Below are 138,169 nucleotides of genomic sequence, written 5' to 3' on the forward strand. Positions count from 1 at the left end.
ATGGTAAAAGTTATTGTACTTTAAGTAAAAATAAAAGAGCAAAAATATCAATCCCAGTTTTGGATTACTTTAATTAACAAAAAAAAAATGCATATAGCAGAGGATAGTTTCAATCTGCCTACCTCTGGGTTATGGACCCAGCATGCTTCCATTACAGTACTCTGCTGCACATGTAAGTGCAAGAGATCCTGAAGCACTCACTCATCATGGGAAAGTACCAATGTGTTTCTTCATTGGTTGATGGAAGAAACATCATACAAAAACTCTCCACATTATTGACTTTTTAAAATGTTTCTAGGAATCGTTCTAGATGAATGCTTATTAGCCTTTGTCAGTATGTACTTTTGCAAAGTGTCGCGGTGGCGCAATCAGTTAGTGTGTAAGGCTATTAACCAAAAGGTTGGTGGTTCAATCCCACCCAGGGACTTAATTGACCTTGTTATCAGATTTTGGTGATCTTTAAGTAGACAAGTCAAAATTTCAAACCCCCTGTTATGGTGTAGGGTACCTGGCCTTCTCTGATGTAATCAGAGTTAGATTTGATTCAGTGATTTTATAAAAACAGCTAGGAAGCACAATTTAGCAGTGGGTTGCAGAGAAAAAGAAAAATGCTGGCAGAAAAATCCAATTGAGTGATTAAACAGCTCTTCATTTTCTGGCTTTATTTTTATGCTAACTAATTTGTTCTCTGAAAAGTGTCCACAAAGCCAAGTATCTGATTAACATATTTGTAGGGATGGTTTTTCACCTATTACTAAATTAAACTTGCTTCATTGGAAAGGCAGCAAGATGCATCCTCATTTCAATATCTACTGAAATAATACAGGTTGACACCAGGAAACATTAACGCCACTGCATCCTTGCTGCTTTCTCATGTGGAAGTCTGTTTAATGTGAAAACAAGGTGATATCTAATTAGCACACAGGTAAGGAATTAAGAAAATATTTATTTAAGGGTGAAGATGTTTCTCACAAAATCGTTGCCCCAATGCATCATTGAAATTCAAGCTGGAAAGATGATTTTAATATATCACTTGTACATTTTGTATTGCTCTTCTGGTGACAATGTAGTTTGTTTTTGTCAATTACCATTTTAATAATCGGGTAAAGAAAATTAATTGGATTTTTGAAAGAAAACAATACTGTCAATATACTATTAAAAAAAATTAAAATGGTAAAAGTTATTGTACTTTAAGTAAAAATAAAAGCTAAAATATCAATCCCAGTTTTGGATTACTTTAATGAACAAAAAAAAAATGCATATAGCAAAGGATAGTTTCAATCTGCCTACCTCTGGGTTATGGGCCCAGCATGCTTCCAGTGCAGTACTCTGCTGCACATGTAAGTGCAAGAGATCCTGAAGCACTCACTCATCATGCGAAAGTACCAATGTGTTTCTTCATTGGTTGCTGGAAGAAACATCTTACAAAAACTCTCCAGATTATTGACTTTTTAAAGTTTTTCTAGGAAACGTTCTAGATGAATGCTTATTAGTCTTTGTCAGTATGTACTTTTTCCAAAGTGTCTCTGTGGCGCAATCGGTTAGTGTGTTCAGCTATTAATCAAAAGGTTGGTGGTTCAATCCCACCCAGGGATGTAATTGACCTTGTGATCAGATTTTGGTGATATTTAAGTAGACAAGTCAAAATTTCGAAAACCCCTGTTATGGTGTAGGGTACCTGGCCTTCTCTGATGTAATCAGAGTTAGATTTGATTCAGTGATTTTATAAAAACAGCTAGGAAGCACAATTTAGCAGTGGGTTGCAGAGAAAAAGAAATATGCTGGCAAAAAAATCCAATTGACTGATTAAACAGCTCTTCATTTTCTGGCTTTATTTTTATGCTAACAAATTTGTTCTCTGAAAAGTGTCCACAAAGCCAAGTATCTGATTAACATCTTTGTAGGGATGGTTTTTCACCTATTACTAAATTAAACTTGCTTCATTGGAAAGGCAGCAAGATGCATCCTCATTTCAATATCTACTGAAATAATACAGGTTGACACCAGGAAACATTAACGCCACTGCATCCTTGCTGCTTTCTCATGTGGAAGTCTGTTTAATGTGAAAACAAGGTGATATCTAATTAGCACACAGGTAAGGAATTAAGAAAATCTTTATTTAAGGGTGAAGATGTTTCTCACAAAATCGTTGCCCCAATGCATCATTGAAATTCAAGCTGGAAAGATGATTTTAATATATCACTTGTACATTTTGTATTGCTCTTCTGGTGACAATGTAGTTTGCTTTTGTCAATTACCATTTTAATAATCGGGTAAAGAAAATTAATTGGATTTTTGAAAGAAAACAATACTGTCAATATACTATTAAAACAAATTAAAATGGTAAAAGTTATTGTACTTTAAGTAAAAATAAAAGAGCAAAAATATCAATCCCAGTTTTGGATTACTTTAATTAACAAAAAAAAATGCATATAGCAGAGGATAGTTTCAATCTGCCTACCTCTGGGTTATGGACCCAGCATGCTTCCATTACAGTACTCTGCTGCACATGTAAGTGCAAGAGATCCTGAAGCACTCACTCATCATGGGAAAGTACCAATGTGTTTCTTCATTGGTTGATGGAAGAAACATCATACAAAAACTCTCCACATTATTGACTTTTTAAAATGTTTCTAGGAATCGTTCTAGATGAATGCTTATTAGCCTTTGTCAGTATGTACTTTTGCAAAGTGTCGCGGTGGCGCAATCAGTTAGTGTGTAAGGCTATTAACCAAAAGGTTGGTGGTTCAATCCCACCCAGGGACTTAATTGACCTTGTTATCAGATTTTGGTGATCTTTAAGTAGACAAGTCAAAATTTCAAACCCCCTGTTATGGTGTAGGGTACCTGGCCTTCTCTGATGTAATCAGAGTTAGATTTGATTCAGTGATTTTATAAAAACAGCTAGGAAGCACAATTTAGCAGTGGGTTGCAGAGAAAAAGAAAAATGCTGGCAGAAAAATCCAATTGAGTGATTAAACAGCTCTTCATTTTCTGGCTTTATTTTTATGCTAACTAATTTGTTCTCTGAAAAGTGTCCACAAAGCCAAGTATCTGATTAACATATTTGTAGGGATGGTTTTTCACCTATTACTAAATTAAACTTGCTTCATTGGAAAGGCAGCAAGATGCATCCTCATTTCAATATCTACTGAAATAATACAGGTTGACACCAGGAAACATTAACGCCACTGCATCCTTGCTGCTTTCTCATGTGGAAGTCTGTTTAATGTGAAAACAAGGTGATATCTAATTAGCACACAGGTAAGGAATTAAGAAAATATTTATTTAAGGGTGAAGATGTTTCTCACAAAATCGTTGCCCCAATGCATCATTGAAATTCAAGCTGGAAAGATGATTTTAATATATCACTTGTACATTTTGTATTGCTCTTCTGGTGACAATGTAGTTTGTTTTTGTCAATTACCATTTTAATAATCGGGTAAAGAAAATTAATTGGATTTTTGAAAGAAAACAATACTGTCAATATACTATTAAAAAAAATTAAAATGGTAAAAGTTATTGTACTTTAAGTAAAAATAAAAGCTAAAATATCAATCCCAGTTTTGGATTACTTTAATGAACAAAAAAAAAAATGCATATAGCAAAGGATAGTTTCAATCTGCCTACCTCTGGGTTATGGGCCCAGCATGCTTCCAGTGCAGTACTCTGCTGCACATGTAAGTGCAAGAGATCCTGAAGCACTCACTCATCATGCGAAAGTACCAATGTGTTTCTTCATTGGTTGCTGGAAGAAACATCTTACAAAAACTCTCCAGATTATTGACTTTTTAAAGTTTTTCTAGGAAACGTTCTAGATGAATGCTTATTAGTCTTTGTCAGTATGTACTTTTTGCAAAGTGTCTCTGTGGCGCAATCGGTTAGTGTGTTCAGCTATTAATCAAAAGGTTGGTGGTTCAATCCCACCCAGGGATGTAATTGACCTTGTGATCAGATTTTGGTGATATTTAAGTAGACAAGTCAAAATTTCGAAAACCCCTGTTATGGTGTAGGGTACCTGGCCTTCTCTGATGTAATCAGAGTTAGATTTGATTCAGTGATTTTATAAAAACAGCTAGGAAGCACAATTTAGCAGTGGGTTGCAGAGAAAAAGAAATATGCTGGCAAAAAAATCCAATTGACTGATTAAACAGCTCTTCATTTTCTGGCTTTATTTTTATGCTAACAAATTTGTTCTCTGAAAAGTGTCCACAAAGCCAAGTATCTGATTAACATCTTTGTAGGGATGGTTTTTCACCTATTACTAAATTAAACTTGCTTCATTGGAAAGGCAGCAAGATGCATCCTCATTTCAATATCTACTGAAATAATACAGGTTGACACCAGGAAACATTAACGCCACTGCATCCTTGCTGCTTTCTCATGTGGAAGTCTGTTTAATGTGAAAACAAGGTGATATCTAATTAGCACACAGGTAAGGAATTAAGAAAATCTTTATTTAAGGGTGAAGATGTTTCTCACAAAATCGTTGCCCCAATGCATCATTGAAATTCAAGCTGGAAAGATGATTTTAATATATCACTTGTACATTTTGTATTGCTCTTCTGGTGACAATGTAGTTTGCTTTTGTCAATTACCATTTTAATAATCGGGTAAAGAAAATTAATTGGATTTTTGAAAGAAAACAATACTGTCAATATACTATTAAAACAAATTAAAATGGTAAAAGTTATTGTACTTTAAGTAAAAATAAAAGAGCAAAAATATCAATCCCAGTTTTGGATTACTTTAATTAACAAAAAAAAAATGCATATAGCAGAGGATAGTTTCAATCTGCCTACCTCTGGGTTATGGACCCAGCATGCTTCCATTACAGTACTCTGCTGCACATGTAAGTGCAAGAGATCCTGAAGCACTCACTTATCATGGGAAAGTACCAATGTGTTTCTTCATTGGTTGATGGAAGAAACATCATACAAAAACTCTCCACATTATTGACTTTTTAAAATGTTTCTAGGAATCGTTCTAGATGAATGCTTATTAGCCTTTGTCAGTATGTACTTTTGCAAAGTGTCGCGGTGGCGTAATCAGTTAGTGTGTAAGGCTATTAACCAAAAGGTTGGTGGTTCAATCCCACCCAGGGACTTAATTTACCTTGTTATCAGATTTTGGTGATCTTTAAGTAGACAAGTCAAAATTTCGAAAACCCCTGTTATGGTGTAGGGTACCTGGCCTTCTCTGATGTAATCAGAGTTAGATTTGATTCAGTGATTTTATAAAAACAGCTAGGAAGCACAATTTAGCAGTGGGTTGCAGAGAAAAAGAAAAATGCTGGCAGAAAAATCCAATTGAGTGATTAAACAGCTCTTCATTTTCTGGCTTTATTTTTATGCTAACTAATTTGTTCTCTGAAAAGTGTCCACAAAGCCAAGTATCTGATTAACATATTTGTAGGGATGGTTTTTCACCTATTACTAAATTAAACTTGCTTCATTGGAAAGGCAGCAAGATGCATCCTCATTTCAATATCTACTGAAATAATACAGGTTGACACCAGGAAACATTAACGCCACTGCATCCTTGCTGCTTTCTCATGTGGAAGTCTGTTTAATGTGAAAACAAGGTGATATCTAATTAGCACACAGGTAAGGAATTAAGAAAATCTTTATTTAAGGGTGAAGATGTTTCTCACAAAATCGTTGCCCCAATGCATCATTGAAATTCAAGCTGGAAAGATGATTTTAATATATCACTTGTACATTTTGTATTGCTCTTCTGGTGACAATGTAGTTTGCTTTTGTCAATTACCATTTTAATAATCGGGTAAAGAAAATTAATTGGATTTTTGAAAGAAAACAATACTGTCAATATACTATTAAAACAAATTAAAATGGTAAAAGTTATTGTACTTTAAGTAAAAATAAAAGAGCAAAAATATCAATCCCAGTTTTGGATTACTTTAATTAACAAAAAAAAAATGCATATAGCAGAGGATAGTTTCAATCTGCCTACCTCTGGGTTATGGACCCAGCATGCTTCCATTACAGTACTCTGCTGCACATGTAAGTGCAAGAGATCCTGAAGCACTCACTCATCATGGGAAAGTACCAATGTGTTTCTTCATTGGTTGATGGAAGAAACATCATACAAAAACTCTCCACATTATTGACTTTTTAAAATGTTTCTAGGAATCGTTCTAGATGAATGCTTATTAGCCTTTGTCAGTATGTACTTTTGCAAAGTGTCGCGGTGGCGCAATCAGTTAGTGTGTAAGGCTATTAACCAAAAGGTTGGTGGTTCAATCCCACCCAGGGACTTAATTGACCTTGTTATCAGATTTTGGTGATCTTTAAGTAGACAAGTCAAAATTTCAAACCCCCTGTTATGGTGTAGGGTACCTGGCCTTCTCTGATGTAATCAGAGTTAGATTTGATTCAGTGATTTTATAAAAACAGCTAGGAAGCACAATTTAGCAGTGGGTTGCAGAGAAAAAGAAAAATGCTGGCAGAAAAATCCAATTGAGTGATTAAACAGCTCTTCATTTTCTGGCTTTATTTTTATGCTAACTAATTTGTTCTCTGAAAAGTGTCCACAAAGCCAAGTATCTGATTAACATATTTGTAGGGATGGTTTTTCACCTATTACTAAATTAAACTTGCTTCATTGGAAAGGCAGCAAGATGCATCCTCATTTCAATATCTACTGAAATAATACAGGTTGACACCAGGAAACATTAACGCCACTGCATCCTTGCTGCTTTCTCATGTGGAAGTCTGTTTAATGTGAAAACAAGGTGATATCTAATTAGCACACAGGTAAGGAATTAAGAAAATCTTTATTTAAGGGTGAAGATGTTTCTCACAAAATCGTTGCCCCAATGCATCATTGAAATTCAAGCTGGAAAGATGATTTTAATATATCACTTGTACATTTTGTATTGCCCTTCTGGTGACAATGTAGTTTGTTTTTGTCAATTACCATTTTAATAATAGGGTAAAGAAAATTAAGTGGATTTTTGAAAGAAAACAATACTGTCAATATACTATTAAAACAAATTAAAATGGTAAAAGTTATTGTACTTTAAGTAAAAATAAAAGCTAAAATATCAATCCCAGTTTTGGATTACTTTAATGAACAACAAAAAAATGCATATAGCAAAGGATAGTTTCAATCTGCCTACCTCTGGGTTATGGACCCAGCATGCTTCCATTGCAGTACTCTGCTGCACATGTAAGTGCAAGAGATCCTGAAGCACTCACTCATCATGCGAAAGTACCAATGTGTTTCTTCATTGGTTGCTGGAAGAAACATCTTACAAACACTCTCCAGATTATTGACTTTTTAAAGTTTTTCTAGGAAACGTTCTAGATGAATGCTTATTAGTCTTTGTCAGTATATACTTTTTGCAAAGTGTCTCTGTGGCGCAATCGGTTAGTGTGTTCAGCTATTAATCAAAAGGTTGGTGGTTCAATCCCACCCAGGGACGTAATTGACCTTGTGATCAGATTTTGGTGATATTTAAGTAGACAAGTCAAAATTGCAAACCCCCTCTTATGGTGTAGGGTACCTGGCCTTCTCTGATGTAATCAGAGTTAGATTTGATTCAGTGATTTTATAAAAAAACAGCTAGGAAGCACAATTTAGCAGTGGGTTGCAGAGAAAAAGAAAAATGCTGGCAGAAAAATCCAATTGAGTGATTAAACAGCTCTTCATTTTCTGGCTTTATTTTTATGCTAACTAATTTGTTCTCTGAAAAGTGTCCACAAAGCCAAGTATCTGATTAACATCTTTGTAGGGATGGTTTTTCACCTATTACTAAATTAAACTTGCTTCATTGGAAAGGCAGCAAGATGCATCCTCATTTCAATGTCTACGGAAATAATACAGGTTGACACCAGGAAACATTAACGCCACTGCATCTTTGCTGTTTTCTCATGTGGAAGTCTGTTTAATGTGAAAACAAGGTGATATCTAATTAGCACACAGGTAAGGAATTAAGAAAATCTTTATTTAAGGGTGAAGATGTTTCTCACAAAATCGTTGCGCCAATGCATCATTGAAATTCAAGCTGGAAAGATGATTTTAATATATCACTAGTACATTTTGTATTGCTCTTCTGGTGACAATGTAGTTTGTTTTTGTCAATTACCATTTTAATAATCGGGTAAAAAAAATTAAGTGGATTTTTGAAAGAAAACAATACTGTCAATTATAAGGGCACGGTCGTGCCCTTATATTAAGGCTGAATCGAACAAACGGAATTCTCCCATAGGGAACTTCTGAGATGGGGGCATGGTTTTGAGGGGCTACACCTCAAAACTGATAGGACGTACTGAGCTGAAATTTGGCATGGACGCGTAGAATCGTCACCCGCTGCTGCAGGCCAAATTTCAGGGCAAAATAATAAAAAATGAGGAATTGGGAGTAAGCTAAAGTTCCAACTGTCAGTTTTTTTCTGCCACTCCCTCTGTGGCTTTTTGACAACGTTTTCCTATAGAGTGAATGAAGATTTTTTTGGGAAGGCATAACTCAGGATAGAGGACGAATTAAGACTTGGGGTTTGTTTTACTAGATAGAGTATGCCCCAGTGTAGTGCCTTTTGGGGTTGTGGTTTTTCAGAAAGTTATAGGGTTTTTTTAATTAAGAGAAATATGCCCCATTATAGAGATAGGGCATTTCAATTTGTTGCGCCTGCGCAGTGACCGCCAGCAGGGGGTGTACAGAGAGTAGCTCTGGCAGTTGGGCACGAGGAGACAGAGCGGGAAGGAGTCACGTGGAGCTGCAGGAGGACAGCCAGCGGTTCCCGGCGTGTGAGTTCATTGAGGTCCATGAAGCGGGAGGAGATCGCCAGAGCTGCGTAGCACTGGGTGAGTTCTGTCAGGCAGCCCACCGCTGTGTACCCAGCTTCCACTTCTCCCCCGCGTGTCCGGCCACCCTCCCTTCCCGCCCGCCCGGCCACCCTCCCCTCCCGCCCGCCCGCCCGCCCGCTCGCTCGCCGCTCGCCCGCCCGCTTGCCCGCTGTGTGCCCGGCCGCCCGCCGGACCTTCCCTGGTGGCTGCCTGCGTCTCCTCCCCGCGTCTGTGGTGCGGCTGGCAGTAGGAGGCGTCTCGGGCAGCTGTGTCCGGCCACTCCTCCCTCCTCCTCCTCCCGCTGTGTCCGGCCCTCCCTACCTGCAGTATGCGGTATTTATCAAGGTCTCTATGGTCACCAGTCACCCCCCCTTCCCCCTCTCGCCCTCCCTGCTGTGTGTCCGTCTCCCCCCCCTGCTGTGTGTCCGTCGCCCCCCCCCCTTGCCCTCCCTGCTGTGTGTCCCCCCCTCCTCCCTGCAGTGTGTTCCCCCCGTGCCCTCCCTGCTGTGTATCCGGCCACCCTCCCCTCCTCCCGCTGTGTCCGGCCACCCCCCCCTCCCGCTGTGTCCGGCCACCCCCCCCCCTCTCGCTGTGTCCGTCCACCCCCCCCCCCTCCCGCTGTGTCCGGCCACCCCCCCCCTCCCGCTGTGACCGGCCACCCCCCCCCACTCCCGCTGTGTCTGGCCACCCCCCCCCCCTCCCGCTGTGTCCGGCCACCCTCCCCTCCTCCCGCTGTGTCCGGCCACCCTCCCCTCCTCCCGCTGTGTCCGGCCACCCCCCCCTCCCGCTGTGTCCGGCCACCCCCCCTCCCGCTGTGTCCGTCCACCCCCCCCTCCCGCTGTGTCCGGCCACCCTCCCCCTCCCGCTGTGTCCGGCCACCCCCCCCTCCTCCCGCTGTGTCCGGCCACCCCCCCTCCTCCCGCTGTGTCAGGCCACCCCCCCTCCTCCCGCTGTGTCTGTCCACCCCCCCTCCTCCTCTCTGCTGTGTGTCCGTTCTCCCCCCGCCCTCCCTGCTGTGTGTCCGTCCCCCCCCGCCCTCCCTGCAGCGCCTGACACACGCACACGCAGCGCCTGACACACACGCACACACGCAGCACCTGACACACACACACAGACGCAGCACCTGACACTCACACGGACCTGACACACACGCACACACTCACACGCAGCGCCTGACACACACAGACACGCAGCGCCTGACACACACAGACACGCAGCGCCTGACACACACACACTCACGCACCTGACACACACACTCACGCACCTGACACACACACACACACTCACGCACCTGACACACACACACTCACGCACCTGACACACGCACACTCACGCACCTGACACACGCACACGGCACGCAGCACCTGACACACACACACAGCACCTGACACACACACACACGCAGCACCTGACACACAGACATGCAGCGCCTGACACACACACACAGACACGCAGCACCTGACACACACACGCAGACACGCAGCACCTGACACACACACACACACGCAGCACCTGACACACACACGCAGACATGCAGCACCTGACACACACACGCAGACACGCAGCACCTGACACACACACGCAGACACGCAGCACCTGACACAGACACGCAGCACCTGACACACACACACATATGCAGCACCTGACACACACACACACACAGCACCTGACACACACACACGCAGCACCTGACACAGACATGCAGCGCCTGACACACACACGCAGACATGCAGCACCTGACACACACATGCAGCACCTGACAGACACACACACACACACACACATGCAGCACCTGACACACCCACACACACAGACATGCAGCACCTGACACACCCACACACACACGCAGCACCTGACACACATACATACATGTGGCATTTAACGCACACACGCACAGCACCTGACACACAATCATATACACTCAGAGCACCTAACACACACATACACTCGCAGCACCTCACACACACTCGTATACACACGCAGCACCTGCCACTCACACATATATACACATGTAGCACCTGCCACTCCCACATACATGAACAGCACCTAACACACACATATATACATGCAGCACCTGACACACACATACACGTGCAGCACCTGACAGTCACACACATACAGATGCGACACAAACACATACACGCTCAACACCTGACACCCACGTGGCAGCTGACGCATACAAATGCAGCACCTGAGATACACACATATACACGTGCAGCACCTGAGACACACACATACACGTACAGCACCTGACACACACACACATGTATGTACACGTGCGGCTCCAGGCACACACATACGTACGTACACACGCGGAATTTAACACACACACACACATACACGTGCGGCACCTGACACACATGTACGAACACGCGTGGCTCCTGACACACACACACGCGTGGCTCCTGACACACACACACACACACACACATGTACGAACACGCGCGGCTCCTGACACACACACGTATATACGTATACGCACGGCACCTGACACCTACACGTATGTACGTATACGCACGGCTCCTGACACCCACACGCATGTACACGCGCGGCTCCTGGCACACACACACACACACACGTACGTACACGCGCGGCACCTGACACACGCCTGTACGTACACACATGCACAGCACCTGACATACACACATGTAGGTACGCGCCACCCTGACACACACACACACACACACACGTACACGTACGACACTTGACACACACGTACGTACACGCACGGCACTGACACGTATGTACGCGCACGGCACCTGACACTCACGTACATACTAGTGATGAGTGGGTTCGGTTCGTCGGAATCCGAACCCCCCGAACTTCACCCATTTTACACGGGTCCGAGGCAGGTTCGAACCTTCCCGCCTTGCTCGGCTAGCCTGAGCGCGCACGAACGTCATCATCCCGCTGTCGGATTCTCGCGAGATTCGGATGTCTGCATTCGTGGAAAGGGATCCCATGTGTAAACATGGGACCCCTTTCAGTCCGTCTGGTCCGGGTGTTCGGTTTGTTGTTTTGCCAAGTACGTGGATTTAATCTGGAACCTGGATCAGGTGAGTATAATTATCTTTTATTTTCAGGTACCCGTGGATTCTACTTGGAGAAGAGGACCGACTGCTTCATGTCAACATAGGTAAGTATGTGTGTGTCGGCAGGTGGGAAAAAAAGTTATACTTTCACGGTGTCTGTGTCCTGTTTTTATTTGGGTATTTTTTCCCCAGTAGAATTACAGGTACCAGCGGGCCCGTTTTTCTCCTGCATGCTGGTACTTGTGGTTCTCCAAGTACCAGCTTGCGGGGGAGGCTTGCTGGGACTTGTAGTACTACTAGAAAAAACAATATTCTTTAAATTTTCTCAAGGCTATCAGCCTCCCATCCGCAGCCCTTGGATGGGGGGGACAGCCTCGGGCTTCACCCCTGGCCCTTAGGTGGCTGGGGGGGGGGACCCCTTGATTGAAGGGGTCACCACTCCCCCAGGGTACCCCGGCCAGGGGTGACTAGTTGGATATTTAATGCCACGGCCGCAGGGCACTGTATAAAAGTGACCCCCGGCTGTGGCATTATCTGTCCAGCTAGTGGAGCCCGATGCTGGTGTAAAAAATACGGGGGACCCCTACTCTTTTTGTCCCCCGTATTTTTTGCACCAGCACCAGGCGCAGAGCCCGGTGCTGGTTTTAAAAATACGGGGGATCCCCTGTCCGTTTTTCCCCCGGATTTTTAGAACCAGGACCGGCTCGAAGAGCCCGAGGCTGGTTATGCTTTGGAGGGGGGACCCACGCAATTTTTTTTTCGGGTTTTTCACATTCCATTTAAAAAATAAATAATATTTAAAAAAATATATAAATAATACTTGTGCCTCCAAAAAAGACAAACCAAGTACCTAATCCCTTCTAATATAAATAGATATGCTATTACCAAAAAAAAAAAACTGCAAAAAAAAAACATGTTTTTAAATTTTTTTTATTAGATTCCGCCAGCAAAGTGTGGCGGATTGAAAATGACGAATTTACTGTTTAAAAGCACTGTTGTCGAATTTACAAACTTCAATTGAATATACTTTTGTCGAATTGCCGCATTTGTACCATTGCAGAAAAGTCGAATTTGTCAAATGTCGAATTTTAAAGTCGAATTTTGAAAGCCTGTAAGAATAGGCTCCGTCCCCTTCTACCCCTGTACCATGCTCTCTCCTGTCTGTGCTCTCTCCCGTCTGTAGGACTAGGCCCCGCCCCCTTCTTACCCTCCTGTGACTGCTCTCTCCTGACAAGCGGACCAGGCCTGCCCCCTACACGCTGCTGGTGTCTTCATTGTTACTTGGTCTGGAGCTCCGTTGGGGAGAGAACTCACGTGAGCTCATTAAGAATGAGGAACTGGGATGTTTTAATTTTATTGTGAGTAGTGTAGTGTGGTGATGTAGTATGTTGTATGGGGGGTATAGTGTAATTATGAAGTGCAGCATATGGGAGGGCTGTAGCATAGTGATGTAGTGTGGCATATGGGGGGTGGTAGCGCATAGGCGTGCGTACAGGGGGTGCCTGGTGCGCACAGGCACTCCCTAATGTCCAGCACCGCTGCACGCCACACTTGCTGTAGCACAGTGATCGCTGACTGTGTGATCGGTGGAGCCTAGCCTGCAGCTCATTTCCGTACCTCCCACCACCGCTGCACCCGACCCCCCTCTGCCTGCTGCTAATACTATGCTGAGTGCATTCGTCGGCGGCCTCACTGGGGGGACTGGCGTCACCTTGCAATGTGACGTGGTGATGTCCGCCCATGCTCTCCTCCCGCCCACCTGTGCTTTCCTCCTGCTGCGGTCTCTCAGTCCTAGTGTGCCGCGGCCGCCACACCACTGGCAGTGTTCCTCTAGGAGGGACTGGGAGCTGCTGGCAGACACATTCTGCTGAGACTTACTTGTCAGTGCGGGTTCCGGACGGCAGGCGGCGGGTGGGAGGGCAGACGGGGAGCAGGTGTCACAAGGAGTGTGTGGGTAACTAATTCACAATACTTCCGCTCAACGTGGCACTGCTGGTCCTTCATCTCCCATGTCTCTTCACCAGGTGGCGGGCGGCCCGGAAATTAAGTGATGTGTTGTGCAGCAGTCAGTGTGAAGTGACTGTGAGTAACACTGGTGGTGCTGATGATGCTGCTGCAGAATCTGGAAGCAATTAATTCATAAATATAATGTACTCTATCAGTGTTTCTCTGACGTCCTAGTGGATGCTGGGAACTCCGTAAGGACCATGGGGATTAGCGGCTCCGCAGGATACTGGGCACAAAAAATAAAGCTTTAGGACTACCTGGTGTGCACTGGCTCCTCCCCCTATGACAATCCTCCAAGCCTCAGTTAGATTTTTGTGCCCGGCCGAGAAGGGTGCACACTAGGGGCTCTCCTGAGCTTCTTAGTGAAAGTTTAGTTTTAGGTTTTTTATTTTCAGTGAGACCTGCTGGCAACAGGCTCACTGCATCGAGGGACTAAGGGGAGAAGAAGCGAACTCACCTGCGTGCAGAGTGGATTGGGCTTCTTAGGCTACTGGACACCATTAGCTCCAGAGGGACCGAACACAGGCCCAGCCTCGGAGCTCGGTCCCAGAGCCGCGCCGCCGGCCCCCTTACAGAGCCAGAAGCAAGAAGAGGTCCGGAAAATCGGCGGCAGAAGACATCCTGTCTTCACCAAGGTAGCGCACAGCACTGCAGCTGTGCGCCATTGCTCCTCAGCACACTTCACACTTCGGTCACTGAGGGTGCAGGGCGCTAGGGGGGGCACCCTGAGCAGCAATAGAAACACCTTGGCTGGCGAAAATACATCACATATAGCCCCCAGGGCTATATGGATGAATTTTAACCCCTGGCAGATTCCACAGAAAAACGGGAGAAAAGGCCGCCGAGAAGGGGGCGGAGCCTATCTCCTCAGCACACTGGCGCCATTTTCTCTCACAGCTCCGTTGGAGGGAAACTCCCTGGCTCTCCCCTGCAGTTACTACACTACAGAAAGGGGTTAAAAAAGAGAGGGGGGCAGCAGCTATAAGGGGAAAAACACTTATATAAGGTTATCCCTGTATATATATATATATATATAGCGCTCTGGTGTGTGCTGGCATACTCTCCCTCTGTCTCCCCAAAGGGCTAGTGGGGTCCTGTCCTCTATCAGAGCATTCCCTGTGTGTGTGTGTCGGTACGATTGTGTCGACATGTATGAGGAGGAAAATGGTGTGGAGGCGGAGCAATTGCCTGTAATGGAGTTGTCACCCCCTAGGGAGTCGACACCTGAGTGGCTGAGCTTATGGAAGGAATTACGTGACAGTGTCAGCTCTTTACAAAAGATTGATGACATGAGACAGCCGGCTACTCAGCCTGTGCCTGTCCAGGTGTCTCAAAAGCCATCAGGGGCTCTAAAACGCCCGTTACCGCAGATGGCAGATACAGACGCCGACACGGATACTGATTCCAGTGTCGACGATTAAGAGACGAATGTGACTTCCAGTAGGGCCACACGTTACATGATTGAGGCTATGGAAAATGTTTTTACACATTTCTGATAATACCAGTACCACTAAAAAGGGTATTATGTTGGGTGAGAAAAAACTGCCTGTAGTTTTTCCTGCATCTGAGGAATTAAATGAAGTGTGTGATGATGCGTGGGTTTCCCCCGATAAAAACTGTTAATTCCTAAAAAGTTATTAGCATCATACCCCTTCCCGCCAGAGGATAGGGCACATTGGGAAACACCCCCTAGGGTGAATAAAGCGCTCACACGCTTGTCTAAACAGGTGGCACTACCGTCCCCGGATACGGCCGCCCTTAAGGAACCTGCTGACAGAAAGCAGTAAAATATCCTAAAATGTATATACACTCACACGGGTGTGATACTGCGACCAGCAATCGCCTCAGCCTGGATGTGCAGTGCTGGGGTGGCTTGGTCGGATTCCCTGACTGACAATATTGATACCCTAGATAGGGACAGTATATTACTGACTATAGAGCATTTAAAAGATGCTTTCTATATATGCGTGATGCACAGAGGGATATTTGCCGACTGGCATCAAGAGTAAGTGCGCTGTCCATTTCTGCCAGAAGAGGGTTATGGACAAGACAGTGGTCAGGTGATGCTGATTCCAAAAGGCATATGGAAGTATCGCCTTATAAAAGGGAGGAGTTATTTGGGGTAGGTCTAACAGACCTGGTGGCCACGGCAACGGCTGGGAAATCCACATTTTTACCCCAGGTAGCCTCTCAACATAAGAAGACGCCGTATTATCAGGCGCAGTCCTTTGGGCCCCATAAGGGCAAGCGGGCAAAAGGCTCCTCATTTCTGCCCCGTGGCAGAGGGAGAGGAAAAAGGCTGCAGCAAACAGCCAGTTCCCAGGAACAGAAACGGTGGGGGCCCGTCTCATAAATTTCAGCGTGCAGTGGGCTCACTCACAGGTGGACCCCTGGATCCTTCAGGTGGTATCTCAGGGGTACAAATTGGAATTCGAGACGTCTCCCCTTCGCCGTTTTCCTAAAGTCTGCTTTACCGACGTCTCCCTCCGACAGGGAGGCGGTATGGGAAGCCATTCACAAGCTGTATTCCCAGCAGGTGATAATCAAGGTACCCCTCCTACAACAGGGAAAGGGGTATTATTCCACGCTGTTTGTGGTACCGAAGCCGGACGGCTCGGTGAGACCTAATTTAAATCTGAAATCCTTGAACACTTACATACAAAGGTTCAAATTCAAGATGGAGTCACTCAGAGCGGTGATGGCAAACCGGGAAGAAGGGGATTATATGGTGTCTCTGGACATCAAGGATGCTTATCTCCATGTCCCAAATTACCCTTCTCACCAAGGGTACCTCAGGTTTGTGGTACAGAACTGTCACTATCAGTTTCAGACGCTGCCGTTTGGTTTGTCCACGGCACCCCGGGTCTTTACCAAAGTAATGGCCGAAATGATGATACTCCTTCGAAGGAAGGGAGTTTTAATTATCCCTTACTTGGACGATCTCCGGATAAGGGCAAGATCCAGGGAACAGTTGGTAGTCGGGGTAGCACTATCTCAAGTAGTGTTGCGGCAGCACGGTTGGATTCTTAATATTCCAAAATCGCAGCTGATTCCGACGACACGTCTTCTATTCCTAAGGATGATCCTGGACACAGTCCAGAAAATAAGAATTTACTTACCGATAATTCTATTTCTCATAGTCCGTAGTGGATGCTGGGGACTCCGAAAGGACCATGGGGAATAGCGGCTCCGCAGGAGACTGGGCACAAAGTAAAAGCTTTAGGACTAGCTGGTGTGCACTGGCTCCTCCCCCTATGACCCTCCTCCAAGCCTCAGTTAGGATACTGTGCCCGGACGAGCGTACACAATAAGGAAGGATTTTGAATCCCGGGTAAGACTCATACCAGCCACACCAATCACACCGTACAACTTGTGATCTGAACCCAGTTAACAGCATGATAACAGAAGGAGCCTCTGAAAAGATGGCTCACAACAACAATAACCCGATTTTTGTAACAATAACTATGTACAAGTAATGCAGACAATCCGCACTTGGGATGGGCGCCCAGCATCCACTATGGACTATGAGAAATAGAATTATCGGTAAGTAAATTCTTATTTTCTCTAACGTCCTAGTGGATGCTGGGGACTCCGAAAGGACCATGGGGATTATACCAAAGCTCCCAACCGGGTGGGAGAGTGCGGATGACTCTGCAGCACCGAATGAGAGAACTCCAGGTCCTCCTCAGCCAGGGTATCAAATTTGTAGAATTTAGCAAACATGTTTTCCCCTGACCAAGTAGCTGCTCGGCAAAGTTGTAAAGCCGAGACCCCTCGGGCAGCCGCCCAAGATGAGCCCACTTTCCGTGTGGAATGGGCTTTTACAGATTTTGGCTGTGGCAGGCCTGCCACAGAATGTGCAAGCTGAATTGTACTACAAATCCAACGAGCAATCGTCTGCTTAGAAGCAGGAGCACCCAGCTTGCTGGGTGCATACAGGATAAACAGCGAATCAGATTTTCTGACTCCAGCCGTCCTGGAAACATATATTTTCAGGGCCCTGACTACGTCCAGCAACTTGGAATCCTCCAAGTCCCTAGTAGCCGCAGGCACCACATATGAAAAATTAGGTAAGGGCTTTTATAGGATAAAGCCGCCAATTCTGAGACACGATGTACAGAGAGCCAACGTAAAAAATAACAATGTTTATTAATAAAACATATAAAAAGATTAATTGTCAAATAACCGGTGAAAAATATATATAAATATATATAAGAACATTCTACCTTTGAGAAAGTCACGTGAACGTGACGAAACGCGTCAGGACCCGCCCCTATCCACACTCAGCTCAGGTGAAATCTTCCAGGTGTTCCTTGGTCCCCGCTGCACCCTCCTTCTACAGCATCCGACATCAGCGGCTTCAGCGCACACGCCGCCACGACCGGGTTGTGAGAGAGACGGTCCATTCCTTTCCGCTGCACAGCGTATATGGGCATTGCAGGACATTGAAGCCGAGGACGCTCGGCTCTTACCAGCCCATTTTGGAAAGGTATTGAATATCAATTTCAACTGAGGGACTTTTTTATTCATTAGGATCCTACCAACACACCTGGTATTTATCAACTATCTAACAAGTGAATCACTGAACTTTTCACCCCAATAAGCTGAGTCATTACAATATACCACTAGTTCACGTCTAGTGACTGTTCTTATATATATTTGTATATATTTTTCACCGGTTATTTGACAATTAATCTTTTTATATGTTTTATTAATAAACATTGTTATTTTTTACGTTGGCTCTCTGTACATCATGTTTCGTTCCTGATATTCAGCGCAGCCGTTTGTTCTTTTTCTATGCTATCACCACAATACTACACATAGTATTCCGGCAAGCGCAGACTATCAGGAACATAAAATTGTGATTATTTAATTCTATGAAACACGTATTGGTTTTCACTTTTTATTTTGATGATTAGGCGCTCGTTTGTTGCAGTTTTTTGTTTTGGTCAATTCTGAGACACGCCTGGCTGAAGCCAGGGCTAACAGCATTACCACTTTCCATGTGAGATATTTTAAGTCCACAGTGGTGAGTGGTTCAAACCAATGTGATTTTAGGAATCCCAAAACTACATTGAGATCCCAAGGTGCCACTGGAGGCACAAAAGGAGGCTGTATATGCAGTACTCCCTTGACAAACGTCTGAACTTCAGGAACAGAAGCCAGTTCTTTTTGGAAGAATATTGACAGGGCCGAAATTTGAACCTTAATGGACCCTAATTTGAGGCCCATAGACAGTCCTGTTTGCAGGAAATGCAGGAAACGACCCAGTTGAAATTCCTCTGTAGGGGCCTTCCTGGCCTCGCACCACGCAACATATTTACGCCAAATACGGTGATAATGTTGTATGGTTACATCCTTCCTGGCTTTGATCAGGGTAGGGATGACTTCATCCGGAATGCCTTTTTCCTTCAGGATCCGGCGTTCAACCGCCATGCCGTCAAACGCAGCCGCGGTAAGTCTTGGAACAGACATGGTCCCTGCTGGAGCAGGTCCTTTCTTAGAGGTAGAGGCCACGGGTCTTCCGTGAGCATCTCTTGAATTTCCGGGTACCAAGTCCTTCTTGGCCAATCCGGAGCCACGAGTATAGTCTTTACTCCTCTCCTTCTTATGATTCTCAGTACTTTTGGTATGAGAGGAAGAGGAGGGAACACATACACTGACTGGTACACCCACGGTGTTACCAGAGAGTCCACAGCTATTGCCTGAGGGTCCCTTGACCTGGCGCAATATCTGTCCAGCTTTTTGTTGAGGCGGGACGCCATCATGTCCACCCTTTGGTTTTTCCCAACGGTTCACAATCATGTGGAAGACTTCTGGGTGAAGTCCCCACTCCCCCGGGTGAAGATCGTGTCTGCTGAGGAAGTCTGCTTCCCAGTTGTCCACTCCCGGAATGAACACTGCTGACAGTGCTATCACATGATTCTCCGCCCAGCGAAGAATCCTTGCCACTTCCATCATTGCCCTCCTGCTTCTTGTGCCGCCCTGTCTGTTTACGTGGGCGACTGCCGTGATGTTGTCCGACTGGATCAACACCGGCTGACCCTGAAGCAGAGGTCTTGCCTGACTTAGGGCATTGTAAATGGCCCTTAGTTCCAGGATATTTATGTGAAGTGACGTTTCCATGCTTGACCACAAGCCCAGGAAATTTCTTCCCTGTGTGACTGCTCCCCAGCCTCTCAGGCTGGCATCCGTGGTCACCAGGACCCAATCCTGAATGCCGAATCTGCGGCCCTCTAGGAGATGAGCACTCTGTAACCACCACAGGAGAGACATCCTTGTCCTTGGAGACAGGGTTATCCGCTGATGCATTTGAAGATGCGATCCGGACCATTTGTCCAGCAGATCCCACTGAAAAGTTCTTGCATGGAATCTGCCGAATGGAATCGCTTCGTAAGAAGCCACCATCTTTCCCAGGACCATTGTGCATTGTACTGACACTTGGCCTGGTCTTAGGAGGTTCCTGACTATGTCGGATAACTCCTTGGCTTTCTCCTCCGGGAGAAACACCTTTTTCTGTACTGTGTCCAGAATCATCCCTAGGAACAGCAGACGTGTCGTCGGAATCAGCTGCGATTTTGGAATATTTAGAATCCATCCGTGCTGTCGTAGTACTACTTGAGATAGTGCTACTCCGACCTCTAACTGTTCTCTGGACCTTGCCTGCTTACTTTGTGCCTTCCAATGCACAATGCAAACTACAGGTAGTGCTGCAGGGCCCACACCCTTTTACTTGCCGTACAGAGCAGCTCTGGAGCTGTTACAGTGCCCAGCTGCTGCAAGAAATCAGCTTGAATGCTTCAGGGGCTGGGGCATAGCCAACATGAGCCCCACACCGAAGGAGGGTGGAGGTGTTTAATGCGAACTAGGGGTCATCCAAGCGCCGCAAAAGGCCGCCATGCCCTGCACGCCCCTTTTCTCTTTTCATATGCAGACGAGGGTTGAAGCCAACTTTGACCCACTGCTTGGATGACATCACCGTATGCAAATCCATCTGCTGCAGGCCTTCCCCCAGGAATGCTTGCACTAGTTGTTGCATTTGGTTTGTTGTTTGACCCACTGCTTGGATGACATCACCGTATGCAAATCCATCTGCTGCAGGCCTTCCCCCAGGAATGCTTGCACTAGTTGTTGCATTTGGTTTGTTGTTTGGGGGTGCTTCATTATTAGGCAGCCTTCTGCCCTCCCATGTTCATCTGAAAATTTGTGTTCTCCCTGCAGTTGTTGTCCCCAGATGAGAGTTCCCTTGTGCTGCCTCAGTTGAATCTCCTTTACTTGACAGAGATGTGCCTGAGCAGCGGCCCTCCCCAGCCCTATCCCAAATCATACTTATTTTGCATAGGAGATACCATGGTCATGAAGATTGTTCTCCCAGGGTGAGGTTCATTCATTGCATTCTGGGTATGCTGACCCCTGTGATTTCCCCAAATGTGGGAAACTCGACTGCATTATTTGTGGTAGTGGGGGACTGTGTTTGTGCTTTCCTCTGGTCAGCTCTGGTAAAAGTCAGATTTATTTGTCTCAGATCTTCCTCTAGCCTTGTTCTTCTTTCGAGAGTTCCCTTGTGCTGCCTCAGTTGGATCTCCTTCACTTGACAGGGGGGTACCCGAGCAGCGACCCTCCCCAGCTCTAGCCCAACTTCTACTTACCTGGCAGGTGAGATACTATGATCATGTAGGTGCTTCTCCCAGGGCAAGGCTCACCCATTGCACTCTGGGTGTGCTGCTCCTGCGATTTCCCCAAATGTGGGAAACTTGACTGCATAATTTGTGTTTCCCCTGGTCGGCTCTCATATAATTCAGATCTCTTTGTCTCAGGTCTCTCTCCAGCCTAGTTTGCTGTCTGTTTCAACTTCTCTTTTCTTGAGCCGCTCCCTTCTATGCCCTTGCGCACTATCCTGACTTCTCCCGTCTGCTTACTTTGTGCCTTCCAATGCACAATGCAAACTACAGGTAGTGCTGCAGGGCCCACACCCTTTTACTTGCCGTTCAGAGCAGCTCTGGAGCTGTTACAGTGCCCAGCTGCTGCAAGAAATCAGCTTGAATGCTTCAGGGGCTGGGGCATAGCCAACATGAGCCCCACACCGAAGGAGGGTGGAGGTGTTTAATGTGAACTAGGGGTCATCCAAGCGCCGCAAAAGGCCGCCATGCCCTGCACGCCCCTTTTCTCTTTTCATATGCAGACGAGGGTTGAAGCCAACTTTGACCCACTGCTTGGATGACATCACCATATGCAAATCCATCTGCTGCAGGCCTTCCCCCAGGAATGCTTGTACTAGTTGTTGCATTTGGTTTGTTGTTTGGGGGTGCTTCAGTATTAGGCAGCCTTCTGCCCTCCCATGTTTATCTGGAAATATGTGTTCTCCCTGCAGTTGTTGTCCCCAGATGAGAGTTCCCTTGTGCTGCCTCAGTTGAATCTCCTTTACTTGACAGAGATGTGCCTGAGCAGCGGCCCTCCCCAGCCCTATCCAAAATCATACTTATTTTGCATAGGCGATACCATGGTCATGAAGATTGTTCTCCCAGGGTGAGGTTCATTCATTGCATTCTGGGTATGCTGACCCCTGTGATTTCCCCAAATGTGGGAAACTCGACTGCATTATTTGTGGTAGTGGGGGACTGTGTTTGTGCTTTCCTCTGGACAGCTCTGGTAAAAGTCAGATTTATTTGTCTCAGATCTTCCTCTAGCCTTGTTCTTCTTTCGAGAGTTCCCTTGTGCTGCCTCAGTTGGATCTCTTTCACTTGACAGGGGGGTGCCAGAGCAGCGACCCTCCTCAGCTCTAGCCCAACTCCTACTTACCTGCCAGGTGAGATACTTTGATCATGAAGGTGCTTCTCCCAGGGCAAGGCTCACCCATTGCACTCTGGGTGTGGTGCCCCTGCGATTTCCCCAAATGTGGGAAGCTTGACTGCATAATTTGTGTTTCCCCTGGTCAGCTCTCGTATAATTCAGATCTCTTTGTCTCAGGTCTCTCTCCAGCCTAGTTTGCTGTCTGTTTCCACTTCTTTTTTCATGAGCCCCTCCCTTTTATACCCTTGTGCACTATCCTGACTTCTCCTCCTGTCTGCTTACTTTGTGCCTTCCAATGCACAATGCAAACTACAGGTAGTGCTGCAGGGCCCACACCCTTTTACTTGCCGTACAGAGCAGCTCTGGAGCTGTTACAGTGCCCAGCTGCTGCAAGAAATCAGCTTGAATGCTTCAGGGGCTGGGGCATAGCCAACATGAGCCCCACACCGAAAGAGGGTGGAGGTGTTTAATGTGAACTAGGGGTCATCCAAGCGCCGCAAAAGGCCGCCATGCCCTGCACGCCCCTTTTCTCTTTTCATATGCAGACGAGGGTTGAAGCCAACTTTGACCCACTGCTTGGATGACATCACCGTATGCAAATCCATCTGCTGCAGGCCTTCCCCCAGGAATGCTTGCACTAGTTGTTGCATTTGGTTTGTTGTTTGGGGGTGCTTCAGTATTAAGCAGCCTTCTGCCCTCCCATGTTCATCTGAAAATATGTGTTCTCCCTGCAGTTGTTGTCCCCAGATGAGAGTTCCCTTGTGCTGCCTCAGTTGAATCTCCTTTACTTGACAGAGATGTGCCTGAGCAGCGGCCCTCCCCAGCCCTATCCCAAATCATACTTATTTTGCATAGGAGATACCATGGTCATGAAGATTGTTCTCCCAGGGTGAGGTTCATTCATTGTATTCTGGGTATGCTGACCCCTGTGATTTCCCCAAATGTGGGAAACTCGACTGCATTATTTGTGGTAGTGGGGGACTGTGTTTGTGCTTTCCTCTGGTCAGCTCTGGTAAAAGTCAGATTTATTTGTCTCAGATCTTCCTCTAGCCTTGTTCTTCTTTCGAGAGTTCCCTTGTGCTGCCTCAGTTGGATCTCTTTCACTTGACAGGGGGGTGCCCGAGCAGTGACCCTCCCCAGCTCTAGCCCAACTCCTACTTACCTGCCAGGTGAGATACTATGATCATGAAGGTGCTTCTCCCAGGGCAAGGCTCACCCATTGCACTCTGATTTCCCCAAATGTGGGAAGCTTGACTGCATAATTTGTGTTTCCCCTGGTCGGCTCTCGTATAATTCAGATCTCTTTGTCTCAGGTCTCTCTCCAGCCTAATTTGCTGTCTGTTTCCACTTCTTTTTTCATGAGCCCCTCCCTTTTATACCCTTGTGCACTATCCTGACTTCTCCTCCTGTCTGCTTTCTTTGTGCCTTCCAATGCACAATGCAAACTACAGGTAGTGCTGCAGGGCCCACACCCTTTTACTTGCCGTACAGAGCAGCTCTGGAGCTGTTACAGTGCCCAGCTGCTGCAAGAAATCAGCTTGAATGCTTCAGGGGCTGGGGCATAGCCAACATGAGCCCCACACCGAAGGAGGGTGGAGGTGTTTAATGCGAACTAGGGGTCATCCAAGCGTCGCAAAAGGCCGCCATGCCCTGCACGCCCCTTTTCTCTTTTCATATGCAGACGAGGGTTGAAGCCAACTTTGACCCACTGCTTGGATGACATCACCGTATGCAAATCCATCTGCTGCAGGCCTTCCCCCAGGAATGCTTGCACTAGTTGTTGCATTTGGTTTGTTGTTTGGGGGTGCTTCAGTATTAGGCAGCCTTCTGCCCTCCCATGTTCATCTGAAAATATGTGTTCTCCCTGCAGTTGTTGTCCCCAGATGAGAGTTCCCTTGTGCTGCCTCAGTTGAATCTCCTTTACTTGACAGAGATGTGCATGAGCAGCGGCCCTCCCCAGCCCTATCCCAAATCATACTTATTTTGCATAGGAGATACCATGGTCATGAAGATTACTCTCCCAGGGTGAGGTTCATTCATTGCATTCTGGGTATGCTGACCCCTGTGATTTCCCCAAATGTGGGAAACGCGACTGCTTTATTTGTTGGTAGTGGGGGGACTGTGTTTGTGCTTTCTTCTGGTCAGCTCTGGTAAAAGTCAGATTTCTTTGTCTCAGATCTTCCTCTAGCCTTGTTCTTCTTTCGAGAGTTCCTTTGTGCTGCCTCAGTTGGATCTCCTTCACTTGACAGGGGGGTGCCCGAGCAGCGACCCTCCCCAGCTCTTGCCCAACTCCTACTTACCTGCCAGGTGAGATACTATGATCATGAAGGTGCTTCTCCCAGGGCAAGGCTCACCCATTGCACTCTGGGTGTGCTGCCCCTGCGATTTCCCCAAATGTGGGAAACTTGACTGCATAATTTGTGTTTCCCCTGGTCGGCTCTCGTATAATTCAGATCTCTTTGTCTCAGGTCTCTCTCCAGCCTAGTTTGCTGTCTGTTTCCACTTCTCTTTTCTTGAGCCGCTCCCTTCTATGCCCTTGCGCACTATCCTGACTTCTCCCGTCTGCTTACTTTGTGCCTTCCTACGCACAATGCGAACTACAGGTAGTGCTGCAGGGCCCACACCCTTTTAGTTGCCTTACAGAGCAGCTCTGGAGCTGTTACAGTGCCCAGCTGCTGCAAGAAATCAGCTTGAATGCTTCAGGGGCTGGGGCATAGCCAACATGAGCCCCACACCGAAGGAGGGTGGAGGTGTTTAATGCGAACTAGGGGTCATCCAAGCGCCGCAAAAGGCCGCCATGCCCTGCATAACCCTTTTCTCTTTTCATATGCAGATGAGGGTTCCAGCCAACTTTGGCCCACTGCTTGGATGACATAACCGTATGCAAATCCGTCTTCTGCAGACCTTCACCCAGGAATGCTTTTACTAGTTGTTGCATTTGGTTTGTTGTTTGGGGGTGCTTCAGTATTAGGCAGCCTTCTGTCCTCCCATGTTCATCTGAAAATATGTGTTCTCCCTGCAGTTGTTGTCCCCAGATGAGAGTTCCCTTGTGCTGCCTCAGTTGAATCTCCTTTACTTGACAGAGATGTGCCTGAGCAGCGGCCCTCCCCAGCCCTATCCCAAATCATACTTATTTTGCATAGGAGATACCATGGTCATGAAGATTGTTCTCCCAGGGTGAGGTTCATTCATTGCATTCTGGGTATGCTGACCCCTGTGATTTCCCCAAATTTGGGAAACTCGACTGCATTATTTGTGGTAGTGGGGGACTGTGTTTGTGCTTTCCTCTGGTCAGCTCTGGTAAAAGTCAGATTTCTTTGTCTCAGATCTTCCTCTAGCCTTGTTCTTCTTTCGAGAGTTTCCTTGTGCTGCCTCAGTTGGATCTCCTTCACTTGACAGGGGGGTGCCCGAGCAGCGACCCTCCCAAGCTCTAGCCCAACTCCTACTTACCTGCCAGGTGAGATACTATAATCAGGAAGGTGCTTCTCCCAGGGCAAGGCTCACCCATTGCACTCTGGGTGTGCTGCTCCTGCGATTTCCCCAAATGTGGGAAACTTGACTGCATAATTTGTGTTTCCCCTGGTCGGCTCTCGTATAATTCAGATCTCTTTGTCTCAGGTCTCTCTCCAGCCTAGTTTGCTGTCTGTTTCAACTTCTCTTTTCTTGAGCCGCTCCCTTCTATGCCCTTGCGCACTATCCTGACTTCTCCCGTCTGCTTACTTTGTGCCTTCCAATGCACAATGCAAACTACAGGTAGTGCTGCAGGGCCCACACCCTTTTACTTGCCGTTCAGAGCAGCTCTGGAGCTGTTACAGTGCCCAGCTGCTGCAATAAATCAGCTTGAATGCTTCAGGGGATGGGGCATGGCCAACATGAGCCCCACACCAAAGGAGGGTGGGGGTGTTTAATGCGAACTAGGGGTCATCCAAGCACCGCAAAAGGCCGCCATGCCCTGCACGCCCCTTTTCTCTTTTCATATGCAGATGAGGGTTGAAGCCAACTTTGACCCACTGCTTGGATGACATCACCGTATGCAAATCCGTCTTCTGCAGAACTTACCCCAGGAATGCTTGTACTAGTTGTTGCATTTGGTTTGTTGTTTGGGGGTGCTTCAGTATTAGGCAGCCTTCTGCCCTCCCATGTTCATCTGAAAATATGTGTTCTCCCTGCAGTTGTTGTCCCCAGATGAGAGTTCCCTTGTGCTGCCTCAGTTGAATCTCCTTTACTTGACAGAGATGTGCATGAGCAGCGGCCCTCCCCAGCCCTATCCCAAATCATACTTATTTATAATCCACAGTCAGCTAAAAATTGAGCTGAGTCGACATTGGAGGGTAAACATGCCCTCAGCAATATCTGCCAGTCTTTGTTATTGGGCTCTAAAGTGTTTCCTAGGTCTCTGATGTATTTTTGGCTAGCAACTAAGTCTTTTCTGGGGTCAGGGAATTCAGACACTAAGGTCCTTAATTCCATTCTGGAAAATGGGCTATACATGGCAATGTTCCTGATAGGAGTGACTCCTGATGTGTCAGTTTTCCCATTTGGAACAGCTATTACCCTAACAGGATTAAGTCTACTAACATCATTCTGTGTAGATTCTACAGCCTGTGGTGAAATGGTTTCAGCATAGTGTAAGGTGCCGTACTTACCCGTTGATACGACCTCACCTGTCCCTCCGCTAGGGGGCTTTGTTACTAATCTTATGGGTTGGGCCGTGCCTACTGTTGTTTCTGATATAGTGGCTGCTAGAGAGAGCGCCGATATTGTTGCCGATTCGTCCTCTTGATCACACTCCTGGGGAAAGTTCAAAACAGGGTACAAATATTTGCCCCATCCCCTGAAGCATTCAAGCTGATTTCTTGCAGCAGCTTGGCACTGTAACAGCTCCAGAGCTGCTCTGTAAGGCAAGTAAAAGGGTGTGGGCCCTGCAGCACTACCTGTAGTTTGCATTGTGCATTGGAAGGCACAAAGTAAGCAGACAGGAGGAGAAGTCAGGATAGTGCACAAGGGTATAAAAGCGAGTTTCCCACATTTGGGAAAATCACAGGGGTCAGCATACCCAGAATGCAATGAATGAACCTCACCCTGGGAGAACAATCTTCATGACCATGGTATCTCCTATGCAAAATAAGTATGATTTGGGATAGGGCTGGGGAGGGCCGCTGCTCAGGCACATCTCTGTCAAGTAAAGGAGATTCAACTGAGGCAGCACAAGGGAACTCTCATCTGGGGACAACAACTGCAGGGAGAACACATATTTTCAGATGAAAATCTTGGTCATGCTCTGGTTTCTCTTCAGAACGAACAAATCTTTCGCCTTTTACTAAAGATTTCCGTGGAGAGGAGCAAAACCGAGTTTTATCTCAATTTTTGCATGCCCCATATTATTGGGGTTTCTTTTATCAGTTTAAAGACAGAACGAGTGTGCTTTCTTGTTAGCTTTAATGTAAGCTCATTTGCATAGAAATGACAGTAAATGTTTGTTTCTTTTCAAACAGAACTTTCTTGACCATGCTACTTGCTTGAAAGATCTGGGAGCACATGGAATACAGTACAAACCATGCTTATAGCAAGGAGAAGCCAGGTGAGAAATCTGCTTTCTTTCAAGTTGGGCGCTCACTTTGATCTGAATGAGGACTGCTGGCACAGCATTTAGGCGACAGGTGGAATCTTGGTCATGCTCTGGTTTCTCTTCAGAACGAACAAATCTTTCGCCTTTTATTAAAGATTTCTGTGGAGAGGAGCAAAACTGAGTTTTATCTCAATTTTTGCATGCCCCATATTATTGGGGTTTCTTTTATCAGTTTAAAGACAGAACGAGTGTGCTTTCTTGTTAGCTTTAATGTAAGTTTATTTGCATAACAATGACTATAAATGTCTGTTTCTTTTCAAGCAGAACTTTCTTGACCATACTAATTGCTTGAAAGATCTGGGAGCACATGGAAAAGAGTACAAACCATGTTTATAGCAAGGGGAAGCCTGGTGAGAAATCTGCTTTCTCTCATTCAAATTGGGTGCTCACTTTGATCTGAATGAGAACTGCTGGCATGGCACTCAGGCGACAGGTGGAATCTTGGTCATGCTCTGGTTTCTCTTCAGAACTAACAAATATTTCGCCTTTTATTAAAGATTTCCGTGGAGAGGAGCAAAACTGAGTTTTATCTCAATTTTTGCATGCCCCATATTATTGGGGTTTCTTTTATCAGTTTAAAGACAGAACGAGTGTGCTTTCTTGTTAGCTTTAATGTAAGTTTATTTGCATAACAATGACAGTAAATGTTTGTTTCTTTTCAAACAGAACTTTCTTGACCATGCTACTTGCTTGAAAGATCTGGGAGCACATGGAAAACAGTACAAACCATGCAGTATCACAAGAGCCTTTATTTGATCTTTCATGAAGATAGAGCAGAATTGAGGACACGTCAACAATTTCTGCCGAAGGTGGTTCATCTTTCCACATGGTGCCTTTGGCCACTGACACCTTCGTTGAGTCAAAGTCTCTGGCTGTGGTCAGAACTTTGAAAATGTATGTCACCAGAACGGTTCAGATTAGGAAAACAGAGGCTCTGTTTGTCCTGTATGCTCCCATCAGGATTGGGTGTCCTGCTTCCATGTAGACCATTATGCGCTGGATCTGTGGTAAGATTCAGCATGCTCGTTCCACGGCAGGATTGCCGTTACTGAAGTAGGTGAAGACCCATTCTACTAGAAAGGTGGGTTCATCCTTGGCAGCTGGTCGGGGAGTCTCGGCATTGCAACTTTGCCGAGCAGCTATTTAGTAAACACTTTTGCTAAGTTTTACAAGTTTGATACCTTGGCTGATGATAACCTTAAGTTGGGTCATTCGGTGCTGCAGAGTCGTACGCACTCTCCCACCCGTTCAAGAGCTTTGGTATAACCCCATGGTTCTTAATGTGACCCCAGCATCCTCTAGGTCGTATGAGAAAATAGGATTTTAATACCTACCGGTAAATCCTTTTCTCTTAGTCTGTAGAGGATGCTGGGCACCCGTCCCAGTCCATACTGTGTCTGCAGTTATTACTTGTGGTTATACACATGTTGTGTTATGGTTCTGGTCAGCTTTTTGCTGCAATTGTTCATGCCGTTGGCTTGTGTTCTGTTGAATGCCACTTTCTGCGGCATGCTTAAGGTGTGAGCTGGTAAGATGCTCACCTTAGTTTAACAATAAATCCTTTCCTCGAAATGTCCGTCTCCCTGGGCACAGTTCCTATAACTGGAGTCTGGAGGAGGGGCATAGAGGGAGGAGCCAGTTCACACCCTTTGAAAGTCTTAAAGTGCCCATGTCTCTTGCGGATCCCGTCTATACCCCATGGTTCTTAATGTGACCCCAGCATCCTCTACGGACTAAGAGAAAAGAATGCCCTTGCGCACTATCCTGACTTCTCCTCCCGTCTGCTTACTTTGTGCCTTCCAACGCACAATGCGAACTACAGGTGGTGCTGCAGGGCCCACACCCTTTTACTTGCCTTACAGAACAGCTCTGGAGCTGTTACAGTGCCCAGCTGCTGCAAGAAATCAGCTTGAATGCTTCAGGGGATGGGGCATGGCCAACATGAGCCCCACACCAAAGGAGGGTGGGGGTGTTTAATGTGAACTAGGGGTCATCCAAGCACTGCAAAAGGCCGCCATGCCCTGCATGCCCCTTTTCTCTTTTCATATGCAGATGAGGGTTCCAGTCAACTTTGGCCCACTGCTTGGATAACATCACCGTATGCAAATCCGTCTGCTGCAGACCTTCCCCCAGGAATGCTTGTACTAGTTGTTGCATATGGTGCTTCAGTATTAGGCAGCCTTCCGCCCTCCCATGTTCATCTGAAAAGATGTGGTCTCCCTGCAGTTGTTGTCCCCAGACGAGAGTTCCCTTGTGCTTCCTCAGTTGAATCTCCTTAACTTGACGGGGGAGGGGCTGCCCGAGCAGCCACCCTCCCCAGCCCTATCCCAACTCATCCTTATTTTGCATATGAGATCTCTTGATCATGAAGATTGTTCTCACAGGGTGAGGTTCATCCATTATATTTTAAAATAGGAAGGTACAAATTACATATTTGAATTGCATCTATGTGCTGGATTCAAATGTCCCCCCCCCCCCTTCCTTTCTCAATTGTGCCCGTCAGCAGCTATTCTAAGGTTGCTGCCAATGGGTGTGACACATTAATTTCTTCTGTGGGGTACACTGGACTCCACAAGGATTCACATTGGGGTGTAGAGTAGGATCTTGATCTGAGGCACCAACCGGCTCAAAGCTTTTGACTGTTCCCAAGAAGCTCAGTGCATTCTCCTCTATAACCCCGCTTCCATGAACAGGGAGCTCAGTTTGTAGTTGGTGCCTTCAGTAGCAGGCCACTTAACAGGGGCCTGCCTCAGGCAGCCTATTCTTAGCTATTAATTTTGACAAGAAAAGAAGAACTTGTTTTATGAGAATCTACAAGGGCTGCAGCAGGCTAGGTCTAATAGACATCTTTACTGCAGCTTCATCACTCCCAGCGGCGCTGTATACTCCCGTGCCCTGGTTGCTGGGTCACTGCAGCGGAGGCTCCGGTTTCATCCTAAGGTCAGTCACACACACACCACCCTTCCGGATCACGAGGCCGCTGATGAAGGGGAGCGAGGCCGTAGGGGGTGGGCCGTGTGCGCACTGCGGTGGATACTGATTACTGGGCAGCCGCTCCACTAGCCACCAGGTACAGTTAAGGAGCACAGGTCTGGGGGTTTTTCTCCTATATTAACCCAATTTTGTACTGCCCGCAGCGCATTGTGATAGGTAATAGGGCCTGATTCAGGTTGGATTGCAATCACAATAAGCGATCCAACTGCAAAAATTGCTAAGAGCATACGCATGTGCCTGCATTTTCTGCGGCACCCCGCAGAGAATGTGATCGCCTCTGCCTGTCAATCGGGGCGGGGAAGGGGGGGAGAGGTGGGTCAGCAACACTCCATTTCCAAGTCAGAGATGGAGCGGTGCGGGGGCAAGGCTTCAAAATGGGGTCTGCAACAGAGGAGACACAGGAGGCATGGTCACAGCGGCTGTATGACATCACATTCAGCCGCTGTGATCACAAAAATGGTGGCGGCTTCCTGCGCGCACATACAGTCTGCCCCAGCAGGAGCCTACACCATTTTTTATGATCACGCTGAACTGCAGTGCGACTGCAATTACAGCATGGTCAAGAAGGGAGGCGTCATGCTGGGTGGCCATGCCCTGTCACTGTGCAGGAGCCAGCACCGCTCACACACTAGTCCCCGGGTGCAGCCCCCAACCCCCGGGACACCCGGAGCAACAAAATGTAGATTCAGGCCACCAGGCCACGCCCCTACCTATGAAACCATGCCTCCTTTTTACCATTGCGCTGCTTATCTGCGCGCACTGCATTACAATCTCCCTCGCCACCTCTCTGGGTGTCACCAGTGATAGTGACACCTCTGCCATGCTTGTAGCAGCTGGTCCTAAGATCTACGCCTCAAACCCTGAGTGTTTGCCCTTGTGACTTGTTGATCATCATAGCGAAGCATATGCTTACAGAAAACTGCAGGGGCTTAGATTGAAAATAAAAAAATTGATGGGTATAAGGTAGAGAGGAGCGGGTTCGGTTCTCCGAGAACCGAATTCCCCACAAACTCCACGTGGTTTACACTGGTCCAAGGCAGGCTCGGTTGTTCCCGCCTGACTCGGAAAACCTGAACAAGGGAAAATGTCATCATCCCGCTGTCGGATTCTCGCGAGATTCGGATTCCATATAAAGAGCTGCGCGTTGCTGCCATTTTTACTCGTGCATTGAAGAGAGAGCGGAGAGGACGTGGCTATGTTCTCTCAGTGGAAATCTCAATATCAGTGCTCAGTATCAGTGGTTACTTATTGCTGCTCAGTAATACTAGTAGTGTGTCTCTCCTGCTCAGTGTCAGTTCTCAGTAGTATCCTCATCAGTGCTCAGTATCACTGCTCATTGTCTTGTGCTGCATTGTGGTGCTCAGCATACTACAGTACATTACTAATAGTCCAGTGCTGCATCTTGCTGCTCAGTGTCAGTTCTAGTATCCTCATCAGTGCTCACTATCACTGCTCATTACATTGTGGTGTTCTGTATACTACAGTAACATAGTAATATAGTAACATAGTTTTTGAGGTTGAATAGAGGCAAATTGCCCATCGTGTTCAACCTGTTTTAAGTTGTGATGATTCTACATACTTGCTGAATAATGTTTTATGACTAGTTAGCTACTATAACTCATGTTACCCCCGGATTAACCATGTTGATATTTTAAGTATTATAACCTTGGATAGCTTTTTCATTCAGAAATGTATCCATTCCTTTTTTAAATCCAATTACAGAGTCCGCCATTACCACCTTCCCTGGCAGGGAATTCCACATCCTGATTGCCCTAACAGTGAAGAATCCTTTCCTCCATTGCGTTCTGAACTTTCCTCCAGTCGCAGCGAGTGACCACGTGTTCTTTTAATAAATAATTCCTCTGATAACTCTTTGTTATGTATCTTTACATATTTGAAGATATTAATAATATCTCCTCTTAGGCACCTCTTTTCTAGTGTATAAATATTCAGCCTAGTAAGTCTTTCCTTATAGTCAAGTACTTTTAGGCCTTTAATCAATTTAGTCTTCAGGATCTCTTACACTTCCATGAGCAGCAGAGTAGTGCAATGGAAGCATGCTGGGCCCATACCCCAGAGGTCGATTGATCGAAACTATCCTCTGCTATGTGCATTTTTTTTTTTATAATTAAAGTAATCAAAAACTGGGATTGATATTTTGGCTCTTTTATTTTTACTTAAAGTACAATAACTTTTATCATTTTAATTTGTTTTAATAGTATATTGACAGCATTGTTTTCTTTAAAAAATCCACTTAATTTTCTTTACCCTATTACTGAAATGGTAATTGACAAAAACAAACTACATTGTCACCAGAAGAGCAATGCAAAATGTACAAGTGATATATGAAAATCATCTTCCATCTTGAATTTCAATGATGCATTGGGACAACAATTTGTGAGAAACATCTTCACCCATAAAGAAAGATTTTCTTAATTCCTTACCTGTGTGCTGATTAGATATCACCTTGTTTTCACATTAAACAGACTTCCCCATGAGGAAGCAGCAATGATGCAGTGACGTTTCCTGGTGTCAACCTGTATTATTTCAGTAGACATTGAAATGAGGATGCATCTTTGATGCCTTTCCAATGAAGCAAGTTTAATTCAGTAATAGGTGAAAAACCATTCCTACAAAGGTGTTAATCAGAGACTTGGCTTTGTGGACACTTTTCAGAGAGCAAATTTGTTAGCATAAACATAAAATCAGAAAATGAAGAGCTGTTTAATCACTCAATTGTACTTTTCTGCCAGCATAATTTTTTTTCTCTGCAACCCACTGCTAAATTGTGCTTCCTAGCTGTTTTTTTATAAAATCACTTAATCAAATCTAACTCTGATTACATCAGAGAAGGCCAGGTACCCTACACCATAAGGGGGGTTTTTGAAATTTTGACTTGTCTACTTAAAGATCACCAAAATCTGATTACAAGGTCAATTACATCCCTGGGTGGGATTGAACCACCAACCTTTTGGTTAATAGCCAAACATGCTAACCGATTGCGCCACAGAGACACCTTGCAAAAGTCAATACTGACAAAGGCTAATAAGCATTCATCTAGAACGTTTCCTAGAAAAACTTTAAAAAGTCAATAATCTGGAGAATTTTTGTAAGAAACACATTGGTACTTTCCCATGATGAGTGAGTGCTTCAGGATTTCTTGCACTTACATGGGCTATTAACCAAAAGGTTGGTGGTTCAATCCCGCCCAGGGATGTAATTGACCTTGTCAACAGATTTTGGTGATCTTTAAGAAGACAAGTCAAAATTTCATACCCCCTCTTATGGTGTAGGGTACCTGGCCTTCTCTGACGTAATCAGAGTTAGATTTAATTAAGTGATTTTATAAAAAACAGCTAGGAAGCACAATTTAGCAGTGGGTTGCAGAGAAAAAAATAACATTTTAAACCTACCGGTAATTTTTTTTTCTCGTAGTCCGTAGAGGATGATGGGGACTCCGTAAGGACCATGGGGGATAGACGGGCTCCGCAGCAGACATGGGCACTTTAAAAAAGACTTTTGATCTGGGTGTGCACTGGCTCCTCCCTCTATGCCCCTCCTCCATACCTCAGTTAGAGAAACTGTGCCCAGAGGAGACGGACAGTACGAGGAAAGGATTTTTGTTAATCCAAGGTCAAGATTCATACCAGCCACACCAATCACACCGTATAACTTGTGATATACTACCCAGTTAACAGTATGAAAACAACATAGCATCAGTCCAAGACCGATGAAAACTAACATATAACCCTTATGTAAGCAATAACTATATACAAGTCTTGCAGAAGTAGACCGCACTTGGGACGGGCACCCAGCATCCTCTACGGACTACGAGAAAAAGATTTACCGGTAGGTTTAAAATCTTATTTTCTCTTACGTCCTAGAGGATGCTGGGGACTCCGTAAGGACCATGGGGATTATACCAAAGCTCCCAAACGGGCAGGAGAGTGCGGATGACTCTGCAGCACTGATTGAGCAAACAGGAGGTCCTCCTCGGCCAGGGTATCAAACTTATAGAACTTTGCAAAGGTGTTTGAACCAACTTTGACCCACTGCATGGATGACATCACCATATGCAAATCCATCTGCGGCAGGCCTTCCCCCAGGAATGCTTGAACTAGTTGTTGCATTTGGTTTGTTGTTTGGGGGTGCTTCAGTATTAGGCAGCCTTCTGCCCTCCCATGTTCATCTGAAAATATGTGTTCTCCCTGCAGTTGTTGTCCCCAGATGAGAGTTCCCTTGTGCTGCCTCAGTTGAATCTCCTTTACTTGACAGAGATGTGCCTGAGCAGCGGCCCTCCCCAGCCCTATCCCAAATCATACTTATTTTGCATAGGAGATACCATGGTCATGAAGATTGTTCTCCCAGGGTTAGGTTCATTCATTGCATTCTGGGTATGCTGACCCCTGTGATTTCCCCAAATGTGGGAAACTCAACTGCATTATTTGTGGTAGTGGGGGACTGTGTTTGTGCTTTCCTCTGGTCAGCTCTGGTAAAAGTCAGATTTCTTTGTCTCAGATCTTCCTCTAGCCTTGTTCTTCTTTCGAGAGTTCCCTTGTGCTGCCTCAGTTGGATCTCCTTCACTTGACAGGGGGGTGCCCGAGCAGCGACCCTCCCCAGCTCTAGCCCAACTCCTACTTACCTGCCAGGTGAGATACTATGATCATGAAGATGCTTCTCCCAGGGCAAGGCTCACCCATTGCACTCTGGGTGTGCTGCCCCTGCGATTTCCCCAAATGTGGGAAACTTGACTGCATAATTTGTGTTTCCCCTGGTCGGCTCTCATATAATTCAGATCTCTTTGTCTCAGGTCTCTCTCCAGCCTAGTTTGCTGTCTGTTTCCACTTCTTTTTTCTTGAGCCCCTCCCTTCTATACCCTTGTGCACTATCCTGACTTCTCCCGTCTGCTTACTTTGTGCCTTCCAACGCACAATGCAAACTACAGGTAGTGCTGCAGGGCCCACACCCTTTTACTTGCTTTACAGAGCAGCTCTGGAGCTGTTACAGTGCCCAGCTGCTGCAAGAAATCAGCTTGAATGCTTCAGGGGCTGGGGCATAGCCAACATGAGCCCCACACCGAAGGAGGGTGGAGGTGTTTAATGCGAACTAGGGGTCATCCAAGCACCGCAAAAGGCTGCCATGCCCTGCACGCCCCTTTTCTCTTTTCATAAGCAGATGAGGGTTGAAGCCAACTTTGACCCACTGCTTGGATGACATCACCATATTCAAATCCATCTGCTGCAGGCCTTCCCCCAGGAATGCTTGCACTAGTTGTTGCATTTGGTTTGTTGTTTGGGGGTGCTTCAGTATTAGGCAGCCTTCTGCCCTCCCATGTTCATCTGAAAATATGTGTTCTCCCTGCAGTTGTTGTCCCCAGATGAGAGTTCCCTTGTGCTGCCTCAGTTGAATCTCCTTTACTTGACAGAGATGTGCCTGAGCAGCGGCCCTCCCCAGCCCTATCCCAAATCATACTTATTTTGCATAGGAGATACCATGGTCATGAAGATTGTTCTCCCAGGGTGAGGTTCATTCATTGCATTCTGGGTATGCTGACCCCTGTGATTTCCCCAAATGTGGGAAACTCGACTGCATTATTTGTGGTAGTGGGGGACTGTGTTTGTGCTTTCCTCTGGTCAGCTCTGGTAAAAGTCAGATTTCTTTGTCTCAGATCTTCCTCTAGCCTTGTTCTTCTTTCGAGAGTTCCCTTGTGCTGCCTCAGTTGGATCTCCTTCACTTGACAGGGGGTGCCCAAGCAGCAATCCTCCACAGCTCTAGCCCAACTCCTACTTACCTGCCAGGTGAGATACTATGATCTTCACTGTTAGGGCAATCAGGATGTGGAATTCCCTGCCAGGGAAGGTGGTAATGGTGGACTCTGTAATTGGATTTAAAAAAGGAATGGATACATTTCTGAATGAAAAAGCTATCCAAGGTTATAATACTTAAAATATCAACATGGTTAATCCAGGGGGAACATGAGTTGTAGTAGTTAACTAGTCATAAAACATTGTGAAGGCAGGGGAGAAGAGCAAGCGCCATATGGTGTAGTATTTTGAATAAATTGGAGTGATAGATAGGTATATACGAAGTAAGTACCGGATAGATTCTTGAGATTAGGCCTGTCTGTCTCACTAAATTCTTTGTGGCTGTTCCCCACCTAGGAGACAAAAGATCATCGCCATATGGTGTAGTAACCTCAGATATATCTTGGGGTACCCTCCCCTCTATTTCATGCGTACCAAAAGGAAAATTCAATATAGCATATAGGATATATTTATATCCAGGTAGATCAAGTCGGTCCAATATGATGTAATGGCTGAATCAGTCGACTGTTGCTGCCTTATATAGTATTATCAATAAAAAAATTTAATCCACAAAATAATAATACAAATTCAGATAAAAAATAAATAAAACAAATCAGAAAATCCTAGCTGATTGGTGTAGGCAGTAGTTAGGTCAGTCTCAACGCGTTTCGCCTCCAGGGCTTCCTCAGGAGAATACATCATATCAAAAGATACACATATTTATAGTGCTTTCAGTTTCATTTTGGCCAGCACTTCCGGTTCGCGTCATTTCCGGAACCGGAAGTGCTCGGTCCGACTTACATACTAAATGCATATGTGGCTTGATATTTAACATTAGATTGCATTGGTGGTGCAGTGTTAATATAAATTTTAGATCAGTCTGTATAAGTAGCGCAAGACGGACATAGAGTCCGTTTGCTCCGTGAAACCGGAAGTGACGCGGCTCGTCCCGGCCACTGCCGCGTCACTTCCGGTTTAGGTTAGAACCGGAAGTGCTGGCCAAAACGAAACTGAAAGCACTATAAATATGTGTATCTTTTGATATGATGTATTCTCCTGAGGAAGCCCTGGAGGCGAAACGCGTTGAGACTGACCTAACTACTGCCTACACCAATCAGCTAAGATTTTCTGATTTGTTTTATTTATTTTTTATCTGAATTTGTATTATTATTTTGTGGATTAAAATTTTTTATTGATAATACTATATAAGGCAGCAACAGTCGACTGATTCAGCCATTACATCATATTGGACCGACTTGATCTACCTGGATATAAATATATCCTATATGCTATATTGAATTTTCCTTTTGGTACGCATGAAATAGAGGGGAGGGTACCCCAAGATATATCTGAGGTTACTACACCATATGGCGATGATCTTTTGTCTCCTAGGTGGGGAACAGCCACAAAGAATTTAGTGAGACAGACAGGCCTAATCTCAAGAATCTATCCGGTACTTACTTCGTATATACCTATCTATCACTCCAATTTATTCAAAATACTACACCATATGGCGCTTGTTCTTCTCCCCTGCCTTCACAGAATTTCATGACTGAACATACCCAAGTCATATTCTGAAGAACTGAGCAGCCACCAAAGAAGTTTGGAGAGGTGTTTTCTGACGGAGCATCCACAACTGACTGAATCCAAACAGTAGAACCTGTTTGACGACCCTTTGCTTTAAAGGAATATTTGGACGCGAGACTAAGCGCACTGACCTTAAAAAAACTCCCAGTCATAAAACATTATTCAGCAAGTATGTAGAATCATCACAACTTAAAACAGGTTGAACACGATGGGCAATTTGCCTCTTTTCAACCTCAAAAACTATATTACTATATGTTACTATATTACTATGTTACTGTAGTATACAGAACACCACAATGTAATGAGCAGTGATAGTGAGCACTGATGAGGATACTAGAACTGACACTGAGCAGCAAGATGCAGCACTGGACTATTAGTAATGTACTGTAGTATGCTGAGCACCACAATGCAGCACAAGACAATGAGCAGTGATACTGAGCACTGATGAGGATACTACTGAGAACTGACACTGAGCAGGAGAGACACACTACTAGTATTACTGAGCAGCAATAAGTAACCACTGATAATGAGCACTGATATTGAGATTTCCACTGAGAGAACATAGCCACGTCCTCTCCGCTCTCTCTTCAATGCACGAGTAAAAATGGCGGCAACGCGCAGCTCTTTATATGAAATCCGAATCTCGCGAGAATCCGACAGCGGGATGATGACATTTTCCCTTGTTCAGGTTTTCCGAGTCAGGCGGGAACAACCGAGCCTGCCTCGGACCAGTGTAAACCACGTGGAGTTCGTGGGGAATTCGGTTCTCGGAGAACCGAACCCGCTCCTCTCTACCTTATACCCATAATTTTTTTTATTTTCAATCTAAGCCCCTGCAGTTTTCTGTAAGCATCTGCTTCGCTATGATGATCAACAAGTCACAAGGGCAAACACTCAGGGCTTGAGGCGTAGATCTTAGGACCAGCTGCTACAAGCATGGCAGAGGTGTCACTATCACTGGTGACACCCAGAGAGGTGGCGAAGGAGATTGTAATGCAGTGCGCGCAGATAAGCAGCGCAATGGTAAAAAGGAGGCATGGTTTCATAGGTAGGGGCGTGGCCTGGTGGCCTGAATCTACATTTTGTTGCTCCGGGTGTCCCGGGGGTTGGGGGCTGCACCCGGGGACTAGTGTGTGAGCGGTGCTGGCTCCTGCACAGTGACAGGACATGGCCACCCAGCATGACGCCTCCCTTCTTGACCATGCTGTAATTGCAGTCGCACTGCAGTTCAGCGTGATCATAAAAAATGGTGTAGCCTTCTGCTGGTGCAGACTGTATGTGCGCGCAGGAAGCCGCCACCATTTTTGTGATCACAGCGGCTGAATGTGATGTCATACAGCCGCTGTGACCACGCCCCCTGTGTCTCCTCCGTTGCAGACCCCATTTTGAAGCCTTGCCCCCGCACCGCTCCATCCCTGACTTGGAAATGGAGTTTTGCTGACCCCCCTCTCCCCCCCTGCCCCGATTGACAGGCAGAGGCGATCGCATTCTCTGCGGGGTGCCGCAGAAAATGCAGGCACTTGCGTATGCTCTTAGCAATTTTTGCAGTTGGATCGCTTATTGTGATTGCAATCCAACCTGAATCAGGCCCTATTACCTATCGCAATGCGCTGCGGGCAGTACAAAATTGGTTTAATATGGGAGAAAAACCCCCAGACCTATGCTCCTTAACTGTACCTGGTGGCTTGTGGAGCGGCTGCCCAGTAATCAGTGTCCACGCCAGTGCGCACACGGTCCACCCCCTACGGCCACGCTCCCCTTCATCAGCGGCCTCGTGATCCGGAAGGGCGGTGTGTGTGTGACTGACCTTAGGAAGAAACCGGAGCCTCCACTGCAGTGACCCAGCAACCAGGGCACGGGAGTATACAGCGCCGCTGGGAGTGATGAAGCTGCAGTAAAGATGTCTATTAGACCTAGCCTGCTGCAGCCCTTGTAGATTCTCATAAAAAAAGTTCTTATTTTCTTGTCAAAATTAATAGCTAAGAATAGGCTGCCTGAGGCAGGCCCCTGTTAAGTGGCCTGCTACTGAAGGCACCAACTACAAACTGAGCTCCCTGTTCATGGAAGCGGGGTTATAGAGGAGAATGCGCTGAGCATCTTGGGAACAGTCAAAAGCTTTGAGCCGGTTGGTGCCTCAGATCAAGATCCTACTCTACACCCCAATGTGAATCCTTGTGGAGTCCAGTATACCCCACAGAAGAAATTAATGTGTCACACCCATTGGCAGCAACCTTAGAATAGCTGCTGATGGGCACAATTGAGAAAGGAAGGGGGAGGAACATTTGAATCCAGCACATAGATGCAATTCAAATATGTAATTTGAACCTTCCTATTTTAAAATATAATGGATGAACCTCACCCTGTGAGAACAATCTTCATGATATAGAGATCTCATATGCAAAATAAGCATGAGTTGGGATAGGGCTGGGGAGGGTGGCTGCTCGGGCAAGCCCCTCCCCCGTCAAGTTAAGGAGATTCAACTGAGGAAGCACAAGGGAACTCTCGTCTGGGGACAACAACTGCAGGGAGACCACATCTTTTCAGATGAACATGGGAGGGCGGAAGGCTGCCTAATACTGAAGCACCATCAAATATCAAACCATATGCAATAACTAGTACAAGCATTCCTGGGGGAAGGTCTGCAGGAGACGAATTTGCATACGGTGATGTCATCCAAGCAGTGGGCCAAAGTTGGCTGGAACCCTCATCTGCATATGAAAAGAGAAAAGGGTTATGCAGGGCATGGCGGCCTTTTGCGGCGCTTGGATGACCCCTAGTTCGCATTAAACACCTCCACCCTCCTTCGGTGTGGGGCTCATGTTGGCTATGCCCCAGCCCCTGAAGCATTCAAGCTGATTTCTTGCAGCAGCTGGGCACTGTAACAGCTCCAGAGCTGCTCTGTAAGGCAAATAAAAGGGTGTGGGCCCTGCAGCACTACCTGTAGTTCGCATTGTGCGTTGGAAGGCACAAAGTAAGCAGACGGGAGAAGTCAGGATAGTGCGCAAGGGCATAGAAGGGAGCGGCTCAAGAAAAGAGAAGTGGAAACAGACAGCAAACTAGGCTGGAGAGAGACCTGAGACAAAGAGATCTGAATTATACGAGAGCCGACCAGGGGAAACACAAATTATGCAGTCAAGTTTCCCACATTTGGGGAAATCGCAGGGGCAGCACACCCAGAGTGCAATGGGTGAGCCTTGCCCTGGGAGAAGCACCTTCAAGATCATAGTATCTCACCTGGCAGGTAAGTAGGAGTTGGGCTAGAGCTGGGGAGGGTCGCTGCTCGGGCACCCCCCTGTCAAGTGAAGGAGATCCAACTGAGGCAGCACAATGGAACTCTCGAAAGAAGAACAAGGCTAGAGGAAGATCTGAGACAAAGAAATCTGACTTTTACCAGAGCTGACCAGCGGAAAACACAAACACAGTCCCCCACTACCACAAATAATGCAGGCGAGTTTCCCACATTTGGGGAAATCACAGGGGTCAGCATACCCAGAATGCAATGAATGAAACTCACCCTGGGTGAACAATTTTCATGACCATGGTGTCTCCTATGCAAAATAAGTATGATTTGGGATAGGGCTGGGGAGGGCCGCTGCTCAGGCACATCTCTGTCAAGTAAAGGAGATTCAACTGAGGCAGCACAAGGGAACTCTCATCTGGGGACAACAACTGCAGGGAGAACACATATTTTCAGATGAACATGGGAGGGCAGAAGGCTGCCTAATACTGAAGCACCCCCAAACAACAAACCAAATGCAACAACTAGTGCAAGCATTCCAGGGGGAAGGTCTGCAGCAGATGGATTTGCATATGGTGATGTTATCCAAGCAGTGGGTCAAAGTTGGCTTCAACCCTCATCTGCTTATGAAAAGAGAAAAGGGGCGTGCAGGGCATGGCAGCCTTTTGCGGTGCTTGGATGACCCCTAGATCGCATTAAACACCCCCACCCTCCTTTGGTGTGGGGCTCATGTTGGCCATGCCCCATCCCATGAAGCATTCAAGCTGATTTCTTGCAGCAGCTGGGCATTGTAACAGCTCCAGAGCTGCTCTGTAAGGCAAGTAAAAGGGTGTGGGCCCTGCAGCACTACCTGTAGTTTGCATTGTGCATTGGAAGGCACAAAGTAAGCAGACGGGAGGAGAAGTCAGGATAGTGCACAAGGGTATAGAAGGGAGGGGCTCAAGAAAAAAAGAAGTGGAAACAGACAGCAAACTAGGCTGGAGAGAGACCTGAGACAAAGAGATCTGAATTATACGAGAGCCGACCAGAGGAAACACAAATTATGCAGTCAAGTGTCCCACATTTGGGGAAATCGTAGGAGCAGCACACCCAGAGTGCAATGGGTGAGCCTTGCCCTGGGAGAAGCACCGTCCTGATTATAGTATCTCACCTGGGTGTGCTGCCCCTGCGATTTCCCCAAATGTGGGAAACTTGACTGCATAATTTGTGTTTCCCCTGGTCGGCTCTCATATAATTCAGATCTCTTTGTCTCAGGTCTCTCTCCAGCCTAGTTTGCTGTCTGTTTCCACTTCTTTTTTCTTGAGCCCCTCCCTTCTATACCCTTGAGGACTATCCTGACTTCTCCTCCTGTCTGCTTACTTTGTGCCTTCCAATGCACAATGCAAACTACAGGTAGTGCTGCAGGGCCCACACCCTTTTAGTTGCCTTACAGAGCAGCTCTGGAGCTGTTACAGTGCCAAGCTGCTGCAAGAAATCAGCTTGAATGCTTCAGGGGCTGGGGCATGGCCAACATGAGCCCCACACCAAAGGAGGGTGGGGGTGTTTAATGCGAACTAAGGGTCATCCAAGCGCCGCAAAAGGCCGCCATGCCCTGCATACCCCTTTTCTCTTTTCATATGCAGATGAGGGTTCCAGCCAACTTTGGCCCACTGCTTGGATGACATCACTGTATGCAAATCCGTCTTCTGCAGACCTTCCCCCAGGAATGCTTGTACTAGTTGTTGCATTTGGTTTGTTGTTTGGGGGTGCTTCAGTATTAGGCAGCCTTCTGCCCTCCCATGTTCATCTGAAAATATGTGTTCTCACTGCAGTTGTTGTCCCCAGATGGGAGTTCCCTTGTGCTGCCTCAGTTGAATCTCCTTTACTCTAAAACTTTTAAAACTTAGCAAAAGTGTTTACTAAATAGCTGCTCGGCAAAGTTGCAATGCCGATACTCCCCGACCAGCTGCCCAGGATGAACCCACCTTTCTAGTAGAATGGGTCTTCACCTAATTCAGTAACGGCAATCCTGCCGTGGAATGAGCATGCTGAATCTTACCACAGATCCAGCGCATAATGGTCTACATGGACGCAGGACACCCAATCCTGTTGGGAGCATACAGGACAAACAGAGCCTCTGTTTTCCTAATCTGAACCGTTCTGGTGACATAAATTTTCAAAGTTCTGACCACAGCCAGAGACTTTGACTCAACGAAGGTGTCAGTGGCCAAAGGCACCATGTGGAAAGATGAACCACCTTCGGCAGAAATTGTTGACGTGTCCTCAATTCTGCTCTATCTTCATGAAAGATCAAATAAAGGCTCTTGTGATACTGCATGGTTTGTACTGTTTTCCATGTGCTCCCAGATCTTTCAAAAAAGAAGCATGGTCAAGAAAGTTCTGTTTGAAAAGAAACAACATTTACTGTCATTGTTATAGAATTTGGGAGAAAAAACAAGAAGAAATCTGCACTGTTGACGCACTGGACAGAATGAATGAATCATAAAATATAACCTTTATTAAGTATGTATTAAAATTGGATAAATATTAATATTATTATCCCAAACTGCAGTGAAACATAAAGGTTAAAATCACAGAACTAACATACATGTGCATAAGAAGAATAAAGAGATGTGAAAAAAAGGTTTAAAAAGCGTGTCCGTGTGTGATTATTTTTGAAGGCACAACCCTGGCGGGGTTGTTTATATAGATATATATGTTGCTAATAATCACTTTCTAGCGTAATGTTATTAAATAGCTGTTAGTATCTATGTCGTCAGGTACCACTGGGTCGTATCCTATATACTCCTGTGGGAAACTTGACTGCATAATTTGTGTTTCCCCTGGTCGGCTCTCGTATAATTCAGATCTCTTTGTCTCAGGTCTCTCTCCAGCCTAGTTTGCTGTCTGTTTCCACTTCTCTTTTCTTGAGCCGCTGCCTTCTATGCCCTTGTGCACTCTCCTGACTTCTCCTGTCTGCTTACTTTGTGCCTTCCAACGCACAATGCAAACTACAGGTAGTGCTGCAGGGCCCACACCCTTTTACTTGCCTTACAGAGCAGCTCTGGAGCTGTTACAGTGCCCAGCTGCAGCAAGAAATCAGCTTGAATGCTTCAGGTGCTGGGGCATAGCCAACAAGAGCCCCACACCGACGGAGGGTGGAGGTGTTTAATGCAAACTAGGGGTCAGCCAAGCGCCGCAAAAGGCCGCCATGCCCTGCATGCCCCTTTTCTCTTTTCATATGCAGACGAGGGTTGAAGCCAACTTTGACCCACTGCTTGGATGACATCACCATATGCAAATCCATCTGCGGCAGGCCTTCCCCCAGGAATGCTTGCACTAGTTGTTGCATTTGGTTTGTTGTTTGGGGGTGCTTCAGTATTAGGCAGCCTTCTGCCCTCCCATGTTCATCTGAAAATATGTGTTCTCCCTGCAGTTGTTGTCCCCAGATGAGAGTTCCCTTGTGCTGCCTCAGTTGAATCTCCTTTACTTGACAGAGATGTGCCTGAGCAGCGGCCCTCCCCAGCCCTATCCCAAATCATACTTATTTTGCATAGGAGATACCATGGTCATGAAGATTGTTCTCCCAGGGTTAGGTTCATTCATTGCATTCTGGGTAGCTGACCTCTGTGATTTCCCCAAATGTGGGAAACTCAACTGCATTATTTGTGGTAGTGGGGGACTGTGTTTGTGCTTTCCTCTGGTCAGCTCTGGTAAAAGTCAGATTTCTTTGTCTCAGATCTTCCTCTAGCCTTGTTCTTCTTTCAAGAGTTCCCTTGTGCTGCCTCAGTTGGATCTCCTTCACTTGACAGGGGGGTGCCCGAGCAGCGACCCTCCCCAGCTCTAGCCCAACTCCTACTTACCTGCCAGGTGAGATACTATGATCATGAAGTTGCTTCTCCCAGGGCAAGGCTCACCCATTGCACTCTGGGTGTGCTGCCCCTGCGATTTCCCCAAATGTGGGAAACTTGACTGCATAATTTGTGTTTTCCCTAGTCGGCTCTCATATAATTCAGATCTCTTTGTCTCAGGTCTCTCTCCAGCCTAATTTGCTGTCTGTTTCCACTTCTTTTTTCTTGAGCCCCTCCCTTCTACACCCTTGTGCACTATCCTGACTTCTCCTCCTGTCTGCTTACTTTGTGCCTTCCGATGCACAATGCAAACTACAGGTAGTGCTGCAGGGCCCACACCCTTTTACTTACCTTACAGAGCAGCTCTGGAGCTGTTACAGTGCCAAGCTGCTGAAAGAAATCAGCTTGAATGCTTCAGGGGCTGGGGCATGGCCAACATGAGCCCCACACCGAAGGAGGGTGGGGGTGTTTAATGCGAACTAAGGGTCATCCAAGCGCCGCAAAAGGCCGCCATGCCCTGCATACCCCTTTTCTCTTTTCATATGCAGATGAGGGTTCCAGCCAACTTTGGCCCACTGCTTGGATGACATCACTGTATGCAAATCCGTCTTCTGCAGACCTTCCCCCAGGAATGCTTGTACTAGTTGTTGCATTTGGTTTGTTGTTTGGGGGTGCTTCAGTATTAGGCAGCCTTCTGCCCTCCCATGTTCATCTGAAAATATGTGTTCTCCCGGCAGTTGTTGTCCCCAGATGAGAGTTCCTTTGTGCTGCCTCAGTTGAATCTCCTTTACTTGACAGAGATGTGCCTGAGCAGCGGCCCTCCCCAGCCAATTCCCAAATCATACTTATTTTGCATAGGAGATACCATGGTCATAAAGATTGTTCTCCCAGGGTGAGGTTCATTCATTGCATTCTGGGTATGCTGACCCCTGTGATTTCCCCAAATGTGGGAAACTCAACTGCATTATTTGTGGTAGTGGGGGACTGTGTTTGTGTTTTCCTCTGGTCAGCTCTGGTAAAAGTCAGATTTCTTTGTCTCAGATCTTCCTCTAGCCTTGTTCTTCTTTCGAGAGTTCCATTGTGCTGCCTCAGTTTGATCTCCTTCACTTGACAGGGGGGTACCCAAGCAGCGACCCTCCCCAGCTCTAGCCCAACTCCTACATACCTGCCAGGTGAGATACTATGATCATGAAGGTGCTTCTCCCAGGGCAAGGCTCACCCATTGCACTCTGGGTGTGCTGCTCCTGCGATTTCCCCAAATGTGGGAAACTTGACTGCATAATTTGTGTTTCCCCTGGTCGGCTCTCGTATAATTCAGATCTCTTTGTCTCAGGTCTCTCTCCAGCCTAGTTTGCTGTCTGTTTCCACTTCTCTTTTCTTGAGCCGCTGCCTTCTATGCCCTTGTGCACTCTCCTGACTTCTCCTGTCTGCTTACTTTGTGCCTTCCAACGCACAATGCAAACTACAGGTAGTGCTGCAGGGCCCACACCCTTTTACTTGCCTTTCAGAGCAGCTCTGGAGCTGTTACAGTGCCCAGCTGCTGCAAGAAATCAGCTTGAATGCTTCAGGGGCTGGGGCATAGCCAACATGAGCCCCACACCGACGGAGGGTGGAGGTGTTTAATGCGAACTAAGGGTCATCCAAGCGCCGCAAAAGGCCGCCATGCCCTGCATACCCCTTTTCTCTTTTCATATGCAGATGAGGGTTCCAGCCAACTTTGGCCCACTGCTTGGATGACATCACCGTATGCAAATCCGTCTTCTGCAGACCTTTTCCCAGGAATGCTTGTACTAGTTGTTGCATTTGGTTTGTTGTTTGGGGGTGCTTCAGTATTAGGCAGCCTTCTGCTCTCCCATGTTCATCTGAAAATATCTGTTCTCCCTGCAGTTGTTGTCCCCAGATGAGAGTTCCCTTGTGCTGCCTCAGTTGAATCTCCTTTACTTGACAGAGATGTGCCTGAGCAGCGGCCCTCCCCAGCCCTATCCCAAATCATACTTATTTTGCATAGGAGATACCATTGTCATGAAGATTGTTCTCCCAGGGTGAGGTTCATTCATTGCATTCTGGGTATGCTGACCCCTGTGATTTCCCCAAATGTGGGAAACTCGACTGCATTATTTGTGGTAGTGGGGGACTGTGTTTGTGCTTTCCTCTGGTCAGCTCTGGTAAAAGTCAGATTTCTTTGTCTCAGATCTTCCTCTAGCCTTGTTCTTTTTTCGAGAGTTTCCTTGTGCTGCCTCAGTTGGATCTCCTTCACTTGACAGGGGGGTGCCCGAACAGCGACCCTCCCCAGCTCTAGCCCAACTCCTACTTACCTGCCAGGTGAGATACTATGATCAGGAAGGTGCTTCTCCCAGGGCAAGGCTCACCCAATGCACTCTGGGTGTGCTGCTCCTACGATTTCCCCAAATGTGGGACACTTGATTACATAATTTGTGTTTCCTCTGGTCGGCTCTCGTATAATTCAGATCTCTTTGTCTCAGGTCTCTCTCCAGCCTAGTTTGCTGTCTGTTTCCACTTCTCTTTTCTTGAGCCGCTCCCTTCTATGCCCTTGTGCACTATCCTGACTTCTCCCGTCTGCTTACTTTGTGCCTTCCAACGCACAATGCAAACTACAGGTAGTGCTGCAGGGCCCACACCCTTTTACTTGCTTTACAGAGCAGCTCTGGAGCTGTTACAGTGCCCAGCTGCTGCAAGAAATCAGCTTGAATGCTTCAGGGGCTGGGGCATAGCCAACATGAGCCCCACACCGAAGGAAGGTGGAGGTGTTTAATGCGAACTAGGGGTCATCCAAGCGCCGCAAAAGGCCGCCATGCCCTGCACACCCCTTTTTTATTTTCATATGCAGACGAGGGTTGAAACCAACTTTGACCCACTGCTTGGATGACATCACCATATGCAAATCCATCTGCTGCAGGCCTACCCCCAGGAATGTTTGCACTAGTAGTTGCATTTGGTTTGTTGTTTGGGGGTGCTTCAGTATTAGGCAGCCTTCTGCCCTCCCATGTTCATCTGAAAATATGTGTTCTCCCTGCAGTTGTTGTCCCCAGATGAGAGTTCCCTTGTGTTGCCTCAGTTGAATCTCCTTTACTTGACAGAGATGTGCCTGAGCAGCGGCCCTCCCCAGCCCTATCCCAAATCATACTTATTTTGCATAGGAGATACCATGGTCATGAAGATTGTTCTCCCAGGGTGAGGTTCATTCATTGCACTCTGGGTATGCTGACCCCTGTGATTTCCCCAAATGTGGGAAGCTCGACTGCATTATTTGTGGTAGTGGGGGACTGTGTTTGTGCTTTCCTCTGGTCAGCTCTGGTAAAAGTCAGATTTCTTTGTCTCAGATCTTCCTCTAGCCTTGTTCTTCTTTCGAGAGTTCCCTTGTGCTGCCTCAGTTGGATCTCCTTCACTTGACAGGGGGTGCCCGAGCAGCAATCCTCCACAGCTCTAGCCCAACTCCTACTTACCTGCCAGGTGAACTATGATCTTCACTGTTAGGGCAATCAGGATGTGGAATTCCCTGCCAGGGAAGGTGGTAATGGCGGACTCTGTAATTGGATTTAAAAAAGGAATGGATACATTTCTGAATGAAAAAGCTATCCAAGGTTATAATACTTAAAATATCAACATGGTTAATCCGGGGGTAACATGAGTTATAGTAGCTAACTAGTCATAAAACATTATTCAGCAAGTATGTAGAATCATCACAACTTAAAACAGGTTGAACACGATGGGCAATTTGCCTCTATTCAACCTCAAAAACTATGTTACTATATGTTACTATATTACTATGTTACTGTAGTATACAGAACACCACAATGTAATGAGCAGTGATAGTGAGCACTGATGAGGATACTAGAACTGACACTGAGCAGCAAGATGCAGCACTGGACTATTAGTAATGTACTGTAGTATGCTGAGCACCACAATGCAGCACAAGACAATGAGCAGTGATACTGAGCACTGATGAGGATACTACTGAGAACTGACACTGAGCAGGAGAGACACACTACTAGTATTACAGAGCAGCAATAAGTAACCACTGATACTGAGCACTGATATTGAGATTTCCACTGAGAGAACATAGCCACGTCCTCTCCGCTCTCTCTTCAATGCACGAGTAAAAATGGCGGCAACGCGCAGCTCTTTATATGGAATCCGAATCTCGCGAGAATCCGACAGCGGGATGATGACATTTTCCCTTGTTCAGGTTTTCCGAGTCAGGCGGGAACAACCGAGCCTGCCTCGGACCAGTGTAAACCACGTGGAGTTCGTCGGGAATTCGGTTCTCGGAGAACCGAACCCGCTCCTCTCTACCTTATACCCATCAATTTTTTTATTTTCAATCTAAGCCCCTGCAGTTTTCTGTAAGCATCTGCTTCGCTATGATGATCAACAAGTCACAAGGGCAAACACTCAGGGCTTGAGGCGTAGATCTTAGGACCAGCTGCTACAAGCATGGCAGAGGTGTCACTATCACTGGTGACACCCAGAGAGGTGGCGAGGGAGATTGTAATGCAGTGCGCGCAGATAAGCAGTGCAATGGTAAAAAGGAGGCATGGTTTCATAGGTAGGGGCGTGGCCTGGTGGCCTGAATCTACATTTTGTTGCTCCGGGTGTCCCGGGGGTTGGGGGCTGCACCCGGGGACTAGTGTGTGTGCGGTGCTGGCTCCTGCACAGTGACAGGGCATGGCCACCGAGCATGACGCCTCCATTCTTGACCATGCTGTAATTGCAGTCGCACTGCAGTTCAGCGTGATCATATAAATTGGTGTAGCCTCCTGCTGGTGCAGACTGTATGTGCGCGCAGGAAGCCGCCACCATTTTTGTGATCACAGCGGCTGAATGTGATGTCATACAGCCGCTGTGACCACGCCCCCTGTGTCTCCTCCGTTGCAGACCCCATTTTGAAGCCTTGCCCCCGCACCGCTCCATCCCTGACTTGGAAATGGAGTGTTGCTGACCCCCCTCTCCCCCCCCCCCGCCCCGATTGACAGGCAGAGGCGATCGCATTCTCTGCGGGGTGCCGCAGAAAATGCAGGCACATGCGTATGCTCTTAGCAATTTTTGCAGTTGGATCGCTTATTGTGATTGCAATCCAACCTGAATCAGGCCCTATTACCTATCACAATGCGCTGCGGGCAGTACAAAATTGGGTTAATATAGGAGTAAAACTCCCAGACCTGTGCTCCTTAACTGTACCTGGTGGCTAGTGGAGCGGCTGCCCAGTAATCAGTGTCCACGCCAGTGCGCACACGGTCCACCCCCTACGGCCACGCTCCCCTTCATCAGCGGCCTCGTGATCCGGAAGGGCGGTGTGTGTGTGACTGACCTTAGGAAGAAACTGGAGCCTCCGCTGCAGTGACCCAGCAACCAGGGCACGGGAGTATACAGCGCCGCTGGGAGTGATGAAGCTGCAGTAAAGATGTCTATTAGACCTAGCCTGCTGCAGCCCTTGTAGATTCTCATAAAACAAGTTCTTCTTTTCTTGTCAAAATTAATAGCTAAGAATAGGCTGCCTGAGGCAGGCCCCTGTTAAGAGGCCTGCTACTGAAGGCACCAACTACAAACTGAGCTCCCTGTTCATGGAAGCGGGGTTATAGAGGAGAATGCACTGAGCATCTTGGGAACAGTCAAAAGCTTTGAGCCGGTTGGTGCCTCAGATCAAGATCCTACTCTACACCCCAATGTGAATCCTTGTGGAGTCCAGTGTACCCCACAGAAGAAATTAATGTGTCACACCCATTGGCAGCAACCTTAGAATAGCTGCTGACGGGCACAATTGAGAAAGGAAGGGGGGGGGGGACATTTGAATCCAGCACATAGATGCAATTCAAATATGTAATTTGTACCTTCCTATTTTAAAATATAATGGATGAACCTCACCCTGTGAGAACAATCTTCATGATCAAGAGATCTCATATGCAAAATAAGTATGAGTTGGGATAGGGCTGGGGAGGGTGGCTGCTCGGGCAGCCCCTCCCCCGTCAAGTTAAGGAGATTCAACTGAGGACGCACAAGGGAACTCTCGTCTGGGGACAACAACTGCAGGGAGACCACATCTGTTCAGATGAACATGGGAGGGTGGAAGGCTGCCTAATATTGAAGCACCATCAAATATCAAACCATATGCAACAACTAGTACAAGCATTCCAGGGGGAAGGTCTGCAGAAGACGGATTTGCATACGGTGATGTCATCCAAGCAGTGGACCAAAGTTGACTGGAACTCTCATCTGCATATGAAAAGAGAAAAGGGGCATGCAGGGCATGGCGGCCTTTTGCGGTGCTTGGATGACCCCTAGTTCGCATTAAACACCCCCACCCTCCTTTGGTGTGGGGCTCATGTTGGCCATGCCCCATCCCCTGAAGCATTCAAGCTGATTTCTTGCAGCAGCTGGGCACTGTAACAGCTCCAGAGCTGTTCTGTAAGGCAAGTAAAAGGGTGTGGGCCCTGCAGCACCACCTGTAGTTCGCATTGTGCGTTGGAAGGCACAAAGTAAGCAGACGGGAGGAGAAGTCAGGATAGTGCGCAAGGGCATCCTTTTCTCTTAGTCCGTAGAGGATGCTGGGGTCACATTAAGAACCATGGGGTATAGACGGGATCCGCAAGAGACATGGGCACTTTAAGACTTTCAAAGGGTGTGAACTGGCTCCTCCCTCTATGCCCCTCCTCCAGACTCCAGTTATAGGAACTGTGCCCAGGGAGACGGACATTTCGAGGAAAGGATTTATTGTTAAACTAAGGTGAGCATCTTACCAGCTCACACCTTAAGCATGCCGCAGAACGTGGCATTCAACAGAACACAAGCCAACGGCATGAACAATTGCAGCAAAAAGCTGACCAGAACCATAACACAACATGTGTATAACCACAAGTAATAACTGCAGACACAGTATGGACTGGGACGGGTGCCCAGCATCCTCTACGGACTAAGAGAAAAGGATTTACCGGTAGGTATTAAAATCCTATTTTCTCATACGACCTAGAGGATGCTGGGGTCACATTAAGAACCATGGGGTTATACCAAAGCTCTTGAACGGGTGGGAGAGTGCGTACGACTCTGCAGCACCGAATGACCCAACTTGAGGTTATCATCAGCCAAGGTATCAAACTTGTAAAACTTAGCAAAAGTGTTTACTAAATAGCTGCTCGGCAAAGTTGCAATGCCGAGACTCCCCGACCAGCTGCCAAGGATGAACCCACCTTTCTAGTAGAATGGGTCTTCACCTAATTCAGTAACGGCAATCCTGCCGTGGAATGAGCATGCTGAATCTTACCACAGATCCAGCGCATAATGGTCTACATGGAAGCAGGACACCCAATCCTGTTGGGAGCATACAGGACAAACAGAGCCTCTGTTTTCCTAATCTGAACCGTTCTGGTGACATAAATTTTCAAAGTTCTGACCACAGCCAGAGACTTTGACTCAACGAAGGTGTCAGTGGCCAAAGGCACCATGTGGAAAGATGAACCACCTTCGGCAGAAATTGTTGACGTGTCCTCAATTCTGCTCTATCTTCATGAAAGATCAAATAAAGGCTCTTGTGATACTGCATGGTTTGTACTGTTTTCCATGTGCTCCCAGATCTTTCAAGCAAGTAGCATGGTCAAGAAAGTTCTGTTTGAAAAGTAACAACATTTACTGTCATTGTTATAGAATTTGGGAGAAAAAACAAGAAGAAATCTGCACTGTTGACGCACTGGACAGAATGAATGAATCATAAAATATAACCTTTATTAAGTATGTATTAAAATTGGATAAATATTAATATTATTATCCCAAACTGCAGTGAAACATAAAGGTTAAAATCACAGAACTAACATACATGTGCATAAGAAGAATAAAGAGATGTGAAAAAAAGGTTTAAAAAGCGTGTCCGTGTGTGATTATTTTTGAAGGCACAACCCTGGCGGGGTTGTTTATATAGATATATATGTTGCTAATAATCACTTTCTAGCGTAATGTTATTAAATAGCTGTTAGTATCTATGTCGTCAGGTACCACTGGGTCGTATCCTATATACTCCCTTCACTCAATAGGGGTAACCTCCCGGGAAGCCATCCCCATTGGCGAATTTGTGGGGGTGATTGAGTATAACCGGTAAGCTAACCTCCAATTTGTGGGGTGCTTAGGTAGATGGGGATCACTTATTTCTCTGTGTCCCCTAAGACTATATTCCTAAATTCAATACCATAGCTTTCTATATCGGATAAGGAATCACTTGATAGGGAAATCTCTATGCATCATGGAAAGATCATATTTATTAATATCCAAACTAAAAAAATGATGAATAGCTTTAATTTAGCTGTTTAGATATAGTTAATTGGCGAGATATACCAACAGGTGCGGTTGCCTTAAGGAATATGGCAATTCTAATATAAATAGCAGCCCTCCTTCATATAATCAGCCAGATCTTATTAAATCTGGTCCAGATATAGCCGTTCAGATATACTTAATTGACAACATATATCAATCGGTGGGGTTGCCTTAAGGAATATAGCAATTCCAATTCTCATATAAATAGCAACCTTCCTTCATATATTCAGCCAGATCTTATTTAATCTGATCTAGGCGTAGGCAATAATGCTTTCCTTAGAGGTATAGCCACCTCAATTCTTATTAGGAAGCAAAGTGTCTGTCATAATGGTTTATCCAATTCATCTAAGAAATAATATATTCCATGTGTCAGAGATTCATTACTCTCTATTTACACTGTTAAAGAGTTAATTCTTATTATGTTACAGTGTAATGAAATTATCATATAGGGAGATGTGGCAATTCCATGTGCTATATATATAATAACCCTTAGTGGTCCAGATTCCACAATGAGGAATTTTCTTATAAACCGCTGAAACACACAGCTGTTTGACTGACTTCCAAATATATCTATCTCACTTTGTAACAGTCTTATGATAGAGAAACCGTTACATATTCGGTCACTTAGTTATCTAAAGGTAAACAGACTCAGTGTGAGGGTAATATAATATATCAAATGCGCTGTCAATAATCGTGGTAACTGGTGTAATAATGTGGTATATTGAGTATGCTAGTAAGGCATATAACTGCTCTCCAGCCTTTAAGTGTTACCAATCAATTTGTTACACTGTAAAGGATTTATGGTGTCCTGTTAGGACATGCAGCTGCTAGGCTGACTCAAAGATTTATCCATTTGTAACAATTATGTAACAGTTATATACATGTTACTGGTATTACATATAAATAGTATGACACAGGCCAGCAGTCCCATGTGTCTAGATTCCACAATAGGAGATTTTCTTTGTCTTATAAACTGCTGGAACACACAGCTGCTAGACTGACTTCAAATATATATACCGGTATTACTTTGTAACAGTCTTATAGTAAAGAGACTGTTACACACTGTCATTTAGTTATCTCAAGGTTAGCAGATTCTGTATTACTTTGTAACAGTCTTATAGTAAAGAGACTGTTACACACTGTCATTTAGTTATCTCAAGGTTAGCAGATTCTGTGTGAGGATAGTGTTCTGTTAGAACATGCAGCTGCTAGGCTGACTCATAGAAAATGTATCCATTTGTAACAAATGACACATACAGCATTAAATTAATATCTATAGCAGCCCATGTGACATCTCTACTCTTATCATAATTGTCTGGTTATTGCCAATCTGGACAGCAGGAGTGATATATATTCACTAGTCCCAATATCCCATCATATAAATATACCCACACTGATATACATTCTTATCAAGAGTTATTAGTAGCTATCTGTATGCACTTTAGACATTGTAATTGCTAAGTGACATCATATCTAGTGTATTCCTTTCTTATAGCTCAGCTTCTATTCCCTATTAGTGGAGACTAACAGCTAACATCATAATCATATATTTTTGTTTTATAACATTTCACATGAGTCAAATACATGCGGACACGCCGTGCCCTACACGCGTGTTTCACTGCATCTATGGCAACTTACATTAAAGCTAACAAGAAAGCACACTCGTTCTGTCTTTAAACTGATAAAAGAAACCCCAATAATATGGGGCATGCAAAAATTTAGATAAAACTCAGTTTTGCTCCTCTCCACGGAAATCTTTAGTAAAAGGCGAAAGATTTGTTCGTTCTGACGAGAAACCAGAGCATGACCAAGATTCCACCTGTCGCCTGAGTGCCATGCCAGCAGTCCTCATTCAGCTCAAAGTGAGCACCCAATATGAAAGAAAGAAAGCAGATTTCTCACCAGGCTTCCCCTTGCTATAAGCATGGTTTGTACTCTTTTCCATGTGCTCCCAGATCTTTCAAGCAATTAGTATGGTCAAGAAAGTTCTGCTTGAAAAGAAACAGACATTTACTGTCATTGTTATACAAATAAACTTACATTAAAGCCAACAAGAAAGCTCACTCGTTCTGTCTTTAAACTGATAAAAGAAACCCCAATAATATGGGGCATGCAAAAATTGAGATAAAACTCAGTTTTGCTCCTCTCCACGGATAATCTTTAATAAAAGGCGAAAGATTTGTTCATTCTGAAGAGAAACCAGAGCATGACCAAGATTCCACCTGTCGCCTGAGTGCCATGCCAGCAGTCCTCATTCAGATCAAAGTGAGCGCCCAATTTGAAAGAAAGCAGATTTCTCACCTGGCTTCTCCTTGCTATAAGCATGGTTTGTACTGTATTCCATGTGCTCCCAGATCTTTCAAGCAAGTAGCATGGTCAAGAAAGTTCTGTTTGAAAAGAAACAAACATTTACTGTAATTTCTATGCAAATGAGCTTTCATTAAAGCACACTCATTCTATCTTTAAACCGATAAAAGAAACCCCAAAAAGATGGGGCATGCAAAAATTGAGGTAAAACTCAGTTTTGCTCCTCTCCACGGAAATCTTTAGTAAAAGGCGAAAGATTTGTTCGTTCTGAAGAGAAACCAGAGCATGACCAAGATTTTTATCTGAAAATATGTGTTCTCCCTGCAGTTGTTGTCCCCAGATGAGAGTTCCCTTGTGCTGCCTCAGTTGAATCTCCTTTACTTGACAGAGATGTGCCTGAGCAGCGGCCCTCCCCAGCCCTATCCCAAATCATACTTATTTTGCATAGGAGATACCATGGTCATGAAGATTGTTCTCCCAGGGTGAGGTTCATTCATTGCATTCTGGGTATGCTGACCCCTGTGATTTCCCCAAATGTGGGAAACTCGACTGCATTATTTGTGGTAGTGGGGGACTGTGTTTGTGCTTTCCTCTGGTCAGCTCTGGTAAAAGTCAGATTTCTTTGTCTCAGATCTTCCTCTAGCCTTGTTCTTCTTTCGAGAGTTCCCTTGTGCTGCCTCAGTTGGATCTCCTTCACTTGAGAGGGGGTGCCCGAGCAGCAATCCTCCACAGCTCTAGCCCAACTCCTACTTACCTGCCAGGTGAGATACTATGATCTTCACTGTTAGGGCAATCAGGATGTGGAATTCCCTGCCAGGGAAGGTGGTAATGGCGGACTCTGTAATTGGATTTAAAAAAGGAATGGATACATTTCTGAATGAAAAAGCTATCCAAGGTTATAATACTTAAAATATCAACATGGTTAATCCGGGGGTAACATGAGTTATAGTAGCTAACTAGTCATAAAACATTATTCAGCAAGTATGTAGAATCATCACAACTTAAAACAGGTTGAACACGATGGGCAATTTGCCTCTATTCAACCTCAAAAACTATGTTACTATATGTTACTATATTACTATGTTACTGTAGTATACAGAAAACCAAAATGCAATGAACAGTGATTGTGAGCACTGATGAGGATACTAGAACTGACACTGAGCAGCAAGATGCAGCACTGGACTATTAGTAATGTACTGTAGTATGCTGAGCACCACAATGCAGCACAAGACAATGAGCAGTGATACTGAGCACTGATGAGGATACTACTGAGAACTGACACTGAGCAGGAGAGACACACTACTAGTATTACTGAGCAGCAATAAGTAACCACTGATACTGAGCACTGCTATTGAGATTTCCACTGAGAGAACATAGCCACGTCCATTCCGCTCTCTCTTCAATGCACGAGTAAAAATGGCGGCAACGCGCAGCTCTTTATATGGAATCCGAATCTCGCGAGAATCCGACAGCGGGATGATGACATTTTCCCTTGTTCAGGTTTTCCGAGTCAGGCGGGAACAACCGAGCCTGCCTCGGACCAGTGTAAACCACGTGGAGTTCGTGGGGAATTCGGTTCTCGGAGAACCGAACCCGCTCCTCTCTACCTTATACCCATCAATTTTTTTATTTTCAATCTAAGCCCCTGCAGTTTTCTGTAAGCATCTGCTTCGCTATGATGATCAACAAGTCACAAGGGCAAACACTCAGGGCTTGAGGCGTAGATCTTAGGACCAGCTGCTACAAGCATGGCAGAGGTGTCACTATTACTGGTGACACCCAGAGAGGTGGCGAGGGAGATTGTAATGCAGTACGCGCAGATAAGCAGCGCAATGGTAAAAAGGAGGCATGGTTTCATAGGTAGGGACGTGGCCTGGTGGCCTGAATCTACATTTTGTTGCTCCGGGTGTCCCGGGGGTTGGGGGCTGCACCCGGGGACTAGTGTGTGAGCGGTGCTGGCTCCTGCACAGTGAAAAGGCATGGCCACCCAGCATGACGCCTCCCTTCTTGACCATGCTGTAATTGCAGTCGCACTGCAGTTCAGCGTGATCATAAAAAATGGTGTAGCCTCCTGCTGGTGCAGACTGTATGTGCGCGCAGGAAGCCGCCACCATTTTTGTGATCACAGCGGCTGAATGTGATGTCATACAGCCGCTGTGACCACGCCCCCTGTGTCTCCTCCGTTGCAGACCCCATTTTGAAGCATTGCCCCCGCACCGCTCCATCCCTGACTTGGAAATGGAGTGTTGCTGACCCACCTATCCCCCCCCCCCGCCCCCATTGACAGGCAGAGGCGATCGCATTCTCTGCAGGGTGCCGCAGAAAATGCAGGCACATGCGTATGCTCTTAGCAATTTTTGCAGTTGGATCGCTTATTGTGATTGCAATCCAACCTGAATCAGGCCCTATTACCTATCACAATGCGCTGCGGGCAGTACAAAATTGGGTTAATATAGGAGAAAAACCCCCAGACCTGTGCTCCTTAACTGTACCTGGTGACTAGTGGAGCGGCTGCCCAGTAATCAGTGTCCACACCAGTGCGCACACGGTCCACCCCCTACGGCCACGCTCCCCTTCAACAGCGGCCTCGTGATCCGGAAGGGTGGTGTGTGTGTGACTGACCTTAGGATGAAACCGGAGCCTCCGCTGCAGTGACCCAGCAACCAGGGCACGGGAGTATACAGCGCCGCTGGGAGTGATGAAGCTGCAGTAAAGATGTCTATTAGACCTAGCCTGCTGCAGCCCTTGTAGATTCTCATAAAACAAGTTCTTCTTTTCTTGTCAAAATTTATAGCTAAGAATAGGCTGCCTGAGGCAGGCCCCTGTTAAGTGGCCTGCTACTGAAGGCACCAACTACACACTGAGCTCCCTGTTCATGGAAGCGGGGTTATAGAGGAGAATGCACTGAGCATCTTGGGAACAGTCAAAAGCTTTGAGCCGGTTGGTGCCTCAGATCAAGATCCTACTCTACACCCCAATGTGAATCCTTGTGGAGTCCAGTGTACCCCACAGAAGAAATTAATGTGTCACTCCCATTGGCAGCAACCTTAGAATAGCTGCTGACGGGCACAATTGAGAATGGAAGGGGGGGGGGGACATTTGAATCCAGCACATAAATGCAATTCAAATATGTAATTTGTACCTTCCTATTTTAAAATATAATGGATGAACCTCACCCTGTGAGAACAATCTTCATGATCAAGAAATCTCATATGCAAAATAAGTATGAGTTGGGATAGGGCTGGGGAGGGTGTCTGCTCTGGCAGCCCCTCCCCCGTCAAGTTAAGGAGATTCAACTGAGGAAGCACAAGGGAACTCTCGTCTGGGGACAACAACTGCAGGGAGACCACATCTTTTCAGATGAACATGGGAGGGCGGAAGGCTGCCTAATACTGAAGCACCATCAAATATCAAACCATATGCAACATCTAGTACAAGCATTCCTGGGGGAAGGTCTGCAGCAGACGGATTTGCATACAGTGATGTTATCCAAGCAGTGGGCCAAAGTTGGCTGGAACCCTCATCTGCATATGAAAAGAGAAAAGGGGCGTGCAGGGCATGGCGGCCTTTTGCAGTGCTTGGATGACCCCTAGTTCTCATTAAACACCCCCACCCTCCTTTGGTGTGGGGCTCATGTTGGCCATGCCCCATCCCCTGAAGCATTCAAGCTGATTTCTTGCAGCAGCTGGGCACTGTAACAGCTCCAGAGCTGTTCTGTAAGGCAAGTAAAAGGGTGTGGGCCCTGCAGCACCACCTGTAGTTCGCATTGTGTGTTGGAAGGCACAAAGTAAGCAGACGGGAGGAGAAGTCAGGATAGTGCGCAAGGGCATCCTTTTCTCTTAGTCCGTAGAGGATGCTGGGGTCACATTAAGAACCATGGGGTATAGACGGGATCCGCAAGAGACATGGGCACTTTAAGACTATCAAAGGGTGTGAACTGGCTCCTCCCTCTATGCCCCTCCTCCAGACTCCAGTTATAGGAACTGTGCCCAGGGAGACGGACATTTCGAGGAAAGGATTTATTGTTAAACTAAGGTGAGCATCTTACCAGCTCACACCTTAAGCATGCCGCAGAACGTGGCATTCAACAGAACACAAGCCAACGGCATGAACAATTGCAGCAAAAAGCTGACCAGAACCATAACACAACATGTGTATAACCACAAGTAATAACTGCAGACACAGTATGGACTGGGACGGGTGCCCAGCATCCTCTACAGACTAAGAGAAAAGGATTTACCGGTAGGTATTAAAATCCTATTTTCTCATACGACCTAGAGGATGCTGGGGTCACATTAAGAACCATGGGGTTATACCAAAGCTCTTGAACGGGTGGAAGAGTGCGTACGACTCTGCAGCACCGAATGACCCAACTTGAGGTTATCATCGGCAGGGATGCAGTGGCGTTAATGTTTCCTGGTGTCAACCTGTATTATTTCAGTAGATATTGAAATGAGGATGCATCTTGCTGCCTTTCCAATGAAGCAAGTTTAATTTAGTAATAGGTGAAAAACCATCCCTACAAAGATGTTAATCAGATACTTGGCTTTGTGGACACTTTTCAGAGAACAAATTTGTTAGCATAAAAATAAAGCCAGAAAATGAAGAGCTGTTTAATCACTCAATTGGATTTTTTTGCCAGCATATTTCTTTTTCTCTGCAAACCACTGCTAAATTGTGCTTCCTAGCTGTTTTTATAAAATCACTGAATCAAATCTAACTCTGATTACATCAGAGAAGGCCAGGTACCCTACACCATAACAGGGGTTTTTGAAATTTTGACTTGTCTACTTAAAGATCACCAAAATCTGATAACAAGGTCAATTACATCCCTGGGTGGGATTGAACCACCAACCCTTTGGTTAATAACCAATCACACTAACCGATTGCACCACAGAGACACTTTGCAAAAGTCCATACTGACAAAGGCTAATAAGCATTCATCTAGAACGTTTCCTAGAAAAACTTTAAAAAGTCAATAATCTGGAGAGTTTTTGTAAGATGTTTCTTCCATCAACCAACGAAGAAACACATTGGTACTTTCCCATGATGAGTGAGTGCTTCAGGATCTCTTGCACTTAAATGTGCAGCAGAGTACTGTAATGAAAGCATGCTGGGTTCATAACCCAGAGGTAGGCAGATTGAAACTATCCTCTGCTATATGCATTTTTTTATTGTTAATTAAAGTAATCCAAAACTGGGATTGATATTTTTTCTCTTTTATTTTTACTTAAAGTACAATAACTTTTACCATTTTAATATGTTTTAATAGTATATTGACAGTATTGTTTTCTTTCAAAAATCCACTTAATTTTCTTTACCCTATTATTAAAATGGTAATTGACAAAAACAAACTACATTGTCACCAGAAGAGCAATACAAAATGTACAAGTGATATATTAAAATCATCTTTCCAGCTTGAATTTCAATGATGCATTGGGGCAACGATTTTGTGAGAAACATCTTCACCCTTAAATAAAGATTTTCTTAATTCCTTACCTGTGTGCTAATTAGATATCACCTTGTTTTCACATTAAACAGACTTCCACATGAGAAAGCAGCAAGGATGCAGTGGCGTTAATGTTTCCTGGTGTCAACCTGTATTATTTCAGTAGATATTGAAATGAGGATGCATCTTGCTGCCTTTCCAATGAAGCAAGTTTAATTTAGTAATAGGTGAAAAACCATCCCTACAAAGATGTTAATCAGATACTTGGCTTTGTGGACACTTTTCAGAGAACAAATTTGTTATCATAAAAATAAAGCCAGAAAATGAAGAGCTGTTTAATCACTCAATTGGATTTTTTTGCCAGCATATTTCTTTTTCTCTGCAAACCACTGCTAAATTGTGCTTCCTAGCTGTTTTTATAAAATCACTGAATCAAATCTAACTCTGATTACATCAGAGAAGGCCAGGTACCCTACACCATAACAGGGGTTTTTGAAATTTTGACTTGTCTACTTAAAGATCACCAAAATCTGATAACAAGGTCAATTACGTCCCTGGGTGGGATTGAACCACCAACCTTTTGGTTAATAGCCGTACACACTAACTGATTGCGCCACAGCGACACTTTGCAAAAGTACATACTGACAAAGGCTAATAAGCATTCATCTAGAACGTTTCCTAGAAAACTTTAAAAAGTCAATAATCTGGAGAGTTTTTGTAAGATGTTTCTTCCATCAACCAATGAAGAAACGCATTGGTACTTTCCCATGATGAGTGAGTGCTTCAGGATCTCTTGCACTTACATGTGCAGCAGAGTACTGCAATGGAAGCATGCTGGGCCCATAACCCAGAGGTAGGCAGATTGAAACTATCCTCTGCTATATGCATTTTTTTTTGTTAATTAAAGTAATCCAAAACTGGGATTGATATTTTTGCTCTTTTATTTTTACTTAAAGTACAATAACTTTTACCATTTTAATTTGTTTTAATAGTATATTGACAGTATTGTTTTCTTTCAAAAATCCACTTAATTTTCTTTACCCTATTATTAAAATGGTAATTGACAAAAACAAACTACATTGTCACCAGAAGAGCAATACAAAATGTACAAGTGATATATTAAAATCATCTTTCCAGCTTGAATTTCAATGATGCATTGGGGCAACGATTTTGTGAGAAACATCTTCACCCTTAAATAAAGATTTTCTTAATTCCTTACCTGTGTGCTAATTAGATATCACCATGTTTTCACATTAAACAGACTTCCACATGAGAAAGCAGCAAGGATGCAGTGGCATTAATGTTTCCTGGTGTCAACCTGTATTATTTCAGTAGATATTGAAATGAGGATGCATCTTGCTGCCTTTCCAATGAAGCAAGTTTAATTTAGTAATAGGTGAAAAACCATCCCTACAAAGATGTTAATCAGATACTTGGCTTTGTGGACACTTTTCAGAGAACAAATTTGTTATCATAAAAATAAAGCCAGAAAATGAAGAGCTGTTTAATCACTCAATTGGATTTTTTTGCCAGCATATTTCTTTTTCTCTGCAAACCACTGCTAAATTGTGCTTCCTAGCTGTTTTTATAAAATCACTGAATCAAATCTAACTCTGATTACATCAGAGAAGGCCAGGTACCCTACACCATAACAGGGGTTTTTGAAATTTTGACTTGTCTACTTAAAGATCACCAAAATCTGATAACAAGGTCAATTACGTCCCTGGGTGGGATTGAACCACCAACCTTTTGGTTAATAGCCGTACACACTAACTGATTGCGCCACAGCGACACTTTGCAAAAGTACATACTGACAAAGGCTAATAAGCATTCATCTAGAACGTTTCCTAGAAAAACTTTAAATAGTCAATAATCTGGAGAGTTTTTGTAAGATGTTTCTTCCATCAACCAATGAAGAAACACATTGGTACTTTCCCATGATGAGTGAGTGCTTCAGGATCTCTTGCAATTACATGTGCAGCAGAGTACTGTAATGGAAGCATGCTGGGTCCATAACCCAGAGGTAGGCAGATTGAAACTATCCTCTGCTATATGCATTTTTTTTTGTTAATTAAAGTAAACCAAAACTGGGATTGATATTTTTGCTCTTTTATTTTTACTTAAAGTACAATAACTTTTACCATTTTAATTTGTTTTAATAGTATATTGACAGTATTGTTTTCTTTCAAAAATCCACTTAATTTTCTTTACCCGATTATTAAAATGGTAATTGACAAAAACAAACTACATTGTCACCAGAAGAGCAATACAAAATGTACAAGTGATATATTAAAATCATCTTTCCAGCTTGGATTTCAATGATGCATTGGGGCAACGATTTTGTGAGAAACATCTTCACCCTTAAATAAAGATTTTCTTAATTCCTTACCTGTGTGCTAATTAGATATCACCTTGTTTTCACATTAAACAGACTTCCACATGAGAAAACAGCAAAGATGCAGTGGCGTTAATGTTTCATGGTGTCAACCTGTATTATTTCCGTAGATATTGAAATGAGGATGCATCTTGCTGCCTTTCCAATGAAGCAAGTTTAATTTAGTAATAGGTGAAAAACCATCCCTACAAAGATGTTAATCAGATACTTGGTTTTGTGGACACTTTTCAGAGAACAAATTTGTTATCATAAAAATAAAGCCAGAAAATTAAGAGCTGTTTAATCACTCAATTGGATTTTTCTGCCAGCATTTTTCTTTTTCTCTGCAACCCACTGCTAAATTGTGCTTCCTAGCTGTTTTTTTATAAAATCACTTAATCAAATCTAACTCTGATTACATCAGAGAAGGCCAGGTACCCTACACCATAAGAGGGGGTTTGCAATTTTGACTTGTCTACTTAAATATCACCAAAATCTGACCACAAGGTCAATTACGTCCCTGGGTGGGATTGAACCACCAACCTTTTGATTAATAGCTGAACACACTAACCGATTGCGCCACAGAGACACTTTGCAAAAAGTCTATACTGACAAAGACTAATAAGCATTCATCTAGAACGTTTCCTAGAAAAACTTTAAAAAGTCAATAATCTGGAGAGTTTTTGTAAGATGTTTCTTCCAGCAACCAATGAAGAAACACATTGGTACTTTCACATGATGAGTGAGTGCTTCAGGATCTCTTGCACTTACATGTTCAGCAGAGTACTGCAATGGAAGCATGCTGGGCCCATAACCCAGAGGTAGGCAGATTGAAACTATCCATTGCTATATGCATTTTTTTTTTGTTCATTAAAGTAATCCAAAACTGGGATTGATATTTTAGCTTTTATTTTTACTTAAAGTACAATAACTTTTACCATTTTAATTTGTTTTAATAGTATATTGACAGTATTGTTTTCTTTCAAAAATCCACTTAATTTTCTTTACCCTATTATTAAAATGGTAATTGACAAAAACAAACTACATTGTCACCAGAAGAGCAATACAAAATGTACAAGTGATATATTAAAATCATCTTTCCAGCTTGAATTTCAATGATGCATTGGGGCAACGATTTTGTGAGAAACATCTTCACCCTTAAATAAAGATTTTCTTAATTCCTTACCTGTGTGCTAATTAGATATCACCTTGTTTTCACATTAAACAGACTTCCACATGAGAAAGCAGCAAGGATGCAGTGGCGTTAATGTTTCCTGGTGTAAACCTGTATTATTTCAGTAGATATTGAAATGAGGATGCATCTTGCTGCCTTTCCAATGAAGCAAGTTTAATTTAGTAATAGGTGAAAAACCATCCCTACAAAGGTGTTAATCAGAGACTTGGCTTTGTGGACACTTTTCAGAGAACAAATTTGTTAGCATAAAAATAAAGCCAGAAAATGAAGAGCTGTTTAATCACTCAATTGGATTTTTTTGCCAGCATATTTCTTTTTCTCTGCAACCCGCTGCTAAATTGTGCTTCCTAGCTGTTTTTATAAAATCACTGAATCAAATCTAACTCTGATTACATCAGAGAAGGCCAGGTACCCTACACCATAACAGGGGTTTTCGAAATTTTGACTTGTCTACTTAAAGATCAACAAAATCTGATAACAAGGTCAATTATGTCCCTGGGTGGGATTGAACCACCAACCTTTTGGTTAATAGCTGTACACACTAACTGATTGCGCCACAGCGACACTTTGCAGAAGTACATACTGACAGAGGCTAATAAGCATTCATCTAGAACGTTTCCTATAAAAACTTTAAATAGTCAATAATCTGGAGAGTTTTTGTAAGATGTTTCTTCCATCAACCAATGAAGAAACACATTGGTACTTTCCCATGATGAGTGAGTGCTTCAGGATCTCTTGCACTTACATGTGCAGCAGAGTACTGTTATGAAAGCATGCTGGGTCCATAACCCAGAGGTAGGCAGATTGAAACTATCCTCTGCTATATGCATTTTTTTTTGTTAATTAAAGTAATCCAAAACTGGGATTGATATTTTTGCTCTTTTATTTTTACTTAAAGTACAATAACTTTTACCATTTTAATTTGTTTTAATAGTATATTGACAGTATTGTTTTCTTTCAAAAATCCACTTAATTTTCTTTACCCGATTATTAAAATGGTAATTGACAAAAACAAACTACATTGTCACCAGAAGAGCAATACAAAATGTACAAGTGATATATTAAAATCATCTTTCCAGCTTGAATTTCAATGATGCATTGGGGCAACGATTTTGTGAGAAACATCCTTACCCTTAAATAAAGATTTTCTTAATTCCTTACCTGTGTGCTAATTAGATATCACTTTGTTTTCACATTAAACAGACTTCCACATGAGAAAACAGCAAAGATGCAGTGGCGTTAATGTTTCCTGGTGTCAACCTGTATTATTTCCGTAGATATTGAAATGAGGATGCATCTTGCTGCCTTTCCAATGAAGCAAGTTTAATTTAGTAATAGGTGAAAAACCATCCCTACAAAGATGTTAATCAGATACTTGGCTTTGTGGACACTTTTCAGAGAACAAATTTGTTATCATAAAAATAAAGCCAGAAAATGAAGAGCTGTTTAATCACTCAATTGGATTTTTCTGCCAGCATTTTTCTTTTTCTCTGCAACCCACTGCTAAATTGTGCTTCCTAGCTGTTTTTTTTTATAAAATCACTTAATCAAATCTAACTCTGATTACATCAGAGAAGGCCAGGTACCCTACACCATAAGAGGGGTTTTGCAATTTTGACTTGTCTACTTAAATATTACCAAAATCTGATCACAAGGTCAATTATGTCCCTGGGTGGGATTGAACCACCAACCTTTTGATTAATAGCTGAACACACTAACCGATTGCACCACAGAGACACTTTGCAAAAATTACATACTGACAAAGACTAATAAGCATTCATCTAGAACGTTTCCTAGAAAAACTTTAAAAAGTCAATAATCTGGAGAGTTTTTGTAAGATGTTTCTTCCAGCAACCAATGAAGAAACACATTGGTACTTTCGCATGATGAGTGAGTGCTTCAGGATCTCTTGCACTTACATGTGCAGCAGAGTACTGCACTGGAAGCATGCTGGGCCCATAACCCAGAGGTAGGCAGATTGAAACTATCCTTTGCTATATGCATTTTTTTTTTGTTCATTAAAGTAATCCAAAACTGGGATTGATATTTTAGCTTTTATTTTTACTTAAAGTACAATAACTTTTACCATTTTAATTTGTTTTAATAGTATATTGACAGTATTGTTTTCTTTCAAAAATCCAATTAATTTTCTTTACCCGATTATTAAAATGGTAATTGACAAAAACAAACTACATTGTCACCAGAAGAGCAATACAAAATGTACAAGTGATATATTAAAATCATCTTTCCAGCTTGAATTTCAATGATGCATTGGGGCAACGATTTTGTGAGAAACATCTTCACCCTTAAATAAAGATTTTCTTAATTCCTTACCTGTGTGCTAATTAGATATCACCTTGTTTTCACATTAAACAGACTTCCACATGAGAAAACAGCAAAGATGCAGTGGCGTTAATGTTTCCTGGTGTCAACCTGTATTATTTCCGTAGATATTGAAATGAGGATGCATCTTGCTGCCTTTCCAATGAAGCAAGTTTAATTTAGTAATAGGTGAAAAACCATCCCTACAAAAATGTTAATCAGATACTTGGCTTTGTGGACACTTTTCAGAGAACAAATTTGTTATCATAAAAATAAAGCCAGAAAATGAAGAGCTGTTTAATCACTCAATTGGATTTTTCTGCCAGCATTTTTCTTTTTCTCTGCAACCCACTGCTAAATTGTGCTTCCTAGCTGTTTTTTTATAAAATCACTTAATCAAATCTAACTCTGATTACATCAGAGAAAGCCAGGTACCCTACACCATAAGAGAGGGTTTGCAATTTTGACTTGTCTACTTAAATATCACCAAAATCTGATCACAAGGTCAATTACGTCCCTGGGTGGGATTGAACCACCAACCTTTTGATTAATAGCTGAACACACTAACAGATTGCGCCACAGAGACACTTTGCAAAAAGTCCATACTGACAAAGACTAATAAGCATTCATCTAGAACGTTTCCTAGAAAAACTTTAAAAAGTCAATAATCTGGAGAGTTTTTGTAAGATGTTTCTTCCAGCAACCAATGAAGAAACACATTGGTACTTTCGCATGATGAGTGAGTGCTTCAGGATCTCTTGCACTTAAATGTGCAGCAGAGTACTGCAATGGAAGCATGCTGGGCCCATAACCCAGAGGTAGGCAGATTGAAACTATCCTTTGCTATATGCATTTTTTTTTGTTCATTAAAGTAATCCAAAACTGGGATTGATATTTTAGCTTTTATTTTTACTTAAAGTACAATAACTTTTACCATTTTAATTTGTTTTAATAGTATATTGACAGCATTGTTTTCTTTTAAAAATCCACTTAATTTTCTTTACCCTATTATTAAAATGGTAATTGACAAAAACAAACTACATTGTCACCAGAAGAGCAATACAAAATGTACAAGTGATACATTAAAATCATCTTTCCAGCTTGAATTTCAATGATGCATTGGGGCAACGATTTTGTGAGAAACATCTTCACCCTTAAATAAAGATTTTCTTAATTCCTTACCTGTGTGCTAATTAGATATCACCTTGTTTTCACATTAAACAGACTTCCACATGAGAAAGCAGCAAGGATGCAGTGGCGTTAATGTTTCCTGGTGTCAACCTGTATTATTTCAGTAGATATTGAAATGAGGATGCATCTTGCTGCCTTTCCAATGAAGCAAGTTTAATTTAGTAATAGATGAAAAACCATCCCTACAAATATGTTAATCAGATACTTGGCTTTGTGGACACTTTTCAGAGAACAAATTAGTTAGCATAAAAATAAAGCCAGAAAATGAAGAGCTGTTTAATCACTCAATTGGATTTTTCTGCCAGCATATTTCTTTTTCTCTGCAACCCACTGCTAAATTGTGCTTCCTAGCTGTTTTTATAAAATCACTGAATCAAATCTAACTACATCAGAGAAGGCCAGGTACCCTACACCATAACAGGGGGTTTGAAATTTTGACTTGTCTACTTAAAGATCACCAAAATCTGATAACAAGGTCAATTAAGTCCCTGGGTGGGATTGAACCACCAACCTTTTGGTTAATAGCCTTACACACTAACTGATTGCGCCACAGAGACACTTTGCAAAAGTACATACTGACAAAGGCTAATAAGCATTCATCTAGAATGATTCCTAGAAACATTTTAAAAAGTCAATAATGTGGAGAGTTTTTGTAAGATGTTTCTTCCATCAACCAATGAAGAAACACATTGGTACTTTCCCATGATGAGTGAGTGCTTCAGGATCTTTTGCACTTACATGTGCAGCAGAGTACTGTAATGGAAGCATGCTGGGTCCATAACCCAGAGGTAGGCAGATTGAAACTATCCTCTGCTATATGCATTTTTTTTTTGTTAATTAAAGTAATCCAAAACTGGGATTGATATTTTTGCTCTTTTATTTTTACTTAAAGTACAATAACTTTTACCATTTTAATTTGTTTTAATAGTATATTGACAGTATTGTTTTCTTTCAAAAATCCAATTAATTTTCTTTACCCGATTATTAAAATGGTAATTGACAAAAACAAACTACATTGTCACCAGAAGAGCAATACAAAATGTACAAGTGATATATTAAAATCATCTTTCCAGCTTGAATTTCAATGATGCATTGGGGCAACGATTTTGTGAGAAACATCTTCACCCTTAAATAAAGATTTTCTTAATTCCTTACCTGTGTGCTAATTAGATATCACCTTGTTTTCACATTAAACAGACTTTCACATGAGAAAACAGCAAAGATGCAGTGGCGTTAATGTTTCCTGGTGTCAACCTGTATTATTTCCGTAGATATTGAAATGAGGATGCATCTTGCTGCCTTTCCAATAAAGCAAGTTTAATTTAGTAATAGGTGAAAAACCATACCTACAAAGATGTTAATCAGATACTTGGCTTTGTGGACACTTTTCAGAGAACAAATTTGTTATCATAAAAATAAAGCCAGAAAATGAAGAGCTGTTTAATCACTCAATTGGATTTTTCTGCCAGCATTTTTCTTTTTCTCTGCAACCCACTGCTAAATTGTGCTTCCTAGCTGTTTTTTTATAAAATCACTTAATCAAATCTAACTCTGATTACATCAGAGAAGGCCAGGTACCCTACACCATAACAGGGGGTTTGAAATTTTGACTTGTCTACTTAAAGATCACCAAAATCTGATAACAAGGTCAATTAAGTCCCTGGGTGGGATTGAACCACCAACCTTTTGGTTAATAGCCTTACACACTAACTGATTGCGCCACAGCGACACTTTGTGAAAGTACATACTGACAAAGGCTAATAAGCATTCATCTAGAACGATTCCTAAAAACATTTTAAAAAGTCAATAATGTGGAGAGTTTTTGTAAGATGTTTCTTCCATCAACCAATGAAGAAACACATTGGTACTTTCCCATGATGAGTGAGTGCTTCAGTATCTCTTGCACTTACATGTGCAGCAGAGTACTCTAATGGAAGCATGCTGTGTCCATAACCCAGAGGTAGGCAGAATGAAACTATCCTCTGCTATATGCATTTTTTTTTTGTTAATTAAAGTAATCCAAAACTGGGATTGATATTTTTGCTCTTTTATTTTTACTTAAAGTACAATAACTTTTACCATTTTAATTTGTTTTAATAGTATATTGACAGTATTGTTTTCTTTCAAAAATCCAATTAATTTTCTTTACCCGATTATTAAAATGGTAATTGACAAAAACAAACTACATTGTCACCAGAAGAGCAATACAAAATGTACAAGTGATATATTAAAATCATCTTTCCAGCTTGAATTTCAATGATGCATTGGGGCAACGATTTTGTGAGAAACATCTTCACCCTTAAATAAATATTTTCTTAATTCCTTACCTGTGTGCTAATTAGATATCACCTTGTTTTCACATTAAACATACTTCCACATGAGAAAGCAGCAAGGATGCAGTGGCGTTAATGTTTCCTGGTGTCAACCGGTATTATTTCAGTAGATATTGAAATGAGGATGCATCTTGCTGCCTTTCCAATGAAGCAAGTTTAATTTAGTAATAGGTGAAAAACCATCCCTACAAAGGTGTTAATCAGAGACTTGGCTTTGTGGACACTTTTCAGAGAACAAATTTGTTAGCATAAAAATAAAGCCAGAAAATGAAGAGCTGTTTAATCACTCAATTGGATTTTTTTGCCAGCATATTTCTTTTTCTCTGCAACCCACTGCTAAATTGTGCTTCCTAGCTGTTTTTATAAAATCACTGAATCAAATCTAACTCTGATTACATCAGAGAAGGCCAGGTACCCTACACCATAACAGGGGTTTTCGAAATTTTGACTTGTCTACTTAAAGATCAACAAAATCTGATAACAAGGTCAATTATGTCCCTGGGTGGGATTGAACCACCAATCTTTTGGTTAATAGCTGTACACACTAACTGATTGCGCCACAGCGACACTTTGCAAAAGTACATACTGACAAAGGCTAATAAGCATTCATCTAGAACGTTTCCTATAAAAACTTTAAATAGTCAATAATCTGGAGAGTTTTTGTAAGATGTTTCTTCCATCAACCAATGAAGAAACACATTGGTACTTTCCCATGATGAGTGAGTGCTTCAGGATCTCTTGCACTTACATGTGCAGCAGAGTACTGTTATGAAAGCATGCTGGGTCCACAACCCAGAGGTAGGCAGATTGAAACTATCCTCTGCTATATGCATTTTTTTTTGTTAATTAAAGTAATCCAAAACTGGGATTGATATTTTTGCTCTTTTATTTTTACTTAAAGTACAATAACTTTTACCATTTTAATTTGTTTTAATAGTATATTGACAGTATTGTTTTCTTTCAAAAATCCACTTAATTTTCTTTACCCGATTATTAAAATGGTAATTGACAAAAACAAACTACATTGTCACCAGAAGAGCAATACAAAATGTACAAGTGATATATTAAAATCATCTTTCCAGCTTGAATTTCAATGATGCATTGGGGCAACGATTTTGTGAGAAACATCCTTACCCTTAAATAAAGATTTTCTTAATTCCTTACCTGTGTGCTAATTAGATATCACTTTGTTTTCACATTAAACAGACTTCCACATGAGAAAACAGCAAAGATGCAGTGGCGTTAATGTTTCCTGGTGTCAACCTGTATTATTTCCGTAGATATTGAAATGAGGATGCATCTTGCTGCCTTTCCAATGAAGCAAGTTTAATTTAGTAATAGGTGAAAAACCATCCCTACAAAGATGTTATTCAGATACTTGGCTTTGTGGACACTTTTCAGAGAACAAATTTGTTATCATAAAAATAAAGCCAGAAAATGAAGAGCTGTTTAATCACTCAATTGGATTTTTCTGCCAGCATTTTTCTTTTTCTCTGCAACCCACTGCTAAATTGTGCTTCCTAGCTGTTTTTTTTTATAAAATCACTTAATCAAATCTAACTCTGATTACATCAGAGAAGGCCAGGTACCCTACACCATAAGAGGGGTTTTGCAATTTTGACTTGTCTACTTAAATATTACCAAAATCTGATCACAAGGTCAATTACGTCCCTGGGTGGGATTGAACCACCAACCTTTTGATTAATAGCTGAACACACTAACCGATTGCGCCACAGAGACACTTTTCAAAAAGTACATACTGACAAAGACTAATAAGCATTCATCTAGAACGTTTCCTAGAAAAACTTTAAAAAGTCAATAATCTGGAGAGTTTTTGTAAGATGTTTCTTCCAGCAACCAATGAAGAAACACATTGGTACTTTCGCATGATGAGTGAGTGCTTCAGGATCTCTTGCACTTACATGTGCAGCAGAGTACTGCACTGGAAGCATGCTGGGCCCATAACCCAGAGGTAGGCAGATTGAAACTATCCTTTGCTATATGCATTTTTTTTTTGTTCATTAAAGTAATCCAAAACTGGGATTGATATTTTAGCTTTTATTTTTACTTAAAGTACAATAACTTTTACCATTTTAATTTGTTTTAATAGTATATTGACAGTATTGTTTTCTTTCAAAAATCCAATTAATTTTCTTTACCCGATTATTAAAATGGTAATTGACAAAAACAAACTACATTGTCACCAGAAGAGCAATACAAAATGTACAAGTGATATATTAAAATCATCTTTCCAGCTTGAATTTCAATGATGCATTGGGGCAACGATTTTGTGAGAAACATCTTCACCCTTAAATAAAGATTTTCTTAATTCCTTACCTGTGTGCTAATTAGATATCACCTTGTTTTCACATTAAACAGACTTCCACATGAGAAAACAGCAAAGATGCTGAGGTATGGAGGAGGGGCATAGAGGGAGGAGCCAGTGCACACCCAGATCTAAAGTCTTTCTTAAAGTGCCCATGTCTGCTGCGGAGCCCGTCTATCCCCCATGGTCCTTACGGAGTCCCCATCATCCTCTACGGACTACGAGAAAAAAAATTTACCGGTAGGTTTAAAATGTTATTTTTTTCTCTGCAACCCACTGCTAAATTGTGCTTCCTAGCTGTTTTTTATAAAATCACTTAATTAAATCTAACTCTGATTACGTCAGAGAAGGCCAGGTACCCTACACCATAAGAGGGGGTTTGAAATTTTGACTTGTCTACTTAAAGATCACCAAAATCCGATCACAAGGTCAATTACATCCCTGGGTGGGATTGAACCACCAACCTTTTGGTTAATAGCCCATGTAAGTGAAAGAGATCCTGAAACACTCACTCATCATGGGAAAGTACCAATGTGTTTCTTACAAAAATTCTCCAGATTATTGACTTTTTAAAGTTTTTCTAGGAAACGTTCTAGATAAATGCTTATTAGCCTTTGTCAGTATCTACTTTTGCAAGGTGTCTATGTGGCGCAATCGGTTAGCATGTTTGGCTATTAACCAAAAGGTTGGTGGTTCAATCCCACCCAGGGATGTAATTGACCTTGTAATCAGATTTTGGTGATCTTTAAATAGACAAGTCAAAATTTCAAACCCCCTCTTATGGTGTAGGGTACCTGGCCTTCTCTGATGTAATCAGAGTTAGATTTGATTAAGTGATTTTATAAAAAAACAGCTAGGAAGCACAATTTAGCAGTGGGTTGCAGAGAAAAAAAATTATGCTGGCAGAAAAGTCCAATTTAGTGACGAAACAGCTCTTCATTTTCTGATTTTATGTTTATGCTAACAAATTTGCTCTCTGAAAAGTGTCCACAAAGTAAAGTCTCTGATTAACACCTTTGTAGGGATGGTTTTTCACCTATTACTGAATTAAACTTGCTTCATTGGAAAGGCAGCAAGATGCATCCTCATTTCAATGTCTACTGAAATAATACAGGTTGACACCAGGAAACATAAACGTCACTGCATCCTTGCTGCTTCCTCATGGGGAAGTCTGTTTAATGTGAAAACAAGGTGATATCTAATCAGCACACAGGTAAGGAATTAAGAAAATCTTTCTTTATGGATGAAGATGTTTCTCACAAAATTGTTGCACCGAAGCATCATTGAAATTCAAGCTGGAAAGATGATTTTAATATATCACTTGTACATTTTGTACTGCTCTTCTGGTGACAATGTAGTTTGTTTTTGTCAATTACCATTTTAATAATAGGGTAAAGAAAATTAAGTGGATTTTTGAAAGAAAACAATACTGTCAATATACTATTAAAACAAATTAAAATGGTAAAAGTTATTGTACTTTAAGTAAAAATAAAAGAGACAAAATATCAATCCCAGTTTTGGATTACTTTAATTAACAAAAAACAATGCATATAGCAGAGGATAGTTTCAATCTGCCTACCTCTGGGTTATGGGCCCAGCATGCTTCCGTTGCAGTACTCTGCTGCTCATGTAAGTGCAAGAGATCCTGAAGCACTCACTCATCATGGGAAAGTACCAATGTGTTTCTTACAAAAACTCTCCAGATTATTGACTTTTTAAAGTTTTTCTAGGAAACGTTCTAGATGAATGCTTATTAGCCTTTGTCAGTATATACTTTTACGAGGTGTCTCTGTGGTGCAATCGGTTAGCATGTTTGGCTATTAACCAAAAGGTTGGTGGTTCAATCCCACCCATGGATGTAATTGACCTTGTGATTAGATTTTGGTAATCTTTAAGTAGACAAGTCAAAATGTCAAACTCCCTCTTATGGTGTAGGGTACCTGGCCTTCTCTGATGTAATCAGAGTTAGATTTGATTAAGTGATTTTATAAAAAAACAGCTAGGAAGCACAATTTAGCAGTGGGTTGCAGAGAAAAAAAACTATGCTGGCAGAAAAGTCCAATTGAGTGATTAAACAGCTCTTCATTTTCTGATTTTATGTTTATGCTAACAAATTTGCTCTCTGAAAAGTGTCCACAAAGTAAAGTCTCTGATTAACACCTTTGTAGGAATGGTTTTTCACCTATTACTGAATTAAACTTGCTTCATTGGAAAGGCAGCAAGATGCATCCTCATTTCAATGTCTACTGAAATAATACAGGTTGACACCAGGAAACATAAACGTCACTGCATCCTTGCTGCTTCCTCATGGGGAAGTCTGTTTAATGTGAAAACAAGGTGATATCTAATCAGCACACAGGTAAGGAATTAAGAAAATCTTTCTTTATGGGTGAAGATGTTTCTCACAAAATTGTTGCACCAAAGCATCATTGAAATTCAAGCTGGAATGATGATTTTAATATATCACTTGTACATTTTGTACTGCTCTTCTGGTGACAATGTAGTTTGTTTTTGTCAATTACCATTTTAATAATAGGGTAAAGAAAATTAAGTGGATTTTTGAAAGAAAACAATACTGTCAATTTACTATTAAAACAAATTAAAATGGTAAAAGTTATTGTACTTTAAGTAAAAATAAAAGAGCCAAAATATCAATCCCAGTTTTGGATTACTTTAATTAACAAAAAACAATGCATATAGCAGAAGATAGTTTCAATCTGCCTACATCTGGGTTATGGGCCCAGCATGCTTCCGTTGCAGTACTCTGCTGCTCATGTAAGTGCAAGAGATCCTGAAGCACTCACTCATCATGGGAAAGTAGCAATGTGTTTCTTACAAAAACTCTCCAGATTATTGACTTTTTAAAGTTTTTCTAGGAAACGTTCTAGATGAATGCTTATTAGCCTTTGTCAGAATGGACTTTTGCGAGGTGTCTCTGTGGTGCAATCGGTTAGCATGTTTGGCTATTAACCAAAAGGTTGGTGGTTCAATCCCACCCAGGGATGTAATTGACCTTGTGATCAGATTTTGGTGATCTTTAAGTAGACAAGTCAAAATTTCAAACCCCCTCTTATGGTGTAGGGTACCTGGCCTTCTCTGATGTAATCAGAGTTAGATTTGATTAAGTGATTTTATAAAAAACAGCTAGGAAGCACAATTTAGCAGTGGGTTGCAGAGAAAAAAAAACTATGCTGGCAGAAAAGTCCAATTGAGTGATTAAACAGCTCTTCATTTTCTGACTTTATTTTTATGCTAACAAATTTGCTCTCTGAAAAGTGTCCACAAAGCCAAGTCTCTGATTAACACCTTTGTAGGAATGTTTTTTCACCTATTACTGAATTAAACTTGCTACATTGGAAAGGCAGCAAGATGCATCCTCATTTCAATGTCTACTGAAAAAATACAGGTTTACACCAGGACACATAAACGTTACTGCATCCTTGCTGCTTTCTCATGTGGAAGTCTGTTTAATGTGAAAACAAGGTAATATCTAATCAGCACACAGATAAGGAATTAAGAAAATCTTTCTTTATGGGTGAAGATGTTTCTCACAAAATTGTTGTCCCAATGCATCATTGAAATTCAAGATGGAAGATGATTTTAATATATCACTTGTACATTTTGCATTGCTCTTCTGGTGACAATGTAGTTTGTTTTTGTCAATTACCATTTCAGTAATAGGGTAAAGAAAATTAAGTGGATTTTTTAAAGAAAACAATGCTGTCAATATACTATTAAAACAAATTAAAATGATAAAAGTTATTGTACTTTAAGTAAAAATGAAAGAGCCAAAATATCAATCCCAGTTTTTGATTACTTTAATTATAAAAAAAAAATGCACATAGCAGAGGATAGTTTCGATTAATCGACCTCTGGGTTATGGGCCCAGCATCCTTCCATTGCACTACTCTGCTGCTCATGGAAGTCCGAGAGATCCTGAAGACTAAATTGATTAAAGGCCTAAAAGTACTGGACTATAAGGAAAGACTTACTAGGCTGAATATGTATACACTAGAAAAGAGGTGCCTAAGAGGAGATATTATTAATATCTTCAAATATGTAAAGATACATAACAAAGAGTTATCAGAGGAATTATTTATTAAAAGAACACGTGGTCACTCGCTGCGACTGGAGGAAAGTTCAGAATGCAATGGAGGAAAGGGTTCTTCACTGTTAGGGCAATCAGGATGTGGAATTCCCTGCCAGGGAAGGTGGTAATGGCGGACTCTGTAATTGGATTTAAAAAAGGAATGGATACATTTCTGAATGAAAAAGCTATCCAAGGTTATAATACTTAAAATATCAACATGGTTAATCCGGGGGTAACATGAGTTATAGTAGCTAACTAGTCATAAAACATTATTCAGCAAGTATGTAGAATCATCACAACTTAAAACAGGTTGAACACGATGGGCAATTTGCCTCTATTCAACCTCAAAAACTATGTTACTATATGTTACTATATTACTGTAGTATACAGAACACCACAATGCAATGAGCAGTGATAGTGAGCACTGATGAGGATACTAGAACTGACACTGAGCAGCAAGATGCAGCACTGGACTATTAGTAATGTACTGTAGTATGCTGAGCAACACAATGCAGCACAAGACAATGAACAGTGATACTGAGCACTGATGAGGATACTACTGAGAACTGACACTGAGCAGGAGAGACACACTACTAGTATTACTGAGCAGCAATAAGTAACCACTGATACTGAGCACTGATATTGAGATTTCCACTGAGAGAACATAGCCACGTCCTCTCCGCTCTCTCTTCAATGCACGAGTAAAAATGGCGGCAACGCGCAGCTCTATATATAATATCCGAATCTCGCGAGAATCCGACAGCGGGATGATGACATTTTCCCTTGTTCAGGTTTTCCGAGTCAGGCGGGAACAACCGAGCCTGCCTCAGACCAGTGTAAACCACGTGGAGTTCGTGGGGAATTCGGTTCTCGGAGAACCGAACCCGCTCCTCTCTACCTTATACCCATCAATTTTTTTTATTTTCAATCTAAGCCCCTGCAGTTTTCTGTAAGCATCTGCTTCGCTATGATGATCAACAAGTCACAAGGGCAAACACTCAGGGCTCGAGGCATAGATCTTTGGACCAGCTGCTACAAGCATTTCAGAGGTGTCACTATCACTGGTGACACCCAGAGAGGTGGCGAGGGAGATTGTAATGCAGTGCGTGCAAATAAGCAGCGCAATGGTAAAAAGGAGGCATTATTTCATAGGTAGGGGCGTGGCCTGGTGGCCTGAATCTACATTTTGTTGCTCCGGGTGTCCCGGGGGTTGGGGGCTGCACCCGGGGACTAGTGTGTAAGCGGTGCTGGCTCCTGCACAGTGACAGGGCATGGCCACCCAGTATGACACCTCCCTTCTTGACCATGCTGTAATTGCAGTCGCACTGCAGTTCAGCGTGATCATAAACAATGGTGTAGCCTCCTGCTGGTGCAGACTGTATGTGCGCGCAGGAAGCCGCCACCATTTTTGTGATTACAGCGGCTGAATGTGATGTCATACAGCCGCTGTGACCACGCCCCCTGTGTCTCCTCCATTGCAGACCCCATTTTGAAGCCTTGCCCCCGCACTGCTCCATCCCTGACTTGGAAATGGAGTGTTGCTGACCCCACTCTCCCCCCCTGCCCCGATTGACAGGCAGAGGCGATCGCATGCAGGCACATGCGTATGCTCTTAGCAATTTTTGCAGTTGGATCGCTTATTGTGATTGCAATCCAACCTGAATCAGGCCCTATTACCTATCACAATGCGCTGCGGGCAGTACAAAATTGGGTTAATATAGGAGAAAAACCCCCAGACCTGTGCTCCTTAACTGTACCTGGTGGCTAGTGGAGCGGCTGCCCAGTAATCAGTGTCCACCCCAGTGCGCACACGGCCCACCCCCTACGGCCACGCTCCCCTTAATCAGCGGCCTCGTGATCCGGAAGGGCGGTGTGTGTGTCACTGACCTTAGGAAGAAACCGGAGCCTCCGCTGCAGTGACCCAGCAACCAGGGCACGGGAGTATACAGCGCCGCTGGGAGTGATGAAGCTGCAGTAAAGATGTCTATTAGACCTAGCCTGCTGCAGCCCTTGTAGATTCTCATAAAACAAGTTCTTCTTTTCTTGTCAAAATTAATAGCTAAGAATAGGCTGCCTGAGGCAGGCCCCTGTTAAGTGGCCTGCTACTGAAGGCACCAACTACAAACTGAGCTCCCTGTTCATGGAAGCGGGGTTATAGAGGAGGATGCGCTGAGCATCTTGGGAACAGTCAAAAGCTTTGAGCCGGTTGGTGCCTCAGATCAAGATCCTACTCTACACCCCAATGTGAATCCTTGTGGAGTCCAGTGTACCCCACAGAAGAAATTAATGTGTCACACCCATTGGCAGCAACCTTAGAATAGCTGCTGACGGGCACAATTGAGAAAGGAAGGGGGGGGGGGCATTTGAATCCAGCACATAGATGCAATTCAAATATGTAATTTGTACCTTCCTATTTTAAAATATAATGGATGAACCTAACCCTGTGAGAACAATCTTCATGATCAAGAGATCTAATATGTAAAATAAGTATGAGTTGGGATAGGGCTGGGGAGGGTGGCAGCTCGGGCAGCCCCTCCCCCGTCAAGTTAAGGAGATTCAACTGAGGAAGCACAAGGGAACTCTCGTCTGGGGACAACAACTGCAGGGAGACCACATCTTTTCAGATGAACATGGGAGGGCGGAAGGCTGCCTAATACTGAAGCACCATCAAATATCAAACCATATACAACAACTAGTACAAGCATTCCTGGGGGAAGGTCTGCAGCAGACGGATTTGCATACGGTGATGTCATCCAAGCAGTGGGCCAAAGTTGGCTGGAACCCTCATCTGCATATAAAAAGAGAAAAGGGGCATGCAGGGCATGGCGGCCTTTTGCAGTGCTTGGATGACCCCTAGTTCGCATTAAACACCCCCACCCTCCTTTGGTGTGGGGCTCATGTTGGCCATGCCCAATCCCCTGAAGCATTCATGCTGATTTCTTGCAGCAGCTGGGCACTGTAACAGCTCCAGAGCTGCTCTGTAAGGCAAGTAAAAGGGTGTGGGCCCTGCAGCACCACCTGTAGTTCGCATTGTGCGTTGGAAGGCACAAAGTAAGCAGACGGGAGGAGAAGTCAGGATAGTACACAAGGGCATCCTTTTCTCTTAGTCCGTAAAGGATGCTGGGGTCACATTAAGAACCATGGGGTATAGACGGGATCCGCAAGAGACATGGGCACTTTAAGACTTTCAAAGGGTGTGGACTGGCTCCTCCCTCTATGCCCCTCCTCCAGACTCCAGTTATAGGAACTGTGCCCAGGGAGACTGACATTTCGAGGAAAGGATTTATTGTTAAACTAAGGTGAGCATCTTACCAGCTCACACCTTAAGCATGCCGCAGAACGTGGCATTCAACAGAACACAAGCCAACGGCATGAACAATTGCAGCAAAAAGCTGACCAGAACCGTAACACAACATGTGTATAACCACAAGTAATAACTGCAGACACAGTATGGACTGGGACGGGTGCCCAGCATCCTCTACGTACTAAGAGAAAAGGATTTACCGGTAGGTATTAAAATCCTATTTTCTCATACGACCTAGAGGATGCTGGGGTCACATTAAGAACCATGGGGTTATACCAAAGCTCTTGAACGGGTGGGAGAGTGCGTACGACTCTGCAGCACCGAATGACCCAACTTGAGGTTATCATCAGCCAAGGTATCAAACTTGTAAAACTTAGCAAAAGTGTTTACTAAATAGCTGCTCGGCAAAGTTGCAATGCTGAGACTCCCCGACCAGCTGCCCAGGATGAACCCACCTTTCTAGTAGAATGGGTCTTCACCTAATTCAGTAACGGCAATCCTGCCGTGGAATGAGCATGCTGAATCTTACCACAGATTCAGCGCATAATGGTCTGCATGGAAGCAGGACACCCAATCCTGTTGGGAGCATACAGGACAAACAGAGCCTCTGTTTTCCTAATCTGAACCGTTCTGGTGACATAAATTTTCAAAGTTCTGACCACAGCCAGAGACTTTGACTCAACGAAGGTGTCAGTGGCCAAAGGCACCATGTGGAAAGATGAACCACCTTTGGCAGAAATTGTTGACGTGTCCTCAATTCTGCTCTATCTTCATGAAAGATCAAATAAGGGCTCTTGTGATACTGCATGGTTTGTACTGTTTTCCATGTGCTCCCAGATCTTTCAAGCAAGTAGCATGGTCAAGAAAGTTCTGTTTGAAAAGAAACAAACATTTACTGTCATTGTTATGCAAATAAACTTACATTAAAGCTAACAAGAAAGCACACTCGTTCTGTCTTTAAACTGATAAAAGAAACCCCAATAATATGGGGCATGCAAAAATTGAGATAAAACTCAGTTTTGCTCCTCTCCACGGAAATCTTTAATAAAAGGCGAAATATTTGTTAGTTCTGAAGAGAAACCAGAGCATGACCAAGATTCCACCTGTCGCCTGAGTGCCATGCCAGCAGTTCTCATTCAGCTCAAAGTGAGCACCAAATTTGAATGAAAGAAAGCAGATTTCTCACCAGGCTTCTGTCACGATCCGGGTATCTGGACACCATTTCTTACCCATCAGATGCCTCCTAAGGCTGGCTCAGCGCTCCAGGACCGGATCCCATCTGTTATCCTGATGTGTACATTCCTGTATTCTCTCCTGTCACTCTGGGACGCTGTCACAGTAAACGCCATATTACACCTGGCATGGCGTCTCCCGCGGCCTCCGCCGTGTCCGCGTGGTTGGATGTGCATCTGTCAGCCTGGCGCCTCCTGTCTCCGGTGGCCGGCGCCGCCATTACTGTTTTCATTACCACATGGATTACAAACCAAAACTTCCCTCCAAGTGTCTGCATGGGCGCAGCCATCTTGGATTCTGTCAGCTGATCATTTCCACCAATCTGTTCTCAGTATTGATAATCTGCATAATTGCCTAGCCAATCCCTTCCTTGCTGCAGGTATAAATACACTGTGCCTGAGTAAGGAAGGCGTCAGTGCTTTGGTTGTCAAACCTAGTTCCTGTTTGTCTCTCTCCTGTGATTGTCTTCCAGGTTCCAGCTCCTGTCTCAAGACTTCCACCATAGAGACCCGCACCAGCATTCCACCTGCGGTGTAGCCTGACTCTCCAATCCATTGTGGATTCATCTGTTTCCAGCTACAACATTACCTGCTTCCAGCTCAGCTTCCAGCAGAGTACAGCTTCCCTTAAAGGGCCGGTGTCCTTTCTACACTTTACCACTCTCCACCGGTATTATTATTTCTCCGCTCTCAAGTTCTACATTTCAGTTCATATTTCATCGCTCCCAAGTTCATTTATTATTTAACTGGTTCCAGCCAGTATCCACTCCGTGCTAACAACAGTCTGGTTCCAGCCAGTATCCACAGCAGCTGTTTTATCTTCAGCAACCCAGCTTTTCCTGGAACACCAGCTGGCACAATCCTGGGTTATCTCCATTGCTACAGTCGGGCCTGGTAAGGACTTTCCATCTAGAAGATCATAAGAGCTATCTCACACTACCAGTGCCCTGTGGCTCCTGCCATCCTGTAGTACCCAGGAACTGTATTTATTCTTTGCTGACTTTTACGTTTTCTTTTACTGCTGCTGTGTTGCGGAGTTGTCATAATAAACATCATTGACTTTTATCCAAGTTGTCGTGGTCACGCCTTCGGGCATTTATTATTTATGTTACTTACATGTCCAGGGGTCTGATACAACCTCCCAGGTTCCGGTACATCTCAGCCCCTACAACTGAGGCTGCCTCCCGTCAGCTCAGGCCCTCAGTTGTGACAGTAAGCACTGACCAAATGAATCCAGCCGGAGACCAGGATCAAGCGGCCAGGCCGATGCAAGAACTGGCAGCCCGACTAGAACATCAGGAGGCTGCACAGGGCCACATCATCCGCTGTCTCCAGGATCTCTCTACTCGGCTGGATGGGATTCAGACAACTCTCCGTGGATCAGGCGCGTCTGGTGCGTCAACCACAGTGACTCCAGCTATAACCCCACCCACCTTACCCATTTCTGCTCCACGTCTTCATCTTCCAACGCCAGCAAAATTTGACGGATCTCCAAGATTCTGCAGGGGATTTCTCAACTAGTGTGAGATTCAGTTTGAGCTACAACCTGGCAATTTTCCCAGTGACCGTACAAAAATTGCCTACATTATTTCTCTTCTCAGTGGCTCAGCCCTTGATTGGGCATCACCGTTATGGGAGAGGTCCGACACCCTGCTATCTTCCTACACTGCCTTCGTGTCAACATTCAGGCGCATCTTCGACGAGCCAGGCCGGGTAACCTCAGCTTCATCCGAGATTCTCCGTTTACGCCAGGGGTCACGTACTGTAGGACAATATCTGATACAGTTCCAGATCCTGGCATCCGAACTGGCATGGAACGACGAGGCCCTGTATGCTGCATTCTGGCATGGCTTATCTGAGCGTATTAAAGATGAGTTAGCTACCAGAGACTTACCTTCTAAGTTAGATGAGCTAATCTCACTCTGCACGAAAGTTGATTTACGTTTCAGAGAGAGAGCAACTGAGCGTGGAAGATCATCTGCTCCAAAATCTTCTGCTCCTCCTCCTCGTCAACTGTCACCATCTAAAGATGAGCCCATGCAACTTGGCCGTTCCCGTTTAACCCCTGCTGAGCGCCGAAGACGTCTCTCCGAGTTTCTCTGTCTCTATTGTGCAGCTCCGTCTCACACCATTAATGCCTGTCCCAAACGTCTGGGAAACTTCAAATCCTAGCTCGCCAAGGAGAGGGCCGGCTAGGAGTAATGATCTCCTCTCCATCTTCTCAAGATTGTAATCTCCCAGTCTCGCTTCAAGTTGCTCAACGTTATCGGAACGTCATTGCCCTCCTTGATTCCGGAGCAGCTGGGAACTTTATTACCGAAGCCTATGTTAAACGGTGGTCCCTACCCACCGAGAGACTTCCTTCGTCCATTTCTTTAACTGCCGTGGATGGCAGCAAAATTTTTGATGCAGTTTTTTCTTTAAGGACTCTACCAGTTCGTCTGAGAGTGGGAGTTCTTCATTCCGAACTTATTTCTTTTTTAGTGATTCCAAGAGCCACACATCCTGTGGTCCTGGGCCTTCCATGGCTCCGTCTTCACAATCCTACAATTGATTGGACGACTACGCAAATCCTGGCATGGGGTTCCTCCTGTGCTGAGACATGTTTGTTTAAAGTATTGCCTGTCTGTTCTTCCTCCCCCAGGTCGTCTGATGTTCCACCTCCTCCATATCAAGATTTCACGGATGTGTTCAGTAAAGCTTCTGCTGATATCCTTCCTCCTCATAGAGAATGGGACTGTCCGATTGATCTCGTTCCAGGGAAGGTTCCACCTCGAGGCCGAACTTATCCGTTGTCTCTGCCTGAGACGCATTCTATGGAGGAATATATTAAAGAGAACCTAGCAAAGGGGTTCATTCGACCTTCTTCTTCTCCAGCCGGCGCAGGCTTCTTTTTTGTAAAAAAGAAAGATGGTGGTCTGCGGCCGTGCATCGACTACAGAGGTTTGAACGACATTACCATCAAGAACCGTTATCCTTTACCCCTGATTACTGAGCTCTTTGACAGAGTTAGCGGAGCTACCATCTTTACAAAGCTGGACTTGCGAGGTGCATACAATCTCATCCGGATCCGTGAGGGTGACGAGTGGAAGACCGCATTTAACACCCGTGACGGACATTATGAGTACCTCGTCATGCCCTTCGGATTGAGCAATGCTCCAGCTGTCTTCCAGCATTTCGTCAATGAGATCTTCAGAGACATTCTATACCGTCATGTCGTGGTCTATCTAGATGATATCCTCATTTTTGCCAACAATTTAGAGGAACATCGTTTTTGGGTAAAGGAGGTTCTGTCCCGTCTCCGTGTCAATCATCTCTATTGCAAATTAGAGAAATGCGTCTTTGAAGTCAAGTCCATTCCGTTTCTAGGGTACATTGTGTCCGGTTTCGGACTAGAGATGGATCCTGAGAAACTACAAGCAATTCAGAATTGGCCAGTACCCTTAACCCTCAAAGGGGTCCAGAGGTTCTTAGGGTTCGCCAATTATTTCCGAAAGTTTATACGAGACTTTCCCACCATTGTGGCGCCTATTACTGCTTTCACCAAGAAGGGTGCTAACCCGTCCAAGTGGTCTGAAGAAGCCATGCAAGCTTTTCATCTTTTAAAACAGAGGTTCATCTCTGCGCCTGTCCTGAAACAGCCTGACATCGACTCTCCTTTCATCCTAGAGGTGGATGCCTCCTCCGTTGGAGTAGGAGCGGTGTTATCTCAGAGGGCTAAAGATGGCCATTTACATCCTTGCAGTTTCTTTTCACGGAAGTTCTCCCCAGCGGAGCGCAACTATGCCATTGGCGACCAGGAGTTGCTAGCCATCAAGCTCGCTCTAGAGGAGTGGAGATATCTGTTGGAGGGAGCTTCTCATTCAATCACCATCCTTACAGACCACAAGAACGTTCTATATTTGAAAGGCGCACAATGTCTCAACCCTCGTCAGGCCAGATGGGCACTTTTCTTTTCCAGGTTCGACTTTAAACTCCAGTTCTGTCCGGGCTCTCAGAATCGCAAGGCCGATGCCCTTTCCCGCTCATGGGAGCAAGAAAATGAGTCAGAGTCTTCAGACAAGCATCCTATTATAAGTCCGTTGGCATTCTCCACGGTAGGGATGGACTCTACGCCCCCATCAGGGAAAAGTTTTGTGAAGCCGATGCTAAGGAAGAAGCTCATGCATTGGGCCCATGCTTCCCGTTTTGCCGGACATACAGGTATCCAAAAAACCCTGGAGTTTATCTCTAGGTCCTATTGGTGGCCAACTCTGAAAAAGGACGTCTTGGAGTTTATTGCATCTTGCCCAAAGTGTGCCCAACATAAAGTATCCCGCCAGTCGCCTGCGGGGCAACTGGTTCCACTATCCGTTCCCCGTCGACCATGGACCCACTTGTCGATGGATTTCATTACAGACTTACCCATGTGCAACAAGTTCAATACCATCTGGGTGGTAGTTGACCGGTTCACCAAGATGGCACACTTCATTCCTCTCACCGGTCTTCCGTCAGCTTCCAAGTTGGCTCAAGTATTCATACAAGAGATCTTCCGACTCCACGGTCTTCCTGAAGAAATTATCTCAGATCGAGGAGTTCAATTCACAGCCAAATTCTGGCGAAGTTTATGTCAAGTCCTCCAAGTCAAGCTAAAGTTTTCCACGGCTTACCATCCTCAGACCAATGGTCAAACCGAGAGGGTGAATCAGGACTTGGAGGCCTTCCTCCGCATCTATGTGTCCTCCTCTCAAGATGACTGGGTTCAATTACTTCCCTGGGCCGAGTTCTGTCATAACAACCAGTATCATTCTTCATCTGCTTCAACACCATTCTTCACTAACTTTGGATTCCACCCTAAAGTCCCTGAGTTCCAACCGCTTCCAGCAACTTCTGTTCCCGCAGTGGATATCACCTTGCATCAGTTTGCCAATATCTGGAAGAGCGTACGATCAGCTCTGCTCAAGGCATCGTTCAGGTACAAGAAGTTTGCGGATAAGAAGCGTCGAGCAGTTCCTGCTCTCAAGGTGGGTGATCGGGTATGGTTATCCACGAAGAATTTGAGGTTAAGAGTTCCCAGTATGAAGTTTGCACCTCGCTATATCGGTCCTTTCAAGATTGAACAAGTCATCAATCCTGTTGCTTACAGACTCCAGTTGCCTCCCTTCTTAAAAATACCCAGGACATTCCATGTTTCCCTGTTGAAACCGCTGATCTTGAATCGGTTTCATTCCTCACTTCCTCCAACTCCGAAAGTCCAAACTCAACGAGGCGTTGAGTATGAAGTGGCCAAGATCCTGGACTCACGTCACCGTTACGGTCAACTACAATATCTTATTGACTGGAAGGGTTATGGTCCTGAGTAACGTTCATGGACCAATGCTTCTGATGTCCATGCTCCTGCCTTGGTCCGGAGATTCCATTCCAAGTTTCCTCAAAAGCCAAAGAAGTGTCCTGGGGCCACTCCTAAAGGGGGGGGTGCTGTCACGATCCGGGTATCTGGACGCCATTTCTTACCCATCAGATGCCTCCTAAGGCTGGCTCAGCGCTCCAGGACCGGATCCCATCTGTTATCCTGATGTGTACATTCCTGTATTCTCTCCTGTCACTCTGGGACGCTGTCACAGTAAACGCCATATTACACCTGGCATGGCGTCTCCCGCGGCCTCCGCCGTGTCCGCGTGGTTGGATGTGCATCTGTCAGCCTGGCGCCTCCTGTCTCCGGTGGCCGGCGCCGCCATTACTGTTTTCATTACCACATGGATTACAAACCAAAACTTCCCTCCAAGTGTCTGCATGGGCGCAGCCATCTTGGATTCTGTCAGCTGATCATTTCCACCAATCTGTTCTCAGTATTGATAATCTGCACAATTGCCTAGCCAATCCCTTCCTTGCTGCAGGTATAAATACACTGTGCCTGAGTAAGGAAGGCGTCAGTGCTTTGGTTGTCAAACCTAGTTCCTGTTTGTCTCTCTCCTGTGATTGTCTTCCAGGTTCCAGCTCCTGTCTCAAGACTTCCACCATAGAGACCCGCACCAGCATTCCACCTGCGGTGTAGCCTGACTCTCCAATCCATTGTGGATTCATCTGTTTCCAGCTACAACATTACCTGCTTCCAGCTCAGCTTCCAGCAGAGTACAGCTTCCCTTAAAGGGCAGGTGTCCTTTCTAGAGATGAGCGCCGGAAATTTTTCGGGTTTTGTGTTTTGGTTTTGGGTTCGGTTCCGCGGCCGTGTTTTGGGTTCGACCGCGTTTTGGCAAAACCTCACCGAATTTTTTTTGTCGGATTCGGGTGTGTTTTGGATTCGGGTGTTTTTTTCCAAAAAACCTAAAAAACAGCTTAAATCATAGAATTTGGCGGTCATTTTGATCCCAAAGTATTATTAACCTCAAAAACCATAATTTCCACTCATTTTCAGTCTATTCTGAATACCTCACACCTCACAATATTATTTTTAGTCCTAAAATTTGCACCGAGGTCGCTGTGTGAGTAAGATAAGCGACCCTAGTGGCCGACACAAACACCGGGCCCATCTAGGAGTGGCACTGCAGTGTCACGCAGGATGGCCCTTCCAAAAAACCCTCCCCAAACAGCACATGACGCAAAGAAAAAAAGAGGCGCAATGAGGTAGCTGTGTGAGTAAGATTAGCGACCCTAGTGGCCGACACAAACACCGGGCCCATCTAGGAGTGGCACTGCAGTGTCACGCAGGATGTCCCTTCCAAAAAACCCTCCCCAAACAGCACATGACGCAAAGAAAAAAAGAGGCGCAATGAGGTAGCTGTGTGAGTAAGATAAGCGACCCTAGTGGCCGACACAAACACCGGGCCCATCTAGGAGTGTCACTGCAGTGTCACGCAGGATGTCCCTTCCAAAAAACCCTCCCCAAACAGCACATGACGCAAAGAAAAAAAGAGGCGCAATGAGGTAGCTGTGTGAGTAAGATAAGCGACCCTAGTGGCCGACACAAACACCGGGCCCATCTAGGAGTGGCACTGCAGTGTCACGCAGGATGTCCCTTCCAAAAAACCCTCCCCAAACAGCACATGACGCAAAGAAAAAGAAAAGAAAAAAGAGGTGCAAGATGGAATTGTCCTTGGGCCCTCCCACCCACCCTTATGTTGTATAAACAGGACATGCACACTTTAACCAACCCATCATTTCAGTGACAGGGTCTGCCACACGACTGTGACTGATATGACGGGTTGGTTTGGACCCCCACCAAAAAAGAAGCAATTAATCTCTCCTTGCACAAACTGGCTCTACAGAGGCAAGATGTCCACCTCATCATCATCCTCCGATATATCACCGTGTACATCCCCCTCCTCACAGATTATCAATTCGTCCCCACTGGAATCCACCATCTCAGCTCCCTGTGTACTTTGTGGAGGCAATTGCTGCTGGTCAATGTCTCCACGGAGGAATTGATTATAATTCATTTTAATGAACATCATCTTCTCCACATTTTCTGGATGTAACCTCGTACGCCGATTGCTGACAAGGTGAGCGGCGGCACTAAACACTCTTTCGGAGTACACACTTGTGGGAGGGCAACTTAGGTAGAATAAAGCCAGTTTGTGCAAGGGCCTCCAAATTGCCTCTTTTTCCTGCCAGTATAAGTACGGACTGTGTGACGTGCCTACTTGGATGCGGTCACTCATATAATCCTCCACCATTCTTTCAATGGGGAGAGAATCATATGCAGTGACAGTAGACGACATGTCCGTAATCGTTGTCAGGTCCTTCAGTCCGGACCAGATGTCAGCATCAGCAGTCGCTCCAGACTGCCCTGCATCACCGCCAGCGGGTGGGCTCGGAATTCTGAGCCTTTTCCTCGCACCCCCAGTTGCGGGAGAATGTGAAGGAGGAGATGTTGTTGACAGGTCGCGTTCCGCTTGACTTGACAATTTACTCACCAGCAGGTGTTTGAACCCCAGCAGACTTGTGTCTGCCGGAAAGAGAGATCCAAGGTAGGCTTTAAATCTAGGATCGAGCACGGTGGCCAAAATGTAGTGCTCTGATTTCAACAGATTGACCACCCGTGAATCCTTGCTAAGCGAATTAAGGGCTCCATCCACAAGTCCCACATGCCTAGCGGAATCGCTCCGTGTTAGCTCCTCCTTCAATGTCTCCAGCTTCTTCTGCAAAAGCCTGATGAGGGGAATGACCTGACTCAGGCTGGCAGTGTCTGAACTGACTTCACGTGTGGCAAGTTCAAAGGGCATCAGAACCTTGCACAACGTTGAAATCATTCTCCACTGCGCTTGAGACAGGTGCATCCCACCTCCTATATCGTGCTCAATTGTATAGGCTTGAATGGCCTTTTGCTGCTCCTCCAACCTCTGAAGCATATACAGGGTTGAATTCCACCTCGTTACCACTTCTTGCTTCAGATGATGGCAGGGCAGGTTCAGTAGTTTTTGGTGGTGCTCCAGTTTTCTGTACGTGGTGCCTGTACGCCGAAAGTGTCCCGCAATTCTTCTGGCCACCGACAGCATCTCTTGCACGCCCCTGTCGTTTTTTAAAAAATTCTGCACCACCAAATTCAAGGTATGTGCAAAACATGGGACGTGCTGGAATTGGCCCAGATTTAATGCACACACAATATTGCTGGCGTTGTCCGATGCCACAAATCCACAGGAGAGTCCAATTGGGGTAAGCCATTCCGCGATGATCTTCCTCAGTTGCCGTAAGAGGTTTTCAGCTGTGTGCGTATTCTGGAAACCGGTGATACAAAGCGTAGCCTGCCTAGGAAAGAGTTGGCGTTTGCGAGATGCTGCTACTGGTGCCGCCGCTGCTGTTCTTGCGGCGGGAGTCCATACATCTACCCAGTGGGCTGTCACAGTCATATAGTCCTGACCCTGCCCTGCTCCACTTGTCCACATGTCCGTGGTTAAGTGGACATTGGGTACAACTGCATTTTTTAGGACACTGGTGAGTCTTTTTCTGACGTCCGTGTACATTCTCGGTATCGCCTGCCTAGAGAAGTGGAACCTAGATGGTATTTGGTAACGGGGGCACACTACCTCAAGAAATTGTCTAGTTCCCTGTGAACTAACGGCGGATACCGGACGCACGTCTAACACCAACATAGTTGTCAAGGCCTCAGTTATCCGCTTTGCAACAGGATGACTGCTGTGATATTTCATCTTCCTCGCAAAGGACTGTTGGACAGTCAATTGCTTGGTGGAAGTAGTAAAAGTGTGCTTACGACTTCCCTTCTGGGATGACCATCGACTCCCAGCAGCAACAACAGCAGCGCCAGCAGCAGTAGGCGTTACACGCAAGGATGCATCGGAGGAATCCCAGGCAGGAGAGGACTCGTCAGAATTGCCAGTGACATTGCCTGCAGGACTATTGGCATTCCTGGGGAAGGAGGAAATTGACACTGAGGGAGTTGGTGGGGTGGTTTGCGTGAGCTTGGTTACAAGAGGAAGGGATTTACTGGTCAGTGGACTGCTTCCGCTGTCACCCAAAGTTTTTGAACTTGTCACTGACTTATTATGAATGCGCTGCAGGTGACGTATAAGGGAGGATGTTCCGAGGTGGTTAACGTCCTTACCCCTACTTATTACAGCTTGACAAAGGGAACACACGGCTTGACACCTGTTGTCCGCATTTCTGGTGAAATACTTCCACACCGAAGAGCTGATTTTTTTGGTATTTTCACCAGGCATGTCAACGGCCATATTCCTACCACGGACAACAGGTGTCTCCCCGGGTGCCTGACTTAAACAAACCACCTCACCATCAGAATCCTCCTGGTCAATTTCCTCCCCAGCGCCAGCAACACCCATATCCTCCTCATCCTGGTGTACTTCAACACTGACATCTTCAATCTGACTATCAGGAACTGGACTGCGGGTGCTCCTTCCATCACTTGCAGGGGGCGTGCAAATGGTGGAAGGCGCATGCTCTTCACGTCCAGTGTTGGGAAGGTCAGGCATCGCAACCGACACAATTGGAGTCGGACTCTCCTTGTGGATTTGGGATTTCGAAGAACGCACAGTTCTTTGCGGTGCTACTGCTTTTGCCAGCTTTAGTCTTTTCATTTTTCTAGCGAGAGGCTGAGTGCTTCCATCCTCATGTGAAGCTGAACCACTAGCCATGAACATAGGCCAGGGCCTCAGCCGTTCCTTGCCACTCCGTGTGGTAAATGGCATATTGGCAAGTTTACGCTTCTCCTCCGACAATTTTATTTTAGGTTTTGGAGTCCTTTTTTTACTGATATTTGGTGTTTTGGATTTGACATGCTCTGTACTATGACATTGGGCATCGGCCTTGGCAGACGACGTTGCTGGCATTTCATCGTCTCGGCCATGACTAGTGGCAGCAGCTTCAGCACGAGGTGGAAGTGGATCTTGATCTTTCCCTAATTTTGGAACCTCAACATTTTTGTTCTCCATATTTTAATAGGCACAACTAAAAGGCACCTCAGGTAAACAATGGAGATGGATGGATTGGATACTAGTATACAATTATGGACGGGCTGCCGAGTGCCGACACAGAGGTAGCCACAGCCGTGAACTACCGCACTGTACTGTGTCTGCTGCTAATATATAGACTGGTTGATAAAGAGATAGTATACTCGTAACTAGTATGTATGTATAAAGAAAGAAAAAAAAACCACGGTTAGGTGGTATATACAATTATGGACGGGCTGCCGAGTGCCGACACAGAGGTAGCCACAGCCGTGAACTACCGCACTGTACTGTGTCTGCTGCTAATATATAGACTGGTTGATAAAGAGATAGTATACTCGTAACTAGTATGTATGTATAAAGAAAGAAAAAAAAACCACGGTTAGGTGGTATATACAATTATGGACGGGCTGCCGAGTGCCGACACAGAGGTAGCCACAGCCGTGAACTACCGCACTGTACTGTGTCTGCTGCTAATATATAGACTGGTTGATAAAGAGATAGTATACTCGTAACTAGTATGTATGTATAAAGAAAGAAAAAAAAACCACGGTTAGGTGGTATATACAATTATGGACGGGCTGCCGAGTGCCGACACAGAGGTAGCCACAGCCGTGAACTACCGCACTGTACTGTGTCTGCTGCTAATATAGACTGGTTGATAAAGAGATAGTATACTCGTAACTAGTATGACTATAAAGAAAGAAAAAAAAACCACGGTTAGGTGGTATATACAATTATGGACGGGCTGCCGAGTGCCGACACAGAGGTAGCCACAGCCGTGAACTACCGCACTGTACTGTGTCTGCTGCTAATATATAGACTGGTTGATAAAGAGATAGTATACTCGTAACTAGTATGTATGTATAAAGAAAGAAAAAAAAACCACGGTTAGGTGGTATATACAATTATGGACGGGCTGCCGAGTGCCGACACAGAGGTAGCCACAGCCGTGAACTACCGCACTGTACTGTGTCTGCTGCTAATATATAGACTGGTTGATAAAGAGATAGTATACTCATAACTAGTATGTATGTATAAAGAAAGAAAAAAAAACCACGGTTAGGTGGTATATACAATTATGGACGGGCTGCCGAGTGCCGACACAGAGGTAGCCACAGCCGTGAACTACCGCACTGTACTGTGTCTGCTGCTAATATATAGACTGGTTGATAAAGAGATAGTATACTCGTAACTAGTATGTATGTATAAAGAAAGAAAAAAAAACCACGGTTAGGTGGTATATACAATTATGGACGGGCTGCCGAGTGCCGACACAGAGGTAGCCACAGCCGTGAACTACCGCACTGTACTGTGTCTGCTGCTAATATAGACTGGTTGATAAAGAGATAGTATACTCGTAACTAGTATGTATGTATAAAGAAAGAAAAAAAAACCACGGTTAGGTGGTATATACAATTATGGACGGGCTGCCGAGTGCCGACACAGAGGTAGCCACAGCCGTGAACTACCGCACTGTACTGTGTCTGCTGCTAATATATAGACTGGTTGATAAAGAGATAGTATACTCGTAACTAGTATGTATGTATAAAGAAAGAAAAAAAAACCACGGTTAGGTGGTATATACAATTATGGACGGGCTGCCGAGTGCCGACACAGAGGTAGCCACAGCCGTGAACTACCGCACTGTACTGTGTCTGCTGCTAATATATAGACTGGTTGATAAAGAGATAGTATACTCGTAACTAGTATGTATGTATAAAGAAAGAAAAAAAAACCACGGTTAGGTGGTATATACAATTATGGACGGGCTGCCGAGTGCCGACACAGAGGTAGCCACAGCCGTGAACTACCGCACTGTACTGTGTCTGCTGCTAATATAGACTGGTTGATAAAGAGATAGTATACTCGTAACTAGTATGTATGTATAAAGAAAGAAAAAAAAACCACGGTTAGGTGGTATATACAATTATGGACGGGCTGCCGAGTGCCGACACAGAGGTAGCCACAGCCGTGAACTGCCGCACTGTACTGTGTCTGCTGCTAATATAGACTGGTTGATAAAGAGATAGTATACTCGTAACTAGTATGACTATAAAGAAAGAAAAAAAAACCACGGTTAGGTGGTATATACAATTATGGACGGGCTGCCGAGTGCCGACACAGAGGTAGCCACAGCCGTGAACTACCGCACTGTACTGTGTCTGCTGCTAATATAGACTGGTTGATAAAGAGATAGTATACTACTAATATTATATATACTGGTGGTCAGGTCACTGGTCACTAGTCACACTGGCAGTGGCACTCCTGCAGCAAAAGTGTGCACTGTTTAATTTTAATATAATATTATGTACTCCTGGCTCCTGCTATAACCTATAACTGGCACTGCAGTGCTCCCCAGTCTCCCCCACAATTATAAGCTGTGTGAGCTGAGCACAGTCAGATATATATATATACATTGATGCAGCACACTGGGCTGAGCAGTGCACACAGATATGGTATGTGACTGAGTCACTGTGTGTATCGTTTTTTTCAGGCAGAGAACGGATATATTAAATAAAACAAACAACTGCACTGTCTGGTGGTCACTGTGGTCGTCAGTCACTAAACTCTGCACTCTCTTCTACAGTATCACAGCCTCGGGTCAATCTCTCTCTCTCTCTCTCAACCCTAATCTAAATGGAGAGGACGCCAGCCACGTCCTCTCCCTATCAATCTCAATGCACGTGTGAAAATGGCGGCGACGCGCGGCTCCTTATATAGAATCCGAGTCTCGCGAGAATCCGACAGCGTCATGATGACGTTCGGGCGCGCTCGGGTTAACCGAGCAAGGCGGGAGGATCCGAGTCTGCTCGGACCCGTGAAAAAAACATGAAGTTCGTGCGGGTTCGGATTCAGAGAAACCGAACCCGCTCATCTCTAGTCCTTTCTACACTTTACCACTCTCCACCGGTATTATTATTTCTCCGCTCTCAAGTTCTACATTTCAGTTCATATTTCATCGCTCCCAAGTTCATTTATTATTTAACTGGTTCCAGCCAGTATCCACTACGTGCTAACAACAGTCAGGTTCCAGCCAGTATCCACAGCAGCTGTTTTATCTTCAGCAACCCAGCTTTTCCTGGAACACCAGCTGGCACAATCCTGGGTTATCTCCATTGCTACAGTCGGGCCTGGTAAGGACTTTCCATCTAGAAGATCATAAGAACTATCTCACACTACCAGTGCCCTGTGGCTCCTGCCATCCTGTAGTACCCAGGAACTGTATTTATTCTTTGCTGACTTTTACGTTTTCTTTTACTGCTGCTGTGTTGCGGAGTTGTCATAATAAACATCATTGACTTTTATCCAAGTTGTCGTGGTCACGCCTTCGGGCATTTATTATTTATGTTACTTACATGTCCAGGGGTCTGATACAACCTCCCAGGTTCCGGTACATCTCAGCCCCTACAACTGAGGCTGCCTCCCGTCAGCTCAGGCCCTCAGTTGTGACAGCTTCCCCTTGCTATAAACATGGTTTGTACTCTTTTCCATGTGCTCCCAGATCTTTCAAACAATTAGTGTGGTCAAGAAAGTTCTGTTTGAAAAGAAACAAACATTTACTGTCATTTCTATGCAAATGAGCTTACATTAAAGCACACTCGTTCTATCTTTAAACCGATAAAATAAAACCCCAATAAGATGGGGCATGCAAAAATTGAGATAAAACTCAGTTTTGCTCCTCTCCACGGAAATCTTTAGTAAAAGGCGAAAGATTTGTTCGTTCTGAAGAGAAACCACAGCATGACCAAGATTCTACCTGTCGCCTGAGTGCCATGCCAGCAGTCCTCATTCAGCTCAAAGTGAGCACCAACTTTGAAAGAAAGAAAGCAGATTTCTCACCAGGCTTCCCCTTGCTATAAACATGGTTTGTACTCTTTTCCATGTGCTCCCAGATCTTTCAAGCAATTAGTATAGTCAAGAAAGTTCTGTTTGAAAAGAAACAAACATTTACTGTCATTTCTATGCAAATGAGCTTACATTAAAGCACACTCGTTCTATCTTTAAACTGATAAAAGAAACCCCAATAAGACGGGGCATGCAAAAATTGAGATAAAACTCAGTTTTGCTCCTCTCCACGGAAATCTTTAGTAAAAGGCGAAAGATTTGTTCGTTCTGAAGAGAAACCAGAGCATGACCAAGATTCCACCTGTCGCCTGAGTGCCATGCCAGCAGTCCTCATTCAGCTCAAAGTGAGCACCCAATTTGAAAGAAAGAAAGCAGATTTCTCACCAGGCTTCCCCTTGCTATAAGCATGGTTTGTACTCTTTTCCATGTGCTCCCAGATCTTTCAAGCAATTAGTATGGTCAAGAAAGTTCTGCTTGAAAAGAAACAGGCATTTATTGTCATTGTTATGCAAATAAACTTACATTAAAGCTAACAAGAAAGCACACTCGTTCTGTCTTTAATCCGATAAAAGAAACCCCAATAATATGGGGCATGCAAAAATTGAGATAAAACTCAGTTTTGCTCCTCTCCACGGAAATCTTTAGTAAAAGGCGAAAGATTTGTTCGTTCTGAAGAGAAACCAGAGCATGACCAAGATTCCACCTGTCGCCTGAGTGCCGTGCCAGCAGTCCTCATTCAGATCAAAGTGAGCGCCCAATTTGAAAGAAAGCAGATTTCTCACCTGTCTTCTCCTTGCTATAAGCATGGTTTGTACTGTATTCCATGTGCTCCCAGATCTTTCAAGCAAGTAGCATGGTCAAGAAAGTTCTGTTTGAAAAGAAACAAACATTTACTGTCATTTCTATGCAAATGAGCTTACATTAAAGCACACTCATTCTATCTTTAAACCGATAAAAGAAACCCCAAAAAGATGGGGCATGCAAAAATTGAGATAAAACTCGGTTTTGCTCCTCTCCACGGAAATCTTTAGTAAAAGGCGAAAGATTTGTTCGTTCTGAAGAGAAACCAGAGCATGACCAAGATTTTTATCTGAAAATATGTGTTCTCCCTGCAGTTGTTGTCCCCAGATGAGAGTTCCCTTGTGCTGCCTCAGTTGAATCTCCTTTACTTGACAGGGGGATGCTCGAGCAGCGACCCTCCCCAGCTCTAGCCCAACTCCTACTTACCTGCCAGGTGAGATACTATGATCATGAAGGTGCTTCTCCCAGGGCAAGGCTCACCCATTGCACTCTGGGTGTGCTGCTTCTGCGTTTTCCCCAAATGTGGGAAACTTGACTGCATAATTTGTGTTTCCCCTGGTCGGCTCTCGTATAATTCAGATCTCTTTGTCTCAGGTCTCTCTACAGCCTAGTTTGCTGTCTGTTTCCACTTCTCTTTTCTTGAGCCGCTCCCTTCTATGCCCTTGCGCACTATCCTGACTTCTCCCGTCTGCTTACTTCGTGCCTTCCAACGCACAATGCAAACTACAGGTAGTGCTGCAGGGCCCACACCCTTTTACTTGCCTTACAGAGCGTCTCTGGAGCAGTTACAGTGCCCAGCTGCTGCAAGAAATCAGCTTGAATGCTTCAGGGGCTGGGGCATAGTCAACATGAGCCCCACACCGAAGGAGGGTGGAGGTGTGTAATGCGAACTAGGGGTCATCCAAGCGCCGCAAAAGGCCGCCATGCCCTGCACGCCCCTTGTCTCTTTTCATATGCAGACGAGGGTTGAAGCCTTTGCAAAAGATAGATATCGGCAAGGAAAAACTATATTGTACCTTTGCATTTTTCTCCCAAACGAAAGACACTAGAATGAAAATTTTAAAGCCTCCTGTTAGTGCTTCATCTACACGTTATAGCCCTGAATTTTCCAATGCCTAGCTCTTTGCAAAAGAGAGATATTGGCAAGGAAAAGCTGTATTGTACCTTTGCATTTTTCTCCCAAACGAAGGACACTAGATTGAAAATTTTAAAGCCTCCTATTAGTGCTTCATCTACACGTTATAGCCCTGAATTTTCCAATGCCTATCTCTTTGCAAAAGAGAGATATCGGCAAGGAAAAGCTGTATTGTACCTTTGCATTTTTCTCCCAAACGAAGGACACTAGAATGAAAATTTTAAAGCCTCCTGTTAGTGCTTCATCTACACGTTATAGCCCTGAATTTTCCAATGCCTATCTCTTTGCAAAAGAGAGATATCGGCAAGGAAAAGCTGTATTGTACCTTTGCATTTTTCTCCCAAACGAAGGACACTAGAATGAAAATTTTAAAGCCTCCTGTTAGTGCTTCATCTACACGTTATAGCCCTGCATTTTCCAATGCCTATCTCTTTGCAAAAGAGAGATATCGGCAAGGAAAAGCTGCATTGTACCTTTGCATTTTTCTCCCAAACGAAAGACACTAGAATGAAAATTGTAAAGCCTCCTGTTAGTGCTTCATCTACACGTTATAGCCCTGCATTTTCCAATGCCTAGCTCTTTGCAAAAGAGAGATATTGGCAAGGAAAAGCTGTATTGTACCTTTGCATTTTTCTCCCAAACGAAGGACACTAGATTGAAAATTTTAAAGCCTCCTATTAGTGCTTCATCTACACGTTATAGCCCTGAATTTTCCAATGCCTATCTCTTTGCAAAAGAGAGATATCGGCAAGGAAAAGCTGCATTGTACTTTTGCATTTTTCTCCCAAACGAAAGACACTAGAATGAAAATTTTAAAGCCTCCTTTTAGTGCTTCATGTACACGTTATAGCCCTGCATTTTCCAATGCCTATCTCTTTGCAAAAGAGAGATATCGGCAAGGAAAAGCTGTATTGTACATTTGCATTTTTCTCCCAAACGAAAGACACTAGAATGAAAATTGTAAAGCCTCCTGTTAGTGCTTCATCTACACGTTATAGCCCTGAATTTTCCAATGCCTATCTCTTTGCAAAAGAGAGATATCGGCAAGGAAAAACTGTATTGTACCTTTGCATTTTTTTCCCAAACGAAAGACACTAGAATGAAAATTTTAAAGCCTCCTGTTAGTGCTTCATCTACACGTTATAGCCCTGAATTTTCCAATGCCTAGCTCTTTGCAAAAGAGAGATATCGGCAAGGAAAAGCTGTATTGTACCTTTGCATTTTTCTCCCAAACGAAGGACACTAGAATGAAAATTTTAAAGCCTCCTGTTAGTGCTTCATCTACACGTTATAGCCCTGAATTTTCCAATGCCTATCTCTTTGCAAAAGAGAGATATCGGCAAGGAAAAGCTGTATTGTACCTTTGCATTTTTCTCCCAAACGAAAGACACTAGAATGAAAATTTTAAAGCCTCCTGTTAGTGCTTCATCTACACGTTATAGCCCTGAATTTTCCAATGCCTATCTCTGTGCAAAAGAGAGATATCGGCAAGGAAATGCTGTATTGTACCTTTGCATTTTTCTCCCAAACGAAAGACACTAGAATGAAAATTTTAAAGCCTCCTGTTAGTGCTTCATCTACACGTTATAGCCCTGCATTTTCCAATGCCTATCTCTTTGCAAAAGAGAGATATCGGCAAGGAAATGCTGCATTGTACCTATGCATTTTTCTCCCAAACGAAAGACACTAGAATGAAAATTGTAAAGCCTCCTGTTAGTGCTTCATCTACACGTTATAGCCCTGCATTTTCCAATGCCTAGCTCTTTGCAAAAGAGAGATATTGGCAAGAAAAGCTGTATTGTACCTTTGCATTTTTCTCCCAAACGAAGGACACTAGATTGAAAATTTTAAAGCCTCCTATTAGTGCTTCATCTACACGTTATAGCCCTGAATTTTCCAATGCCTATCTCTTTGCAAAAGAGAGATATCGGCAAGGAAAAGCTGCATTGTACTTTTGCATTTTTCTCCCAAACGAAAGACACTAGAATGAAAATTTTAAAGCCTCCTTTTAGTGCTTCATCTACACGTAATAGTCCTGAATTTTCCAATGCCTATCTCTTTGCAAAAGAGAGATATCGGCAAGGAAATGCTGTATTGTACCTTTGCATTTTTCTCCCAAACTAAAGACACTAGAATGAAAATTTTAAAGCCTCCTGTTAGTGCTTCATCTACACGTTATAGCCCTGCATTTTCCAATGCCTATCTCTTTGCAAAAGAGAGATATCGGCAAGGAAAAGCTGTATTGTACCTTTGCATTTTTCTCCCAAACGAAAGACACTAGAATGAAAATTTTAAAGCCTCCTGTTAGTGCTTCATCTACACGTTATAGCCCTGAATTTTCCAATGCCTATCTCTTTGCAAAAGAGAGATATCGGCAAGGAAAAGCTGTATTGTACCTTTGCATTTTTCTCCCAAACGAAAGACACTAGAATGAAAATTTTAAAGCCTCCTGTTAGTGCTTCATCTACACGTTATAGCCCTGCATTTTCCAATGCCTATCTCTTTGCAAAAGAGAGATATCGGCAAGGAAAAGCTGCATTGTACCTTTGCATTTTTCTCCCAAACGAAAGACACTAGAATGAAAATTGTAAAGCCTCCTGTTAGTGCTTCATCTACACGTTATAGACCTGCATTTTCCAATGCCTAGCTCTTTGCAAAAGAGAGATATTGGCAAGGAAAAGCTGTATTGTACCTTTGCATTTTTCTCCCAAACGAAGGACACTAGATTGAAAATTTTAAAGCCTCCTATTAGTGCTTCATCTACACGTTATAGCCCTGAATTTTCCAATGCCTATCTCTTTGCAAAAGAGAGATATCGGCAAGGAAAAGCTGTATTGTACCTTTGCATTTTTCTCCCAAACGAAAGACACTAGAATGAAAATTTGAAAGCCTCCTGTTAGTGCTTCATCTACACGTTATAGCCCTGAATTTTCCAATGCCTATCTCTGTGCAAAAGAGAGATATCGGCAAGGAAATGCTGTATTGTACCTTTGCATTTTTCTCCCAAACGAAAGACACTAGAATGAAAATTTTAAAGCCTCCTGTTAGTGCTTCATCTACACGTTATAGCCCTGCATTTTCCAATGCCTATCTCTTTGCAAAAGAGAGATATCGGCAAGGAAATGCTGCATTGTACCTTTGCATTTTTCTCCCAAACGAAAGACACTAGAATGAAAATTGTAAAGCCTCCTGTTAGTGCTTCATCTACACGTTATAGCCCTGCATTTTCCAATGCCTAGCTCTTTGCAAAAGAGAGATATTGGCAAGGAAAAGCTGTATTGTACCTTTGCATTTTTCTCCCAAACGAAGGACACTAGATTGAAAATTTTAAAGCCTCCTATTAGTGCTTCATCTACACGTTATAGCCCTGAATTTTCCAATGCCTATCTCTTTGCAAAAGAGAGATATCGGCAAGGAAAAGCTGCATTGTACTTTTGCATTTTTCTCCCAAACGAAAGACACTAGAATGAAAATGTTAAAGCCTCCTTTTAGTGCTTCATCTACACGTAATAGTCCTGAATTTTCAAATGCCTATCTCTTTGCAAAAGAGAGATATCGGCAAGGAAATGCTGTATTGTACCTTTGCATTTTTCTCCCAAACGAAAGACACTAGAATGAAAATTTTAAAGCCTCCTGTTAGTGCTTCATCTACACGTTATAGCCCTGCATTTTCCAATGCCTATCTCTTTGCAAAAGAGAGATATCGGCAAGGAAAAGCTGTATTGTACCTTTGCATTTTTCTCCCAAACGAAAGACACTAGAATGAAAATTTTAAAGCCTCCTGTTAGTGCTTCATCTACACGTTATAGCCCTGAATTTTCCAATGCCTATCTCTTTGCAAAAGAGAGATATCGGCAAGGAAAAGCTGTATTGTACCTTTGCATTTTTCTCCCAAACGAAATACACTAGAATGAAAATTTTAAAGCCTCCTGTTAGTGCTTCATCTACACGTTATAGCCCTGCATTTTCCAATGCCTATCTCTTTGCAAAAGAGAGATATCGGCAAGGAAAAGCTGCATTGTACCTTTGCATTTTTCTCCCAAACGAAAGACACTAGAATGAAAATTGTAAAGCCTCCTGTTAGTGCTTCATCTACACGTTATAGCCCTGCATTTTCCAATGCCTAGCTCTTTGCAAAAGAGAGATATCGGCAAGGAAATGCTGTATTGTACCTTTGCATTTTTCTCCCAAACGAAAGACACTAGAATGAAAATTTTAAAGCCTCCTGTTAGTGCTTCATCTACACGTTATAGCCCTGAATTTTCCAATGCCTATCTCTTTGCAAAAGAGAGATATCGGCAAGGAAAAACTGTATTGTACCTTTGCATTTTTCTCCCAAACGAAAGACACTAGAATGAAAATTTTAAAGCCTCCTGTTAGTGCTTCATCTACACGTTATAGCCCTGAATTTTCCAATGCCTAGCTCTTTGCAAAAGAGAGATATTGGCAAGGAAAAGCTGTATTGTACCTTTGCATTTTTCTCCCAAACAAAGGACACTAGATTGAAAATTTTAAAGCCTCCTATTAGTGCTTCATCTACACGTTATAGCCCTGAATTTTCCAATGCCTATCTCTTTGCAAAAGAGAGATATCGGCAAGGAAACGCTGTATTGTACCTTTGCATTTTTCTCCCAAACGAAGGACACTAGAATGAAAATTTTAAAGCCTCCTGTTAGTGCTTCATCTACACGTTATAGCCCTGAATTTTCCAATGCCTATCTCTTTGCAAAAGAGAGATATCGGCAAGGAAAAGCTGTATTGTACCTTTGCATTTTTCTCCCAAACGAAAGACACTAGAATGAAAATTTTAAAGCCTCCTGTTAGTGCTTCATCTACACGTTATAGCCCTGCATTTTCCAATGCCTATCTCTTTGCAAAAGAGAGATATCGGCAAGGAAAAGCTGCATTGTACCTTTGCATTTTTCTCCCAAACGAAAGACACTAGAATGAAAATTGTAAAGCCTCCTGTTAGTGCTTCATCTACACGTTATAGCCCTGCATTTTCCAATGCCTAGCTCTTTGCAAAAGAGAGATATTGGCAAGGAAAAGCTGTATTGTACCTTTGCATTTTTCTCCCAAACGAAGGACACTAGATTGAAAATTTTAAAGCCTCCTATTAGTGCTTCATCTACACGTTATAGCCCTGAATTTTCCAATGCCTATCTCTTTGCAAAAGAGAGATATCGGCAAGGAAAAACTGTATTGTACCTTTGCATTTTTCTCCCAAACGAAAGACACTAGAATGAAAATTTTAAAGCCTCCTGTTAGTGCTTCATCTACACGTTATAGCCCTGAATTTTCCAATGCCTAGCTCTTTGCAAAAGAGAGATATTGGCAAGGAAAAGCTGTATTGTACCTTTGCATTTTTCTCCCAAACGAAGGACACTAGATTGAAAATTTTAAATAAGTATTATTATTTACAAGAGATCCTGAAGCACTCACTCATCATGGGAAAGTACCAATGCGTTTCTTCATTGGTTGATGGAAGAAACATCTTACAAAAACTCTCCAGATTATTGACTTTTTAAAGTTTTCTAGGAAACGTTCTAGATGAATGCTTATTAGCCTTTGTCAGTATGTACTTTTGCAAAGTGTCGCTGTGGCGCAATCAGTTAGTGTGTACGGCTATTAACCAAAAGGTTGGTGGTTCAATCCCACCCAGGGACGTAATTGACCTTGTTATCAGATTTTGGTGATCTTTAAGTAGACAAGTCAAAATTTCAAAAACCCCTGTTATGGTGTAGGGTACATGGCCTTCTCTGATGTAATCAGAGTTAGATTTGATTCAGTGATTTTATAAAAACAGCTAGGAAGCACAATTTAGCAGTGGTTTGCAGAGAAAAAGAAATATGCTGGCAAAAAAATCCAATTGAGTGATTAAACAGCTCTTCATTTTCTGGCTTTATTTTTATGATAACAAATTTGTTCTCTGAAAAGTGTCCACAAAGCCAAGTATCTGATTAACATCTTTGTAGGGATGGTTTTTCACCTATTACTAAATTAAACTTGCTTCATTGGAAAGGCAGCAAGATGCATCCTCATTTCAATATCTACTGAAATAATACAGGTTGACACCAGGAAACATTAACGCCACTGCATCCTTGCTGCTTTCTCATGTGGAAGTCTGTTTAATGTGAAAACAAGGTGATATCTAATTAGCACACAGGTAAGGAATTAAGAAAATCTTTATTTAAGGGTGAAGATGTTTCTCACAAAATCGTTGCCCCAATGCATCATTGAAATTCAAGCTGGAAAGATGATTTTAATATATCACTTGTACATTTTGTATTGCTCTTCTGGTGACAATGTAGTTTGTTTTTGTCAATTACCATTTTAATAATAGGGTAAAGAAAATTAAGTGGATTTTTGAAAGAAAACAATACTGTCAATATACTATTAAAACATATTAAAATGGTAAAAGTTATTGTACTTTAAGTAAAAATAAAAGAGAAAAAATATCAATCCCAGTTTTGGATTACTTTAATTAACAATAAAAAAATGCATATAGCAGAGGATAGTTTCAATCTGCCTACCTCTGGGTTATGAACCCAGCATGCTTTCATTACAGTACTCTGCTGCACATTTAAGTGCAAGAGATCCTGAAGCACTCACTCATCATGGGAAAGTACCAATGTGTTTCTTCGTTGGTTGATGGAAGAAACATCTTACAAAAACTCTCCAGATTATTGACTTTTTAAAGTTTTTCTAGGAAACGTTCTAGATGAATGCTTATTAGCCTTTGTCAGTATGGACTTTTGCAAAGTGTCTCTGTGGTGCAATCGGTTAGTGTGATTGGTTATTAACCAAAGGGTTGGTGGTTCAATCCCACCCAGGGATGTAATTGACCTTGTTATCAGATTTTGGTGATCTTTAAGTAGACAAGTCAAAATTTCAAAAACCCCTGTTATGGTGTAGGGTACCTGGCCTTCTCTGATGTAATCAGAGTTAGATTTGATTCAGTGATTTTATAAAAACAGCTAGGAAGCACAATTTAGCAGTGGTTTGCAGAGAAAAAGAAATATGCTGGCAAAAAAATCCAATTGAGTGATTAAACAGCTCTTCATTTTCTGGCTTTATTTTTATGCTAACAAATTTGTTCTCTGAAAAGTGTCCACAAAGCCAAGTATCTGATTAACATCTTTGTAGGGATGGTTTTTCACCTATTACTAAATTAAACTTGCTTCATTGGAAAGGCAGCAAGATGCATCCTCATTTCAATATCTACTGAAATAATACAGGTTGACACCAGGAAACATTAACGCCACTGCATCCCTGCCGATGATAACCTCAAGTTGGGTCATTCGGTGCTGCAGAGTCGTACGCACTCTTCCACCCGTTCAAGAGCTTTGGTATAACCCCATGGTTCTTAATGTGACCCCAGCATCCTCTAGGTCGTATGAGAAAATAGGATTTTAATACCTACCGGTAAATCCTTTTCTCTTAGTCTGTAGAGGATGCTGGGCACCCGTCCCAGTCCATACTGTGTCTGCAGTTATTACTTGTGGTTATACACATGTTGTGTTATGGTTCTGGTCAGCTTTTTGCTGCAATTGTTCATGCCGTTGGCTTGTGTTCTGTTGAATGCCACGTTCTGCGGCATGCTTAAGGTGTGAGCTGGTAAGATGCTCACCTTAGTTTAACAATAAATCCTTTCCTCGAAATGTCCGTCTCCCTGGGCACAGTTCCTATAACTGGAGTCTGGAGGAGGGGCATAGAGGGAGGAGCCAGTTCACACCCTTTGATAGTCTTAAAGTGCCCATGTCTCTTGCGGATCCCGTCTATACCCCATGGTTCTTAATGTGACCCCAGCATCCTCTACGGACTAAGAGAAAAGGATGCCCTTGCGCACTATCCTGACTTCTCCTCCCGTCTGCTTACTTTGTGCCTTCCAACACACAATGCGAACTACAGGTGGTGCTGCAGGGCCCACACCCTTTTACTTGCCTTACAGAACAGCTCTGGAGCTGTTACAGTGCCCAGCTGCTGCAAGAAATCAGCTTGAATGCTTCAGGGGATGGGGCATGGCCAACATGAGCCCCACACCAAAGGAGGGTGGGGGTGTTTAATGAGAACTAGGGGTCATCCAAGCACTGCAAAAGGCCGCCATGCCCTGCACGCCCCTTTTCTCTTTTCATATGCAGATGAGGGTTCCAGCCAACTTTGGCCCACTGCTTGGATAACATCACTGTATGCAAATCCGTCTGCTGCAGACCTTCCCCCAGGAATGCTTGTACTAGATGTTGCATATGGTTTGATATTTGATGGTGCTTCAGTATTAGGCAGCCTTCCGCCCTCCCATGTTCATCTGAAAAGATGTGGTCTCCCTGCAGTTGTTGTCCCCAGACGAGAGTTCCCTTGTGCTTCCTCAGTTGAATCTCCTTAACTTGACGGGGGAGGGGCTGCCAGAGCAGACACCCTCCCCAGCCCTATCCCAACTCATACTTATTTTGCATATGAGATTTCTTGATCATGAAGATTGTTCTCACAGGGTGAGGTTCATCCATTATATTTTAAAATAGGAAGGTACAAATTACATATTTGAATTGCATTTATGTGCTGGATTCAAATGTCCCCCCCCCCCTTCCATTCTCAATTGTGCCCGTCAGCAGCTATTCTAAGGTTGCTGCCAATGGGTGTGACACATTAATTTCTTCTGTGGGGTACACTGGACTCCACAAGGATTCACATTGGGGTGTAGAGTAGGATCTTGATCTGAGGCACCAACCGGCTCAAAGCTTTTGACTGTTCCCAAGATGCTCAGTGCATTCTCCTCTATAACCCCGCTTCCATGAACAGGGAGCTCAGTGTGTAGTTGGTGCCTTCAGTAGCAGGCCACTTAACAGGGGCCTGCCTCAGGCAGCCTATTCTTAGCTATAAATTTTGACAAGAAAAGAAGAACTTGTTTTATGAGAATCTACAAGGGCTGCAGCAGGCTAGGTCTAATAGACATCTTTACTGCAGCTTCATCACTCCCAGCGGCGCTGTATACTCCCGTGCCCTGGTTGCTGGGTCACTGCAGCGGAGGCTCCGGTTTCATCCTAAGGTCAGTCACACACACACCACCCTTCCGGATCACGAGGCCGCTGTTGAAGGGGAGCGTGGCCGTAGGGGGTGGACCGTGTGCGCACTGGCGTGGACACTGATTACTGGGCAGCCGCTCCACTAGTCACCAGGTACAGTTAAGGAGCACAGGTCTGGGGGTTTTTCTCCTATATTAACCCAATTTTGTACTGCCCGCAGCGCATTGTGATAGGTAATAGGGCCTGATTCAGGTTGGATTGCAATCACAATAAGCGATCCAACTGCAAAAATTGCTAAGAGCATACGCATGTGCCTGCATTTTCTGCGGCACCCTGCAGAGAATGCGATCGCCTCTGCCTGTCAATGGGGGCGGGGGGGGGGGGATAGGTGGGTCAGCAACACTCCATTTCCAAGTCAGGGATGGAGCGGTGCGGGGGCAATGCTTCAAAATGGGGTCTGCAACGGAGGAGACACAGGGGGCGTGGTCACAGCGGCTGTATGACATCACATTCAGCCGCTGTGATCACAAAAATGGTGGCGGCTTCCTGCGCGCACATACAGTCTGCACCAGCAGGAGGCTACACCATTTTTTATGATCACGCTGAACTGCAGTGCGACTGCAATTACAGCATGGTCAAGAAGGGAGGCGTCATGCTGGGTGGCCATGCCTTTTCACTGTGCAGGAGCCAGCACCGCTCACACACTAGTCCCCGGGTGCAGCCCCCAACCCCCGGGACACCCGGAGCAACAAAATGTAGATTCAGGCCACCAGGCCACGTCCCTACCTATGAAACCATGCCTCCTTTTTACCATTGCGCTGCTTATCTGCGCGTACTGCATTACAATCTCCCTCGCCACCTCTCTGGGTGTCACCAGTAATAGTGACACCTCTGCCATGCTTGTAGCAGCTGGTCCTAAGATCTACGCCTCAAGCCCTGAGTGTTTGCCCTTGTGACTTGTTGATCATCATAGCGAAGCAGATGCTTACAGAAAACTGCAGGGGCTTAGATTGAAAATAAAAAAATTGATGGGTATAAGGTAGAGAGGAGCGGGTTCGGTTCTCCGAGAACCGAATTCCCCACGAACTCCACGTGGTTTACACTGGTCCGAGGCAGGCTCGGTTGTTCCCGCCTGACTCGGAAAACCTGAACAAGGGAAAATGTCATCATCCCGCTGTCGGATTCTCGCGAGATTCGGATTCCATATAAAGAGCTGCGCGTTGCCGCCATTTTTACTCGTGCATTGAAGAGAGAGCGGAATGGACGTGGCTATGTTCTCTCAGTGGAAATCTCAATAGCAGTGCTCAGTATCAGTGGTTACTTATTGCTGCTCAGTAATACTAGTAGTGTGTCTCTCCTGCTCAGTGTCAGTTCTCAGTAGTATCCTCATCAGTGCTCAGTATCACTGCTCATTGTCTTGTGCTGCATTGTGGTGCTCAGCATACTACAGTACATTACTAATAGTCCAGTGCTGCATCTTGCTGCTCAGTGTCAGTTCTAGTATCCTCATCAGTGCTCACAATCACTGTTCATTGCATTTTGGTTTTCTGTATACTACAGTAACATAGTAATATAGTAACATATTTTGAGGTTGAATAGAGGCAAATTGCCCATCGTGTTCAACCTGTTTTAAGTTGTGATGATTCTACATACTTGCTGAATAATGTTTTATGACTAGTTAGCTACTATAACTCATGTTACCCCCGGATTAACCATGTTGATATTTTAAGTATTATAACCTTGGATAGCTTTTTCATTCAGAAATGTATCCATTCCTTTTTTAAATCCAATTACAGAGTCCGCCATTACCACCTTCCCTGGCAGGGAATTCCACATCCTGATTGCCCTAACAGTGAAGATCATAGTATCTCACCTGGCAGGTAAGTAGGAGTTGGGCTAGAGCTGTGGAGGATTGCTGCTCGGGCACCCCCTCTCAAGTGAAGGAGATCCAACTGAGGCAGCACAAGGGAACTCTCGAAAGAAGAACAAGGCTAGAGGAAGATCTGAGACAAAGAAATCTGACTTTTACCAGAGCTGACCAGAGGAAAGCACAAACACAGTCCCCCACTACCACAAATAATGCAGTCGAGTTTCCCACATTTGGGGAAATCACAGGGGTCAGCATACCCAGAATGCAATGAATGAACCTCACCCTGGGAGAACAATCTTCATGACCATGGTATCTCCTATGCAAAATAAGTATGATTTGGGATAGGGCTGGGGAGGGCCGCTGCTCAGGCACATCTCTGTCAAGTAAAGGAGATTCAACTGAGGCAGCACAAGGGAACTCTCATCTGGGGACAACAACTGCAGGGAGAACACATATTTTCAGATAAAAATCTTGGTCATGCTCTGGTTTCTCTTCAGAACGAACAAATCTTTCGCCTTTTACTAAAGATTTCCGTGGAGAGGAGCAAAACTGAGTTTTACCTCAATTTTTGCATGCCCCATCTTTTTGGGGTTTCTTTTATCGGTTTAAAGATAGAATGAGTGTGCTTTAATGAAAGCTCATTTGCATAGAAATTACAGTAAATGTTTGTTTCTTTTCAAACAGAACTTTCTTGACCATGCTACTTGCTTGAAAGATCTGGGAGCACATGGAATACAGTACAAACCATGCTTATAGCAAGGAGAAGCCAGGTGAGAAATCTGCTTTCTTTCAAATTGGGCGCTCACTTTGATCTGAATGAGGACTGCTGGCATGGCACTCAGGCGACAGGTGGAATCTTGGTCATGCTCTGGTTTCTCTTCAGAATGAACAAATCTTTCGCCTTTTATTAAAGATTATCCGTGGAGAGGAGCAAAACTGAGTTTTATCTCAATTTTTGCATGCCCCATATTATTGGGGTTTCTTTTATCAGTTTAAAGACAGAACGAGTGAGCTTTCTTGTTGGCTTTAATGTAAGTTTATTTGTATAACAATGACAGTAAATGTCTGTTTCTTTTCAAGCAGAACTTTCTTGACCATACTAATTGCTTGAAAGATCTGGGAGCACATGGAAAAGAGTACAAACCATGCTTATAGCAAGGGGAAGCCTGGTGAGAAATCTGCTTTCTTTCTTTCATATTGGGTGCTCACTTTGAGCTGAATGAGGACTGCTGGCATGGCACTCAGGCGACAGGTGGAATCTTGGTCATGCTCTGGTTTCTCGTCAGAACGAACAAATCTTTCGCCTTTTACTAAAGATTTCCGTGGAGAGGAGCAAAACTGAGTTTTATCTAAATTTTTGCATGCCCCATATTATTGGGGTTTCTTTTATCAGTTTAAAGACAGAACGAGTGTGCTTTCTTGTTAGCTTTAATGTAAGTTGCCATAGATGCAGTGAAACACGCGTGTAGGGCACGGCGTGTCCGCGTGTATTTGACTCATGTGAAATGTTATAAAACAAAAATATATGATTATGATGTTAGCTGTTAGTCTCCACTAATAGGGAATAGAAGCTGAGCTATAAGAAAGGAATACACTAGATATGATGTCACTTAGCAATTACAATGTCTAAAGTGCATACAGATAGCTACTAATAACTCTTGATAAGAATGTATATCAGTGTGGGTATATTTATATGATGGGATATTGGGACTAGTGAATATATATCACTCCTGCTGTCCAGATTGGCAATAACCAGACAATTATGATAAGAGTAGAGATGTCACATGGGCTGCTATAGATATTAATTTAATGCTGTATGTGTCATTTGTTACAAATGGATACATTTTCTATGAGTCAGCCTAGCAGCTGCATGTTCTAACAGAACACTATCCTCACACAGAATCTGCTAACCTTGAGATAACTAAATGACAGTGTGTAACAGTCTCTTTACTATAAGACTGTTACAAAGTAATACAGAATCTGCTAACCTTGAGATAACTAAATGACAGTGTGTAACAGTCTCTTTACTATAAGACTGTTACAAAGTAATACCGGTATATATATTTGAAGTCAGTCTAGCAGCTGTGTGTTCCAGCAGTTTATAAGACAAAGAAAATCTCCTATTGTGGAATCTAGACACATGGGACTGCTGGCCTGTGTCATACTATTTATATGTAATACCAGTAACATGTATATAACTGTTACATAATTGTTACAAATGGATAAATCTTTGAGTCAGCCTAGCAGCTGCATGTCCTAACAGGACACCATAAATCCTTTACAGTGTAACAAATTGATTGGTAACACTTAAAGGCTGGAGAGCAGTTATATGCCTTACTAGCATACTCAATATACCACATTATTACACCAGTTACCACGATTATTGACAGCGCATTTGATATATTATATTACCCTCACACTGAGTCTGTTTACCTTTAGATAACTAAGTGACCGAATATGTAACGGTTTCTCTATCATAAGACTGTTACAAAGTGAGATAGATATATTTGGAAGTCAGTCAAACAGCTGTGTGTTTCAGCGGTTTATAAGAAAATTCCTCATTGTGGAATCTGGACCACTAAGGGTTATTATATATATAGCACATGGAATTGCCACATCTCCCTATATGATAATTTCATTACACTGTAACATAATAAGAATTAACTCTTTAACAGTGTAAATAGAGAGTAATGAATCTCTGACACATGGAATATATTATTTCTTAGATGAATTGGATAAACCATTATGACAGACACTTTGCTTCCTAATAAGAATTGAGGTGGCTATACCTCTAAGGAAAGCATTATTGCCTACGCCTAGATCAGATTAAATAAGATCTGGCTGAATATATGAAGGAAGGTTGCTATTTATATGAGAATTGGAATTGCTATATTCCTTAAGGCAACCCCACCGATTGATATATGTTGTCAATTAAGTATATCTGAACGGCTATATCTGGACCAGATTTAATAAGATCTGGCTGATTATATGAAGGAGGGCTGCTATTTATATTAGAATTGCCATATTCCTTAAGGCAACCGCACCTGTTGGTATATCTCGCCAATTAACTATATCTAAACAGCTAAATTAAAGCTATTCATCATTTTTTTAGTTTGGATATTAATAAATATGATCTTTCCATGATGCATAGAGATTTCCCTATCAAGTGATTCCTTATCCGATATAGAAAGCTATGGTATTGAATTTAGGAATATAGTCTTAGGGGACACAGAGAAATAAGTGATCCCCATCTACCTAAGCACCCCACAAATTGGAGGTTAGCTTACCGGTTATACTCAATCACCCCCACAAATTCGCCAATGGGGATGGCTTCCCGGGAGGTTACCCCTATTGAGTGAAGGGAGTATATAGGATACGACCCAGTGGTACCTGACGACATAGATACTAACAGCTATTTAATAACATTACGCTAGAAAGTGATTATTAGCAACATATATATCTATATAAACAACCCCGCCAGGGTTGTGCCTTCAAAAATAATCACACACGGACACGCTTTTTAAACCTTTTTTTCACATCTCTTTATTCTTCTTATGCACATGTATGTTAGTTCTGTGATTTTAACCTTTATGTTTCACTGCAGTTTGGGATAATAATATTAATATTTATCCAATTTTAATACATACTTAATAAAGGTTATATTTTATGATTCATTCATTCTGTCCAGTGCGTCAACAGTGCAGATTTCTTCTTGTTTTTTCTCCCAAATTCTATAACAATGACAGTAAATGTTGTTACTTTTCAAACAGAACTTTCTTGACCATGCTACTTGCTTGAAAGATCTGGGAGCACATGGAAAACAGTACAAACCATGCAGTATCACAAGAGCCTTTATTTGATCTTTCATGAAGATAGAGCAGAATTGAGGACACGTCAACAATTTCTGCCGAAGGTGGTTCATCTTTCCACATGGTGCCTTTGGCCACTGACACCTTCGTTGAGTCAAAGTCTCTGGCTGTGGTCAGAACTTTGAAAATTTATGTCACCAGAACGGTTCAGATTAGGAAAACAGAGGCTCTGTTTGTCCTGTATGCTCCCAACAGGATTGGGTGTCCTGCTTCCATGTAGACCATTATGCGCTGGATCTGTGGTAAGATTCAGCATGCTCATTCCACGGCAGGATTGCCGTTACTGAATTAGGTGAAGACCCATTCTACTAGAAAGGTGGGTTCATCCTGGGCAGCTGGTCGGGGAGTCTCGGCATTGCAACTTTGCCGAGCAGCTATTTAGTAAACACTTTTGCTAAGTTTTACAAGTTTGATACCTTGGCTGATGATAACCTCAAGTTGGGTCATTCGGTGCTGCAGAGTCGTACGCACTCTCCCACCCGTTCAAGAGCTTTGGTATAACCCCATGGTTCTTAATGTGACCCCAGCATCCTCTAGGTCGTATGAGAAAATAGGATTTTAATACCTACCGGTAAATCCTTTTCTCTTAGTCCGTAGAGGATGCTGGGCACCCGTCCCAGTCCATACTGTGTCTGCAGTTATTACTTGTGGTTATACACATGTTGTGTTATGGTTCTGGTCAGCTTTTTGCTGCAATTGTTCATGCCGTTGGCTTGTGTTCTGTTGAATGCCACGTTCTGCGGCATGCTTAAGGTGTGAGCTGGTAAGATGCTCACCTTAGTTTAACAATAAATCCTTTCCTCGAAATGTCCGTCTCCCTGGGCACAGTTCCTATAACTGGAGTCTGGAGGAGGGGCATAGAGGGAGGAGCCAGTTCACACCCTTTGAAAGTCTTAAAGTGCCCATGTCTCTTGCGGATCCCGTCTATACCCCATGGTTCTTAATGTGACCCCAGCATCCTCTACGGACTAAGAGAAAAGGATGCCCTTGCGCACTATCCTGACTTCTCCTCCCGTCTGCTTACTTTGTGCCTTCCAACGCACAATGCGAACTACAGGTGGTGCTGCAGGGCCCACACCCTTTTACTTGCCTTACAGAACAGCTCTGGAGCTGTTACAGTGCCCAGCTGCTGCAAGAAATCAGCTTGAATGCTTCAGGGGATGGGGCATGGCCAACATGAGCCCCACACCAAAGGAGGGTGGGGGTGTTTAATGCGAACTAGGGGTCATCCAAGCACCGCAAAAGGCCGCCATGCCCTGCATGCCCCTTTTCTCTTTTCATATGCAGATGAGAGTTCCAGTCAACTTTGGTCCACTGCTTGGATGACATCACCGTATGCAAATCCGTCTTCTGCAGACCTTCCCCCTGGAATGCTTGTACTAGTTGTTGCATATGGTTTGATATTTGATGGTGCTTCAATATTAGGCAGCCTTCCACCCTCCCATGTTCATCTGAACAGATGTGGTCTCCCTGCAGTTGTTGTCCCCAGACGAGAGTTCCCTTGTGCGTCCTCAGTTGAATCTCCTTAACTTGACGGGGGAGGGGCTGCCCGAGCAGCCACCCTCCCCAGCCCTATCCCAACTCATACTTATTTTGCATATGAGATCTCTTGATCATGAAGATTGTTCTCACAGGGTGAGGTTCATCCATTATATTTTAAAATAGGAAGGTACAAATTACATATTTGAATTGCATCTATGTGCTGGATTCAAATGTCCCCCCCCCCCTTCCTTTCTCAATTGTGCCCGTCAGCAGCTATTCTAAGGTTGCTGCCAATGGGTGTGACACATTAATTTCTTCTGTGGGGTACACTGGACTCCACAAGGATTCACATTGGGGTGTAGAGTAGGATCTTGATCTGAGGCACCAACCGGCTCAAAGCTTTTGACTGTTCCCAAGATGCTCAGTGCATTCTCCTCTATAACCCCGCTTCCATGAACAGGGAGCTCAGTTTGTAGTTGGTGCCTTCAGTAGCAGGCCTCTTAACAGGGGCCTGCCTCAGGCAGCCTATTCTTAGCTATTAATTTTGACAAGAAAAGAAGAACTTGTTTTATGAGAATCTACAAGGGCTGCAGCAGGCTAGGTCTAATAGACATCTTTACTGCAGCTTCATCACTCCCAGCGGCGCTGTATACTCCCGTGCCCTGGTTGCTGGGTCACTGCAGCGGAGGCTCCAGTTTCTTCCTAAGGTCAGTCACACACACACCGCCCTTCCGGATCACGAGGCCGCTGATGAAGGGGAGCGTGGCCGTAGGGGGTGGACCGTGTGCGCACTGGCGTGGACACTGATTACTGGGCAGCCGCTCCACTAGCCACCAGGTACAGTTAAGGAGCACAGGTCTGGGAGTTTTACTCCTATATTAACCCAATTTTGTACTGCCCGCAGCGCATTGTGATAGGTAATAGGGCCTGATTCAGGTTGGATTGCAATCACAATAAGCGATCCAACTGCAAAAATTGCTAAGAGCATACGCATGTGCCTGCATTTTCTGCGGCACCCCGCAGAGAATGCGATCGCCTCTGCCTGTCAATCGGGGCGGGGGGGGGGAGAGGGGGGTCAGCAACACTCCATTTCCAAGTCAGGGATGGAGCGGTGCGGGGGCAAGGCTTCAAAATGGGGTCTGCAACGGAGGAGACACAGGGGGCGTGGTCACAGCGGCTGTATGACATCACATTCAGCCGCTGTGATCACAAAAATGGTGGCGGCTTCCTGCGCGCACATACAGTCTGCACCAGCAGGAGGCTACACCAATTTATATGATCACGCTGAACTGCAGTGCGACTGCAATTACAGCATGGTCAAGAATGGAGGCGTCATGCTCGGTGGCCATGCCCTGTCACTGTGCAGGAGCCAGCACCGCACACACACTAGTCCCCGGGTGCAGCCCCCAACCCCCGGGACACCCGGAGCAACAAAATGTAGATTCAGGCCACCAGGCCACGCCCCTACCTATGAAACCATGCCTCCTTTTTACCATTGCACTGCTTATCTGCGCGCACTGCATTACAATCTCCCTCGCCACCTCTCTGGGTGTCACCAGTGATAGTGACACCTCTGCCATGCTTGTAGCAGCTGGTCCTAAGATCTACGCCTCAAGCCCTGAGTGTTTGCCCTTGTGACTTGTTGATCATCATAGCGAAGCAGATGCTTACAGAAAACTGCAGGGGCTTAGATTGAAAATAAAAAAATTGATGGGTATAAGGTAGAGAGGAGCGGGTTCGGTTCTCCGAGAACCGAATTCCCGACGAACTCCACGTGGTTTACACTGGTCCGAGGCAGGCTCGGTTGTTCCCGCCTGACTCGGAAAACCTGAACAAGGGAAAATGTCATCATCCCGCTGTCGGATTCTCGCGAGATTCGGATTCCATATAAAGAGCTGCGCGTTGCCGCCATTTTTACTCGTGCATTGAAGAGAGAGCGGAGAGGACGTGGCTATGTTCTCTCAGTGGAAATCTCAATATCAGTGCTCAGTATCAGTGAAAGAAGAAGAGAAATAATTTTGCTGCGCCGATGTGTCTCTATTCCTCTAATAAATTAAGCGAAATAGCTTATAACTTGAAAATAAGATCCGAAGTGTCAGAGGTGTGTGCGCTTCTATAAGGAGTAGTGTGTTACTCCTAGATTAACAAGCTAAGGAAAAGTGGATATAGAATAGAAGCGCTCAACACTCACTGACCCTGTGATCTAAAATTAAATAACAACCAAGGTGTCTTTGGGGATTTTTTAAATGTAAAAGTATATTTATTATAATACAGTAAAAATTGTACAATAAACCAGATCTATATCCTATCATAAAACCCTTTATCCTCACTGCAATTCTATTGCCAAGAGCTATTCTACATTCACATCAAATTGCAGGTGTCAGCTAGATAACTAGCAGCAATATAGTGGTAACAATTGTTGCAATCAGATCTTCAAGCTATCTATTCAACAATGTTGAATGTATATTCAGACACAATTGTTACGATGTAAAGAAAAGAATTAATGGATGTAGAATGCACTCACTCGCTCTGTATTCAAGAGCTATGTTATGTAACGTCTCAAAGTTCCAGGAGCCGATGACAGGTGTTAGTGAATTAATTGATTACCTCTCCGGTAGGCTGGCTGGTCCCGAGCGTCCTCTGGTGTTGGGTCACTAACTGCTAACCTATCACATTTTGTAGATTTCTTTTTACAACCACATGCTGTTTCATTACGATCACACATTAGAGATACCACTGCCTTTTTAAATTCTATGGCTAAGATTAAGTGGAAGAACTCTTATTTTTTTGTCACATGTGATGTCAGTTCCCTATATTCTAATATTCCCCATAACAAAGGGATAGCAGTAATAGAACATCTATTGAACAGTGCCGACACTATGACAGACAGACTACGTAAATTTATCGTAGATTCAATTTCTTTTATTCTGTCTCATAATTATTTCATCTTTAATAAAATTTATTATTTACAGATACTTGGGACGGCCATGGGGACGAGGTTCGCGCCGAGTTTCGCCAACTTATATATGGGCGCGTTTGAGGACGCGCACATATGGGGGCGGGACTTGGGCGCGGACCTCGTCTTCTATGGCCGTTACATAGATGATTTGTTTTTTATTTTTGATGGGGAATATTCACAATTCACACACTTCACTGCCCAGTTAAATGATAATGAATTTTTCCTCAGTATCAGTGGTTACTTATTGCTGCTCTGTAATACTAGTAGTGTGTCTCTCCTGCTCAGTGTCAGTTCTCAGTAGTATCCTCATCAGTGCTCAGTATCACTGCTCATTGTCTTGTGCTGCATTGTGGTGCTCAGCATACTACAGTACATTACTAATAGTCCAGTGCTGCATCTTGCTGCTCAGTGTCAGTTCTAGTATCCTCATCAGTGCTCACTATCACTGCTCATTACATTGTGGTGTTCTGTATACTACAGTAACATAGTAATATAGTAACATATAGTAACATAGTTTTTGAGGTTGAATAGAGGCAAATTGCCCATCGTGTTCAACCTGTTTTAAGTTGTGATGATTCTACATACTTGCTGAATAATGTTTTATGACTAGTTAGCTACTATAACTCATGTTACCCCCGGATTAACCATGTTGATATTTTAAGTATTATAACCTTGGATAGCTTTTTCATTCAGAAATGTATCCATTCCTTTTTTAAATCCAATTACAGAGTCCGCCATTACCACCTTCCCTGGCAGGGAATTCCACATCCTGATTGCCCTAACAGTGAAGATCATAGTTCACCTGGCAGGTAAGTAGGAGTTGGGCTAGAGCTGTGGAGGATTGCTGCTCGGGCACCCCCTGTCAAGTGAAGGAGATCCAACTGAGGCAGCACAAGGGAACTCTCGAAAGAAGAACAAGGCTAGAGGAAGATCTGAGACAAAGAAATCTGACTTTTACCAGAGCTGACCAGAGGAAAGCACAAACACAGTCCCCCACTACCACAAATAATGCAGTCGAGTTTCCCACATTTGGGGAAATCACAGGGGTCAGCATACCCAGAGTGCAATGAATGAACCTCACCCTGGGAGAACAATCTTCATGACCATGGTATCTCCTATGCAAAATAAGTATGATTTGGGATAGGGCTGGGGAGGGCCGCTGCTCAGGCACATCTCTGTCAAGTAAAGGAGATTCAACTGAGGCAACACAAGGGAACTCTCATCTGGGGACAACAACTGCAGGGAGAACACATATTTTCAGATGAACATGGGAGGGCAGAAGGCTGCCTAATACTGAAGCACCCCCAAACAACAAACCAAATGCAACTACTAGTGCAAACATTCCTGGGGGTAGGCCTGCAGCAGATGGATTTGCATATGGTGATGTCATCCAAGCAGTGGGTCAAAGTTGGCTTCAACCCTCGTCTGCATATGAAAATAAAAAAGGGGTGTGCAGGGCATGGCGGCCTTTTGCGGCGCTTGGATGACCCCTAGTTCGCATTAAACACCTCCACCTTCCTTCGGTGTGGGGCTCATGTTGGCTATGCCCCAGCCCCTGAAGCATTCAAGCTGATTTCTTGCAGCAGCTGGGCACTGTAACAGCTCCAGAGCTGCTCTGTAAAGCAAGTAAAAGGGTGTGGGCCCTGCAGCACTACCTGTAGTTTGCATTGTGCGTTGGAAGGCACAAAGTAAGCAGACGGGAGAAGTCAGGATAGTGCACAAGGGCATAGAAGGGAGCGGCTCAAGAAAAGAGAAGTGGAAACAGACAGCAAACTAGGCTGGAGAGAGACCTGAGACAAAGAGATCTGAATTATACGAGAGCCGACCAGAGGAAACACAAATTATGTAATCAAGTGTCCCACATTTGGGGAAATCGTAGGAGCAGCACACCCAGAGTGCATTGGGTGAGCCTTGCCCTGGGAGAAGCACCTTCCTGATCATAGTATCTCACCTGGCAGGTAAGTAGGAGTTGGGCTAGAGCTGGGGAGGGTCGCTGTTCGGGCACCCCCCTGTCAAGTGAAGGAGATCCAACTGAGGCAGCACAAGGAAACTCTCGAAAAAAGAACAAGGCTAGAGGAAGATCTGAGACAAAGAAATCTGACTTTTACCAGAGCTGACCAGAGGAAAGCACAAACACAGTCCCCCACTACCACAAATAATGCAGTCGAGTTTCCCACATTTGGGGAAATCACAGGGGTCAGCATACCCAGAATGCAATGAATGAACCTCACCCTGGGAGAACAATCTTCATGACAATGGTATCTCCTATGCAAAATAAGTATGATTTGGGATAGGGCTGGGGAGGGCCGCTGCTCAGGCACATCTCTGTCAAGTAAAGGAGATTCAACTGAGGCAGCACAAGGGAACTCTCATCTGGGGACAACAACTGCAGGGAGAACAGATATTTTCAGATGAACATGGGAGAGCAGAAGGCTGCCTAATACTGAAGCACCCCCAAACAACAAACCAAATGCAACAACTAGTACAAGCATTCCTGGGAAAAGGTCTGCAGAAGACGGATTTGCATACGGTGATGTCATCCAAGCAGTGGGCCAAAGTTGGCTGGAACCCTCATCTGCATATGAAAAGAGAAAAGGGGTATGCAGGGCATGGCGGCCTTTTGCGGTGCTTGGATGACCCTTAGTTCGCATTAAACACCTCCACCCTCCGTCGGTGTGGGGCTCATGTTGGCTATGCCCCAGCCCCTGAAGCATTCAAGCTGATTTCTTGCAGCAGCTGGGCACTGTAACAGCTCCAGAGCTGCTCTGAAAGGCAAGTAAAAGGGTGTGGGCCCTGCAGCACTACCTGTAGTTTGCATTGTGCGTTGGAAGGCACAAAGTAAGCAGACAGGAGAAGTCAGGAGAGTGCACAAGGGCATAGAAGGCAGCGGCTCAAGAAAAGAGAAGTGGAAACAGACAGCAAACTAGGCTGGAGAGAGACCTGAGACAAAGAGATCTGAATTATACGAGAGCCGACCAGGGGAAACACAAATTATGCAGTCAAGTTTCCCACATTTGGGGAAATCGCAGGAGCAGCACACCCAGAGTGCAATGGGTGAGCCTTGCCCTGGGAGAAGCACCTTCATGATCATAGTATCTCACCTGGCAGGTATGTAGGAGTTGGGCTAGAGCTGGGGAGGGTCGCTGCTTGGGTACCCCCCTGTCAAGTGAAGGAGATCAAACTGAGGCAGCACAATGGAACTCTCGAAAGAAGAACAAGGCTAGAGGAAGATCTGAGACAAAGAAATCTGACTTTTACCAGAGCTGACCAGAGGAAAACACAAACACAGTCCCCCACTACCACAAATAATGCAGTTGAGTTTCCCACATTTGGGGAAATCACAGGGGTCAGCATACCCAGAATGCAATGAATGAACCTCACCCTGGGAGAACAATCTTTATGACCATGGTATCTCCTATGCAAAATAAGTATGATTTGGGAATTGGCTGGGGAGGGCCGCTGCTCAGGCACATCTCTGTCAAGTAAAGGAGATTCAACTGAGGCAGCACAAAGGAACTCTCATCTGGGGACAACAACTGCCGGGAGAACACATATTTTCAGATGAACATGGGAGGGCAGAAGGCTGCCTAATACTGAAGCACCCCCAAACAACAAACCAAATGCAACAACTAGTACAAGCATTCCTGGGGGAAGGTCTGCAGAAGACGGATTTGCATACAGTGATGTCATCCAAGCAGTGGGCCAAAGTTGGCTGGAACCCTCATCTGCATATGAAAAGAGAAAAGGGGTATGCAGGGCATGGCGGCCTTTTGCGGCGCTTGGATGACCCTTAGTTCGCATTAAACACCCCCACCCTCCTTCGGTGTGGGGCTCATGTTGGCCATGCCCCAGCCCCTGAAGCATTCAAGCTGATTTCTTTCAGCAGCTTGGCACTGTAACAGCTCCAGAGCTGCTCTGTAAGGTAAGTAAAAGGGTGTGGGCCCTGCAGCACTACCTGTAGTTTGCATTGTGCATCGGAAGGCACAAAGTAAGCAGACAGGAGGAGAAGTCAGGATAGTGCACAAGGGTGTAGAAGGGAGGGGCTCAAGAAAAAAGAAGTGGAAACAGACAGCAAATTAGGCTGGAGAGAGACCTGAGACAAAGAGATCTGAATTATATGAGAGCCGACTAGGGAAAACACAAATTATGCAGTCAAGTTTCCCACATTTGGGGAAATCGCAGGGGCAGCACACCCAGAGTGCAATGGGTGAGCCTTGCCCTGGGAGAAGCAACTTCATGATCATAGTATCTCACCTGGCAGGTAAGTAGGAGTTGGGCTAGAGCTGGGGAGGGTCGCTGCTCGGGCACCCCCCTGTCAAGTGAAGGAGATCCAACTGAGGCAGCACAAGGGAACTCTTGAAAGAAGAACAAGGCTAGAGGAAGATCTGAGACAAAGAAATCTGACTTTTACCAGAGCTGACCAGAGGAAAGCACAAACACAGTCCCCCACTACCACAAATAATGCAGTTGAGTTTCCCACATTTGGGGAAATCACAGAGGTCAGCTACCCAGAATGCAATGAATGAACCTAACCCTGGGAGAACAATCTTCATGACCATGGTATCTCCTATGCAAAATAAGTATGATTTGGGATAGGGCTGGGGAGGGCCGCTGCTCAGGCACATCTCTGTCAAGTAAAGGAGATTCAACTGAGGCAGCACAAGGGAACTCTCATCTGGGGACAACAACTGCAGGGAGAACACATATTTTCAGATGAACATGGGAGGGCAGAAGGCTGCCTAATACTGAAGCACCCCCAAACAACAAACCAAATGCAACAACTAGTGCAAGCATTCCTGGGGGAAGGCCTGCCGCAGATGGATTTGCATATGGTGATGTCATCCAAGCAGTGGGTCAAAGTTGGCTTCAACCCTCGTCTGCATATGAAAAGAGAAAAGGGGCATGCAGGGCATGGCGGCCTTTTGCGGCGCTTGGCTGACCCCTAGTTTGCATTAAACACCTCCACCCTCCGTCGGTGTGGGGCTCTTGTTGGCTATGCCCCAGCACCTGAAGCATTCAAGCTGATTTCTTGCTGCAGCTGGGCACTGTAACAGCTCCAGAGCTGCTCTGTAAGGCAAGTAAAAGGGTGTGGGCCCTGCAGCACTACCTGTAGTTTGCATTGTGCGTTGGAAGGCACAAAGTAAGCAGACAGGAGAAGTCAGGAGAGTGCACAAGGGCATAGAAGGCAGCGGCTCAAGAAAAGAGAAGTGGAAACAGACAGCAAACTAGGCTGGAGAGAGACCTGAGACAAAGAGATCTGAATTATACGAGAGCCGACCAGGGGAAACACAAATTATGCAGTCAAGTTTCCCACAGGAGTATATAGGATACGACCCAGTGGTACCTGACGACATAGATACTAACAGCTATTTAATAACATTACGCTAGAAAGTGATTATTAGCAACATATATATCTATATAAACAACCCCGCCAGGGTTGTGCCTTCAAAAATAATCACACACGGACACGCTTTTTAAACCTTTTTTTCACATCTCTTTATTCTTCTTATGCACATGTATGTTAGTTCTGTGATTTTAACCTTTATGTTTCACTGCAGTTTGGGATAATAATATTAATATTTATCCAATTTTAATACATACTTAATAAAGGTTATATTTTATGATTCATTCATTCTGTCCAGTGCGTCAACAGTGCAGATTTCTTCTTGTTTTTTCTCCCAAATTCTATAACAATGACAGTAAATGTTGTTTCTTTTCAAACAGAACTTTCTTGACCATGCTTCTTTTTTGAAAGATCTGGGAGCACATGGAAAACAGTACAAACCATGCAGTATCACAAGAGCCTTTATTTGATCTTTCATGAAGATAGAGCAGAATTGAGGACACGTCAACAATTTCTGCCGAAGGTGGTTCATCTTTCCACATGGTGCCTTTGGCCACTGACACCTTCGTTGAGTCAAAGTCTCTGGCTGTGGTCAGAACTTTGAAAATTTATGTCACCAGAACGGTTCAGATTAGGAAAACAGAGGCTCTGTTTGTCCTGTATGCTCCCAACAGGATTGGGTGTCCTGCGTCCATGTAGACCATTATGCGCTGGATCTGTGGTAAGATTCAGCATGCTCATTCCACGGCAGGATTGCCGTTACTGAATTAGGTGAAGACCCATTCTACTAGAAAGGTGGGTTCATCCTGGGCAGCTGGTCGGGGAGTCTCGGCATTGCAACTTTGCCGAGCAGCTATTTAGTAAACACTTTTGCTAAGTTTTAAAAGTTTTAGAGTAAAGGAGATTCAACTGAGGCAGCACAAGGGAACTCCCATCTGGGGACAACAACTGCAGTGAGAACACATATTTTCAGATGAACATGGGAGGGCAGAAGGCTGCCTAATACTGAAGCACCCCCAAACAACAAACCAAATGCAACAACTAGTACAAGCATTCCTGGGGGAAGGTCTGCAGAAGACGGATTTGCATACAGTGATGTCATCCAAGCAGTGGGCCAAAGTTGGCTGGAACCCTCATCTGCATATGAAAAGAGAAAAGGGGTATGCAGGGCATGGCGGCCTTTTGCAGCGCTTGGATGACCCTTAGTTCGCATTAAACACCCCCACCCTCCTTTGGTGTGGGGCTCATGTTGGCCATGCCCCAGCCCCTGAAGCATTCAAGCTGATTTCTTGCAGCAGCTTGGCACTGTAACAGCTCCAGAGCTGCTCTGTAAGGCAACTAAAAGGGTGTGGGCCCTGCAGCACTACCTGTAGTTTGCATTGTGCATTGGAAGGCACAAAGTAAGCAGACAGGAGGAGAAGTCAGGATAGTCCACAAGGGTATAGAAGGGAGGGGCTCAAGAAAAAAGAAGTGGAAACAGACAGCAAACTAGGCTGGAGAGAGACCTGAGACAAAGAGATCTGAATTATATGAGAGCCGACCAGGGGAAACACAAATTATGCAGTCAAGTTTCCCACATTTGGGGAAATCGCAGGGGCAGCACACCCAGGTGAGATACTATAATCAGGACGGTGCTTCTCCCAGGGCAAGGCTCACCCATTGCACTCTGGGTGTGCTGCTCCTACGATTTCCCCAAATGTGGGACACTTGACTGCATAATTTGTGTTTCCTCTGGTCGGCTCTCGTATAATTCAGATCTCTTTGTCTCAGGTCTCTCTCCAGCCTAGTTTGCTGTCTGTTTCCACTTCTTTTTTTCTTGAGCCCCTCCCTTCTATACCCTTGTGCACTATCCTGACTTCTCCTCCCGTCTGCTTACTTTGTGCCTTCCAATGCACAATGCAAACTACAGGTAGTGCTGCAGGGCCCACACCCTTTTACTTGCCTTACAGAGCAGCTCTGGAGCTGTTACAATGCCCAGCTGCTGCAAGAAATCAGCTTGAATGCTTCATGGGATGGGGCATGGCCAACATGAGCCCCACACCAAAGGAGGGTGGGGGTGTTTAATGCGATCTAGGGGTCATCCAAGCACCGCAAAAGGCTGCCATGCCCTGCACGCCCCTTTTCTCTTTTCATAAGCAGATGAGGGTTGAAGCCAACTTTGACCCACTGCTTGGATAACATCACCATATGCAAATCCATCTGCTGCAGACCTTCCCCCTGGAATGCTTGCACTAGTTGTTGCATTTGGTTTGTTGTTTGGGGGTGCTTCAGTATTAGGCAGCCTTCTGCCCTCCCATGTTCATCTGAAAATATGTGTTCTCCCTGCAGTTGTTGTCCCCAGATGAGAGTTCCCTTGTGCTGCCTCAGTTGAATCTCCTTTACTTGACAGAGATGTGCCTGAGCAGCGGCCCTCCCCAGCCCTATCCCAAATCATACTTATTTTGCATAGGAGACACCATGGTCATGAAAATTGTTCACCCAGGGTGAGTTTCATTCATTGCATTCTGGGTATGCTGACCCCTGTGATTTCCCCAAATGTGGGAAACTCGCCTGCATTATTTGTGGTAGTGGGGGACTGTGTTTGTGTTTTCCGCTGGTCAGCTCTGGTAAAAGTCAGATTTCTTTGTCTCAGATCTTCCTCTATCCTTGTTCTTCTTTCGAGAGTTCCATTGTGCTGCCTCAGTTGGATCTCCTTCACTTGACAGGGGGGTGCCCGAGCAGCGACCCTCCCCAGCTCTAGCCCAACTCCTACTTACCTGCCAGGTGAGATACTATGATCTTGAAGGTGCTTCTCCCAGGGCAAGGCTCACCCATTGCACTCTGGGTGTGCTGCCCCTGCGATTTCCCCAAATGTGGGAAACTTGACTGCATAATTTGTGTTTCCCCTGGTCGGCTCTCGTATAATTCAGATCTCTTTGTCTCAGGTCTCTCTCCAGCCTAGTTTGCTGTCTGTTTCCACTTCTCTTTTCTTGAGCCGCTCCCTTCTATGCCCTTGCGCACTATCCTGACTTCTCCCGTCTGCTTACTTTGTGCCTTCCAACGCACAATGCGAACTACAGGTAGTGCTGCAGGGCCCACACCCTTTTATTTGCCTTACAGAGCAGCTCTGGAGCTGTTACAGTGCCCAGCTGCTGCAAGAAATCAGCTTGAATGCTTCAGGGGCTGGGGCATAGCCAACATGAGCCCCACACCGAAGGAGGGTGGAGGTGTTTAATGCGAACTAGGGGTCATCCAAGCGCCGCAAAAGGCCGCCATGCCCTGCATAACCCTTTTCTCTTTTCATATGCAGATGAGGGTTCCAGCCAACTTTGGCCCACTGCTTGGATGACATCACCGTATGCAAATTCGTCTCCTGCAGACCTTCCCCCAGGAATGCTTGTACTAGTTATTGCATATGGTTTGATATTTGATGGTGCTTCAGTATTAGGCAGCCTTCCGCCCTCCCATGTTCATCTGAAAAGATGTGGTCTCCCTGCAGTTGTTGTCCCCAGACGAGAGTTCCCTTGTGCTTCCTCAGTTGAATCTCCTTAACTTGACGGGGGAGGGGCTTGCCCGAGCAGCCACCCTCCCCAGCCCTATCCCAACTCATGCTTATTTTGCATATGAGATCTCTATATCATGAAGATTGTTCTCACAGGGTGAGGTTCATCCATTATATTTTAAAATAGGAAGGTTCAAATTACATATTTGAATTGCATCTATGTGCTGGATTCAAATGTTCCTCCCCCTTCCTTTCTCAATTGTGCCCATCAGCAGCTATTCTAAGGTTGCTGCCAATGGGTGTGACACATTAATTTCTTCTGTGGGGTACACTGGACTCCACAAGGATTCACATTGGGGTGTAGAGTAGGATCTTGATCTGAGGCACCAACCGGCTCAAAGCTTTTGACTGTTCCCAAGATGCTCAGCGCATTCTCCTCTATAACCCCGCTTCCATGAACAGGGAGCTCAGTTTGTAGTTGGTGCCTTCAGTAGCAGGCCACTTAACAGGGGCCTGCCTCAGGCAGCCTATTCTTAGCTATTAATTTTGACAAGAAAATAAGAACTTTTTTTATGAGAATCTACAAGGGCTGCAGCAGGCTAGGTCTAATAGACATCTTTACTGCAGCTTCATCACTCCCAGCGGCGCTGTATACTCCCGTGCCCTGGTTGCTGGGTCACTGCAGCGGAGGCTCCGGTTTCTTCCTAAGGTCAGTCACACACACACCGCCCTTCCGGATCACGAGGCCGCTGATGAAGGGGAGCGTGGCCGTAGGGGGTGGACCGTGTGCGCACTGGCGTGGACACTGATTACTGGGCAGCCGCTCCACAAGCCACCAGGTACAGTTAAGGAGCATAGGTCTGGGGGTTTTTCTCCCATATTAAACCAATTTTGTACTGCCCGCAGCGCATTGCGATAGGTAATAGGGCCTGATTCAGGTTGGATTGCAATCACAATAAGCGATCCAACTGCAAAAATTGCTAAGAGCATACGCAAGTGCCTGCATTTTCTGCGGCACCCCGCAGAGAATGCGATCGCCTCTGCCTGTCAATCGGGGCAGGGGGGGAGAGGGGGGTCAGCAAAACTCCATTTCCAAGTCAGGGATGGAGCGGTGCGGGGGCAAGGCTTCAAAATGGGGTCTGCAACGGAGGAGACACAGGGGGCGTGGTCACAGCGGCTGTATGACATCACATTCAGCCGCTGTGATCACAAAAATGGTGGCGGCTTCCTGCGCGCACATACAGTCTGCACCAGCAGAAGGCTACACCATTTTTTATGATCACGCTGAACTGCAGTGCGACTGCAATTACAGCATGGTCAAGAAGGGAGGCGTCATGCTGGGTGGCCATGTCCTGTCACTGTGCAGGAGCCAGCACCGCTCACACACTAGTCCCCGGGTGCAGCCCCCAACCCCCGGGACACCCGGAGCAACAAAATGTAGATTCAGGCCACCAGGCCACGCCCCTACCTATGAAACCATGCCTCCTTTTTACCATTGCGCTGCTTATCTGCGCGCACTGCATTACAATCTCCTTCGCCACCTCTCTGGGTGTCACCAGTGATAGTGACACCTCTGCCATGCTTGTAGCAGCTGGTCCTAAGATCTACGCCTCAAGCCCTGAGTGTTTGCCCTTGTGACTTGTTGATCATCATAGCGAAGCAGATGCTTACAGAAAACTGCAGGGGCTTAGATTGAAAATAAAAAAAATTATGGGTATAAGGTAGAGAGGAGCGGGTTCGGTTCTCCGAGAACCGAATTCCCCACGAACTCCACGTGGTTTACACTGGTCCGAGGCAGGCTCGGTTGTTCCCGCCTGACTCGGAAAACCTGAACAAGGGAAAATGTCATCATCCCGCTGTCGGATTCTCGCGAGATTCGGATTTCATATAAAGAGCTGCGCGTTGCCGCCATTTTTACTCGTGCATTGAAGAGAGAGCGGAGAGGACGTGGCTATGTTCTCTCAGTGGAAATCTCAATATCAGTGCTCATTATCAGTGGTTACTTATTGCTGCTCAGTAATACTAGTAGTGTGTCTCTCCTGCTCAGTGTCAGTTCTCAGTAGTATCCTCATCAGTGCTCAGTATCACTGCTCATTGTCTTGTGCTGCATTGTGGTGCTCAGCATACTACAGTACATTACTAATAGTCCAGTGCTGCATCTTGCTGCTCAGTGTCAGTTCTAGTATCCTCATCAGTGCTCACTATCACTGCTCATTACATTGTGGTGTTCTGTATACTACAGTAACATAGTAATATAGTAACATATAGTAATATAGTTTTTGAGGTTGAAAAGAGGCAAATTGCCCATCGTGTTCAACCTGTTTTAAGTTGTGATGATTCTACATACTTGCTGAATAATGTTTTATGACTGGGAGTTTTTTTAAGGTCAGTGCGCTTAGTCTCGCGTCCAAATATTCCTTTAAAGCAAAGGGTCGTCAAACAGGTTCTACTGTTTGGATTCAGTCAGTTGTGGATGCTCCGTCAGAAAACACCTCTCCAAACTTCTTTGGTGGCTGCTCAGTTCTTCAGAATATGACTTGGGTATGTTCAGTCATGAAATTCTGTGAAGGCAGGGGAGAAGAACAAGCGCCATATGGTGTAGTATTTTGAATAAATTGGAGTGATAGATAGGTATATACGAAGTAAGTACCGGATAGATTCTTGAGATTAGGCCTGTCTGTCTCACTAAATTCTTTGTGGCTGTTCCCCACCTAGGAGACAAAAGATCATCGCCATATGGTGTAGTAACCTCAGATATATCTTGGGGTACCCTCCCCTCTATTTCATGCGCACCAAAAGGAAAATTCAATATAGCATATAGGATATATTTATATCCAGGTAGATCAAGTCGGTCCAATATGATGTAATGGCTGAATCAGTCGACTGTTGCTGCCTTATATAGTATTATCAATAAAAAATTTTAATCCACAAAATAATAATACAAATTCAGATAAAAAATAAATAAAACAAATCAGAAAATCTTAGCTGATTGGTGTAGGCAGTAGTTAGGTCAGTCTCAACGCGTTTCGCCTCCAGGGCTTCCTCAGGAGAATACATCATATCAAAAGATACACATATTTATAGTGCTTTCAGTTTCGTTTTGGCCAGCACTTCCGGTTCTAACCTAAACCGGAAGTGACGCGGCAGTGGCCGGGACGAGCCGCGTCACTTCCGGTTTCACGGAGCAAACGGACTCTATGTCCGTCTTGCGCTACTTATACAGACTGATCTAAAATTTATATTAACACTGCACCACCAATGCAATCTAATGTTAAATATCAAGCCACATATGCATTTAGTATGTAAGTCGGACCGAGCACTTCCGGTTCCGGAAATGACGCGAACCGGAAGTGCTGGCCAAAATGAAACTGAAAGCACTATAAATATGTGTATCTTTTGATATGATGTATTCTCCTGAGGAAGCCCTGGAGGCGAAACGCGTTGAGACTGACCTAACTACTGCCTACACCAATCAGCTAAGATTTTCTGATTTGTTTTATTTATTTTTTATCTGAATTTGTATTATTATTTTGTGGATTAAAATTTTTTATTGATAATACTATATAAGGCAGCAACAGTCGACTGATTCAGCCATTACATCATATTGGACCGACTTGATCTACCTGGATATAAATATATCCTATATGCTATATTGAATTTTCCTTTTGGTACGCATGAAATAGAGGGGAGGGTACCCCAAGATATATCTGAGGTTACTACACCATATGGCGATGATCTTTTGTCTCCTAGGTGGGGAACAGCCACAAAGAATTTAGTGAGACAGACAGGCCTAATCTCAAGAATCTATCCGGTACTTACTTCGTATATACCTATCTATCACTCCAATTTATTCAAAATACTACACCATATGGCGCTTGCTCTTCTCCCCTGCCTTCACAATGTTTTATGACTAGTTAACTACTACAACTCATGTTCCCCCTGGATTAACCATGTTGATATTTTAAGTATTATAACCTTGGATAGCTTTTTCATTCAGAAATGTATCCATTCCTTTTTTAAATCCAATTACAGAGTCCACCATTACCACCTTCCCTGGCAGGGAATTCCACATCCTGATTGCCCTAACAGTGAAGATCATAGTATCTCACCTGGCAGGTAAGTAGGAGTTGGGCTAGAGCTGTGGAGGATTGCTGCTTGGGCACCCCCTGTCAAGTGAAGGAGATCCAACTGAGGCAGCACAAGGGAACTCTCGAAAGAAGAACAAGGCTAGAGGAAGATCTGAGACAAAGAAATCTGACTTTTACCAGAGCTGACCAGAGGAAAGCACAAACACAGTCCCCCACTACCACAAATAATGCAGTCGAGTTTCCCACATTTGGGGAAATCACAGGGGTCAGCATACCCAGAATGCAATGAATGAACCTCACCCTGGGAGAACAATCTTCATGACCATGGTATCTCCTATGCAAAATAAGTATGATTTGGGATAGGGCTGGGGAGGGCCGCTGCTCAGGCACATCTCTGTCAAGTAAAGGAGATTCAACTGAGGCAGCACAAGGGAACTCTCATCTGGGGACAACAACTGCAGGGAGAACACATATTTTCAGATGAACATGGGAGGGCAGAAGGCTGCCTAATACTGAAGCACCCCCAAACAACAAACCAAATGCAACAACTAGTGCAAGCATTCCTGGGGGAAGGCCTGCAGCAGATGGATTTGAATATGGTGATGTCATCCAAGCAGTGGGTCAAAGTTGGCTTCAACCCTCATCTGCTTATGAAAAGAGAAAAGGGGCGTGCAGGGCATGGCAGCCTTTTGCGGTGCTTGGATGACCCCTAGTTCGCATTAAACACCTCCACCCTCCTTCGGTGTGGGGCTCATGTTGGCTATGCCCCAGCCCCTGAAGCATTCAAGCTGATTTCTTGCAGCAGCTGGGCACTGTAACAGCTCCAGAGCTGCTCTGTAAAGCAAGTAAAAGGGTGTGGGCCCTGCAGCACTACCTGTAGTTTGCATTGTGCGTTGGAAGGCACAAAGTAAGCAGACGGGAGAAGTCAGGATAGTGCACAAGGGTATAGAAGGGAGGGGCTCAAGAAAAAAGAAGTGGAAACAGACAGCAAACTAGGCTGGAGAGAGACCTGAGACAAAGAGATCTGAATTATATGAGAGCCGACCAGGGGAAACACAAATTATGCAGTCAAGTTTCCCACATTTGGGGAAATCGCAGGGGCAGCACACCCAGAGTGCAATGGGTGAGCCTTGCCCTGGGAGAAGCATCTTCATGATCATAGTATCTCACCTGGCAGGTAAGTAGGAGTTGGGCTAGAGCTGGGGAGGGTCGCTGCTCGGGCACCCCCCTGTCAAGTGAAGGAGATCCAACTGAGGCAGCACAAGGGAACTCTCGAAAGAAGAACAAGGCTAGAGGAAGATCTGAGACAAAGAAATCTGACTTTTACCAGAGCTGACCAGAGGAAAGCACAAACACAGTCCCCCACTACCACAAATAATGCAGTTGAGTTTCCCACATTTGGGGAAATCACAGGGGTCAGCATACCCAGAATGCAATGAATGAACCTAACCCTGGGAGAACAATCTTCATGACCATGGTATATCCTATGCAAAATAAGTATGATTTGGGATAGGGCTGGGGAGGGCCGCTGCTCAGGCACATCTCTGTCAAGTAAAGGAGATTCAACTGAGGCAGCACAAGGGAACTCTCATCTGGGGACAACAACTGCAGGGAGAACACATATTTTCAGATGAACATGGGAGGGCAGAAGGCTGCCTAAAACTGAAGCACCCCCAAACAACAAACCAAATGCAACTACTAGTACAAGCATTCCTGGGGGAAGGCCTGCAGCAGATGGATTTGCATATGGTGATGTCATCCAAGCAGTGGGTCAAAGTTGGCTTCAACCCTCGTCTGCATATGAAAAGAAAAAAGGGGTGTGCAGGGCATGGCGCCCTTTTGCGGCGCTTGGATGACCCCTAGTTCGCATTAAACACCTCTACCCTCCTTCGGTGTGGGGCTCATGTTGGCTATGCCCCAGCCCCTGAAGCATTTAAGCTGATTTCTTGCAGCAGCTGGGCACTGTAACAGCTCCAGAGCTGCTCTGTAAAGCAAGTAAAAGGGTGTGGGCCCTGCAGCACTACCTGTAGTTTGCATTGTGCGTTGGAAGGCACAAAGTAAGCAGACGGGAGAAGTCAGGATAGTGCACAAGGGTATAGAAGGGAGGGGCTCAAGAAAAAAGAAGTGGAAACAGACAGCAAACTAGGCTGGAGAGAGACCTGAGACAAAGAGATCTGAATTATATGAGAGCCGACCAGGGGAAACACAAATTATGCAGTCAAGTTTCCCACATTTGGGGAAATCGCAGGGGCAGCACACCCAGAGTGCAATGGGTGAGCCTTGCCCTGGGAGAAGCATCTTCATGATCATAGTATCTCACCTGGCAGGTAAGTAGGAGTTGGGCTAGAGCTGGGGAGGGTCGCTGCTCGGGCACCCCCCTGTCAAGTGAAGGAGATCCAACTGAGGCAGCACAAGGGAACTCTCGAAAGAAGAACAAGGCTAGAGGAAGATCTGAGACAAAGAAATCTGACTTTTACCAGAGCTGACCAGAGGAAAGCACAAACACAGTCCCCCACTACCACAAATAATGCAGTTGAGTTTCCCACATTTGGGGAAATCACAGGGGTCAGCATACCCAGAATGCAATGAATGAACCTAACCCTGGGAGAACAATCTTCATGACCATGGTATCTCCTATGCAAAATAAGTATGATTTGGGATAGGGCTGGGGAGGGCCGCTGCTCAGGCACATCTCTGTCAAGTAAAGGAGATTCAACTGAGGCAGCACAAGGGAACTCTCATCTGGGGACAACAACTGCAGGGAGAACACATATTTTCAGATGAACATGGGAGGGCAGAAGGCTGCCTAATACTGAAGCACCCCCAAATAACAAACCAAATGCAACAACTAGTGCAAGCATTCCTGGGGGAAGGCCTGCAGCAGATGGATTTGAATATGGTGATGTCATCCAAGCAGTGGGTCAAAGTTGGCTTCAACCCTCGTCTGCATATGAAAAGAATAAAGGGGTGTGCAGGGCATGGCGGCCTTTTGCGGCGCTTGGATGACCCCTAGTTCGCATTAAACACCCCCACCCTCCTTCGGTGTGGGGCTCATGTTGGCTATGCCCCAGCCCCTGAAGCATTCAAGCTGATTTCTTGCAGCAGCTGGGCACTGTAACAGCTCCAGAGCTGCTCTGTAAAGCAAGTAAAAGGGTGTGGGCCCTGCAGCACTACCTGTAGTTTGCATTGTGCGTTGGAAGGCACAAAGTAAGCAGACGGGAGAAGTCAGGATAGTGCACAAGGGTATAGAAGGGAGGGGCTCAAGAAAAAAGAAGTGGAAACAGACAGCAAACTAGGCTGGAGAGAGACCTGAGACAAAGAGATCTGAATTATATGAGAGCCGACCAGGGGAAACACAAATTATGCAGTCAAGTTTCCCACATTTGGGGAAATCGCAGGGGCAGCACACCCAGAGTGCAATGGGTGAGCCTTGCCCTGGGAGAAGCATCTTCATGATCATAGTATCTCACCTGGCAGGTAAGTAGGAGTTGGGCTAGAGCTGGGGAGGGTCGCTGCTCGGGCACCCCCCTGTCAAGTGAAGGAGATCCAACTGAGGCAGCACAAGGGAACTCTCGAAAGAAGAACAAGGCTAGAGGAAGATCTGAGACAAAGAAATCTGACTTTTACCAGAGCTGACCAGAGGAAAGCACAAACACAGTCCCCCACTACCACAAATAATGCAGTTGAGTTTCCCACATTTGGGGAAATCACAGGGGTCAGCATACCCAGAATGCAATGAATGAACCTAACCCTGGGAGAACAATCTTCATGACCATGGTATCTCCTATGCAAAATAAGTATGATTTGGGATAGGGCTGGGGAGGGCCGCTGCTCAGGCACATCTCTGTCAAGTAAAGGAGATTCAACTGAGGCAGCACAAGGGAACTCTCATCTGGGGACAACAACTGCAGGGAGAACACATATTTTCAGATGAACATGGGAGGGCAGAAGGCTGCCTAATACTGAAGCACCCCCAAACAACAAACCAAATGCAACAACTAGTTCAAGCATTCCTGGGGGAAGGCCTGCCGCAGATGGATTTGCATATGGTGATGTCATCCATGCAGTGGGTCAAAGTTGGTTCAAACACCTTTGCAAAGTTCTATAAGTTTGATACCCTGGCCGAGGAGGACCTCCTGTTTGCTCAATCAGTGCTGCAGAGTCATCCGCACTCTCCTGCCCGTTTGGGAGCTTTGGTATAATCCCCATGGTCCTTACGGAGTCCCCAGCATCCTCTAGGACGTAAGAGAAAATAAGATTTTAAACCTACCGGTAAATCTTTTTCTCGTAGTCCGTAGAGGATGCTGGGTGCCCGTCCCAAGTGCGGTCTACTTCTGCAAGACTTGTATATAGTTATTGCTTACATAAGGGTTATATGTTAGTTTTCATCGGTCTTGGACTGATGCTATGTTGTTTTCATACTGTTAACTGGGTAGTATATCACAAGTTATACGGTGTGATTGGTGTGGCTGGTATGAATCTTGACCTTGGATTAACAAAAATCCTTTCCTCGTACTGTCCGTCTCCTCTGGGCACAGTTTCTCTAACTGAGGTATGGAGGAGGGGCATAGAGGGAGGAGCCAGTGCACACCCAGATCAAAAGTCTTTTTTAAAGTGCCCATGTCTGCTGCGGAGCCCGTCTATCCCCCATGGTCCTTACGGAGTCCCCATCATCCTCTACGGACTACGAGAAAAAAAAATTACCGGTAGGTTTAAAATGTTATTTTTTTCTCTGCAACCCACTGCTAAATTGTGCTTCCTAGCTGTTTTTTATAAAATCACTTAATTAAATCTAACTCTGATTACGTCAGAGAAGGCCAGGTACCCTACACCATAAGAGGGGGTATGAAATTTTGACTTGTCTTCTTAAAGATCACCAAAATCTGTTGACAAGGTCAATTACATCCCTGGGCGGGATTGAACCACCAACCTTTTGGTTAATAGCCCATGTAAGTGCAAGAAATCCTGAAGCACTCACTCATCATGGGAAAGTACCAATGTGTTTCTTACAAAAATTCTCCAGATTATTGACTTTTTAAAGTTTTTCTAGGAAACGTTCTAGATGAATGCTTATTAGCCTTTGTCAGTATTGACTTTTGCAAGGTGTCTCTGTGGCGCAATCGGTTAGCATGTTTGGCTATTAACCAAAAGGTTGGTGGTTCAATCCCACCCAGGGATGTAATTGACCTTGTAATCAGATTTTGGTGATCTTTAAGTAGACAAGTCAAAATTTCAAAAACCCCCCTTATGGTGTAGGGTACCTGGCCTTCTCTGATGTAATCAGAGTTAGATTTGATTAAGTGATTTTATAAAAAAACAGCTAGGAAGCACAATTTAGCAGTGGGTTGCAGAGAAAAAAAATTATGCTGGCAGAAAAGTACAATTGAGTGATTAAACAGCTCTTCATTTTCTGATTTTATGTTTATGCTAACAAATTTGCTCTCTGAAAAGTGTCCACAAAGCCAAGTCTCTGATTAACACCTTTGTAGGAATGGTTTTTCACCTATTACTGAATTAAACTTGCTTCATTGGAAAGGCATCAAAGATGCATCCTCATTTCAATGTCTACTGAAATAATACAGGTTGACACCAGGAAACGTCACTGCATCATTGCTGCTTCCTCATGGGGAAGTCTGTTTAATGTGAAAACAAGGTGATATCTAATCAGCACACAGGTAAGGAATTAAGAAAATCTTTCTTTATGGGTGAAGATGTTTCTCACAAATTGTTGTCCCAATGCATCATTGAAATTCAAGATGGAAGATGATTTTCATATATCACTTGTACATTTTGCATTGCTCTTCTGGTGACAATGTAGTTTGTTTTTGTCAATTACCATTTCAGTAATAGGGTAAAGAAAATTAAGTGGATTTTTTAAAGAAAACAATGCTGTCAATATACTATTAAAACAAATTAAAATGATAAAAGTTATTGTACTTTAAGTAAAAATAAAAGAGCCAAAATATCAATCCCAGTTTTTGATTACTTTAATTATAAAAAAAAAAATGCACATAGCAGAGGATAGTTTCGATCAATCGACCTCTGGGGTATGGGCCCAGCATGCTTCCATTGCACTACTCTGCTGCTCATGGAAGTGTAAGAGATCCTGAAGACTAAATTGATTAAAGGCCTAAAAGTACTTGACTATAAGGAAAGACTTACTAGGCTGAATATTTATACACTAGAAAAGAGGTGCCTAAGAGGAGATATTATTAATATCTTCAAATATGTAAAGATACATAACAAAGAGTTATCAGAGGAATTATTTATTAAAAGAACACGTGGTCACTCGCTGCGACTGGAGGAAAGTTCAGAACGCAATGGAGGAAAGGATTCTTCACTGTTAGGGCAATCAGGATGTGGAATTCCCTGCCAGGGAAGGTGGTAATGGCGGACTCTGTAATTGGATTTAAAAAAGGAATGGATACATTTCTGAATGAAAAAGCTATCCAAGGTTATAATACTTAAAATATCAACATGGTTAATCCGGGGGTAACATGAGTTATAGTAGCTAACTAGTCATAAAACATTATTCAGCAAGTATGTAGAATCATCACAACTTAAAACAGGTTGAACACGATGGGCAATTTGCCTCTATTCAACCTCAAAAACTATGTTACTATATTACTATGTTACTGTAGTATACAGAACACCACAATGTAATGAGCAGTGATAGTGAGCACTGATGAGGATACTAGAACTGACACTGAGCAGCAAGATGCAGCACTGGACTATTAGTAATGTACTGTAGTATGCTGAGCACCACAATGCAGCACAAGACAATGAGCAGTGATACTGAGCACTGATGAGGATACTACTGAGAACTGACACTGAGCAGGAGAGACACACTACTAGTATTACTGAGCAGCAATAAGTAACCACTGATACTGAGCACTGATATTGAGATTTCCACTGAGAGAACATAGCCACGTCCTCTCCGCTCTCTCTTCAATGCACGAGTAAAAATGGCAGCAACGCGCAGCTCTTTATATGGAATCCGAATCTCGCGAGAATCCGACAGCGGGATGATGACATTTTCCCTTGTTCAGGTTTTCCGAGTCAGGCGGGAACAACCGAGCCTGCCTTGGACCAGTGTAAACCACGTGGAGTTTGTGGGGAATTCGGTTCTCGGAGAACCGAACCCGCTCCTCTCTACCTTATACCCATCAATTTTTTTATTTTCAATCTAAGCCCCTGCAGTTTTCTGTAAGCATATGCTTCGCTATGATGATCAACAAGTCACAAGGGCAAACACTCAGGGTTTGAGGCGTAGATCTTAGGACCAGCTGCTACAAGCATGGCAGAGGTGTCACTATCACTGGTGACACCCAGAGAGGTGGCGAGGGAGATTGTAATGCAGTGCGCGCAGATAAGCAGCGCAATGGTAAAAAGGAGGCATGGTTTCATAGGTAGGGGCGTGGCCTGGTGGCCTGAATCTACATTTTGTTGCTCCGGGTGTCCCGGGGGTTGGGGGCTGCACCCGGGGACTAGTGTGTGAGCGGTGCTGGCTCCTGCACAGTGACAGGGCATGGCCACCCAGCATGACGCCTCCCTTCTTGACCATGCTGTAATTGCAGTCGCACTGCAGTTCAGCGTGATCATAAAAAATGGTGTAGGCTCCTGCTGGGGCAGACTGTATGTGCGCGCAGGAAGCCGCCACCATTTTTGTGATCACAGCGGCTGAATGTGATGTCATACAGCCGCTGTGACCATG

The 138,169-nt window shown here is 44.4% G+C and overlaps 52 non-coding genes and 8 pseudogenes across 52 annotated transcripts; 32 read left to right on the forward strand and 28 right to left on the reverse strand.

Annotated features, from left to right (window-relative positions):
• Nucleotides 1-21,174: 21,174 nt before the first annotated feature.
• Nucleotides 21,175-21,338, forward strand: LOC135045260 (U1 spliceosomal RNA). Its single transcript, XR_010237783.1, has one exon. It is a non-coding gene; the product is annotated as a U1 spliceosomal RNA (small nuclear RNA).
• Nucleotides 21,339-21,490: 152 nt separating this feature from the next.
• Nucleotides 21,491-21,632, forward strand: LOC135045145 (U1 spliceosomal RNA; annotated as a pseudogene).
• Nucleotides 21,633-22,324: 692 nt separating this feature from the next.
• On the forward strand, nt 22,325-22,488 carry LOC135044924 (U1 spliceosomal RNA). The gene has a single exon (XR_010237460.1). It is a non-coding gene; the product is annotated as a U1 spliceosomal RNA (small nuclear RNA).
• A 152-nt stretch (nt 22,489-22,640) lies between these two features.
• Nucleotides 22,641-22,803, forward strand: LOC135044547 (U1 spliceosomal RNA). The gene has a single exon (XR_010237118.1). It is a non-coding gene; the product is annotated as a U1 spliceosomal RNA (small nuclear RNA).
• A 674-nt stretch (nt 22,804-23,477) lies between these two features.
• LOC135044832 (U1 spliceosomal RNA) lies at nt 23,478-23,641 on the forward strand. The gene has a single exon (XR_010237370.1). It is a non-coding gene; the product is annotated as a U1 spliceosomal RNA (small nuclear RNA).
• A 972-nt stretch (nt 23,642-24,613) lies between these two features.
• Nucleotides 24,614-24,779, forward strand: LOC135045170 (U1 spliceosomal RNA). The gene has a single exon (XR_010237698.1). It is a non-coding gene; the product is annotated as a U1 spliceosomal RNA (small nuclear RNA).
• A 152-nt stretch (nt 24,780-24,931) lies between these two features.
• Nucleotides 24,932-25,094, forward strand: LOC135045193 (U1 spliceosomal RNA). Its single transcript, XR_010237721.1, has one exon. It is a non-coding gene; the product is annotated as a U1 spliceosomal RNA (small nuclear RNA).
• A 671-nt stretch (nt 25,095-25,765) lies between these two features.
• Nucleotides 25,766-25,929, forward strand: LOC135044826 (U1 spliceosomal RNA). Its single transcript, XR_010237364.1, has one exon. It is a non-coding gene; the product is annotated as a U1 spliceosomal RNA (small nuclear RNA).
• Nucleotides 25,930-26,081: 152 nt separating this feature from the next.
• On the forward strand, nt 26,082-26,244 carry LOC135044402 (U1 spliceosomal RNA). The gene has a single exon (XR_010237006.1). It is a non-coding gene; the product is annotated as a U1 spliceosomal RNA (small nuclear RNA).
• A 1,399-nt stretch (nt 26,245-27,643) lies between these two features.
• Nucleotides 27,644-27,771, reverse strand: LOC135044598 (U1 spliceosomal RNA; annotated as a pseudogene).
• A 144-nt stretch (nt 27,772-27,915) lies between these two features.
• LOC135044634 (U5 spliceosomal RNA) lies at nt 27,916-28,031 on the forward strand. Its single transcript, XR_010237175.1, has one exon. It is a non-coding gene; the product is annotated as a U5 spliceosomal RNA (small nuclear RNA).
• A 282-nt stretch (nt 28,032-28,313) lies between these two features.
• On the forward strand, nt 28,314-28,429 carry LOC135044754 (U5 spliceosomal RNA). Its single transcript, XR_010237294.1, has one exon. It is a non-coding gene; the product is annotated as a U5 spliceosomal RNA (small nuclear RNA).
• A 286-nt stretch (nt 28,430-28,715) lies between these two features.
• LOC135044794 (U5 spliceosomal RNA) lies at nt 28,716-28,831 on the forward strand. The gene has a single exon (XR_010237333.1). It is a non-coding gene; the product is annotated as a U5 spliceosomal RNA (small nuclear RNA).
• Nucleotides 28,832-34,202: 5,371 nt separating this feature from the next.
• TRNAN-AUU (transfer RNA asparagine (anticodon AUU)) lies at nt 34,203-34,276 on the reverse strand. The gene has a single exon. It is a non-coding gene; the product is annotated as a tRNA-Asn (tRNA).
• Nucleotides 34,277-35,580: 1,304 nt separating this feature from the next.
• LOC135044532 (U1 spliceosomal RNA) lies at nt 35,581-35,744 on the forward strand. The gene has a single exon (XR_010237111.1). It is a non-coding gene; the product is annotated as a U1 spliceosomal RNA (small nuclear RNA).
• Nucleotides 35,745-35,896: 152 nt separating this feature from the next.
• LOC135045274 (U1 spliceosomal RNA) lies at nt 35,897-36,038 on the forward strand (annotated as a pseudogene).
• Nucleotides 36,039-36,730: 692 nt separating this feature from the next.
• On the forward strand, nt 36,731-36,894 carry LOC135045271 (U1 spliceosomal RNA). Its single transcript, XR_010237784.1, has one exon. It is a non-coding gene; the product is annotated as a U1 spliceosomal RNA (small nuclear RNA).
• Nucleotides 36,895-41,739: 4,845 nt separating this feature from the next.
• LOC135044373 (U1 spliceosomal RNA) lies at nt 41,740-41,902 on the reverse strand. Its single transcript, XR_010236977.1, has one exon. It is a non-coding gene; the product is annotated as a U1 spliceosomal RNA (small nuclear RNA).
• A 152-nt stretch (nt 41,903-42,054) lies between these two features.
• On the reverse strand, nt 42,055-42,218 carry LOC135045138 (U1 spliceosomal RNA). The gene has a single exon (XR_010237671.1). It is a non-coding gene; the product is annotated as a U1 spliceosomal RNA (small nuclear RNA).
• A 675-nt stretch (nt 42,219-42,893) lies between these two features.
• Nucleotides 42,894-43,049, reverse strand: LOC135044606 (U1 spliceosomal RNA). Its single transcript, XR_010237148.1, has one exon. It is a non-coding gene; the product is annotated as a U1 spliceosomal RNA (small nuclear RNA).
• A 2,361-nt stretch (nt 43,050-45,410) lies between these two features.
• LOC135044977 (U1 spliceosomal RNA) lies at nt 45,411-45,573 on the forward strand. Its single transcript, XR_010237513.1, has one exon. It is a non-coding gene; the product is annotated as a U1 spliceosomal RNA (small nuclear RNA).
• Nucleotides 45,574-45,725: 152 nt separating this feature from the next.
• LOC135044429 (U1 spliceosomal RNA) lies at nt 45,726-45,871 on the forward strand (annotated as a pseudogene).
• A 691-nt stretch (nt 45,872-46,562) lies between these two features.
• On the forward strand, nt 46,563-46,726 carry LOC135044856 (U1 spliceosomal RNA). Its single transcript, XR_010237393.1, has one exon. It is a non-coding gene; the product is annotated as a U1 spliceosomal RNA (small nuclear RNA).
• A 152-nt stretch (nt 46,727-46,878) lies between these two features.
• LOC135044384 (U1 spliceosomal RNA) lies at nt 46,879-47,041 on the forward strand. Its single transcript, XR_010236989.1, has one exon. It is a non-coding gene; the product is annotated as a U1 spliceosomal RNA (small nuclear RNA).
• A 671-nt stretch (nt 47,042-47,712) lies between these two features.
• LOC135044881 (U1 spliceosomal RNA) lies at nt 47,713-47,876 on the forward strand. Its single transcript, XR_010237417.1, has one exon. It is a non-coding gene; the product is annotated as a U1 spliceosomal RNA (small nuclear RNA).
• Nucleotides 47,877-48,028: 152 nt separating this feature from the next.
• Nucleotides 48,029-48,191, forward strand: LOC135044570 (U1 spliceosomal RNA). The gene has a single exon (XR_010237133.1). It is a non-coding gene; the product is annotated as a U1 spliceosomal RNA (small nuclear RNA).
• Nucleotides 48,192-48,862: 671 nt separating this feature from the next.
• Nucleotides 48,863-49,026, forward strand: LOC135044997 (U1 spliceosomal RNA). The gene has a single exon (XR_010237533.1). It is a non-coding gene; the product is annotated as a U1 spliceosomal RNA (small nuclear RNA).
• Nucleotides 49,027-55,726: 6,700 nt separating this feature from the next.
• LOC135044681 (U5 spliceosomal RNA) lies at nt 55,727-55,842 on the reverse strand. The gene has a single exon (XR_010237222.1). It is a non-coding gene; the product is annotated as a U5 spliceosomal RNA (small nuclear RNA).
• Nucleotides 55,843-56,128: 286 nt separating this feature from the next.
• On the reverse strand, nt 56,129-56,245 carry LOC135044815 (U5 spliceosomal RNA). Its single transcript, XR_010237354.1, has one exon. It is a non-coding gene; the product is annotated as a U5 spliceosomal RNA (small nuclear RNA).
• A 270-nt stretch (nt 56,246-56,515) lies between these two features.
• Nucleotides 56,516-56,631, reverse strand: LOC135044615 (U5 spliceosomal RNA). Its single transcript, XR_010237157.1, has one exon. It is a non-coding gene; the product is annotated as a U5 spliceosomal RNA (small nuclear RNA).
• A 144-nt stretch (nt 56,632-56,775) lies between these two features.
• On the forward strand, nt 56,776-56,939 carry LOC135045282 (U1 spliceosomal RNA). Its single transcript, XR_010237789.1, has one exon. It is a non-coding gene; the product is annotated as a U1 spliceosomal RNA (small nuclear RNA).
• A 19,526-nt stretch (nt 56,940-76,465) lies between these two features.
• TRNAN-AUU (transfer RNA asparagine (anticodon AUU)) lies at nt 76,466-76,539 on the forward strand. The gene has a single exon. It is a non-coding gene; the product is annotated as a tRNA-Asn (tRNA).
• A 5,362-nt stretch (nt 76,540-81,901) lies between these two features.
• LOC135044795 (U5 spliceosomal RNA) lies at nt 81,902-82,017 on the reverse strand. The gene has a single exon (XR_010237334.1). It is a non-coding gene; the product is annotated as a U5 spliceosomal RNA (small nuclear RNA).
• A 14,170-nt stretch (nt 82,018-96,187) lies between these two features.
• Nucleotides 96,188-96,303, reverse strand: LOC135044696 (U5 spliceosomal RNA). Its single transcript, XR_010237237.1, has one exon. It is a non-coding gene; the product is annotated as a U5 spliceosomal RNA (small nuclear RNA).
• Nucleotides 96,304-96,577: 274 nt separating this feature from the next.
• Nucleotides 96,578-96,693, reverse strand: LOC135044642 (U5 spliceosomal RNA). The gene has a single exon (XR_010237183.1). It is a non-coding gene; the product is annotated as a U5 spliceosomal RNA (small nuclear RNA).
• A 286-nt stretch (nt 96,694-96,979) lies between these two features.
• On the reverse strand, nt 96,980-97,095 carry LOC135044623 (U5 spliceosomal RNA). The gene has a single exon (XR_010237164.1). It is a non-coding gene; the product is annotated as a U5 spliceosomal RNA (small nuclear RNA).
• Nucleotides 97,096-97,365: 270 nt separating this feature from the next.
• On the reverse strand, nt 97,366-97,481 carry LOC135044632 (U5 spliceosomal RNA). The gene has a single exon (XR_010237173.1). It is a non-coding gene; the product is annotated as a U5 spliceosomal RNA (small nuclear RNA).
• A 144-nt stretch (nt 97,482-97,625) lies between these two features.
• Nucleotides 97,626-97,788, forward strand: LOC135044511 (U1 spliceosomal RNA). Its single transcript, XR_010237094.1, has one exon. It is a non-coding gene; the product is annotated as a U1 spliceosomal RNA (small nuclear RNA).
• An 11,613-nt stretch (nt 97,789-109,401) lies between these two features.
• On the reverse strand, nt 109,402-109,565 carry LOC135044357 (U1 spliceosomal RNA). The gene has a single exon (XR_010236962.1). It is a non-coding gene; the product is annotated as a U1 spliceosomal RNA (small nuclear RNA).
• A 144-nt stretch (nt 109,566-109,709) lies between these two features.
• LOC135044617 (U5 spliceosomal RNA) lies at nt 109,710-109,825 on the forward strand. The gene has a single exon (XR_010237158.1). It is a non-coding gene; the product is annotated as a U5 spliceosomal RNA (small nuclear RNA).
• Nucleotides 109,826-110,095: 270 nt separating this feature from the next.
• On the forward strand, nt 110,096-110,212 carry LOC135044816 (U5 spliceosomal RNA). Its single transcript, XR_010237355.1, has one exon. It is a non-coding gene; the product is annotated as a U5 spliceosomal RNA (small nuclear RNA).
• Nucleotides 110,213-110,498: 286 nt separating this feature from the next.
• On the forward strand, nt 110,499-110,614 carry LOC135044682 (U5 spliceosomal RNA). The gene has a single exon (XR_010237223.1). It is a non-coding gene; the product is annotated as a U5 spliceosomal RNA (small nuclear RNA).
• Nucleotides 110,615-118,510: 7,896 nt separating this feature from the next.
• Nucleotides 118,511-118,674, reverse strand: LOC135044852 (U1 spliceosomal RNA). Its single transcript, XR_010237389.1, has one exon. It is a non-coding gene; the product is annotated as a U1 spliceosomal RNA (small nuclear RNA).
• A 671-nt stretch (nt 118,675-119,345) lies between these two features.
• On the reverse strand, nt 119,346-119,508 carry LOC135044571 (U1 spliceosomal RNA). The gene has a single exon (XR_010237134.1). It is a non-coding gene; the product is annotated as a U1 spliceosomal RNA (small nuclear RNA).
• Nucleotides 119,509-119,660: 152 nt separating this feature from the next.
• On the reverse strand, nt 119,661-119,824 carry LOC135044882 (U1 spliceosomal RNA). The gene has a single exon (XR_010237418.1). It is a non-coding gene; the product is annotated as a U1 spliceosomal RNA (small nuclear RNA).
• A 671-nt stretch (nt 119,825-120,495) lies between these two features.
• On the reverse strand, nt 120,496-120,658 carry LOC135044385 (U1 spliceosomal RNA). Its single transcript, XR_010236990.1, has one exon. It is a non-coding gene; the product is annotated as a U1 spliceosomal RNA (small nuclear RNA).
• A 152-nt stretch (nt 120,659-120,810) lies between these two features.
• Nucleotides 120,811-120,974, reverse strand: LOC135044858 (U1 spliceosomal RNA). The gene has a single exon (XR_010237394.1). It is a non-coding gene; the product is annotated as a U1 spliceosomal RNA (small nuclear RNA).
• A 691-nt stretch (nt 120,975-121,665) lies between these two features.
• Nucleotides 121,666-121,811, reverse strand: LOC135044430 (U1 spliceosomal RNA; annotated as a pseudogene).
• Nucleotides 121,812-121,963: 152 nt separating this feature from the next.
• On the reverse strand, nt 121,964-122,126 carry LOC135044978 (U1 spliceosomal RNA). The gene has a single exon (XR_010237514.1). It is a non-coding gene; the product is annotated as a U1 spliceosomal RNA (small nuclear RNA).
• Nucleotides 122,127-124,487: 2,361 nt separating this feature from the next.
• Nucleotides 124,488-124,643, forward strand: LOC135044607 (U1 spliceosomal RNA). The gene has a single exon (XR_010237149.1). It is a non-coding gene; the product is annotated as a U1 spliceosomal RNA (small nuclear RNA).
• Nucleotides 124,644-125,318: 675 nt separating this feature from the next.
• LOC135045139 (U1 spliceosomal RNA) lies at nt 125,319-125,482 on the forward strand. The gene has a single exon (XR_010237672.1). It is a non-coding gene; the product is annotated as a U1 spliceosomal RNA (small nuclear RNA).
• Nucleotides 125,483-125,634: 152 nt separating this feature from the next.
• LOC135044374 (U1 spliceosomal RNA) lies at nt 125,635-125,797 on the forward strand. The gene has a single exon (XR_010236978.1). It is a non-coding gene; the product is annotated as a U1 spliceosomal RNA (small nuclear RNA).
• A 4,845-nt stretch (nt 125,798-130,642) lies between these two features.
• LOC135044368 (U1 spliceosomal RNA) lies at nt 130,643-130,806 on the reverse strand. Its single transcript, XR_010236973.1, has one exon. It is a non-coding gene; the product is annotated as a U1 spliceosomal RNA (small nuclear RNA).
• Nucleotides 130,807-131,498: 692 nt separating this feature from the next.
• LOC135045275 (U1 spliceosomal RNA) lies at nt 131,499-131,640 on the reverse strand (annotated as a pseudogene).
• A 152-nt stretch (nt 131,641-131,792) lies between these two features.
• LOC135044928 (U1 spliceosomal RNA) lies at nt 131,793-131,956 on the reverse strand. Its single transcript, XR_010237464.1, has one exon. It is a non-coding gene; the product is annotated as a U1 spliceosomal RNA (small nuclear RNA).
• A 692-nt stretch (nt 131,957-132,648) lies between these two features.
• LOC135045276 (U1 spliceosomal RNA) lies at nt 132,649-132,790 on the reverse strand (annotated as a pseudogene).
• Nucleotides 132,791-132,942: 152 nt separating this feature from the next.
• LOC135044543 (U1 spliceosomal RNA) lies at nt 132,943-133,106 on the reverse strand. The gene has a single exon (XR_010237114.1). It is a non-coding gene; the product is annotated as a U1 spliceosomal RNA (small nuclear RNA).
• A 692-nt stretch (nt 133,107-133,798) lies between these two features.
• Nucleotides 133,799-133,940, reverse strand: LOC135045277 (U1 spliceosomal RNA; annotated as a pseudogene).
• A 152-nt stretch (nt 133,941-134,092) lies between these two features.
• LOC135044554 (U1 spliceosomal RNA) lies at nt 134,093-134,256 on the reverse strand. Its single transcript, XR_010237123.1, has one exon. It is a non-coding gene; the product is annotated as a U1 spliceosomal RNA (small nuclear RNA).
• Nucleotides 134,257-135,560: 1,304 nt separating this feature from the next.
• On the forward strand, nt 135,561-135,634 carry TRNAN-AUU (transfer RNA asparagine (anticodon AUU)). Its single transcript has one exon. It is a non-coding gene; the product is annotated as a tRNA-Asn (tRNA).
• The last annotated feature ends 2,535 nt before the right edge of the window (nt 135,635-138,169 follow it).

Source organism: Pseudophryne corroboree, unplaced genomic scaffold (assembly GCF_028390025.1).
Source record: "Pseudophryne corroboree isolate aPseCor3 unplaced genomic scaffold, aPseCor3.hap2 scaffold_90, whole genome shotgun sequence".
Classification (NCBI taxonomy): Eukaryota; Metazoa; Chordata; class Amphibia; order Anura; family Myobatrachidae; genus Pseudophryne; species Pseudophryne corroboree.